Here is a 138,763-nt window from a genome sequence, read left to right on the forward strand (position 1 = left end):
AGCCGGTAAGGGGTAGAAGTAATTTCCGGTATGGAAGGTAAATGCAGGTTCAGTGAGTGGCTGTGGCTAAAGCCAGAGGACCAGTCTTGGGGTGAGGCTGAGGATTACCCTTAGCCAGGCCCCATGCCCCTCTTCATACAAGTACTCCATATCATCCCCCAACAACCCAGGAGGAAGATGTCCATTTTCACAGATGAAGAAACAGAAATCCAAGCAATTACTAAGTAAACTTCCAAACTCACATAGCTGTTAAGTAGAAGAACCTCAGACCAGATTGAGGATTTTACCTTCTGGAGGTGCTTTCCACAAAGGCAAGGGAGTCCACTGATTACATCAGTGTTAAATCAGGCCCTGGACTCTGATAACTTGGGTTCAGACCTTGTGTCTACACTTCTTGGGTTTATGACTTTTGGTAAGTCTCCTTAGCTTCAGGTCCTTCATCCTAAAAGTGAGACTGGGACTGGGAATATATCTCAGTGGAGATAGAACACTTGCTTAGCATGTGCAGGCCCTGGGTTCTACCCTCAGAAGCAGAAGAAATCAAAGTGGGGATGATAATAATACTGATGCTCTCCAGAGGAGATGTTAGGGGAGGATTAAATGGTATAGGTAAAGGGTGTTACTTGGGCTGGACGTGGTGTGCACGCCTGTAATCCCAGCAGCTAAGGCTGAGACAAGAGGATCATGAGTTCAAAGCCAGCCTCAGCAAAAATGAGGCTCTAAGCAACTCAGTGAGACCCTGTTTCTAAATAAAACACAAAATAGGGCTGGGGATGTGCCTCAGTGGTCAAGTGCCCCTGAGTTCAATCCCTGGTACCAAAAAAAAAAAAAGTGTGTTACTTGCTGCTCTGTCTGCCAGGTAGGCATGTGTCCTCATAGATATGTCAGGACCCTGTTGCTTGGGAAGGAAGGACTATACCTTCAAGATGCTACAAATTGAGGACTTTCTATTAGGGATCCCCTAGATCCTTAGTGAGTTCCCAGGAAAAACAGATAGGCCTGTTTATGGGAGGCTCCTCAAAGCTGGAGAGAACCTGCGTGGCTCTGGGCGCTGTCCTGACCCATTAACTTAATAATTGCTTAACTTTCCTGAGCCTCTGCCTTCTTATCTATAAGATGGAGTCTGTAATATCTACTTTGTAGAGTTATAAGAATGATAATATATGTGACAGAGTCTTTTTTTTTTTAGAGAATTTTTTTTTAATATTTATTTTTTAGTTTTTGGCGGACACAACACCTTTGTTTGTATGTGGTGCTGAGGATTGAACCTGGGCCACACGCATGCCAGGCGAGCGCGCTACCGCTTGAGCCACATCCCCAGCCCCGTGACAGAGTCTTTCAAAAGAAAAATCTCTGGATGAGTAGAGTGGCACACCCCTATAATCCCACCTACTTGGGAGGCTGAGGCTCCAGGAGGATTGCAAGTTTAAGGCTAGCATTGGTAACTTAGTGAGACCCTGCCTCAAAAAAAATTTTTTTGTGGGGTACAGGGGGTTAAACCCAGAGACTCTTAACCCCTGAGCTACATCCCCAGCCCTTTTTTGTATTTTATTTTGAGACAGAATCTTGCTGGGGCTGGGGATGTGGCTCAAGCGGTAGCGTGCTCGCCTGGCATGCGTGCGGCCCGGGTTCGAACCTCAGCACCACATACAAACAAAGATGTTGTGTCCGCCGAAAACTAAGAAAATAAATATTAAAAAAAAAAAAAAAAGAATCTTGCTAAGGTGCTTGGGGCCTCATTTAGTTGCTGAGGCTGGCTTTGAAATTGTGATCCTTCTGTAGTAGCCTCCTGAACCTCTGGGATTGCAGGGGTGTGCCACTGCACCCAGCTTTCAAAAAAAAATATTTTTTAAAGAGAGAGAAGAGAGAGAGAGAATTTGTTAATATTTATTTTTCATTTTTTTTCAGTGGACACAACATCTTTATTTATTTATTTATTTTTATGTGGTGCTAAGGATCAAACCCAGTGCCCTGTGCATGCCAGGTGAGCGCGTTACCGCTTGAGCCACATCCCCAGCCTCAAATTAAAAAAATAAATAAATAAAAAGAGAAATGGCTAGGGATGTAGCTTAGTGGTAAAGCACCCCTGGATTCAACCCTCTATCAAAAATAAATAAAATAAAACAAAATAAAATAAAAAGGGCTAGGGGTGAGACTCATTGGTAGAAGGCCTCTGGGTTCAATCCCCTGTACTGAAGAGAGAGGGAAAAGAAAAAGAAAGAAATTCTCTCAATAACCATTTATGAAAAAGGTGTACAAAATGTATGTTAACCAAAGATAGCTTGCTGGAGGGAGGGCATTCGGGCCAGTGTTTGTGTGCCCATGTGCCATACCTCTCTATGTGGTGTTTAAGTCCACTGTGTCTTGTCCTCTATTGTTTCATGACCTCAGAGCCAAGAGAGCCTTCCAGAATCACTGGCTTCATACCTCCAATCACAAAGGGAAATTGAGTCTCAGGACAAATGATTTGCCTGAGCTTCTAGTCAGAGGTGATCTCTATTCCCCAGGGGGCATGACCATGCTGTGTTCCACAGGATGGATGGTAAGCTCCCTGAGGGGTAGGCACATTGGCACCTTCTGTCCTTTCCCAGCATTTTCTGGACATGCTCTGTCCAGAGAAGACACCTTGGGAAGAACTTGTGTTCATGTGGTCTTGAGTCCTGAACTCGTATGCAGGAACCCTAGATAGTCCAGAAAATCTTGAGCCTCAGTTCCAATTTCCAGCAAGAGGGATGGGAAATGTTAGACTTTCTTCAAGACTCTGCCTTTCTTTCTGTTAGAAGGATAAAGAGGCAGGGCTGGGGAATATAGCTCAGTTGGTAGAGAGTTTGCCTCTCTTGCACAAGGCTCTGGGTTCAATCCTCAGTACAAAAAAAAAAAAAAAAAAAAAAGAAGAAGAACAAGAAAAAGAAGAAGGATAAGAAGGCCATATGTAGAGCCATGTGTGGTAATCCCAGCTACCTAAGAGCCTGAGGCAGGAGGATTGCAAGTTCAAGGCCAGCCTGGGCAATAAGCAAGACCCTGTCTCAAAATAAAAAATAATAAAAAGAGCTGAGGCTGGGGTTGTGGCTCAGTGGCAGAGCACTTGCCTCACAAATATGAGGTACTGGGTTTGATCCTCAGTACCATATAAAAATAAATAAACAAAACAAAGATATTGTGTCCATGTATAATTAAATTTTAAAAAGAGAGAGAGAAAGAGAGAGAGAGAGAGAGAGAACGCTAGCGCTGAGCAGTAGAGCACCTCTGGGGTCAATGATCAGTACTGAGAAGAAGAAATTAAAAAAAAGAAGAAAGAAGAAGGAGAAGGAGAAGGAGAAGGAGAAGGAGGAGGCAGCTCAATGTGTTCCATTCCAGGTTCCTAAAAGGAGCTGGGCTGTGAAGCCTTGTCCTGGGGTCCCACCTCTGACCCAGGCCTTCTGGTCACCTGCTATTGTTTAGCAGGTAGCCAGGGTTTAGGAAGGCTGTTGACCAATGTGCAATCTGCAGTCAAGAGTACTGGCCACTTTTCTTGCTTTCTCTTTCTATATATACATGCATTATATTTTATTATTATTATTATTATTATTATTATTATTATTATTATTATTATTATTATTATGTGCCCGGACATGGTAGTAGCTGTACCAAGAATAATTTTTATTTTTAAACAAATTCACCACCCCTGCCTTGTTCTAGGAGTCATGGTACTGGCTTTCCTAGGCTAAGTGTGGAGAGAGTGACACCAGTCCCCAACTTCTAGACCAGGAAGGGAGGCAGGAGCCCTAGGAAGGGATTCCAGGTGTCAAAAACTAGGTAAGGGTCCTCACTTCTAGCCAGGTCCTCCCTGTTTTAATGTTGTTTTTGTTTATTTTGAGCTACGATTCTAGAATAGAGTTAGCTGGCAGAAGTGGAAAAGTCCTCAGAAGTCATCTCTCCAACCACAACGTTTTACAGTTGAGGAAACAGGCCCAGAGGGATGGCGGCTTGAGCAAGGCCCCTGTTGCCCTTCCCCCAAACATCTCAGAGTCAAGCATGACTGTGGCTGGATGCTGGCCCAAACGGGTTTCTTTCTGCCTCAAGCCCAGAGAAGAGGGCCCTGGAGGTGGGAAGGAAAGGGAAAGGAGGAAGAAAGTGTTTTTCCACCCTTCCTTCTCAACTTCACCTTGTTGGACTAGCCAGAAATGTATCCATCTGGAAGAAAGATAATCTAGTCCTACCCTCTCATGATACAAATAAAGAAACGGGGCCCATTCACATTCCACTGCTGCAGAAAGAAAGAAAGAAAGAAAGAAAGAAAGAAAGAAAGAAAGAAAGAAAGAAAAGAAAAGAAATAAGGGCCCAGAGAGAGGAAACAACTTGTCTGGGCTCATACAGGGGACACCTGGGCCAAACCCAGGCATCCTAGGGGCGGTTTTCCTGAAGTTCTACATCTTTCTAAGTATCATCCCTTGGCTTGGTGCCTGGGGCACATGGAATTTGCTCTAAAATAAACTTTCCTCTGGCTCTAGCACTGTGAACAGTCCAAAGGCAGGATTGGGCCTTAAGTACACTGAAAGAATGAAAGTCCAGCTTAAATTTTGAAACTTGGTAACTATGCTGAACATTGTCACATCAGCTGTCATACCTAATTTGAGACTCAAAATGTCAGAACTGAAAGGGGCCTCAGAGAACAGAAGTCTAAGTTCAGTTTCCCAGATATGGAGACCAAGGCCCTGAGGGGAAACGACTCATTCAACCGCACACCAAGATGGAGTTGTCCTGTGAACCCAAGTTTCCTCACCTCCTGACCTGTCATCTTCTCCTCCTCCTTCTTTGCAGTCCCCACAGTACCTATCATTGTGCTGGCCTCATAATTTTTCAATATGCTCAATAAATTCTCGATGAATGGTGTATACACAAGATGCCTTTGTATATAAGACACTTTACATAATTGATGTAAACCTCAGAGTACATGTTGTCTTTGATAATCGTCTAATAAATGATTATTGCTTTGGTTTATCAGCTCAGTCCTTCCTCATTCTATATTCTGTCTAAGAGTGTGTTTAGGGAGAACTGGACTATTTCTCCCACAGTCACTCTTTGGAGGCTACTTAAATATGGGCCCACCAAGGACCAGAACTGTGGGTGAAGGGCATGGGGGTAAGAAAGATGGTGGAATGAGTTAGACATCATAACCCTAAATACATGTATGAAGACATGAATGGCGTGAAAATACTTTGTGTACAACCAGTGACTTGAAAAATTGTACTCTGTGTAATATGAAATGAATTGCATTCTGCTGTCATATATCATAAATTAGAATAAATAAATAATTTAATTTTAAAAAAAAGAACTGTAAGCTAGATCACTCTGGGCAGATCCTTTGGAATTCTGCCCACAGATCTAAAAATTTCTACTCCAGAGAAATTCTGGGTGAGACTTTGGAGTTGATGGCACATTGGAACTGGAAACTTGTCTGTTTCCTAGGCATTGTTAACCCTAGAGGCCCCAGAACCTGAGTGAGCGAGGGGTGTGGAGGAGGTGGGGGCTGATGGTCAGCTCAGCAGTGTCTACCATACAGAGAGCAAGGTTGCACTATCTCCTGCCCCAAGTCATGACCAAGACATTCTCATGATTCCAGACAGATATAGTAACTCCCAGAGCCCCCAGCAGTGTTGCTCACCAGTCCTCATTCCTCTCCCAGCCCCTTCCCAAAGTCCAATTCCTGTACCACCTGCTGGGTTATAGTTTAAAAGTATGGCTCTCCTCTTCCTTCCACCAAGAGACCAAGTTTGCCATTGGCTACCAAGTCAGAAGTTCCCAGTCAGCTACTGGAGTCCATCTGCAGCTTCACTTTACATGGGAAAACTGAGGCAGTGCTAAGGTGACAGATCCTCAACCCGTTTCCATGATGAATGGACCTGGCAAGAGTCTCTGCCTACTTTAGTTCTATTTTCTGTGAGGAACTTTAAGCTTCATAGAGCCAGACGCGTCTGTCTATTCCCAGCACCCACCACGGTACTTAACAAACATATGTAGAATAAATGCTGAATTATTTTAGCTCCCTCACACCTGAGAAGGGGAAATCTGAAGGCTCAAGTCCTATAGGGTAAAATTGTTACGTTTTTGTGTTGGAGATTGAAATCGGGACCTCAAATATACTAAGAATGCACTCTCTCACTGAGCTATACCCCCAGTCTCCCATACCACAAAATCTTGTGTCTTCTGGGGCATTTGGATGCTGGAAAATGGAAGTAATGATCTCAAGAGACCTCCAGAAAAGAGGACTAGAGTTCTGGGCTGGGAACCCTATCCCACCAGCTGTTCGTTATTCCCTGTGTTTAGGGAACAGAGTCCAGGGTTTGGATTCCAGTCCTTCCTTCTATGAACTCTGTAATGTTAGGCAATTATTTGGCTTCTCTGAGCCTCTGTTCTTTCATCAGAATGGACACGCCTAACCTAGGTGCTTCATGAGACAATTTTTGACCATCATCTGTCACCCTAAATGGGGGAGAACCCAAGAAGAAAGAAACTGAAATCTTCCAGGACATCCAAACCTTTACTGAACATCTACTATGTGAGAGATGATGTGCTCGGTGCTGGAAAGGCAAAAAGGCATCTGATATCGTCTATTTTCTCCAGTGGCCCATAATCATTTAGGGGAGGCAAACTATAAGCCCTAAGAAACAAATTTCGAAGCCGGCCCAACCCAACTGCCAAGGGATATCACAAAACAGTGCAAGAGTAACCACAAATGGTGGCATCATTATTACAGGAAGAAATCGGGGGGGACCCCTGACCTCAGAGGGATGAGAATCATTTCATGGGGGTGATCTTTCTGTTTAGAGCCCATTGTTGCATGCAAAAGTGCTCATCTTGGTTTACTAACACTCAGTCACATCCTTCCACAAATGTTGAAGTCTCTTTTGTTCCAGGAGATGTGTGGTTTCTACTCTCAAGAAACACAGTGGCATATAGGGCTGGGTGCTGTGGTGCACACCTGGATCCTTGCTAAGTCAGGAGGACTGCAAGTTTGAGGCCTGTCTGGTTGATTTAGTGAAACCCTGTCTCAAATAAAATCTAAAAGGGGTCGGAGATGATGGGGGGGCTGGGGTTGTGGCTCAGTGGTAGAGTACTCACCTAGCACGTGAGAGGTGCTAGGTTCAAGGCTAAGCGCCACATAAAAATAAATAAATAAAATAAAGGCATTGTGTCCATCTACAACTAAAATTTAAAAAGTACTTAAAAAAAGGGGGGGTTTGGAGATGTAGCTCAGTGGTAGAACATATGCTTAGCATGTGCAAAGTCCTGGGTTTGATCCTTAACACACACGGGCACATGCGTGCAAACACGTGCACGCGCACACATACACACACACACACACACACCAACTTACAGTTTGTTAGAAGCTGGACACTGAAACAATAATGCCATAAATATTATATTTATATGTAATGGGTATATATTTAAAAATTGTGTTATCAGAGTCAGTGAAAGCTTATATAACAAGGGGACCTAGCTTAATTAAAGGACCAAGGAAGGCCTCTTTCAAGTGATATTTAATAGAGCTCCCACAGATGAGTAACAGCAGGCAAAGAGAAGGAGGCAGGGTATTCCAGAAAGAAAAACAAAAGACCAGCCTGTGCAAAGGCCCTGAAGAGCAAAGAGCACATTGTTCCAGACATTAGAGAAAGCTATGTGGCTGCCCGGAGAGAGCCCTCGGAGAGGAGAGGCGGGTGGGCAGGGACTGGATCATGTAGAAGCTTTTGGCTGTTTTGTTTTCCCTCATATGAGGAGAAGACCAGCTGCAGCAACATCTCCTAGGGTATTAAAAACTAAGATTTCTGGGCCTCCTTCCCACTAGAAAAACAAGATCTGGAGGTGGGGTCCAAGAATTATATTTTGAAAAAGTTCCTCTGGTGATTTGTTAGCACCCTTAAGTTTGAAAACCACTTTTCTGAACCAGCAGCAGGTTTTAGTAACAAAATTAGAAAGGTATTTATTTATTTATGGTACCAGGAATCAGACTCAGGGCCTTTTTCATGCTAGATAAGTGGGTTACCACCAAGCTACATCCCCGGCCCTTTTTATCTTTCTATGTTATTTTCAGACCGGGTCTCCCTAAATTCCTTGAACTTGCCATCCTCCTGCCTCTACCTCCTGAGTAGGTGGGATTACAGGTATGTGTCATCAAAAATAAGAAAGGCTTTACCAGGCATGCTGGCATACACCTATAATCCCAATAACTCTGAAGGCTGAGACAGGAGGGCTACAGTTCTAGGCCAGCCTCAGCAATTTAGCAAGACCCTAGAGAAAAATAAAAATATTAAAAGGGCTAGATGATGTAGCTCAGTTATGAAGTGCCCCTGGGTTTTCAGTACTAGGAAAAAAAAAAAGAAAGAAAAAGAAAGGCTTTACACACTTCTTTGATTAGATCTGTGTGTGTACACACACGTGTAAATGTGCACACACACACATTTTTATTTTGTTTTTGAGTACTGGAAATTGAACCCAGGGGCACTTCACCACTGAACTACATCATCCCCAGTCCTTTTTTTTTTTTTTTTGGTACCAGGGATTGAACTCAGGGGTATTCAACCACTGAGCTACATCTCCAGACTTATTTTGTATTTTATTTAGCGACAGGGTCTCACTGAATTGCTAAGCTCCTTGCAGTTGCTGAAACTGGCAGGATCCTTTTGTCTCAGCCTTCCAAGCCACTGAGATTATAGGTGTGTACCACTGTGCCTGGCTTCCCCAGTCCTTTTAGTTTTTTATTTTGAGACATGTTCTCTTTAAGTTGCTTAGGGTCTCTCCAAGTTGCTGAAGTTGGCTTCAAAATTGTGATCCTCTTGCCTCAACCTTCTGAGTTCCTGGGATTACAGGTGTGTGTCACCTTGCCTTGTTACATTCGTATTCTTAGAAGGTCATGGCTTGGGCTGGGGATAGAGCACTTACCTAGCATGCGTGAAGCACTGGTTTGATCCTCAGCACTACATAAAAATAAATAAATAAAGCTATTGTGTCCATTTACAACTAAGGAATATTAAGAAAAAAAAAAAGGACATGGCTTTCGGAGAAGGCTGGGATGGATGCAGGGAGTTGATTGGTTGGGTGTCACCTATATTATCTCAGGTGAGGGGTGATTTGACTTAGAACATGGGGTAGGGGTGGAGATATATTTTAGGTTCCAGACAGTGTAGTCAGGGAGGATACTAAGTCTCCCAAGTCCCAGGCACCAGGACCCCTGAACCTATGCAGCTGTTGAGATACTAGACTGGGTTGGGCTGGGCTGGGTGAGTGGGCTGAGTTAGAGGAGCAGGTCCTCAGCATCTCCACTGTGTGCCCGGGTGTGTGCACACAAGCAGGTTACCTGCTGCAGCCACCGCTGTCCACCGCTGGCCAAGCTTAACCAGAGCTTGAGCGGAAGGGGGTGAGCGCACCACACCGGTAATATGATTGTTACAAACTACACATCTACAGGAAGAGATAAAGAAGAATGTAAAGATAACATTTTGTTGTATATTGCCCTAGTCTTTTAATATACATACATATTCAGACATATCAATCTAGTTTGTTGTTGCTCTTAAAATATTGGAACCAGCCAGGTGGTTGGGAACGCCTGTAATCCCAACAGCTCCAGAGGTTAAGGCAGAAGGATCACAATTTTGAGGCCAGCCTCAGCAACTTGGAGAGCCCTAAGAAGCTTAGAGAGACCCTGTCTCTAAATAAAATATAAAATAGGGATGGGAAAGTGGCTCAGTGGTCAAGTGCCCCTGAGTTCAATCCTTGGTACCCCCCATATATATATATATATATATATATATATGAACATTTCATATATATATATATATATATATATATATATATATATATATAAACATTTCCAATATATAAATATATTGGAATGATTCAATAATACCTGTTGGATTCTTGATTTTCAAGAAAATCAGGAGCATTTTGATTTTGCCTGGTCAATCCCTCCCACCCCCAATATATGGAGGGTTGAACACCCATATATTGAGTATTGAACTCTGAACTCCAAGGGCCTCACACATGCTGACCATATGCTCTGTTACTGAGCTATACCTCCAGCCCTAGGTCTAAATAATTTTTAATGTTTGTATGCTATCCCACTGAATGCATGTTTCTACTCTATGTGTAAATCCCCTACTGATGGATTTTGTTTTCAATATTTCATGCCATTGGACCACAGCAATATTTATTCCCTTAGAATAAATGTTTTGTGAGTGGAATTGCTGGGTCACTGACAAACTGTCCAGGTTTAATCACACATATTCATAATATGTTCCAAGGGGCACTGCAGTGAGGATGGCACCAAAGTCAGGGACCAGCAATTTTGCAGGCTCCTGGTCTGCCCATTTGAAGGCCGTGGACTATTAGCCATACCCTGACGTTCCCCAGGCTTTTCTTTCCCTAACACGGATGCACAGTTTGTGGTTAGAGTTGACGGATTCGAGACCTGTCCAAGCCTCGCAGGCTCCAGTAGGGGCTTGGGCTCCGAGCCCCTAGGAATCCACCCCAGTTCCCCTCCCCCACCACGGGAGGGCGTGTTAGGGAGCCGCTTAGGCAGGCAAAGATTGCACCATCCACGGTTTGAAAAGGAAGTCGGAAGAAAAACCGCAGGGAACAAAGTCGTACGTTCCAAAGACTGAGCCCCAGCAGCGGGTCCTGGTCCCTGAAGGGCTCCCTCCACCAAGGCTCGCTGGACTCAGATCCCTTGCCTTTCACCGGCTCGCTCACCGGAGCTTTGGCTGGGTACGGCCCTTTAAGAAGCTGTCACGGTGGCGCTGCTGGCCCCGCCCCGCGGGGAGGGCCGAGAGAGAGGGGAGGGGTTGGTGGTGGCTGAAGCTGGGGCTGGCGGGGGGGGGTCTGAGTCTATTTTTAGCTCCGGGTCGGGTCACGTGATGGGAGTGACGTCTCCGAATGTTGTTGTTGGTGGCGGCGGCGAGCTGAGCCGGAGGAGCCGCCGCAAAGATGGAGGAGCCGTCGAGGAGGCGCTGTTGCTGCTGCCGCCGCCGCTGCTGCCGCCGCCGCCTGCGAAGCCGGAGCTCGAGCCGCAGGGGGTGAGCGCACCACACCCGCCCGGAACCCTTGTCCCCCGGCCCCGGGATGCCCGGCGGAGCCCCCTCCTCCTGCCTTCGCTGCCCGCGGGCTCCTCGCGCGCGCGTCGCTCTCCGCGCCCCCCTTCCTTCCTCCCGGCGCCGGGGTGCCAGCAGGCGCCCCCCGGGAGCATCGCCAGCCTAGGAGCTTGGCCTTGGGCTTGCTGAGCGCGCCCCTCCCCAACCCTCCCATGCAGGGGTGCCTTCTCTGCAGGTAAGGGAGGGGCCGCCTTCCCGTGCCCGGCGCCCCCAAATGGCCTGGGGACTGGTCCGGGATGTCTGACTTGCCCCCTTCTCGGCGGCGTATGTTGTGATGCAGAATGATTTGAGCCCTGCACCCAGATTCCGTGCAGACCCCTCTTCTCTGAACACTCCTTTCTTGGTACTCTGAGGTCAGAGGAGCTGCCCACCCACAGCGCTTCTCCCCATCTCCTAGAACGCCTCCTTGATTTTATGTCCTTGACTTCCCGTGCATGAGGAGGGGGACTGCGGGGGGGGGGCACCTCACTTCTCTCTTCCATTATTCTCACCCTCTCCCCGTGAGGCGTTACTGCGTTTGTTCCCACCCTCTTCTGTCTGACACCCTGGAGCTAGGGAGAGAGCTAGTAGATGAATTGGAGCTCCCCCCTTCTTGTCTCGGGTGGATGCCCCCCATTTTTCATACTGAGTCTGTATCTCATGGAGGCAGGGGCTCTGTCAGAGCCTTGTTAACTTGGGGGAGTCTGCTTTTTTACCCTCCCCTTCCCTGGGGCCCTGGGAGAGATGAGAACCGGCTGGGTGATAAGTGATTAATATGGGGGTCTGGGGGATAGTGAAGAGGGAAGGTGGGGATGCTTCATTTGGAGGAGAAGGGGACCGCTTGATATCTCTGCCTTTGGCCTTCTAAGATGAGTCTTGTCCCTAGAGAGGAAGGGTAGCAGCTGCAGTTGCTTTGGGGGGTGATGTGAAAGGGATCCACTACTCTGACAGTGACCACTGTGTTCCTGGGACCTGGAGTTAGCTTTGGAGCTTCTAGGTGATGGTAGTGGTGATAGTAATTGGGTTCAGGGTCCAACTGGGAGGGGAAGGTGGAGCCAGAGCATAGAAACAAAAGGAGGCAGGGGATGGGAGATTCAGGAGTCTTGGCCAGAAGGACCCCTGGCTAGTTTGCCTTGCAGGATAGCATCCTGGGATGGGTCCTACCCTGAGTGTCCTTTTAGGTTCCAGACAGTGTAGTCAGGGAGGATACTGAGTCTCCCAAGTCCCAGGCACCAGGATCCCTGAGCCTATGCTAGCTGTTGAGATACTGGGCTGGGCTGGGCTGGGCTGGGCTAGGGATGTGAGTAAGCCATGTTGGGGGCTGCTTCCTTCTTCATTCCAATCTTCCCTCCTTTTCCCTCCCTATACACAAAGCTTGGGCAGATCTTGTTTTGCCTCCTTCCCCTTTTCTTGAACCCTCTCTGCCCTCTTTCCACTTGGAGTTGCATCTGGGTTAAATGTTGATGAGTTAGGTTGGGGATCTCTGAGTTAGAGGAGCAGGCCCCCAGCATCTCCGTTCTGTGCTGGGGTGTGTGCACACGAGGGGCCACAGATGCAAGTCCCAGCTGCAGGTTACCTGGGGGCAAGGATAGAAGAGATGTTCACTCAGGCTGCCTTCCCCTCTTCTCCAGTATATACCTCTACTTTGGCTGGATCATGTCATCTGGAGGGGGCAACCATGTCACATGCCCCACCCACCCCAAGTAGCTGTAGAGACAAAGGTTTGCCTTCTGTTTCCTAGGGGTGGCATCTTAGCTGTGTGGGGCCTGGGAAAGTGGGGGGTCATTTGTGTTTCTTCATGGTGGTGGCAGGGAGGGGATCAGCCATAGAAGCTGGGGTAGTGCAGTCGGTGCTGAAGTACCAGCTGCTCTTTAATAATTAATTCTTCCTACTCACATCCCTTTGAGGAGGGCTGTCTGGAACACCGCATCAGGCTCAGCCAGCCTGCTAGAGGACTCACTCCTGTTGGCTGGGTGGGGGGGGGGAGGGAGAGACAGCGAGGGGGGGCGGTTCTTGGCATTTTTGGAGCAATGTCGCTTGCTCATGAATGAAAACCTGATGCAGCCCGTGAGGGGGCCTATTGTAGCCGACTTTGGCTAATTAAACTTTCTCTGCCTTTCTTCTCCCCCACCCCACCTCACCCCAGTCCCAGTCCCAGCCCTTTCTTGAATGGGAACCCTGTCTAGTAGTGCTGGAGAGGGGGTATCATTCTGTTTGAGGTTTTAGGGCAAACAGACCCCTTCTTCTGCCCTCTGCCTCCGCCTCCTCCCTTCCTCCCCTCCCCCCCTCTTTTTTCTAGAAATAGCAGCCTCCTCCATCTGGCTTGTGCAGATGCCTGGAGCTGCGTCTGAGCAGACAAACAGAAATGGGCCGATTGCAAAAATGAATTTGTCAGCCTGGTGCCTTTTTTCCTCCCCTGTTGCCTTCCCCCTTTCCCTAGTTGGGGGCCTGGACATCCAAGTCAGCACCCTTCATGGCTCTGATCCTCCTGGACTTCTCTTGGCTCAGCTTGGGGGATCCACAAGGCAGTGAACACTGTCTTAGGCTGGAGAAAGTGGCCTGCTGTGGCCAGTCAGGAGAGGTGAAGAGGAGAAGCCCTGTGTGCCTTCGGATGGAATGTCTGGACTTGTAGCTTTTTGATGCAGTTGTTGGGGCAAGTAAAGCCTATCCTGGACTCACAAGCTTGGTTCAGACTGCTTGGCAATGCCACCTATGACCTGGGAGCTCATGACTTGGACCTGCTTCTGTCAGGACCAGACCTGGTGTGTTGGGAGTGGGTGGCATGGTGGTGCTGGAATCCAGGTTCTGGAGAAGCCCTCCAAGGCACACCTGATGCCCCAGGAATTCAGAGGGAGTTGTTTGAGGGACAAGATCCCTGCAGGGCAACATCATGAACTTGTGGCCTTTGGGACATTGCATTGCTTCACATCTCCCTCACTTGTCCGCCCTCCTCCTCCCACCTTCTGCCAGAGTTTTTATTGCTCACAAGTGAGGTGGGGATGGATGTCTTTCCTAGGTTTTTTGTCCTACCTCCTTCAGCTTATCCGTGAGCTTGCAGGGTGAGAGGCAGCTGATTTCCTGCAGACTTCCCTGCCCTGCTGTCCTGGCTGGAGGTGGAAGGTGGGTTTGGGTCCTGGAGTGGGGTAGAAGTCTATCTGGAAAAAAGAGTTGGCCACTGCGGTAAGGGGTACAGAGCCAGGGGATCTGCCTACTTAGATCATCGTGGAAGCCAGGCTGCTCATTGGTTTGGCATCTAAGGGATGGATCCTCTGGAAGCCACACAGCTGACTGTCCACTGAGACCCTCATGTAACAATAGTGAGTTCTCTGTAGAGGCAGAAACAAACAGCTCAGGTTTTGAATGTCAGGCTGCCCTCTTTCCCCTTTGTGCCTTGCCCCAGACAAGAATCTATGCCTGTCCTGATCAGGCCCTGAATGGGTTTTTGTTCCCAGGGAGCCCTGGCCAGTGAGTAAAAAACTCACTAGACTTGAATGGAGGTCAGCAGATACTCTTTGCAGGTGGACAGGGGCCCAGGTTGCTTCTGAGCTCCATCGGGTGGGGAGAAACAGTGTAACTGGGTCCTGATCCCACTGTGTGTTCAGGGAGCTGCCCCCTTTCTCTTTTCCCTGTAGGTGAGGATCAGAGCCTTTAAGACCAGAGAGGCTGGGTAGGTGAAGATGATGGGGCCTGGGGGCTGAGCTTAATTTTTGTTCCATTCTGGTCGCTTCTCTGGAGTGCTCTGATAAGGAGGTACTCCTCACTAAGGAGATGGGCTGAGCCATTCAGGCTGCTGGCAATCGTGGGAATTTCTGAACTTGTGTTCCCCAGCCCACGGGAAAGGGTGTGAGCGGGACTGGGCGCCAGCCCTGGTGTGGGCACTGGCTGAGCTGCCAACCCACGCGGGCCCTGCCAGGGCATCAACAGCCCCACCTTCTGCATTCCTGAGCTTGGTCCCAGCCCTGTGCAGCCTCCTTTGTCCTTAGCCCACACAGGTGCCTGTCAGGAGCCATCTAGCCCCTTCGATTTTGACCCTGAATCTGAAAGCGCCTTTCTGCAGCCACAGAGTCCAGCCTCTGTGGGCAAGAGCAGGGGCAGCAGGCCCAGGACCTTCAGGTCTTCTCTATGTGCCCATGTATATGTGTGTGTGTGTTCCTGTGTTCCTGTCACGGATGGCTTCTGGGCTCCAAATGGACCCCACCCCTGGGAATCCTTGATGAGAATGCCAGGCTTACTGAGAACTAATCCTTCCAGGAGGTGGGGCTGTCCAGGAGGCAGAGCTGATTGCCGGTTGGAGGCTTGGAGAGCACAGTTAGGGCTTAAACTTCACTAGCTCTCAGCCTCCTCTCATTGCTTCCTGCTACTCACTTTCATTGGGTATTGGAGGACCTGCCTTCATTTGGAAGCAAATGAATGAGATCATGTCTGGGTGGATCATGGACTGTTTAGGGATGGGCCTAGGTGGGTGCATACCTAGCGTGTGAGGCTTGAGGACAAACTGTGGGGCTGGTGGCGGGGAGAGCTGGAGGGGCGGGGACAGCTTGGGAAACCCATGGTCCTGTAGTACATATTCCATTACTATACTGTCCTTAGCTATCTTTGGGCTCTTTGGTGCCTTTGTGCAAACTGGCAAAAGGAATCTCTTGTGTTCTGGTGGACTTAGTATGTGTCAGGCCATGGTTTGGCAGGCAGGGCATTGGGATATAACCTATGAAACATATGTAAAGCTCTGAGTTTGGGTCCTGAACCCCTTAAGCTGGAGGTGCTGGGTCTGGGAATGGATGTCTCTGGCTTTCCCAATTCCTGGAAACACACTGTCTTGCCCAAACCCATTGTTGAGTGGGGGAAGACCAAGACTAAAGCACATCTATATTTCCAGAGTTGAGAGGTACAAGGTTCAGATAATAGAGAGGCAATGACTCTCCCCCTGGGAGTCCCCAGCTTAGGCTCTCCCTTAACTTCTGCCAAGAACCCCAGGTCAGCTCTGCATTTCCCTACTTCAGTGGAGAGAAGCCAAGAAGCTCCTGCGTTTCTTTGGTACATACTTAGTCTCACATCAGGCACCCCTGGTAGTCTGTAACGTCTTCCCACCTGGCAGAGGAAACTGACATGCCTGCAAAGGATTTTGTTTAGCTGTGGTCACTGTAGCCATTTCCTATCCCTTGGGCATCAGGAACCTTATCAATTAGGAAGAGAGGATACCAGCGTCTGGTCAAGTTCTGCTCTGTCCCTCTGTGCCCCCAGGAAGGTGTAAGCTGATCACTCCAAGGTCTCCTTTGATTCCCAGATTCCTGAGTTGGGGGCCTCTAACCCTGCTCCATCTCTCCCCAGGGATGCCGTTCTGAGTGCCTGACTGCCTCACCCCGAAGGATGGCCTTGGATGGGCATTAGAGGCACGGTGGCCCCGGGCTCCTGTCCCGTCCATCTGTCTGTTATCGTCTGTCTCTCTTGACATCACCGCAGCTCCATCCCCTCCCGTCCCAGCCCCCAACGCCAGCTTCCTGCGGGCCCAGAGCCGGCATGAACTCTCCTAACAAGTCGGGTAAGAGCTGGGAGGTTGGAGAAGAGCCCCCTGGGGCCACTTTGGATGCAGTGGGCTGTGTGGGTTTCCCGCCCAGACCAGCCGACTGCTGGTGTCTCAGCTGTCCGGGAAGTAGGGGGTCAGGAGTAGAGGAGTATTGAAAGGAAAGGACAGAGGTAGTCGTGGGAATTGATGGCCCTGGGAGGGCATCTGTCCACCTCTGCCCTGAGCCTGCCTTCAGTATGGGGGCCTTTGGTCCCTGTTCTGCCTTGCCTTATTGGCCAGGGTAGGTAGGCCTGTAGGGGGTACATACCCCAGAATCTCTCTGGGTGGCCTGAGGTGGTGTTGGAAGCATTTCCCCAGGATAGCTGAATGCCCTGCTTCCTTTTTGTGGTAGCAGCTTCTTTCCTTCTGTAGTTCATATTTTTTTCTTGGTGGAGGTTTGCTAGGCCTGGGCCTTAACCTCTGTGTTTGGGTGTGTGGCATGGGGTGGGAGTGGGGGGACATGTTTATAGAGGAGTCTCAACTCTGCAGAGTCCAGGTAGATTAGATCTCATCCTCTTGGACCCTGGAAATGGTAGATTCCTAATTTGGGGTCTTTTACTCTGACATTTCACATTCTCTTCTGCTCCTAGGACCCTGCCCAGTGCTGCCAGAAATAGTGTATGGGTGGGACTCCAGGCAACTTTATGTTGGGGTGGGTCTGGATGTGTGCCCATGAAGATGTGTCCAAGTGGCCTGACTTGGACCCTCAGGAGTTTCCCAGGAGGGTCATGGGTCAGTGTGGTCAGAGTAATGACTGCCTTCTCTCTTTGACTGTCTCCTGCACAGTCGACAAGCCCAGAGCCCATGTTGCTCAACTTTAACCCTCCATAGCCCTTCCTGTCCCCACATCTTTTTCTGTAGGGTGGATGGGTACTTTTCCTTCTTTAAGAGACAGGGAAATTGGAGCCTGGGATGCAAGCCCATCTGCAGGGTGGACCAGAAGCAGCAGCAGGGAGGGAGAAGTCTGGGTCACCCCCACTTTGATCCCCATCATCCCTCCTGTAGGTTTGTGGTTACCCCTCACGTCCTCCTGCCTCTGCCCTTTCCTTCATTCAACCTGTAGGGGCTGTGCCAGGTGGGCTCTTGAGCTCCCTGGCTTCTTGCCTTCTCCTCTAGGCTGGGTTGACAAGGGGACAGCAGAGGTCTGGTGGGTATTCGTCATTTCCTCTCCTGCCTCAGCTGGACATTGCATCAGCAGGTCAGTTGTGTCTGGCAGTAGTGCCAGCTGCTCCATTCCTCTAAGCTGTGACCCTGACCCTTCTGGGAGCCATCTCGATTTCCCGCTTCACATGGAGGTCAAGGTCTAACCCTTGGCCTACGGCACAGAGGCTGCTCAGAGGTATCTAGTAATGGCTTTTGAAGGATGTTTCCTAGCTATAGGACTTCACTCTCTTGCAATACAAGGTTGAATAATCTATCCAGCACAGATGAAGTTATCGGGTCTCCTTTCCAGATGCCGGTGGTCCAGGTTCCCTTTGCAGTCACTTCTGCCAGAGCTGGTAGGAGCGTGGGGTAGCTGAAGGTGTCTTACCAGCTTGGGCCCTAGCCAGGATGGGCCTTCTGAGTGAGGCCTGTGGCATTGGCCTTGTCTCCTGGATGGCTTTCCAGCTCCCCCCAGTAGGGGGAGATGCTGTCTTCTGTGTGTCTGGGAGAGAAGGAGGGAGCCCCAGATTGGGAACCTCATTTCAAGACTGTTGAGAGGCTTCACAACTGGGGTCACTGCTTGGGGGTGTTCTCCTGAGGTCCTTTCCAATGGTTCTGGGATCAGCTCCGAGGGTGACAGCCAGCCTCCATGCAGCCCTTCTTTGAGGGGTTCACCATCTTCCATTCCCACAATTCTGGCTAGCATCTGGGCCGGGGCTGTGGGTGCCCAGCACCTGGCAGAAGCCTGAAAATCATGTGCCTTGGGTACACACGTGAAACCACAAATTGTAGCCAGAGCACACAGGTGTTCTTCCCTAGGGACACCTTGGAGAGAGCCCCAAGAAGGAAAGGTTAGGGCCATGGGGCAGGGGACAGAACTGGGAATAATGAGAATGACTAGTCCCCAAAGATGGGGTGCCCCAGCCCCTGAACACCTATCACTTTCCAATCTCTCCTCTTTCCCTAGAGCACCGAATAGCAGGGCTGGGTAAGGGCAGGGAGTTTTCTGCTGTTCCTCCAGTTCTTCTCAGTGTCTCTCAGCATAGGAACTTTTTGGTTTGGCAAATCCTCACTGAGTATCACCAGTAAGCTTAGCCTGTGGGGGAACAAGAGATAATATGAGATGATCTATCCCTGCCCTCACAGCGAGCAAGTTAGTAAGAGAGTTCCTAGTGAGGGGTGGCAGATGGACACTGAGTTTCTGGGGCCCACCACCCCCAGGAGTGGGAACTTATCCACTTACCTCTGGACTGGGCTGCATGCCAGCATGTGACCTTATCTACCTACCTCTGGCAGTCCTGGGAGTCTGGGCAAAGGCCATTGATGGGACTGCCTGCTTTCCTGGGGAGGCCATTCCCTGGCCTCTGTCTTCTTTCTGGCAGGGCAGTAGGAAACACAGGAGTGAGGCTTCCTTTTATTTTGCTAGAACTGACTCTGTCCGCATGTTTTCCTCAGTGGGGTTGAAAGACTGACTGAATCTGCCACAGCCAAGGCTCAGCCCAGCCAGGTTGGAAGAGTTGCTCTGGACCTAGGACCTGGACTCTTCTGTGCCATTGCTCAGAGGAGAGGGCAAGAGTGCGGCCTGCCATGCGAGCCAGCTTCGATGAAGGCTGGGCCTGGAGGAGATGGCCAGGTTCCTTATCCCCAGCGTGGGAGGGAGACAGGCTTCATGACAACACCTGTCTGCCCAGCAACTCCCAGAACCCTCCACACTTTCTCTCCTTCCCTTTCCCAGGAGGGGGAGGCAGCTACCCCCTCCTTTCTGGTTGACCAGAGAAACTGGGGCATGGGTGTGAGGTGGAGCCAGGAACCATGGCGTCCTGTCGCCCAGCCCCAGGCTCTGCCTCTGAGCCCCTGGAAGGCAGGTAGCCAGCCCTGAGGAAGAGAAAGTGGGTCAGTGCTGGTGTAGGGTAGGGGTCTGGGAAGGGGACTCCTGGCCTCTGTTCTCCCTGCCCTGGCACAGACTGTGCTCACTACAGATTGGGATCTGTTCACCCTTCCTCTGCCCTGCTCTATCATTCCAGAGGGATTGAAGGCTTAGGATAGGATGACCAGAGGAGGCCGTGTTAACTGTGAGGGGAAGTGGAAGATGCCAAAGATGTCCACATTTTTCCTGGAGTTGGTTTCACATGAGAGGGCTCAGCTAGCACATAACGTGGACCTGGCACATGGCAGCTCCCAGGCCATGCTGACAGGTTTCCACATGACTGGTTCAAAGGGTAGGGAAGAACTAGAAGACAGGCAGGCTCGATGTCTTCAGGGTCCCAGGGCCGCTGGCACCTCACAGTTTCAGGGTAGTGCTCCTGAGCCAACCTTTGGCTTTTTTTTTTTTTTTTTTTGGTGACAGGGTCTCATTAACTTGCTTAGGGCCTCACTGAGTTGTGGAGGCTGGCCTTGAACTTGCAATCCTCCTGCCTTAGCCTCTTGAGCTGCTGAGATTATAGGCATGTGCCACCATGCCAACAACCCTGGGCTTGTTGACTGTGCACAAAGTAAGACTTCTCTTTCTTTCAGTCAGGACTCCCTGCCAACCTTTTGGGCCCATAAAATGGTAGCCTGCAAGAGCTAGGGGAGCCAGCATTGGATTTTTCCCCCTCTGCGGCTTCAGAGTGTTAGGAGACCAGAATGCAACCTCAGAGGGAGGGGATGGAGTCACTGCTGTCTGGGGAGAATGGTGCTGGCTCTGGATGGGGCTCTTGGACCCCATCCTCAGTGTGTGCTCCATAAGGTTTGTGGGATAGCATGTGGGAGCACTGGATGGACAGGGATAGAGAAGAGAAATGAACCACAGGTGGGTGGTATAGTAAGAAGGACTGAAGCTAGACATTAAGAAGACTTGTTGCACTACCTGAATCTCAGAAGAAAAAAGACACTTCCTTCCCCCAGACCTTCCTTCTTATCCCCTGGAGGATTCTGGGAATTGCATTGAAGATTGTCTGGCTGAGTCTGACACTTCGCTTCCTATTTCTTGGAAGCTATATGTTACTGGGAGCTGGCGGCCACTGAGTGCCCATGTCCTCGTTGTTCCTATCTTCCCTATTCAGGGAGTCCTCTTTTCTTAGGCGTCTGACTCCCCAGGGTTCTGGGAGCCCTGCTTTCGAATTGTTATAGCTGGTGACTTCCTCTTCTCCAGAGCAGGGCTCTCCTGCCACACTCTCCTGTGCCTGAGGCAGGCAGAGAAAGCCAGGACAGGGCTAGCCAGCCCTTCCGGTTGCTCCTAGTGTGGGTGGGTGGAGTCCTGGGCTGGGAGGGGCTATTGCCCCTGGCTTTCTGGGCTCCCTTGTGTCTGCTACCTATCACCCCACTCATGGGGACCTTGCCCATCCTTCTATTCCTCTTAAAAGGGTCTGGTTGGCCAGGATAGGGATGGGGAAGGGGGTGGTGAAGTTCCCACCCTGAGATGTCCACCAGTGCCTGCTCTAGGTCTAGGTCGGGCCTTACTCCATTACCTTTTCCAGCTGGGCAACTGTGACTCCAGACCCCTGTTTGGTTCCTGGTCCGCCACTGGGCACTCCTCAGAACATGTCATGAACATCTCACCTGTCTAGGGCCAGGGAAAGTCTCCTCTGCCACCTCCCCTATCGGTGTGTTCTCTCACCTGAGGGAGGAGGCCCTCTGCCATCCTTGACTGACAGAAGCTGGCTGGAAAGCTGGTCTCCAGGAGTCACAGCCACCATGTCCTTGGTTGGCCAGCCTCTCTCAGGCTCCCTACAGGAGGGTGAGGTCATCCAGTCCAGAGAGAGGACAGGTGTCCCTGGCTCTGTGCCTGGAGTTGGGGGGTGGTGGTGAGGCAAGGAGGGACCAGGAGGGGCCTCCAAAATAGCAACTGTGACATCAGGAAGGGGGAGGGGGATAAAAACCCAGGAATAACCAGGCTATTAAAAGGCTTCAGTGAGGTCAGGGGGCCAAGTGGGATCTCTGTACCAGTGGTAGGCACAACCTAGGGAGAAGGAGCAGGCCAGAGGTGGGGAAGGCAGGTGCACTGGCCCCATGACCCAACGAGGCTCAAGGAGCGAGACCTCTATCAGGCCCGGATGCTGGCAGCTAATGACTCTTCCTGGAGCGGCTCCAACCTCAACTCTGTTCCTGCTTGGGTGCTGGGGGTGATGGTACTTATTGATGGAAACCCTGGGGCAACTTTGTGCCCTCGCTCACGCTAAGGGCAGTGGGATATGGTGGTTAGAGCTGGGACTTGAGCCTTAGACCTCTCGGCCCTACCATGTGAGCATCTGTATGACTGAGGGCAAGTGACTTTAATCACTCTGTGCCTCAGTTTCCCCATCTGCACCCCTCTCCTGAGGTCGTCATGCAGAGCCAATGAGGTGATGTGTGTTATGCTCTTAGCAATCCACCTGGCACAGCCCCAGGGAAGAGCTGCCCATGCCGAGAATGGGCAGGTGCTACCCGGTCCCCTGCCTGGGCTGGGCAAGGCTTGCAGGCAGGAGCAGCATCCCTGCCTCCTGTAAAGAAGCTGAGCAGCCTTCGGAGGTGTGGGCTCTAGAATGGGTGGGAGGGAACTGCCCCTTAATTGCTGTTTAGGGACCTACCTGCTGGTAAGGGGGTGGAGAAGGTACCTCCCAGCTCTGCAGGAGGGCAGAAGTGAAACAGACCCCAGGGGGTTGTTAGGACTCCAGGGAAGTGCAAGTTTAGGCCAGGTGGCCATGTCTGTCACCCTTTTCCCAACCCATTACCTGCTCTAGATAGCAAAGGAGAAGACGGAGGATTGAACCTGGCTTCTTGGTCTTTCCCTTGCTTGCCAATAGCAGCGAGCGGCCAGCGTAGCTCCTAGACCCACGGGTACCCGGGGCTGCCCCCTTCCCCAGCCCAGCCTCTGGCCACCGTGCTCTGTGGCCTTGGCCCTGAGTGCAGGCCCTCTCCTGTCCCCCTCCCCCTTGCCTGGCGTTTCCTCCTGGGGTGGAACGCGCCTCCCCCCCTGGGGCCTCCGCCAGGCCTGGGCTCCTGGAAGCCGGCCGGCGGCTCCCTGAGCATGCTCCACCTATTTATAGACAGGGCCCTCCCCCAACTGCTATTTCAGTCTCCTGCCAGCTGCCGGCGGCTCATTCGGGAAGGAGGAGCAGGGAGCTGGGCCCAGAGCTGTCACCCGGGGCTGGGAGGGAACACAGAGAGCCCGCCTGCCTGCCGAGCTACCCTTCCTGTACCCCGAGCACTCAGCCATACCCCACTCCTGGGAAGTGAGGACGGCCCTGTGGTCCAGGCTCCCCTAAAGAGAGCAGGCTTGCAGCTCCCAGGCCTCCAGGCTCCGGCAGCCAACTGGAGCGCCCAGGCCGGATGAGGTGCCTCCCTGCCTTAGGGGGCCCAGTGGCAGTGGCCTGAGGGAGTCCCTGAACAGCCAGTCCATTGACCGCCTTCCCCTGGTTGGCTCCCGCCTCAGGCGGCCCCTCCTGGGCATGCTGCTGGTGCCCAAGGCGCAGGGGCTGGTGGAGATGCTGCAGACCATCTATGAGACAGAGTCCTGTTTCTCAGCAGATGGCATGTCAGGCCGGGAACCATCCTTGGAAATCCTGCCACGGACTCCTCTGCACAGCATACCTGTCGCAGGTAAGTGCCTCTGTGTCCCCACCTGCCCTCTGGTGTTGGGCATCCTTGTGTCTGGGCTGAGTATCTTCCTCCAAGTCCTGCCCGGATCCTCCTACTTTGGTCTTTCTTGAGGGCTCTGCTGAGCATCCGTGAGATTGGGGAAGCTGTGCTCCCATGAATGACCTCCCTGCCAATGCCCCTGCCCTCCTTGCCCAGAGCTGTACTTCCAGTGTGCCTCCTACCTGTACTCTGCTGCATCCCTCCTGTGCCTTTTTCCTCTGGCAGGGTTCATCTCAGCTGCTGGGGGCTGGGGCTTGCTAGAAGATCCTGGCCTAGTTGGCAACATGGTCAGAGGGGAAGAAGTGGGTCAGTGACCTGTCTCTAGGCTGCCTGATCCCCATGTTTGGGCACGTCTGTGGTGTCCACAAGCATGAAAGTACTCCAACTCCTTTGGTTTGGTTTTTGGGTTGGAAATTTAGGTATAGAGACTTTGGCAAATCCCCAAACAAAAGTCTCCTTAGAACTGGACACTGGCATAGATTAGGAAGAGACTGGCAACTAGGATGTTGGAGTGGATGCTTGCTGCCTTAGCTTTTAGCTCCCCCATATCTCTCCTGTCCCAGGTCTTGGTTTACTCCCACCTCCTGAGAATGGAGAGGTGGGTCAGGTGGGCTTGAGGACCCTGGACTCTATCATCTTCTCAGTAGGAACTTTTTTGGCCCTTGGCTGGGGGTGGGGCTCCCCAGAGCTGTGCCACTCCTTCCCTCACTCCCAGGAACCTGTTGGCAGCATCAGGCTCTTCTGGCACAGCCTTCCCACCAGGCCGGCACCACAAGATGCTTCCTCCCGGGAGGGGCCTGCTGGACCCATGCCTGCTTGGCCCCTCCTGGCAGTGGCTTGGCACTCATGAGAGAGAGAGAGAGAGAGAGAGAGAGAGAGAGAGAGAGAGAGGAGAGAGAATGAGAATGTGAATGTGTGTGTGTACGGTGGGGAGTCCTTGTTCTGGATATGTGGTGTGGATCCCAAGATTTGGATTAGAAGGTGAGAGCACCTTCAAATCTCAGAGCCTGTGATTTGGCACTGAACTACCCAGGTGTAGGTTGTAATGGAACTGGCATATGTCAGAGGATGAATGTTTTGGGAAGTTTTGAAAAATCCTTGGAATATGATTTGCCATCTGCCTGGACAGGGATGTCCATGCCCTAGTGAAGGGGAATAGCCCTGGAGACCAGTCCTACAGAGTGTCCACACGGACCTCTTGATGGAGGCATGATCCTCGGGCTAACCCTGTAGGGACTTCTGGGATGGGGCATAATACTGTGTGCCAGTCCTGCAGGGTACCCACCCACTAAGGCCCCTGGGATAAGATGAAAACATGCCTTAGTCTAATTGAGCCTCTAAAGCTTCAGCTAAAGACCCTCCCTGACTTCTCCCAGCCCTGGGACTCAACACCTTGAGTCCTAGCATCTCCTGCAAAACAAAGGAATGGTGGGGCAGCTCTGCCTGGTTGGTTGCTCTCTGTCCGCCCTCCTGCGCTGGCCCTACCTTCCCTTCCTACCAGTGGCAGCCAGCAGTTGGCCCAGAGTTTCCTCAGCTTGTTCACTCACCTCCTGCAAAGTAGATGCCTGAAACCTTGCAAGCTGGGACCCCACTCACTGGCCCATTCTCTAGGCCTACCTGCCCTGGACAGACCCCAGCTGGCCCCTTTCTCCAGATCCCTTCTCCCCCACACTGCCTGGCCTTCTGAGCTGCAGTGCAGTCCATGCTGGCAGGAGGGAGGTGTGAGTCACCCCAGCGGCTCGGGGAGAGGGCTAAGAATGTAAGAATGTTCCCCCTGAGCAACTCTGATGCTGTGTCTGTGACGTGGCTGGGGACAGATATAGGCCTGGAGCTTGGCTGTGTGTTTTTTTTTTTTTTTTTGGACTCTGGAATGTAAATAGATGTTTCAAATAGAAACACTTTAACCTTTGGGTTAAAAAAAAAAAGTCCACCCCAGATAAACTCGCCATGAGGGCCTAGGGAGTCTGGTGTTTCCCTCCTGTCCACATTCCCCTCCCCCTTCTCTTGATCAGTCTCCAGACAGGATGCAAAAGCCTGTGGCTAAAAAGGCAGGTGTCCAGGGATGCCTTCTTGGGTGGTGTGTGTCGCCCAGGCCTCCTCAGCCTACGGGATTGGAGAAAAGAGCCTTCCTGCCATCTGCAGGGAACCTTATTTTCTGGACAACCTTTGCTCTCTGGACTGTCTTGTTAGCTGCCAGTGCCCAGCACCTAGCACACAGTACCTGGCACCTGGATGAATGAATGCTATGTGAGGGGCAGGTCTACTGGCAGGGTTTCTGGGCTCTATTCTGGAGTTTGGACCTCTGGGTGAGAGAGAGCTATGGGAGTCCTCAGTGGGCAAGCCAGAGCCTCAGGGGCACTCTCTGCTGTTCTTCCTTGAGAAGGGGACTAAGTGTCAGCTTCCACTAGTGGCAGCTGGAGGTCTCCCTTAGTGGATGGGGTCTGTGCTTGGCTACCTTGCCATATCCCAGTGCTCTGTAGGATTCCCAGGCTTGGTCTTGGCTTGGGGAGCTTGAAGTTTGTATTCAACTATGAGATCCCCCAAAACACAGAGCTAGGGAATTCCCTGCCTCTCTTCTGAGAGCTCTGGATTCCCTTCATTCCAGTATTACATAGAGCTGATACTTGGGCAATGTGCAGGACATTTTGAGAAAGCATGGAGGAAGAGTTTCCTCTCCCCATCCAGGGAGGGCATGAATCCTACTAGGAAGTGCCAGGAAGGAATGCTCGGGATGTTGGGAAGTGCCATAGGGTTCAGGTTTGGCACTGGGACTTTCCCTGGGTATTCTTATTCATGCTCTCAGACCATTCCAAGCATGACTATGTGTGTGGGTGTGTAGGTGTAGGGATTCCGGGAAGGTAGGAAGGGCAAGATTTGGGTGGGAAGGGAACTAGTATAATATACTAGGTGACAAGGGTATTAGGGACTTTCCTTACCTTATCTCTTTGGAAGGGTATTAATAACTGTATTTTACAATTGAGAATGAGCAGAGAGGTTAAGGAACTAACCCAGGTCACAGTAAATTGGAGCTGGGATTTTTTTTCTTACATTTATTTTTTAGTTGTAGTTGGACATGATATCCTTATTTTATGTATTTATTTTTATGTGGTGCTGAGGATCGAACCCAGGGCTTCACACATTCGAGGTGAGCTCTCTACCACTGAGCCCCAGCCCCAGCCCTGGAGCTGGGATTTGAACTCAGTTCTCTGTGAAGGATCATTATTAATCCACACAAAAGCTCCTTTTTGCACATTTTAAAAAGGTGGATGGTCCTTTGGGTAGATGCATCCTCACGCTAGTGTGTGTGGCTTAACAACTGGAGCAAGAACTAAGTTTCTGCTCCAATTTGCCCCTTCAGTTGGGTGCCCATGTGTAGTATACAATTTGTACAATCTTATGTGGTGGGCGTGTGTGCCTCCAGAGTTTGTGCTCAGAGACAATAGAGACCATTCTATTTTATTTTTTACTTTTTGGTACTAGGGATTAAACCCAGGGGTGCTTAACCTCTGAGCCACATCCCTAACCATTTTTATTTTTATTTTGAGTCAGGGTCTCACTAAGTTGCTTAGGGCCTTGCTTAGTTGCTGAAGCTGGCTTTGAACTTGCGATCTTCCTGCCTCAGTCTCCCCAGCCACTGGGATTACAGGCATGTGCCACCATGCCTGGTTTGAGAATAGAGGCCATTCTGGCCTTGGGGAGCTCCACTTGGTCAATTCTCTCTCTGCCTGCATGAATTTTGGCCTAAAGGGAGAAGAGGGCTCAGGAACAGAGCCTACCTTCTATTACAGACCCACATTCCCTCCCCCCATTCCCTTCTGCCTTGTCCTCTCTTGTTTTTGAGACCCTCAGCTGTCCCTTGCCCACTGCAGAGCTGCCAGACAGGAAATCAGATTAACTGTGTCCACACGCAGCTGTAACAGCTGTCAGATTGGCAGCAGAAATGAGTGCAGGTGGTCGGGGGACACTGTGAGGTAGTGGCTCTCAAACTCAGTCTTACCACAGTTACCAAGGGAATTATTCAGATTATTCCAGGTTGGAGGCCGCAGGCAGCCCAACAACTAACATTTTAAGCCCTTATCTCAGGTAATTCTGATGTGAGTAGGTTCAGACCATGCTTGGTGTAAGAGCAGTGAGGACAGGGGCCATGGGCCCAGCAGTCTGTCAGTGGGTGTCACCAGCATTCATGGACAGCCCTCCTGGGCCTTCGAACTCCTGCGAGGAGTGCCTATATTGAGAGAAAGTGGCTTTTGCCTTGGTCAGAGGCGAATCCAGCTCCCAGCAGCCTGGCAGTCTGGAGAAAGAGGATGTTTTGAGATGCCGAGAGCAGGTGTCTAAACCCTAGTGGAGTGGGGGATTATGGCAAGTGGCCAGGTGGGCAGGGTGCCTTGCTGGACATTTGGGTTGGGTTGTACATGGAGAGTGGAGTCAGATCTCTTGCCTGAGGGCCCCTTCCATCTCACCCCAGGTGGGGAGCGAACAATCCCAGCAACAGCTGCAGACTTTGCACAGTTAGTGTGTCTTTTAATTGCCTCTAGCTTTGTGCCCAAGTATTTCCTGGAAAAGGCTTGGAGATGGGAGTCTGTTTCTTCTCCCGCTAGCATCCGAAGAGCAACTAACTCCATCTTCACTGGTTAGAGAGATCCTGTGCCTTCCACCAAAGCTCTGTATCCCCTGAACTTAATGTCCTTCAGAGTCACAGTCTGCCTCTGGAATGCTGGGACTTTTGTCCACCCTGTCTCCTTCCCTGTACTTCTGAGCTCTGGTGCTCTGGGAGCCAAGCAGGTATTACCTCTTTTCCTGGATCCTTAATATAGAGCCTGGCTTCTTATTCTCCTTATTCTCACTAAATTTGGGAACAGCCTTTAGGTTTTCCCCTTCTGTTTTTTAGTGGGGGGCAGAGAGAGCCAGAAGATTAAGAGCTGGTTCTTCTGCCTCCTTTCCAGGTGACCTTGGACAAGCATCTCCCCTCTGACTTCCCTTTCTTCCTTGGTCAGACAGGGAAGTTGAGTTGTTGAGCTTCCCGGACTTTCCCAAACTGACATTCTAAGGGTCTCTGAGGTCAGTTTCATGTTGCTTCTGCCTTCAGGAAGAAGGGTTTAAGGTTTCCCATGTCCTTGCTCCAGGAGGATATAGAATAATCCTGGGAGGGTGTCACCTGCAGTGGAGCACCGTGAGGCTAGAGACCAGAGAAGAATTTTGGATTGTTTGGGTCCGGGGGTCCCAGAGCAGGGATGAAAACGTGTGCTTATTTGTGTCAGGCAATGTTTTGAGGCACAAAAGTCGTCCCAGCCATTGTGGCCTGAGCCACAGAAGACAGTGACCCTTCTTGGGGGTAGCAAGGCAGGTGAGATGGACTGAAAATTCTAGAGCTGGGAGCAAACTACCTTTGGAGATTCATCTCTAATATTGGCACCCTGTTGCTGGCTGCTCTGGCTTGTGTGGGGCCCACACAAAGGGCTTTGATAGGAAAGGACCACAAAGTGACCTTTGAACAGTCTGAAATGAGAGCTAAGTCCTCACTCTGGCAGAAGTTTGAGCCCGTCATCCTTAAAACTCTGTATTTTTAGCTGGGCTTGGTGGTGCACCCCTATAATCCAAGCTGCTCTGGAGGCTGAGGCAGGAGGATTGTGAGTTCAAAGCCAGCCTCAGCAATTTAACAAGACCCTAAGCAACTCGGCAAGACCCTGTCTCTAAATAAAATTTTAAAAAGGGATGTGAGTCTGTGGTTAAGCACCCCTGGGTTCAGTCCCAATCCCTTTACCACCCTCCCCCCGAAAAGAGAAAGAGGGAGAGATAACTCAGCATTTAATTTTGTGCCCTTTGGAAATTTTTCTCTCTCTCCCTTCCTTCCTTTCTTTCTTTCTTTTGTGCTGGGGATTGACCCAGGGCCTCACACATCCAGGCTTGCACTCTACCACTGGGCTACATCCCTGGCCCATAGAAACATTCTGAGAAGGGGCTAGAGCTGGGGCTTAGCGGCAGAGAGCTCTGCTAGTGCACGTGAGGCCCTGGGTTCCATCCTCAGCACCACATAAAAATGAACAAATAAAATAAAGGCATACTGTCCATCTACAACTACAAAAATTTTTTTTTAATAAAATAAATATTTTTTTAAAAAGAAACATTCTGAGAAGTACTCTATAGTTTTCACCAGATTGCCAAATGGGTCCAGGACACATAAAAAGTCAAGAGCCATTAATAATAGCCCTGACTAGCACCTCCGGAGCTCTTCCCAGGCCCTGTGCCAAGTTCCTCTGCAGGCATTCTCTCAGGCCTGGCAGCTCTGAGAGATAGGTGCTCTGCTCCATTTTGCAGATGCCTGCATGGAGCATGGAGAGGTAGCCAACACCTTGCCCTAGTAAGTAGCGCTGCCTCGAACCCTCTCGATTTCTTACTCCAGAGTCCTCGCTCCTAACCATTACGTGATGTGCATTCGCTTGTGTTGCTTGACGAGTTGTGCAATTTGCTAGGTGAGAGTCATGCCCAGCCTGCACATGTGGAAATACTGTCTGAATTGTGGTAGAACCTGTTGAGCCTAAATTGGCCTCACTAGTCACGTAAGAGCCCAGAAATAGATCATGGGAAAACATCTTTGGTGGGGAGGGGTCATCTGGCAAGAAGTGTGAAATGCTATTCTCTGTCTCTTACCAAAATCTCTCAAAGGCAGGACAAGGACAAGAGTCTTTCCACATTCTCCAAAGGACAGAACAAGGTAATTAGATATTCAAGGAAGCTGCCCACTGTTCATCCTGGAGAGGGAGGTCCTGAGGGCCCATGGATGCTGGTGGAAGATGCCACCCTCTTGGGGGGCTGCCAAGTCTGGGCTCTCTAGAGAGATGCCCTATGTTGGAGCTGGGTACAGTTGTGTTCAGAGGGCTCCTTCCTATGCTAGGCATCAAACCACCAGGTTTGGATCCCTACTTTTCTGCTGTTTAGCCCATGGGTCTTTCCACAGCAGCCTGAGAAGCTTGTTTTCCTTGCTTGTGTCAGGAAGGGCTTGAAAACAGATCAGTGATCTCAAAGTTCCCTTTTACCCTGTCGCCTCTAGGGAAGGCAGCTCCTCAGATCCAGGGATTGCCTGCACAGGCCTTGTTTCTGTCCTTAAATGTCACAAGCAGCTTAATGCTCCCTTATCCTGGGTCCCCACCTCCCTTAGTCTTTTATGGCTGGTAGGTCCTGGAGGAGGGTTTTTGGAACTGGTGCCCGGCAGGTTCCACACCCAGGGCCACTCCAGGGCTTCTCTAGGGGAAACTAAAGGTCCTCCTTCCCTCTGGCCAGAGTTCATGGCACAAGGATTCTGAATTGCTGATGTTGTCTCCCGGAGAGAGCACGGAGTGGGGGCCTGGCTTGTGACTCAGATCAGGCACAGGCTTGGCTTTGCTCTCAGGCAGCTAGATCTGTTTCTTATTTTGAACCTTGGTTCCCAAAGCATTGCCAAGACCTGCTTCTCATGGCCCAGTAGCCCTCTTTTTGACTGGACCCTCTTTTTAGACTAAGGCTATGTTGGCAGTAGTCTCAGGGTTACCCCATCAGCACCTGCACTGTCTCCCCCAGAGGAGCCTGGCTACTTTTTACGCTGCCTGAAGAATCTGCTATGGGAACCCACTGGGGCTGATGGGTTTCAGGGAAAGGAGAGAGGCAGTAGGTTGAGAAAGAAGTATCACTAAGGTGTCTCTGCTGCCTTGTTGTGCCTGTAAAGTGGGCAGGGTCGCCCCTCCTGAGCCAGAGCTTGGTTTCTGCAGGGCCACTCTGATGGCTTGAAACACCTGGCCACCCTGCTGCTTGGACTGAAGCTTTTCCAGGGAGGCAGCGTGAGTAAGCCTTGCATGAGGCAAGAGGACAGGACGGTGTTGTTACTTGTTCCTTATTCTCAGGAGAAGGAAGGGTCTTAGTGCCCTGGGAAAGAGTCTGGAGCAAGATGCCCCTAGAACTCTGCCACTTCCCTCCACAGGAGGTTGTGATGGTGGCTGTCTGGCCCCTCAGTTCTCTGCACCTCTCTTTCAGAGTGAAAGCCTAGGAGGTGAGGGAAGGAACCATGTGACACTGACCCTTTTCCTAGTCCTTCAAGGGCTCTTTGCTAGCAGAGCTCTCAACCCATCCTCTTAGGGAGCAGTACCCCTCTACCTAATCTTTTTCTTTTATGAGGTTCTTAGCCTTTCTTGGTCTGCCAGGAGGCAGCCAAGAGCCTAGTTCTATCATGACACACCTACTTCCCCTTCCAGGTGCTTGGTTTGATGGCAGCTGCCACCAACTACTCTGCTCATGCCCAGCTGGCAGAGGCACAAATCCTAAAGGGGGTCCAGGGACATCCAGGTTCTAGGTTCTGTGCCTGGAAGATTACATCCTTGGGACTCCAAGACCCCCATTTCTTGATTCCAGCCAAACAGCCATGGCCCCTTCCATTTTTGGATGGTGCCAGGTTGCTTATCTGGCAGCCCCCTGGGGAGCTGCCTGCTGCCGCAAATTAACATTCTCCAATTGTCTGTGCTTGCTCCTCGAATAGGAGCAAGGCTGTGTGGCAGAGCCCTCTGGCTGCCCGCCACCTGCATACCAATGGGGCTGTGGCTCCCGCTGCAGTGCTGGGCCCACCATCTCAGTGGTGGTGGTGGGAGATTCCCCTTGTCTGAACCCGTGTGCTCTCCTCAGGGCTCCTGCAAGGGAAGCCAGCCCTCCTGGCTGCAGTTCCAGCCTGAGGCAGGGTTATCTATTGGGAGCCAGGAGTGCTTGGACCCCTGCCCTTCCCTGGTCGGGCGGGCTGGCATCCGGCTCCCGCGGCCCCAGTTCTGCTGGGAGTAGCAGGTTGAAGCCCGTCTACCTCTTGGCTTAGTGATCAGTGTCACAGGCCAATCCAGCCTTGCCTAGGAACACATAACTCTCCAGTCAGCCTGGGGCCTTGCCAAACACCACAGGGGCTGGGGAGAGCTGAGGCTGGCCACTGGCTCCTTGCTTGCCACCCTGCTTTAAACCCCGGACTAGGGCTGGTCACTTCTACAAAGGCCCTCTGCAGTTTTCAAGGGCCCTTTCTCCTGGTGCTGGGACAGGACTTGGGTTTGGAGAGTGATACTGTGTGTGTGTGTGTGTGTGTGTGTGTGTGTAAAACTCCACCCTCTTGGCCACATCTGGCCACTCCTGCAGATGTGGCTCTGACTTGGTGGCCACAGAGTCGTCAGTGCGGCTGACGGGAAAACCACAGAGGAATGTGCCCAACAGTGCTGTGGGGAGAAGGGGTGGTGGGATGGAGAGAGACGTACTGCTCAGGCTTTACCTTCTCCCACCCACCCCTGCCTCTACTGGATCCCAGAGGCTTATTTAGGTATGAGAGTGACATGGCCTTGACCTTCTGTGGCCTTGACCCTGCCTCAGTTGCTGAGTTCTCTGGAGAAATCCAGGCCCATGCACAGGGTACGGGGTGCCTCGTTGAGCCTTCTTCCAGTGCCCTTCCCTTTCTTATGTGGAGTGGCGGTGGCAGCCTGGGCCTGCTTGCTGGCAGCCATCAGGATGTTGCCATCCCATCTCCTCTGCCAGGGCTACAGTGGACCATTTTGCCCCAGGAGTGTCTCCCAGCAGGTGTGGTCTCCCTGGGCTATCATAAAGAAAGTGAAGGCTTGCTTTGGAGAAAAAAATGGAAAAGAAACAAGATGGGCTGGCCCTGCCCTTCTCGCTTCCTCCTTCCCAGGCTTCAGTATCCTGCCTTCCCTTTCCTGCTGGCGTCAGTAGGCTTTGTGGGGTGTGGGCTGGGCTTGGGGCTCTCTGCTGGAGTAGTGTTTGCCCAGTTGCCCTGGCAACCACAGAGCAGTGGTGGGGAGTAGTGGCAGTCATTGACCAAGGACAGTGCCCAGGGATCAAGAGGTCAAGACCCAGCCTTCCCATAAATCCATTGGAAGCTTTTGCGCTCTGTGGGGCCCCTTGGCCCATTGCCCACATGGGGGCTGGACCCTAGGTGTCAGCCACCTATTAGACCCCTTTGCCTCTTTCCAGAAGAGACTCCCTGGAGATGGAGTGTGAGGTCCTGCCACAGCTCCAGCCCTCCCCCTGCCATAACCCTTCTTCCTGTCTGATTCCTTTTCCTTTCCTGTCTCCTCCTCCCACCTCCTCCCTGCCCGCCCATTCTCTCATTCCCCTCCCCCCAAGCACAGCTGCTGTTTGGCTCACTCTATATATAGCGGCATTTTCAGGGTAATTACAATAAAACTGTTGAAAGGAGATAATCCAGCAAAGGAAGCCAGGCTGACTCCCAGCCCCCTCCTGTCCCTGGTTTGGTGCAGCCCTGCACCCCCTTTCCCTCGTCCCACCCCCATTCCTATACCTCCCCTTCCTGCCCCATCTCTCCCAGCTGGCTAAAACCAAAGGAAGTGCAGGGGGGTGTCCAGAAGGTCTCCACAGACCTGGATTTACCTCGGTCCCTGGCTGCTAACCACAGCCGTTCTAGAACCAACCTCTATGCCTCAGTTTCTCTTCTACCATTGACTTCAGTGGGGGCATGATGCTGAGAGATGGAGATAAGACAGTGACAGTAAATAAAAGTATAGGACTTGGATCACATCCTGGTTCTTCAGTCAGCTGTGTGTCCTGTCAAGTCACTTAAACCTCTCTGAACCTCAATTTCCTTATCTATAAAATGAGATATAATAATAGCACCTAAGTCAGGTAACTATGCAATTTAAATGAGTCATTTATGTAAAATGCCCAGTGGTGATAACTGTCAATGACAGTATTATTAAAATCTGCTACCAAGCTTCATGCTCATGCATTTAAAAAAATTTTTTTTTTCTCCCTGCTATAGTGCATCAAACCCAGGGCCTCACACAAGCTAGGCAAGCACTCTACCACTAAGCCACACTCCCAGTCCTGATGCATGTTTTCTAATTGAGGTTCATGACTTTACCTTCATTTAATGAAGATGGAAGGCTGAATCCATGGGCAGAGGGATTTGACTTTTCTATTCTTTTGGGTCTGATAGTCCTGTCTGGTAGTCTCCTGGGCCCCAGTCCTGTCTGCCAGGGCCTAGTGAGATCTGGGAATGGGCCCACTGACCACTCCTATCTCTTGTGCCCACAGTGGAGGTAAAGCCGGTGCTGCCAGGAGCCATGCCCAGCTCTATCGGGGGTGGGGGTGGAGGCAGCCCCAGCCCTTTGGAGCTGAGGGGGGCTCTGGCTGGCCCTGTGGACCCGGCCCTGCGGGAGCAGCAACTGCAGCAGGAGCTCCTGGCGCTCAAGCAGCAGCAGCAGCTGCAGAAGCAGCTTCTGTTTGCAGAGTTCCAGAAACAGCATGACCACCTGACGCGGCAGCATGAGGTCCAGCTGCAGAAGCACCTCAAGGTGAGTAAGGGGGGCATGGGCCACACAGAGCCACTCCCTTGCTTGGTGGCTCACAGCACTCCCACCTCTGTGCCCCTGTAGCAGCAGCAGGAGATGCTGGCAGCCAAGAGGCAACAGGAGCTGGAGCAGCAGCGGCAACGGGAGCAGCAGCGGCAGGAAGAGCTGGAGAAGCAAAGGCTGGAGCAGCAGCTGCTCATTCTGCGTAACAAGGAGAAGAGCAAAGAAAGTAAGGCCCTGCCGGGCGGGTGGGCAGGCATTCCACTGCCTGGGAGTCCCACCCTGCCCCTCGCACAAGCACCCAAGTCACCTGTGCCCTACCCTGCAGGCGCCATTGCCAGCACCGAAGTGAAACTGAGGCTCCAGGAATTCCTCTTGTCAAAGTCGAAGGAGCCCACGCCAGGCGGCCTCAACCATTCCCTCCCACAGCACCCTAAATGCTGGTAACAACTCTGGGAGGCATGTGTGGGAACAGGGGTCCTTTTTAGGGTCTGCCTGGCTCTGTGATAACAAGCAGCATCTGCCTTGCTCCAGATAACAAGCAGCATCTGCCTTGTGGCCATGTTCAGGCTTGGCAGGCTCCTTGGGGATGAGACTCTCTTTATTCCCCTCTCCAGGATTCAATTTCTGTCCTTACATAAGTGTAGTGGACTTTCCATAACTATAAACTGCCTGGGTAGTAACCTAGATCTGTCCCATCCCCAGGGGAGCCCACCATGCTTCTTTGGACCAGAGTTCCCCTCCCCAGAGCGGCCCCCCAGGGACGCCTCCCTCCTATAAACTGCCTTTGCTTGGGCCCTATGACAGCCGTGATGACTTCCCCCTCCGCAAAACAGGTATGTGAGCACCCTGATCTGGCCTCCCAGAATATGGCTCCTGGGGTGGGGGTGGGAACGAGCAGGGGGCAGGACTTCCCTGTGAGCCAGCTCTGACCGTGGTGGGCTGGCTGCAGGTGTGTGGATATGTCTGAGCCCTGGCTACCTTCTCTCCAGCCTCTGAACCCAATTTGAAAGTGCGTTCAAGGCTAAAACAGAAGGTGGCTGAACGGAGAAGCAGTCCCCTCCTGCGACGAAAAGATGGGACTGTTATTAGCACCTTTAAGAAGAGAGCAGTGGAGATTACAGGCGCTGGGCCTGGGGGTAAGGGCTCTTCTGTGTCCCTGTTCTGAGGGCCTGGGAGTGGGGGTGGCTTGGAGCAGGCCCAGGTGACAGCCACTTCTTCTGTAGTGTCGTCTGTGTGTAACAGTGCGCCCGGCTCTGGCCCCAGCTCTCCCAACAGCTCCCACAGCACCATCGCTGAGAATGGCTTTACTGGCTCAGTCCCCAACATCCCCACCGAGGTACAGGCCTGACTGAGGCTGACGGGGAAGGGGGGGTGGGGACACCGAGCTGCTTTTTTTCCCTTGGAAGGAAGAGTGCAACTCCTTCCAATCTGGCTGAGAGTGTGCCTGAGAGTGTACCTCTGTGCCTGTGTGGAGTCCATGCTTGGATATGTTGCCTCAAAGGGAGATTCATCCCCCAAGCCCCAAAGGGCTCTCTCAGTTACTCCAGTTGGAACTCAGGGTGGGGGGAATGGAGCACCATGCAGGTCCTTGGCTGACCCCAGGCCTCGCTCGTTCACTGTCTCCCCTTGCTTGCTCTCATGCCTGTCTCTCCGCCTCCTTCCCAGATGCTCCCCCAGCACCGGGCCCTCCCTCTGGACAGCTCCCCCAACCAGTTTAGCCTCTACACGTCTCCTTCTCTGCCCAACATCTCCCTAGGGCTGCAGGCCACAGTCACTGTCACCAACTCACACCTCACCGTAAGTACAGGGCACATACCCCATCTTCCCTCTGGTCTTGGGGGTGTCCTGCATGCTCGCAGCTGAGACTTTTTCATTCCCAAGGCCCTGAGAGAGCTCAGATGGTCCTATCCAGAGCCATCTGGGATGGAAGGGTTGGAAGAGGATAGATGAGGGCTGTATGACTGGGGGAGTGTGAGCCCCTGCCTTCTCTGCCTTCCTTTTTCACCTCTCCCTTCCTTTGTCACCTCTTGCCAGGCCTCCCCGAAGCTGTCGACGCAGCAGGAGGCCGAGAGGCAGGCCCTTCAGTCCCTGCGGCAGGGTGGCACACTGACGGGCAAGTTCATGAGCACATCCTCCATCCCTGGCTGCCTACTGGGCGTGGCCCTGGAGGGTGACACGAGCCCGCATGGGCACGCCTCTCTGCTGCAGCATGTACTGCTGCTGGAGCAGGCCCGGCAGCAGAGTACCCTCATTGCTGGTGAGTGTGCAGGTGGCTCTGCCAGGGAGGGGCATTTGGCTATTATGGGGGACCAAATAAGGACCAAATGTTAGGGAGAAGCAGCCAGGGATACTCTCCAGCCCTGCCACGGCCATCAACAGTTTCCACATTCTGGAAATATCAGATACCTACAGAATTTTCTATCATCATGAGTTCATATTCCAGAACAGCACTATTCAGTAGAAACAATACAAACCATATACGTAATTTAAAGCTCTCTAGTGGTTACATTAAAAATTTTAAAAAGAGGGCTGGGGATATAGCTCCGTTGGTAGAGTGCTTGCCTTGCTTGCACAAGGCCCTGGGTTCAATCCCTAGCACCACACACAAAAAAGAAAGAAACTTGGCATAGTGGCACATGCCTTTAATGCCAGCAAATAGGGAGACTAGGGCAAGAGGATTGAAATTTTAAGGCCAGGGGCTGGGGTTGTGGCTCAGCGGTAGAGTGCTCGCCTCACACGTGCGGGACCCTGGGTTGGATCCTCAGGACCACATAAAAATAAATAAGTGAAATGGAGGTGTTGTGTCCAGCTACAACCAAACACACACACACACACACACACACACACACACACTCTCTCTCTCTCTCTCTCTCTCTATATATATATATATATATATATATATGAAAGTTCAAGGCTAGCCTTAGAAATTTAGGGAGACCCTATCTCAAAAAAAAAAAAAAATTAAGAGGATGTAGATTAACAGTTCAAGCCCCCGGGTTTAGTCCTTGGTGCAAAAACAAGTCAAAGATAGAATTAATTTCATACTATATGTTTAACATATCTAGAATATTATTTCAACAATTAATAAACATAGACTTATCAATGAGGAATTTTACTTTTTGTTTCATATTACGTCTTTGGAATCCAGTGTGTAATTCACCCTTCTAGCACATGTCAATGTAGACAAACTATGTTTCAAGGGCTCAGTAGTCACATATAGCCAGTAGCTATGGTATTAGACAGTTTTAGACAATCAGCCCTTAAGTACTTGTTGACATGGTAGAAGTTCTGCTTGAAGGATATGAGTTACTGGCCCATGGGGTCCATGATCAGGAAGGTCGTATTGCAATTGGAGAAAGTAGTTGCAGTTTACCCGTATGGAGGACCTAGGACAACATGAACACTAAATTAAGCAAACTGAGAATGGTGAATACAGGAGGGCTCGCTGTGGACAGTGCCTGAGATGTAGGAGAGGAGAAGTGGGGTTGGAGTTTGGGGATGGGGTACCTCAGGCCCCTCTGAGGTTTTTTCTGAGTATTTAGTGGTGATATTCTAGAAGGGAGATCTGGGCTGTGGGGGGATTGAGAGTGGGCCTTGTGCCCTGCCAATGTCAACAGCGTTTACTCCCCTCCCCTGCCCTCATAGTGCCGCTCCATGGGCAGTCCCCGTTGGTGACAGGTGAACGTGTGGCCACCAGCATGCGGACAGTGGGCAAGCTCCCGCGGCACCGGCCCCTGAGCCGCACTCAGTCCTCGCCACTGCCACAGAGTCCCCAGGCCCTGCAGCAGCTGGTCATGCAACAGCAGCATCAGCAGTTCCTGGAGAAGCAGAAGCAGCAGCAGTTGCAGCTGGGCAAGGTATTCTAGAAGGGAGGCAAATGTCCTAGGGCTGTGGCCAGGAAAGATCAGGCTGGTAGGAAGAGTTGGTGGCTCAGTCTGTCTTGGGGTGGGTATTTGCTCAGAGGCGCCCCCTTGAGTTTTTCCAGCTTAATAGAAGCTCTGTGTGGGCTGGCAGCTGCCTGGGAGAAGGCAGGGAAGGACAGACCAGGCGGGCAGCACAGCTGCGCCCCTCCCCCTACTGATATGCACCCTACATTCTGCTCCCAGATCCTCACCAAGACAGGGGAGCTGCCCAGGCAGCCTACTACCCACCCTGAGGAGACAGAGGAGGAACTGACAGAGCAGCAGGAGGCCTTGCTGGGGGAAGGAGCGCTGACCATGCCCCGGGAAGGCTCTACGGAGAGCGAGAGCACACAGGAAGACCTGGAGGAGGAGGAGGAGGAGGAGGAGGAGGAGGTGGAGGAGGACGATGATGACTGCATCCAGGTCAAGGATGAAGAGGGCGAGAGTGGCCCCGATGAGGGGCCTGACTTGGAAGAGTCCAGTGCTGCTTACAAAAAGGTGCCCCCAGCCCTGGTTCTGGCTCTTGGTCTCCACCGCTTTTCCCTTTTTTCCACAATTGCCTGCCTGTCCCCTTCCCCAGCAGTGCAGTTGCCAGGCTGTCAGGAGTAGCTTTCTGAAGAGATCAAGAAGGGAAGAGAGGCCAGGAGGGAGTAGAAGGGAGGAGCCGCTTTTCTTGGTCCCTGAGCTGTGCCTGCGCATGTCTGCCAGCCCCCCTGCATCTGTGACTGCTCCCGCCTCTCTGCTTTGGTGTGTGTGTGCGTGTGTGTACATGCACGTGTCCTGTGTGTATATGCGTTTGTGCCTGCGTCTGCCGCTTGTGCGTCGGTCTCTGCGTGCATGTGAGAGTGTGTACACACACGCCCCCACTGTTACTACAGTCTGCCTTGCTTGCGCGACTAGTGCTCGTTCCATTCATTGCGGACACAGCTGAGCCCTCCGGGCCTGACTCATCCCACCCCCGCTCCGCCCCTGCCCCTCAGCCTCTTACCTCAATGCTACTCTTTGGTGTGACTCATCACATCCCCCCAACCCTCCCCACCTAAGAGGAGATGGCAAGGCTGGAGTGTCTTCTGTCCCTGGAGGGAGCAAGTGGGAGGAGGTGGGGGCAGGAGGAGACTTGTAAGAAAAATGCTGGATTGGGGGCCCCCTGGAGGCCCCAAGGGCACCTGTCCTCACTCCTATCTAGGCTGAGCCTCACCCAGGTTCTTCCTGCTCCTTTTAGCTGTTCACAGATGCTCAGCAGCTGCAGCCACTGCAGGTGTACCAGGCACCCCTCAGCCTGGCCACTGTGCCCCATCAGGCCCTGGGCCGCACCCAGTCCTCACCTGCTGCCCCTGGGGGCATGAAGAGTCCCCTGGACCAGCCCACCAAGCACCTCTTCACCACCGGTGAGCCCCACCACCAGCAGTTATTCCTCTGTGTAGCATCCAGGTCCCCTCATACCCTGGAGGGAGGGAAGGTGGGCCTTTATCTCTTCCTATCCCCCACAGCTATTCATGGTAGTGGAAGTAACTTTTTGCCCCAGACAGGAGAACGGGCAGCCCTGCCCCTACCAATTGGGCAGCACTGTTTTCTAGGCCAAATCATTACCACTGAGTGTGCCTGATTCTGTACATCACCTCGCGAGCCCTAACACCCTCTTTTGGGTCTTTGCCTTTCTAGCTTCCTCTCCTCCCTGTGGGGTTCAAATTGAGGCCTCAGCCTCCCCATGAGGCTTCCACAGATTGGGTTCTAAGAGGGCACATCTTGCCTAAGGATGTTCCCATCTCACCAATGGGGAGCAGCACACAGGAGCTGGGAGAGGATGGAGGGGGGAGGAAGATGTTCCATCGTCGGGGCAGTGGAAGGGCTCAGTGAGCCAATATCAAAACCAGTGGGGGTGTCAAGGGCAGGGCAGCACTGTCAGGTGGCCAGTACGGCTGAGGGCAGGTGTTCAGGCTGGGGGTGGGTGAACACTGCTGAGGGTCATGGTGGCCAGGCTGAGACTCTGGGCCCAGAGCAGTGCTGGCTGACATGAGGGTCTGTGGCCCAGGCGTAGTCTACGACACGTTCATGCTGAAGCACCAGTGCATGTGTGGGAACACACATGTGCACCCTGAACACGCCGGCCGCATCCAGAGCATCTGGTCCCGGCTGCAGGAGACGGGCCTGCTTAGTAAGTGTGAGGTGAGCGCGCTCCCTTCCTCCAGACCCAGCTTCAGTTCAGCCAGAGCCTTCGTTTCTCCCCTACTAGTGAAACTTCTTTCCAACCCCAGCCCTTGGACCACTCCCACAGACACCTCCCTGTGTCCCTCCCTCGTGGTCCCCAGACCATGGGGAAAAGTCCTGGAGTAGGCTTCCCAGGGGGTCAGGACATAGTTGCTCAAAATCCTTTGGATCTCCTGAGACCACCAGATGGATTCATGGCCCTGGGCTCTGTAGACAGAGTTTGGGCGTCAGGGGAGCTGAGCCTTCAGTGTAGCCCTTGACTGGACTCTCTGCCCTCCCCCTGGCAGCGGATCCGGGGTCGCAAAGCCACTCTGGAGGAGATCCAGACAGTGCACTCTGAATACCACACCCTGCTCTATGGGACCAGCCCCCTCAACCGGCAGAAGCTGGACAGCAAGAAGCTGCTCGGTAGGCTGGCTGGCAGGGTGCGGGCAGGGCATGTCTTCCGCATGGGTGGGATAGGGGCTGTCAGGAAGACCTGGCCAGTGTAGGTATGCCGTTCTGATGGGCCCAGGTCATCCCTGTGGCAGAGGTGACATGGTTGCCATGTCATGTACCTCCAGAGGTACCATTAACATAAATTCAACCTGGCCAGAACATGCTGGAGGGTGCTAGACAGCAGGATGAAAGTGATGGGTTGTTTTGGTGGGGGGTGCTTTGTTCCTCTCCTCAGCCTGTCATATCCCTGCCATCTGTCCCTAGAGGGAGGATGCCCCACAGAACAAGGGACAAACAGTTCCCAACTGGTGTGGACTGCAGAGGCCTGGCCTGTGCTTGGGTCTACGCCTTCATTTTCTGTGGCTGAGTTCACTGCCCTCTGCAGAGCTCAACCTGTATACGTGGCAACTGAGGCAACTTCCAAAGTCACTCTGTCCTTCCCTGCAGGCCCCATCAGCCAGAAGATGTACGCCATGCTGCCTTGTGGGGGCATTGGGGTGAGTAGGTTGTGTGCCAGTTGGGGGGGGATGGGCAGGCGGCTCCTACCCACCACTGGTCAGTGCTGCAGAGGGCATTTTTGCCCTCCTTGTGCAAGGGGCCACTGAAGCGCACTCTCCTGCCCCTGCAGGTGGACAGTGACACTGTGTGGAATGAGATGCACTCTTCCAGTGCTGTGCGCATGGCAGTCGGCTGCCTGGTAGAGCTGGCCTTCAAGGTGGCTGCAGGAGAGCTGAAGGTGAGAGTGTGCTCATGGCCTTGGCACTCCTTGGCTTGTCCTGCATCCTCAGGACTGGGGAACAGGGGCCGCCTTGACTTCCCTTCAGAGAGGCACTATCCTTTACAGCCTTAACTCAGGTGCCAAGGTGGGGAGAAGGTGACAGCACTAGGGACAGCTAGGGGCTAAGGGGCATGAGGGACAAGCATTCACGCCTTGTGCTCTGGTGAGTGTTTCAAGGGCAGGGACTTCCTGCCTGCCTGCCCAAGAGGCCCGTGGCTGAGGTTGTAACGGTGTGTTGAATTTATACATGCTTTTCTGATCTGTGTTCCCTTTCCTGCCTGGCTCGTGCTTCTTTCTGTGTCCATCCCTCTCCCATGCCACCTTGCTTTCTTGACTCTTGTTTCTGTACCTCTGCCTGCACCTCTTCAGAATGGATTTGCCATCATCCGGCCCCCAGGACACCACGCAGAGGAATCCACAGCCATGTGAGTGCCACTCCATCCCCACCCTAAGCCTCTGCCCTTGGCCCTTCCTGTCTTTTGCTCTTTAAGTGAACCTCACCTAACCTGAAGCTGACCTCCCCACCCTTTTCTCCCCCGCCCCCTCAGGGGATTCTGCTTCTTCAACTCTGTAGCCATCACAGCTAAACTCCTGCAGCAGAAGCTGAACGTGGGCAAGGTCCTCATCGTGGACTGGGTAGGCAGTGGGCTGGAGAGGCTGGGCAAGGTGGGCAGAGCTAGGCCAGGGGCAGCCTTCAGGAAGTCCTGTTCCCCGCAAGCATCCCACTCTGCCTCAGGGTGGCACTGGGACTCACTCCTGATGACTGATGAATCCTACATCCCTTCTGCTGGATCATCAGCCCAGTCCTCAGGTTCCAGTAGGGCTTCCTCCTCTCCTTTAGAGATCCGAGAGGACTTTTAGCCTCTGTCCACCTTGGCCTCCACCTGGCAGCCTCAAGCAGCTGAAGGATTTCCTACAGTAGACAGGTGTGCCACCACCACTGCTAGAAGCCACTTTCTCTTCCACCCTGCACAATTAGCTGTTTTTGAGGAACCCAACTAGTATTTGATACACCATGCTTCTCATAGCTACCTCTAGTAGTAAAAAGTAGGATGTCCATTTCTACAAATGAAGGCCCTGGGTGATCTACCCAAGATCACTTAGCTGAGAATGCTGCATTTCTGCCCCTGCTGATGTGAATGCGTCTCACATCTTGCCCCAATGATAGAAAAACACACACCACTCACTCACTGCTCAGGGAGGTCATCTGGAGCACTCCTCAGCAAGGGTGAAATTTTGGAATTCCAATTTTGGCTTTAAAATTCATTTAGCTGGGCATGGTGGCCCATGTCTGTAATCCCAGTGACTTGGAAGGCTGAGCAGGAGGATTGCAAGTTTGAGGCCAGCACAGTAACTTAACAAGGCCCCTAGCAACATAGGGAGACCCTCTCTCAAAAAATAAAAGGACTGAGGATGTGGCTCAGTGATAAAGTACCCCCGGGTCAATTCCTAGCACCAAAAACAACAACAAAAAATTTTTTATTTAAATGTTAGATTCTCAGGCATGGTGGGGCATGTCTGGAGTCTTTTTTTTTTTTTTTTTTTTGGGTGATGCTGGGGATTGAACCCAGGGCCTTGTGATGCGAGGTAAGCACTCTACCAACTGAGCTATATCCCCAGCCCACACCTGTACTCTTAGCCAGAAGTAAGGGGAGACTCAGGTAGGAGGACCACCAAGTTCAAGGCCAGCCTCAACTTAGCAAGGCCCTAAGCAACTTAAGAGAGACCCTGTCTCAAAATAAAAAATAAAAGGGCTGGGGAAGTAGCTCAGTGGTGTCCCTGCATTTAATCCTCAGGGGAAAAGGCTGGATCCTTCCTCAAAATTGATCTACTTATTTTATTTTTTAACTTTTTAAGTACTTGTTAGTTGTTGATAGACCTTTATTTTATTTATTTATATGTGGTTCTGAGAATCGAACCCAGTGCCTCACACATGCTAGGCAAGTGCTCTTGCACTGAGCTACAATCCCAGCCATGATCTGCTAATTTTAGTTCCTTACCATCCCTAATATTTCTCTAAAACTATTCAGTAGAATGGGTTCTGCAGGGAGTTAAACCACATTTGACCCATGGCTTTGTATAGCCCCTAAGTGGTACATAATTCAGTTGTGCAGACTCCAGTTAGAGAAGTAGGGTAGGCAGTCCTGTTGTAAACGGAGTGCAGATGCCCTGGAGCCATGGGTCAGCTCACCCCCAGAGCTCACCGGAGTGAATTTTTGACCTTAGGGTCAGAGCTTGGGCCATTTTCCTGATGTCTTCACCTCTCCCTACCAGGACATTCACCACGGCAATGGCACCCAGCAAGCATTCTACAGTGATCCCTCTGTGCTCTACATCTCCCTGCATCGCTATGACAATGGGAACTTCTTTCCAGGCTCTGGGGCTCCTGAAGAGGTATAGTTCCTGGGCCTACATGCAGGCCCCTCCGGGAGGTGGCAGGATGGGCCCTGGCAGGAAGCCACTGAAGTCCATGGTGGTGCTGGTCCCTGGGGCATCTCAGGGGCTCCTAGTGGGAGGACCTCACAGGTCTGACTGCCTCTCAGGCACCGCAGAGGTCAGTGGAGTGATGCCTTGGAGGCAGAGGTGAGGGTGGGTCAATGTCAGAGATCCCCAAGCAGTGAGAATAACCCCTTCCCAATCCTGGTGCTAGGTCGGTGGAGGGCCAGGCGTGGGGTACAATGTGAATGTGGCATGGACAGGAGGTGTGGATCCCCCCATTGGAGATGTGGAGTACCTGACAGCCTTCAGGTGGGTTTGAGAAGGGCCAAGGGAGAGATGGTAGCCCCTGGGTCTGGTGGTGGGAGGGGCAGCAGGTGCTCAGTTCAATGTGGGTGGAGGAGTGTGGTCTCCTAGAAGAGAACAGAGGGGGCGAGGCCTGGCCTGGCCATCTGCTGGGGTCAGCTTGGGCCATCCCTTTGCAGGACAGTGGTGATGCCCATTGCCCATGAGTTCTCACCTGATGTGGTCCTAGTCTCCGCTGGGTTTGATGCTGTTGAAGGACATCTGTCTCCACTTGGTGGCTATTCTGTTACCGCCAGATGTAAGCCTGTTGGGAGTTTGAGGGAGGGTGTGGAACAGTGAAGGAGTCAAGCAGGGACATGGGGCGAGGAACAGACTGATATTCCAGAGGAAGGGAAGGGCAGGGGGTAGGTAGGTCTAAGGCTTGGAATCATCTTGCTAGCTCCTTTCACCCTCCTTCTGCCAACCCTGGCCTGAGTGGGGGCAGCAGGAAGAAGTGGGGTAGCAGGGGATATATATCTTCTGCTGGAGCCATGGGGTTGGAGCTTTCCAACCAATCCCTGGCCTTTCAGTGATGCGCCTTATACCATAGCATGTAACTGATTTTCTCATCCTGTCTTATGTTTTGTCTCTGGATTACTTATTCCACTATCATTGATTATTATTATGGATATATGTGGGTTTATATTTTCCATCTCATTTAGTGCTATTTGTCCTCTTCTTGTTTCTTTTTCTTTCCCTTCTTCCTGTCTCTTGAATTGATATTTTTTACCATTTCATCCTCTTTCCTTCACCCACCAAAGGTTTTGGCCACTTGACCAGGCAGCTGATGACGCTGGCAGGGGGTCGGGTGGTGCTGGCCCTGGAGGGAGGCCACGACTTGACCGCCATCTGTGATGCCTCTGAGGCCTGTGTCTCAGCTCTGCTTAGCGTGGAGGTGAGGGGGTCACAAGAGGGAACAATAGGCCAGGGGTGAGCGATCAGCAAAAATGTCTACCTCCCTGGGTTGAGTAGCACTCACAGGCTGCTAGCTGGCTGGGAAAGCTTTCTGAGTATGCCTGCCCCATCATGAGGGATGGCTGGGGCTGAAAGAGGACATTTAGAGGGGCAGGTGACATCACCCCACTCTAAGCTTTTTTCTTTCTCTTATAGCTACAGCCCTTGGATGAGGCAGTCTTACAGCAAAAGCCCAACATCAATGCAGTAACCACACTAGAGAAAGTCATCGAGATCCAGAGTGCGTGGGGACAGGTGGAGGGGCGCAGACCTCAGCCTGATTGGGGGCAGGGTTTGTGGGAGTGCCAGGGTTGGGGTGTACCTATGGGTTTGTGTGCCCTCCCTGACCCCCTGGCCATCCCTCTTCCACAGGCAAACACTGGAGCTGTGTGCAGAGGTTTGCCACTGGTCTGGGCTGTTCCTTGCGGGAGGCCCAGGCTGGTGAGACGGAGGAGGCCGAGACTGTGAGCGCCATGGCCTTGTTGTCGGTGGGGGCTGAGCAGGCCCAGGCTGCTGCCGCCCGGGAGCACAGCCCCAGGTAGGCTCCCTGCCTTCCACCTTCCTGTCCTGACTTGAGGTGCTGTCCTTCACTCAATGCCTTCCCTGTGCTTGTCCCCACAGGCCGGCAGAGGAGCCCATGGAGCAGGAGCCTGCCCTGTGACACCCCGGCCCCCATCCCTCTGGGCTTCATCATTGTGATTTTGTTTATTTTTTCTATTAAAAACAAAAAGTCACACATTCAACAACGTGTGCTGTGTGGGTCTCTCAGCCTTGCCCTTCCTGTTCCTCTCAGCTGTCCAGCACTCCTGTAGCCTACACCTCAGCTCTGAAAGTGTATTCCCTCTGTAGGGTTGGGGTACGCTGCCCAGCCAGCTCCCCATGTTGTACCCCACACCCACATCCTTTCATTGTCCTTTTCCCCCTTGGAGCCTGGGCTAGCTCAAGGTGGGCACAGGAGCCCAGATGATACCCTTCAGTTCTGGGGCTCCCAAGTGAGGTGGGAACAGTAAGTTGGTGCCTTGGCTTTGGCTGACTTGGGGGGAATGCCTTAACTTTACCCCCCTTCCCTGATACTGGAGAGGGCACACCAGTAAGATGCAGAGTGGAGTGGAGGAGAGGTGAGCTGTCATGCTGCATTTCTCTACTTCTCCTCTGTCACCCCCATCATCTCTGCAGACCCCTCTGCTTGGCCTCAGCATCCACAGCAGGCTTGAGCCACAATGGGCAGGGCTGTCCTGCCTTGTACTTCTCAGGGCCCGTTTCCCCTCTCAGGGGTCCAGAGGGCAAAAGGGATGGGGGATGAACACCTGGGTTCTGAGGGGTTAGAAGGAGCCCCAGAACCAGAACTAGGCTTGCTCTCCAACTTACTCTTTTGGGGTTTTTGCCATCTGCTAGCACAGCCTGTGGAGGGGGAGGAGGTGGTTCCTACAGGGGCCTTGTAGGCTGGTGAGAGGCCCTTTGCTCTTTAGTAGGTTTCCCCCAGCCATCCAGCAAGATGTAAGTAGAAAGGTCAGGGCTTACCTTCCTCCTGGGGCCTTTTGCTTTGAAGCCTAGGGTTGGTAACTGGATATTTCTAGAAGTGGCAGGACCATAACCCAGGAATCTGAGTTTGCCCTCAGCAGGAGCTTCTCTTCCTCCCTGAGCACCCTCAGTTGGCCACTGTCTCAAGGGAGCTGAGACCAGGAGGGTGCTGGGCACTCCCCTTCCTCTTTTCCAGGGTCCTCTGGAGCCCCCCGTTTCAAGGGGTTGGGGGCCCATAGGCTTCCAGGGAATGCTGTCCAGCCTGTAGGAAACCAAAGATGGGAAGTGGCTCCTAGGGGATTAACTCTCCTCTCTCCTTCCTGATGCCACACATACTCTACTTTCATCTCCAGGGCCCTACCAATCTGTTTACATACTTATTATCCTAATGCTCCCCCTCCCCAACAGGGTTGAGGGCCAGGGGAGGGCCAGAGTTCTACCCCAATTGGTTCGTTGTGTGCTGCTTGTTCTAGATCCTCCTGGGGATGGGGAAGGGGCTAGGCCCATTGTACCAGGCCTCCCCACAATGAGCTCCAGGCTCCGGCCCCTGACCCTCCCTCTCCCTGTGGCTAGTGAGGTTCTCCTGTAAACCCACTCCTTGCTTTGTCTTCCCAGATATGGATTTCAGTTAAGAATTTTGTAACCTGTTACACTGTGTGTTCTTGTGTAAATAAACTTTTTGTTTCTGGCAGTGCTTTCTGGGGCCAGTGTCTCTGTGTCTGGATTCTCAAAGGAAACAGAGGTTCTTATTCCCCTTCCTAGCCAAAAAAACTGCCTTTTCTCTAGCCCTGGACCAGAAGCCAATTTGGAAAATGGGAGGCTGGGGCAGAAGATCTCTGTCCTGGTAGATGAAAGACAAGGTTTCACTGTATGTAACCATTGCATCTTATGGAACCTCTCTTGTGGCCTAAGTGGTGATGTGTGTTGTATTGGGGTTTGGGGACAGGACTGAGAGCTCTCAGCTGAGTTTCCAGTATCCCCTTTCCTTTGAGTTCCTAACTCTAGAAATAGCCTGGCAAGGGTTCTGCTCCTATACCTACAGGCAGGGTTGGTGGTATGTTCACGGGCAAGAAAGGAATCCAGAAGTTTCAAGGACTTTATTGGGGCACCCCCTGAGCCTCCCCTCACAGTGTTGCAGAAACCCACAGGTCTTACTGTTGCCTTTGCTCTTTGTGGACTTGGGGGGAAAGGCAGGAGGAGGCTCAGCCCCTCTGGGAGACTGAAGGCCCTTCTTTGGGGCTAAGACCAGGTGGAGGGAAAAAAAGGAAATTCAGGGTAAACAGGGCTTGCTTGGGGGCTGTCAGGGATGGAACTGCCTCCTGGAGTGTGGAGGTCATGGAGTGTTGGCTTTGGAGGAGGGGAAGTGGCAGAAGGAGGCTCAAGAAGTTAAGAAGAGTGGATGGGTGGTATTTCCTGGGCACTGAACATATGTACAAGCCAGGGCACGAGGGCAAGGACCAGACATGGCCAGAGGGTGTACTTAAGGAAGTTGAAGATGTAGAAGAGGCTGATCTGAGGTGGGTGGCCCAGCCAGTCTAGGAGACCCAGAAGCACCATGGCCAGCACAAGGCAGGCTACCTTCTGGCCATTTCCCAGTTGTGCCCGTCGTATCTGAGCATAGCAGGGAGAGTGCAGGGCAATGCCCAGCCCCAGGGCAGCCCCTGAGTCACGACTCAGGGAAGCAAAGGGCCGGCTGTCCAAGTGTACCCACTCAGGTCGCTCACACCACTTGGAGGCTAGGTTGATGGACCTGTGGGAAAAAAGAGTCCTTGCCAGGAAAGACTAGAACCCAGAGGGCCACTGGCTTTTGGTCATCTACTCTTGGCCCACTCACATGTTCTGCTGTGACCCCAGGAGAGTCTATGTTTGGGAACAGGTTATATGTCTTTTTTAACTCCAGTGAACCAGAGACCCAACACACTGGGTACAGGTGAGGTGGGTCAGGCCCCAGCCAGCCCAAGCTCCAAAGCAGGACTTACCAAGAAAGATCTAGGCCCAGTGAAAAGAGAGTCCAATAGATGAGACTAGCACCCAGCATGAGGGCCAGTGCAGTCAACCCATAGAAACTTAATTCCCGCTCCATAGGGACCCGCGGAGTCATCAGCCAGCCCAGGACAGCACCTAGGAGAGTGGGATGACAGCAGCTTCAAGAAGTTTGGGGAAATTATCCCCACCCCCACCCCCTGAACTGCAGTGCAGCTTGGTGGAAGGACAGACTAAGACCACTTGGGGTTGACTCTATAGAAACTGGGAATGATGGGAAGATCTTAGACTGGTCATCCCACTGCCAAAGGCACCCTCTTGGCCCACCCTATGGCCCCTATTGCTCACCAGTTATTAGGCCAGCCAACACTTGGTGAGGGAAATGTGCTAAGAGGAAGACCCGGGACAGGCCAACTGCCAATAGGAAGGTGCAATAAGCCAGGCTAGGAATCACCCTTACCCAGCGGCTAGAGAGAAGAGAGACAAATGGCTTAAGAGGTGTCTAGTCACAGCTTGGCTTCCCTCAGCATGCATACACTTCATAGTTTGACCAAATACCCCAGAGTCCCCATGCTGCTGGGTCTTTTGGGTCTAGGATGCCATCACCCCTGTTCCCACTAGTGGGTGATGCCAAAGGTATACCTGCGGGTCCGAGCAGCTACTTGAGAAGAGACGGCTGTCATTATTGGCCAGAAAGCTGCTCCTGTGACCATGCAGTGTCCAGAAGGGCTGCCTGTCAGCGAATATAGAAGTGTATGGTGAGAGAATAAAGGAGAACTTTGGTGATACCTAGACACAGCTGCCTCCCCCCGGCTGAAAAGCAGCTTTCCCTAGCACTGCTCCACTGCTCCCTCTGGCCTGAAGCATTTTTTACCTGCACCTGAGGCCACTGCTTCAGGCTTCTGCCCTGTCACTTGGTTCTACCCTGCACATGGCAGGGTGCCCTCCTCCTATAACTCCACTTGGTCTTCCTGGTGTTGCTTTGTTTTCTGGCCTAGTAAGTGAGAGGCTAGGCCTCTAGTTGGGCCACCCTGGCTGAAGACTACTCTGAAATGCTCACCCGAACCCTAACCACACCTAGAAAGGGAAGAAGTTTCCCACCTGGACCAGTTTCACAAGAAGAGGGGAACTGGTGAACCCGGGCAGGAGTCTGGCTGTAGTACCCAGACTCATGGACCCACCAAAAGGGCCTGTCTCCAAACAGAAACCTATAAGAGAAAAGATGCAAGATGACTAAAACGAGCACATGCTGCCAGGGGGAAGGAAGTGGGCAGAAAGACTGTAGAAATACCTGAAGACTCTGGAGGGTCTGAGGAATGGAGTCAGAAAGGGACTCTGATTCTGGCTATTATCTTGCCATGGTTTTCTACCTTGGAACATGAAAAGCATACCATTTTTAAAAAGTGACATGGAGCCAGAGGAGGTGATACACGCCTGTAATCCCAGATACTCGAGAGGCTGAGGCAGGAGGATCACAAATTTAAGGCCAGTCTTGACAATTTAGCTAAGCTATCTCAAAATAGAAAATTACTGCAAAAAAAAAAAAAAATGATATGGAGGCAAGAGATTGCGGTAAGTGTGTGTATGCTCCGAGATATTCAGATGTCCCACTTTTTTGGGGGGTGGTACCAGGAATTGAACTCAGGGACACTCAACCACAGAGCCACATCCCCAGCCTTATTTTATATTTTATTTGAAGACAGGGTCTCATTGAGTTGCTTAGCACCGCGTGGTTGCTAAGGCTGACTTTGAACTCACGATCCTCCTGCCTTAGCTTCCTGAGCCACTGGGATTACAGGTGTGGCCCACCACGCCTGCAGATGTCCCCCCTCTTAACCCTCCCACTACAGAGCCAGCTCTTTTCTTCTCACCCTGAGTCCAGGACTTGGTCTTTCCCCTTCCTCCCTGTCTCCTGCTACCCGCTCTCCATGTCCCTGATTTCAGCCTCAATTACCTACACCGTAATTATTTAGGTGAACTTCCATGTCTGAAAATGGGAGTAAGGAATATAGAAAGATGCCTGAGAAAGATTAAGGACAAAACTTCAAATTCCCAGGCTGGGTTTGTGGCTCAGTGGTAGAGTGCTTGCCTAACACATGTGAGGCACTGGGTTCGATCCTCAGCACCACATAAAAAATAATAAAGATATCTTGTCCATCTACAACTAAAAAAAAATATATATATATATATATATTTCAAACTCCCCTGGTCTAGCAGGTGCTCAGCTGGGCTCTGGTGAACCACACATAGAAGCTGCTGTGGCCAGAAAGAGAAGGAAAGCAGAAGGTATGCTGGCAGGAAGCAGAGAGCTGAGGAGTAAGGTTCAGAAGGGACTTGACTCTCCAGAAAACTGGGCCTCATACACGCCAAGAGCTCAGTACACACTTAAAAATGAATAGGGGCTTTGTCATTTGGGGGCATTTAAAGAGTGTGTCTATCAAAGCTGAGCATGGTGACACATACCTGCAATCCCAGCTACTTGAAACAAGTTCAAGGCCAACCATGGCAACTTTGCAAGACCTAGTCTCAAAATAAAATAGAAAGTTCTGAGGATGTAACTTAATGGTAAAGCACTTGCCCCCCAAGTGCCTTGCCACAGTGCCCTGGGTCTAATCCCCAGTACTAAGGGGGAAGGAGGGTGGGGGAGTGTCCACCATTTGACTCTAGGAGGAACAGAAATAGGGAGGGAAACTTTTACAGACTCTGAGGGAGGAGACAGCTCAGTGCAAAGAGCAATTAAACAAGGAGGAAATGATTCTGCAACTGCTTTTCTGTCTACAGTGGGATGAAACCCTGTGGAGAAGAGTGGAAAGGAAGGTTATTCCGAGTTTGTTTTGCAGCAAGTCATTCCATCCCATTCAAGTGTCTCCTATGAATCTCCCTTTCTTCCCCCAGGCTGGGGACTTGGCAACAGAGGCTGAGGTGAAGGAAGGTGAGGCTGCATGTCTACAGGCTCCCTTATACACCCAAAACAGAGAAAACAGGTGGCACAAAGTGATAAACCCCAAGGGCTGCAGGGCCTCCACCCACTTGCCTGGGATTCCTGGCTTCTAATTCTGTGTGTAGAGCTTACTAATGAATGAAGGGTAAAGAAAAGAAAGTTTTCCCTGGAAGGCAGTGCTTTCTTTCACCCAGTGCTTTTCAAACTTCACTGTGCATTGGAATCACTTGGGGACTTGGCTCAAATGCAGGAAGTATGACCTGGAGCATGAGATTCTGCTTGCATTTCTAGTAAACTTTCTAGGGCTGCCTATGCTATTGGGCATGGACCAAGGACAGCAACTTAATTTGCAAGGCATCTAGTGTGATGCCTGTCACAAAGTATGCTTTTTAACAATTATGTCAGGAGAATGAATAGTTGAATGAAAAAGTGAATTGAGAAGTCTCTTACTTAAAGCTGTAGATACTTGTTAAAATGCAGATTTCCAACCCCTCCTTTGGAGTTTCTAAATCAGAAGGGCTGAGGTGGGGATAGGATATTTGTGGTTTAAACGCGCCCCCTACGTGATTTCTCTAATCAGGCCAGTTTGAGGAACGCTGTCTAATGGGTAGAATGTGTGGAGTCTGAGGTCTGGGTCCAAGATGCACAAAGATGCTCAAAAGGGTGGAATGGCCTTTGAGACACCTGCTGAGAGAGACCCGGGCCCTCGAGGGTGGGGGACCAGGATGCCCGAGAGCTTCGCAGTCTCACCACTTGAAGACGAGGTTGAGCCACTCGGTGATGAGGCTGATCCAGAGCACCGCGATGCCCACACGGCGAGAAGCATAGTAGGCCGCGGGGAAGTAGAACAGAAAAAGGATCTTGGGATCGCCCAGAAAGGTGACCCAGAGCCACACGTTCTCCAGCCAGGGCAGCTGGTTCTGCAGCGCCTCAGCCATCACGATGCCCGCGCCCATCGCGGACTCCATGGCGATCCCGGGCCCGGCTGGGCGGGGATTCGCTCTAAGGAGGAAGCCGAGGAGTCTTGGCGACAGTGAAATGGCTACCGGCTGCTCTCCAAAGCCCACCCTTCCGAGCTCAGGCCCCGCCCTTCCAAACAGCGGTCGGAGGTAAGCCCCGCCCCTGCCCCGCCTCCGGCTGTCCCAGGCGCGCGCGAGTCCGGCCTCTTGCCGGTAGTGTCTTCTCGGTCGCTGTTCCCAGGTCTTCTTTCCTAGTGGGCAGCAGAGGGGACAAACCTTTGCGAAGGCGTTTTCTTAGGGCCCCACGTGGCTACTGTTGCTGGCACGTGGACAAGCTGCGGAGTGAAGAAACTGGCTGCTGTTCCGGGTCAGGAGACGATCAACCCGCGAGCCCGCGGCGAGCCAAGGGTCCTTGTTCTGCTGCTGCGAAGGTGGATGTGTAATCTCCAGGGCCATGGTTCCTTCTAGATAGGACCTCTTTTCTCCAATACCACTCTTCGCTCCGAAATCTGAGCTCTTTGGGAGAGAAGGCTATGGACATGGCCTGAAGCCAAAGCAGGACCTTAAATTTTCACACACCCCTAATTCGTCCACACCTTCAAGACTCTCCCTCCCTAATTCATCTGCTATTGATTTGGAGGCTGATTTTCAGTCTTCTTCCTTAGAGAAACAAATTCTCAATTACACTTCCTCACAATTCTAATTGCCTTGACCCCCACCCCACCCCGCCCCTTCCATCCTCCAGCCATCCAAAACTCTGCTGGGCAGATAACCCAAAAGATAGTGATGTTGATATGGAAAGAGAAAGAGCACCCACCACCACAAAATTGGCCGAGTATGGTGGTGCACCCTTGTAATATCAGCTATTTGGGAGGTTGAGGCAGGAAGATGTAAATTTGAGGCCAGCCTTGACAATTTAGCGAGACCCTGTCTCAGAAAAGGGCTGGGGTTGCAGCTCAGAGGTAGCGAGAGCTGGTGCCGGGACGGGGTGGGAGGGTTGGGAATAATTTGAAACACACAGAAAATAGAAATCTCAGCTTTTAGGGGAGGTCGGTCGCAGAGGTCGAATGGGAGGAGACTGTTGAAGTGACTCCTCAGTTTTCTTCCTACCTCCAGCAACTTTATTCTTAGAGTTTTCCAATGGATGAATGAAAATAAGAATATAAATCTGGGTTTCACTAAGAAGGTGTTGGGAAGGGAAGCTGGTTGAAAAATCTCAGTTCATTTCCTAGATAAATGTTTTTCAATTGCCTCAAAGAGAAAGCCTAAATTTCTTTTAAAAAGTCTTTTAAGGGGCTGGGTTTGTAGCTCAGTGGTGGAGTGCATGCCTAGCATGTGTGAGGCACTGGATTCAATTCTCAACACCACATATAAATAAATAAAAATTCGGGCTGGGGTTGTAGCTCAGTGGTAGAGCGCTTGCCTCTCATGCTTGAGGCACTAGGTTTCCATCCTCAGTGCCACATACAAATAAATAAAATAAAGGTCCATCAACAATTAAAAAATATTTTTAAAAAAATTCTTAAATTTTGCCCTGTCTGGGCATGGTGGTGCATGCCTGTAACCTCAGCAGCTGGGGAGTCTGATTAAGCACCACTGGATTCAGTCCCTGGTACCAAACAACAACAACAACAACAAAATTTTGCCCGGGCTCTAAGCCTCAACCCTCAGCTGCCTACCTTCACACCTGCTTTATAATAATTTTTTCTTTTCTTTTTTTGGGACCAGGGATTAAAACCCACCCCGCTTCCCCAGGGTGTGCTTAACCAGAACACATCCTCACTTGCTTTTTTTTTTTTTTTTTTTTTTTTTTGAGACAGGGTCTCACTAAGTTGCTGAGGCTGGCTTTGAACTTGCAATCCTCCTACCTCAGCCTGCAGATTGGGGTTACAAGTGTGTGCCACCACACACTTTTTTTTTTTTTTGAGACAGAAGCTCACTACATGGCACAGGCTGGTCTCAAACTCCCCTCTCCTGCCTCACCTCCTTGAGTAGCTGGGATTAACAGGCGTGTGCTGTCAGGCTTAGCTTTTCCGTTTGTATGTGTGGTGCTGGGGATTGAACCTAGGGCCTCTTCCATGCGAGGCAAACAATCACTCACCACTAAGCATCCCCACTTGCCACTTTATACTCTTTATCTCCAAGGTTTCTCTTAGAGGCCCTAGTGCATGCAAATCTTCCTAGCTAAAATATGATCACCCTATGTTGCCGCTAAGCCCTAAGGTATCAGCTTAGATTTTTCACTACCTCTAAAAGGCTTTTCCTAGAGATGCCTGTAAATCATATATGAAATTCTGCTGGGTGTGGTGGCACATGCCTGAAATCCCAATAGTTTGGGAAATCTCAAGTTCAAAGCCAGCCTCAGCAATTCAGTGAGGCCCTAAGCAACTTAGCAAAACCCTGTCTCTAAATAACAAAATACACACGCACACACACACAAAAAGGCTGGGGATATGGTTCACTGCCCCTGGGTTCAATCCCCAGTAACACGAGTGCGCGCACACACACACACACACACACAAAATCCTGTATATTAACATCTCCCTCCTCACCTGTGGTTTTTCTTTCTATGATAGTAGTTACCTGCAGTCAGCCTATATGTGAAAATATTAAGTGGTAAATTCCAGAAATAATTGATAAGTTTTAAATTGCATATAATTCTGAGTAGCATCATAGAATATCCTGTTTTTCTGGTCCAGTCAGCCTGGGATGTGACTATTCCTTTTGTGTTTTTCTGGTCCAGTCAGCCTGGGATGTGACTATTCCTTTTGTCTAGTGTATCCATGCTGTATATACTGCCTCCCCTTCCATGCTGTATATACTGCCTCCCCTTATTTATTTAATAGATGTCTAGGTTATCAGATCCACTATTATTTCTCAGTGCTTGTGTTTAAGTATATCTTATTTTACCTAATAATGGCCCCAAAGTATGAGAGTAGTGATCCTGGCAAACCTGGTATAGCAATAGATGTCTAAAATCCCAGTCATTCAGAAGGGTGAGGCATGAGGATGACAAGTTTGAAGTCAGCCTGGGCAACACAGTGAGACCCTGTTTCAAAATAAAATAAAAAGGGCTGTGGATGCAGTTCAGTGATACAGCTGGGTTTTAATCCCCAGAACTGCAAAAAACAAACAAACAAAAAACCCTGAAAAAATAAAAAGTAAAATAAAAAACAACACCACTGTGGCACAAGCCTATAATCCCAACAACTTGGGAGGCTGAGGAAGGCGAATCACAAGTTCAAAGCCAGCCTCAGAAACTTAGTGAGGCCCTAAGCAATTATTAAGACCCTGTTTCAAAATAAAAAATAAGAAGGGCAGGGGACATGGCTCAGAGGGTAAATGCCCCCAGGTTCAATCCTGAGTACCAAAAAAACAAAAATAAAAGAAAGAATACTGGTACTGGCAAGTCAGATATGCCAAAAGGAAGCCATAAAGTCTTTCCTTTAAATGAAAAGGTAAAAGTATAAGATATTTGAGAGAGACACCACATTCATATAACTTTTATTATAGTATATTGTCATAATTTTTTTTGGGGGGGAGGTATTGAACTCAGGGGCACTCAAACACTGAGCCACATCCCCAGCCCTATATTGTATTTTATTTAGAGACAAGGTCTCACTGAGCTGCTTACTGCCTCACTTTTACTACAGCTGGCTTTGAACCATCTATCCTTCTGCCTCAGCCTCACGAGCCTCTGGGATTACTGGCATGCACCACCACAACTGGACTATAATATATTATTATAATTGTTTTATTTTTATTAGTTATTACTATTATTATTTAGTACTGGGAATTGGACTCATGATTGCTTTACTACTGAACAACATCCCCAGTCCTTTTTGTTTTTTTTATTTGGAGACATATAAGTTGCTAAGTTGCTTAGGACCTTGCAAAATTGCTGAGGTTGGCCTCCAACTTGTGATCATCCTGCTTCAGCATCCTGAGTTGAAGAGATTACAGGCATGTGCCATTGGCCCAGAACATTATTAATCTATTATTGTGCCTAATTTATAAATTTAACTTATCACAGGTATATGTATATAAAGGAAGAAACAGTATATATAGGATTTGATACTCTCCAGGGTTTCAGGAATCATGAGGGGAGACTATTGTAATAACAATGTTATAAAAAAGTGGATTGGTGTTGCAAAATGACTTCTTATAGGGATCAGAACAAGGATGAGACATAAAATTTCTCTGAAAATAAACAAGTATGAGGAGCAGATTCTTTTTTTTTTTAATGTTAGGGATTGAATCCACAGATGCTCTGTGGATTCAAAAAGATGCTCTGTAACTGAGCTATATCCCTGGCCCTGTTTATTTTATTTTTTTAAAAATATTTTTTAGTTATTGATGGACCTTTATTTTATTCTTTTATTTATATGTGGTGCTGAGAATCAAACCTAGTGCTTCACACATGCTAGGCAAGTGCTCTACCTCTGAGCCACAACCCCAGCCCCTGGCCCTGTTTATTTTTTGAGATGGGAGGTCTCCCTAAGTTGCAGCAGCTGGCCTCAAACTTGCAATCCTCCTGCCCTAGCCTCTTGAGTAGGTAGGTATAGGCATGTGCCACCACACCCAGCTAGAATTTTTATTACTAGTATAATGATTGTCCAATATTCCTAGCACCAGGAAGTTTTTGCCTCTTACAGAGCAAGGAAACACTTATGAACTTTGTTCAGGTTCTGTAATGCCAATGCTGGCCTTTTGCCTCTCTCTGGACTAGAGAAAGGTCAACTGTTTCTCATACATGAGGTTCCAATATTTCTGTATTATGGGATGGGTGGGTTAGGGATGGCAATTGATGGTGATGGGTTTAAGTATGCACCTGCATATTACCTTATATAAGGTTAATAAAAATAATTATTTTGTATATTAGGTGTCACTAGTACCACTCCTTGTTTCTTCTTTTTGCCTGGCTTTCTGAGGGAGAGGGCAAAGAGGGAGATGAGGAAGCATCTTGGGCTCCAAGGCTCAGATGGGTGAGCATGGGGGAAATACTATTTATTTGTAGTATTAGGGATTGAACCCAGGCCCTACCACATTCTAGGTTACATCTCCAACCCTCCCTCCCCTCACCTTTTTTTTTTTTTTTTTAAGAGACAGGGTCTAAGTTACACAGGATGGTTTTGAACTTGGCAATCCTCCTGCCTTAATCTAAGGGTAGCTACTACACATGGCTGGGAACTAGTATTATTAAGGTCCTACTACATGTCTTGGAAACAGGCAGAACTTGTGCAACTTTTATAGTTTAAGAGTTTCTTCAAATGTAAAATGAGGATGTTGATTCCTAACTTTAAGCGTTGTTAGATGCTTAATAAGTAATACTTATATATCAATGAATAAAATAATCAGGTTTAGTAATTTGCTCAAGGTCACATAATTTGATAAATGGCAGATTTGAGATTGACTCCAGTTTAACTCTATAGCCAATGGTCTGTTCATAACCTTTTTGTAATTAGTTAAAATCATCTTGAGCGAGTCTCCTTAAGTCCTCAGGGCCTTTGATTCCTCATATGTAAAAATGGGATAATATTTATTATAGAGTCCATTCATTACACTCTTGTGTGCAAGGTGTGCAAGCAAATGGGCTGGAGCTCTTTCCTTTCTCTATTCCACTGAGGTAATTTGTTCTTAACTTCTAAAATGGTCCTTACATACACTTAAAGCATGCGGGAGAAGCTGCATAAATATGATTACTGTACTCGGATTTTCTTTTATTTTCTCTTCTTTGCTCTTCCACCTAGGCTCCCGCCCCACCCAGCACAAGACCACGCCCCGGCGCTCGACGTCATCACGTCTCGTACGTCGCGGCGCGGCGCTTACTGGGGGCCCGGCTTTCGCCCGCTGCTGCCGCCGCCGCCGCCGGCCGCGGCTGCTCTCCCAAGATGGCGGCTCCTCCGGGTGAGTACTTCAGCGTTGGGAGCCAGGTGTCGTGCCGGACGTGCCAGGAGCAGCGGCTGCAGGGCGAGGTGGTAGCCTTCGACTACCAGTCCAAAATGCTGGCTTTAAGTATCCTTCCCTGCGTGGAGCCCGAGGCCGGGCCAGCGTGTAGGTGCGGTGGTGGGGGGGTGGGGGACGACGGTGGCGGCTAGGGCCCTCTCCGGGCCTAGGGGCGACCGGCTACCGCGGCGCCCGGGGCGCATGCGCACGGTCTTGAGCTCCCCTCCCCCTCCCGCTGGCCCTTTGGTCCGCTTGGGGTCCCTGTCTCCCATCCCTTGTGGGAGCTGGCCCCAACCGAGGGTCAGTGGGTGGAGGGGTGCTTGACACGCGGGCGGCTTTTCGGGGAAAACGCCATGAGAGGGGACACAGTGATTTGGAGAGAGGGTAGTGGTGGGAGGGGGCTGGTGGATTGGAGCCCGGATGGAATGGGGAGCGGGTAAAATCATACGGGGAGGGGGTGTGTAGGGTAAGGGACTGTTTGTAGGGCAAGGGTACGGAATTTGGGAGCTGGTGTCTGCTGATGGGATTTACTCCAAGAAAGGGCGGTGGGATGGTGACCAAATGGGCCTTGCCTGGTTGTGAGGAGAGTAACTGTAGGACAGAGTTTGTATCTGAACTGGAGGCTGGTTTTGCTGGTGCCTGTGTTTGCGTGGTGCCGTTATGGGGGGGGAGTGCTGATTTTTAGGTTTCTCAGTCATTTGGAATTTTGCTGTTTGGGGGATGTTTGCATTGGAAGCCTGGTCCAAAGAGGGCTTGCCACGTTTTTCAGGAGCTCATGTCTGGTGTTTGGGTTACAGGTGACAGTAAGGTCTCATTTTTTTCTTACTTAATCCAACACTTCCATGGAAGTGTTGGATTAAGTCTTGACTTTTCCATAGTGGTGCCCTCCTTTTTGAAAGTAGCAGTGTTAAACTGAATGGAAAAGCTTGCCTGCACCTTTGGGGTGGAAATGCTTTCTGAATTACCCTAGGAAACTCTGTCTTGGGAACAAAACACTTCCTGGTTGGAATAAATTTGCCAGGGCTTCCCCTTTTATTGGAGCTACAGGTGGGTTTCTTGGATTTTTTTTTTTTTTTTTTTAAGGAATAGTCCTTTATGGTGTATTTCAAAAGGAAGTTTCCTACTGAGTCTGCTGCCTTTGAGTGGCATGCATTTTAATTCATTTAACTACTGGCTATAGATTTCTAGTTTAAGAAGGTGTCTTCTTAAACTAATTACAACAAGAATAGTTGCATTTTCTTTCTTTTTTAAACAAGAGGTCACACTTGGACCAAGATCTTTTACTTCATTGGTTTAGTTGGAAGGATCTTAGAAGGAGGATTTACTCTACTTTTAATTGGTATACAGCAGGCTCTTAGTAAATGGTTAAATGAATGGATGGATGAATGAATTAACTAGTTGGGTCACTTTGGGTGAGTTTCCTTTCCAGTGTTGTAGTTTTCTTCTCTGCAAAATGGGAAATCTCAAACCCAAGAAAATAAAGAGAGCATCATATTGTATTATACCAAGAATAAAAAGTACTGGCTCTTCTTTGTGGTTCATAGGTTCTAGGCAAATAGTACTAGGCTCTAAAACTGCTTTATGCCTCTCCATAAAACTCATAGAAAGTGACAGTCCCTTTGAGGCTTCCAGTTTTGGGTTGTGTATGGATTTAATTCTTTGAAATATTTTGGTTGTGGGTTTGGGCAAGAGGAAGGTTAACAAATTCCTGAGAGCGCTATGAATCTTGTGAGACCCTTTTGCTTGTGGCATGCCTATTACACAAGCCTTGTGTGAATTGTTTTCTATGTTCCTTTGGGTTGTGCCTCTGCTTGCCCTGTTTTCCTTAACTTTATTTTCTCACCAGAATGTCCCTCTTCCAGTGGAAAGCCTAACCACGCAGATATCTTGCTCATAAACTTACAGTATGTTTCAGAAGTGGAAATAATTAATGACCGAACAGAAACCCCTCCTCCCCTAGCTTCACTCAATGTTAGTAAGGTAAGGACTGAAGGGTTGGTCTGGCTCTCAAATGGTGGGAAAGATGAGCCTCATTGACTCTTTTATATACTGTTTTTCATTGACACGATTGCTTGTTATCTTTTTAAAAAAATGTTTACTTTTTTTCTTTATTCTTGAATATCTGCAGACCTTAAGAAATATGTTGAGCTGGGGGTGTGACTCAGTGATAGGATGCTTGCTTAGCATGTGAGAGACCTTGGTGTTTGATCCCTAGCAAACACAACAACAACAACAACAACAACAAAACCCAGAAAGAAACAATACCCTGCTTTTACTCCTTTGTAAAAGAGGGCTTATTTTAAAAACTGGAGTTGCATGAACTTGTGGTGGTAGGTTTGGATGAGGGATAATGCCTGACAACCTTCTGAAATTGTGTAATATGGATATGTGCACACATGAATGTATTTCTTGCGTAAAGAACTGGACAGCATTTTTCAGATTCAGAAGTTTGAAAGCCACTGCCTTAAGAGTTTCATTTTTGTATTTATGTTTGAATTTTGAGGTCTAACATTTCTTCATATGTTTAGGAGGTATGTTAATCTTCCATGTGCAGATTGATTTCTGGGAACTCAAGTCACTGTTTTGACTCTTCAATTCATTTAGCCAAAGTTCATGTTGATTAATAATAAAATGCCCCAATCCCTATCCATAGCCTGTACTGCCTCCTATAGTTGGAACACACTTTCTTCTAGAATGATTGAAGCCTTGTCCATTTTAGTAGCTATTAGACCTCAGTTAAATGGTACCTCTTCCAAGAAGTCTTCTTTGATTATCAGCCTAATGTAATTTGCCCCCATCATTCTCTTTCATCATCTCTGTCCCTCATAGTTATCATTTGTAATTAACCTGGGGCTTTTCTTTTCTTTTTTTGATGGTGGTACTTGTACTAGAGATTAAACCCAAGGGTACTTTACCACTGAGCTATGTGTCCAATCCTTTTTTATTTTGAAATGGAGTCTCTCTAAGTTGCTTAGGGCCTTGCTGAGCCTGACCTCAAACTTTCCATCCTCCTGCCTCAGCCTCCCAGGTTGTTGGGATTATAGGTATGCATCACTGTGCCCAGCTTTGGGGCATTTTTATTTGTTTCGTACCAGGAATTGAACAGAGGCACCCTACTCCTGCCTCAGCCTCTTTGAGCAGGAGGGATTACAGGTGTGTGCTACCATGCCCAGCTCGAGGGCAGTTTTAGAGTAAAAGCGGGATGCTTCTATTTTATACTGGAACAACAGTTACAGATTGGTGTGTCCTGGGAAAATTGGGATTTAAGGTTATCTTATGTATAAACTTTTTGTAATTATATACCATATACTTGTCTAATGTTTGTCTTACCAAACTATTCTGCAAGGATGGGAACCGTGCCTGTTTTTGCTGCTGAAAATATAGAGCCTTGTACTGAGTAGTTGTTTAATACTTTTGGGTGAGTAAGTTATGATTTTAGTAGCAGCTGCCTTTTTTTAATCTTGAATTATTAGTAAGGTGAAAGGTTTTTTTTTTTTTTTGCCTCTTGAGGACTCTTGTAATAATATATATTCACATGTCTCTCTTGGCAGGAAATAGGTAGATGGAACAATATTGAGTAACTGAGGCTAGTGAGTTTTTACTTTTCTCAAATATGGAGCGCATTGTCAGATTCAGAGAAATGCTACACTTTTTTTAGTGATAGCCAAGGACAGATTTGGAAGGGTCTTGAATTTTATGTTGAAGACTGTTGCATTCAGGATGTCCCATTCTTTGAAACCTTTAGATTTTTAAAACACTGGCTTGTCACATGCCTCCTACAAGAGTAGAGTTCTTTGGATGGGCTTTTTTTTTTTTTTTCTCCTGATACCAAGAATTGAACCTAAGGGTGCTTAACCACTGAGCAGCATCCCCAGCCCTTTTTTAAGATACTTTTTTAGAAACAGGGTCTCCATGGTCATTTGTAATCCCAGCGGCTTGGAAGGCTGAGGCAGAAGGAGTTCAGAGCTGGCCTCAGCAGCTTAGCGAGACTCTTTCTAAAAACAAAATTAAAAGGGCTGGGGATGTGGCTCCGTGGTTAAGTATCCCTGGGTTCAGTCTGTAGTATCAAAAGGAATTAGAGTGTGTGGCACTGTTAAATGGGAGCAATTAAGAAGCAATTCTCATCATATATTTGTCCTCAAAGAGCAATAGCTCTTGGTTATTTATTTTGTGGATTGTGTTTGCTTTTTTTTTTTTTTAATATTTATTTTTTAGTTGTAGTTGGACACCATACCTTTATTCTATTTATTATTTTTATGTGGTGCTGAGGATTGAACCCAGGGCCTCGCATGTGCTAGGCAAGTAGTCTACCGCTGAGCCACAACCCCAGCCCCTTATGTTTGCTTTTAGTGTTTTGCTTTATAATGATTAGTTTTAGTTGTTGACCAGTGTTATTATAAACTAATTGTTTATCCACTTTTTCAGGAAAGCAGCAAGATGTTAATAGCTTGGGGACTACCAGAAATCTTTTCTTACAGTACGGCTTGCTTGCCAAGTCTTGAAAAAGGTTTGCTGGGAAAAGGAGTCAGAAACTAAACACTAAAATTAGGTTGGAGGGTTATCTTTGGATTTCATTTATTTCTTCTTGCATTTGCAGAGATGTTTATGAGTAAGCTATGTCTTCTTTCCCTTGAAACCAACCTTTCAGGATGCTTTGTAATTCCTTCTTGGTGATTCACTTACAGAGTATCTGCTGGGCTGTTACTGAAAACAGCTGAACTGGGCAGCTATTTACGTATTGGTTAAATGACATTTTTCCACCTCCCTGTTTTGTTTGTTTGATTTTGATGATGGTGTTGGGGATTGAACCCAGGGACTTGTGAATGCTAGGCAAGCACTCTACCAACTAAGCTATATCCCCAGCCCCTAAATGACATTTTTAAGAGCATGGACTTGGGATTTTCTTAGTTTGGAGGATTGTTTAAGCATGTGGAAGAGAAGTAAAGTGTTCTGAGATGCCTGGAAGAAAACTGTTGTAGTGTAGTACTTCAGGCGCTTGCAGTCTGAAGGAGCACAATTCCTATACTCATAGTGTCCAGTGGAAGATGCCAGCATGTGTTAGTTATCTTGATGATATAGTGAGTGTTCTAATTAATCTGTTGATATAAACTGGATGTTTGTTTACTGGATATCTATTCCAGCAGGAAATGAAAAGAAGGACTTAAAGTCTTTAATGTCTATCCCAATAATGAGATGTAAGAGAAAGCTTGGGAGAGGACTGGTCTTGAATATCTCTGTTTTTTGGCAGTGCTGGGGATTGAACTCAGGTCCTTGAGCATGCTAGGCAAGTCCTTTATTGCTGATCTACATTCCCAGCTTCTTGAATATCATCTTATCTTCTGCTTAGTAACATTGTACCCTGTTAAAGTGTTCTGACTTTCCTAACTCTAAGGCAGAAGCATTCAAATAAAAGTACAAGATTATATAGTCCTAAGTTGAGGTCAGTTTTTTTTACCATTTTGGCTCATTGTGAAGTCCAGGTTATATTCACCATTGTGGCTCATTCTTCTTTTTGATGGAGGAAGATTTTTATCATTGCTTGGGGAGGAAGCCACAGGAGCCTCCTGGTAGAGTGAAAAATAATTTTTTTTTTTTTTGAAACAGGGTCTTGAACCCAGCTGTGCTATTTCCCGAGCACCCTCCACATTTTTTTTTTTTAGAAACAGGATCTTGCTAAGGCTGTCTTTGAACTTGCATTCCTCTTGCCTCCTGAGTCACTGGGATTTCAGGTGTGCTCTGCTGTGTCTGGTGAAATAAAATTAACATTTTTTTTTTTTTGTACTGGGCATTGAACTCAGGGGCACATGACCCCGAGCCATATCCCCAGCCCTGTTTTTTTGAATTTTATTTAGATACAGGGTCTCACTGAGTTGTTTAAAACCCTGCTTTTGCTGAGGCAGGGTTTGAACTTTTTTTCCTCTCTCAGCTTCCCGAGCCGTTGGGATTACAGGCATGCCACTGTGCCTGGCACAAGTTTCTTTGAATTGACTCTGCATCTTAAACTCTGGGGATAAAGATTACCCATGGGTTAGTAGTGTTCTCAGGAGATTTGGGACATGCAACATTAATCAGGTATTCTTATGTGTAGCATTTGTCACACATTTTTAAAAATTAGGCTGGGGCTAGATAGCTCTAGTGATAGAGTGCATGCTCAAGGGCTTGGGTTTGATTCCCCATTACTAAAAAGGAAACCACCACATTTGCTGAAAATGTATTTTGTTGCAAGTTCTTCTGGGGATCATGTCTCCCTTACCTTTTCTTAGTGCTCTACAGTTTACAAAGAGCTTTGACACAGTTCATTTCATTCTTGCAATCATCCTATGTGTTTCTTTTTCTTCCTGTGGTAGAACTCAGGGTGTTCTACTACTGAGATGTATCTTTAGCCTTGTTATTTTGAGAAAGGGTCTTGCTCCCTTGCCCAGGATGAACTTGAATTGGGGATCCTTCTGCCTCAGACTCCCAAATAGCTAGGATTACAGGCATGAGCCACTTTGCATGGCCTTATGTGATCTTTACAGTACCCTTTTTTCTTTTTCAGTTTAACAGATGAGAAAACAGGCTTATCAGTTTTAATTGATTCCTTCAAGGTTAAATAGCTAGTAGCCTGGGAATTATTATTTATTTATACTATGTTCCTCTGAACTAGCAGTAGGTAGACTTCTTGTTTAATCCTAATATCAGTTCTTACAGAAGAGTAAGCAAAGAGAATGAATCATGAATTTAAGATCATGTGTCTAGTGAGTGATAGAGCTAGGATTTGAACTTGGATCTTAAATTTTTACTGCAAATTCTTGTGATTTTCCTTACCTTTCTTCCCCTTTTTTAAATTGGTGTATTATAGTTTACATAATAATGGAATTTGTTGTTAAATATTTATTTTTGCACATAGTATAATAATATGATTTGGTTGTATAATTCCCAGTATTTTTCCTTTCCCTCCCTCCCATCTTTTTTGTTTTTGGTACCAGGGATTGAACTCAGGGCACTCAACCACTGAGCCGCATCCCCAGCCCTATTTTGTATTTTATTTAGAGACAGGATCTCACTTAGCGCCTGGCCTTTGCTGAGGCTGGTTTTGAACTCTCTCGATCCTCCTGTCTTGGCCTCCCGAACTACTGGGATTACAGATGTGTTCCGCTGCGCCTGGCTTCCCTTCCATCTTTTCTCCTTCTTACCTCTTCATGCTTATTCCATGTAGCTCATAGAGCAGTTTGGCAAAATGAAGTGAGTACCCAAACTAAGTAATGTTTCTAAGTAAAGAGAAATGTTTTTGTTATGTGATCATGGTCAGAGTGGTACATTGTGAAGAAGGTGAACCTAAAAATGAACCAAGTCACTTCTCTACCCTTTTTCTTCCCCACAGTTCCAGGGTCTTGCATATGCTAGGCAAGTGTTCTAACCACTGAGCTGTATCCCCACCCTTTTTATTTTTTATTTTAAAACAGAATCTCACTAACTTGCTCAGGCTGGCCTCTGCCTTGTGATCTTCTTGCCTCTACCTCTTGAGTTACTAGGATTACAGGCATGTGCTACTGTGTCTAAAGATATTTTTAAGAGACCTCTTACTGGTAACCAGAATTAACATGAATTTCTAGAGCAGTGGTATCAGGTGGCATAATTAATTGAACACTTGCCTGAATACTGGAGGTCAGAGCGAGTTGTCACAAAGCTTAGGAAACTGTGCTTTCAGCCTCTGAGACTCTTAGGAAGGAACTTACTGACTGAGCCAAGGCCAGTGTGTATGTTTTATTTATTTAGAAGCATTTATTCAGTGCATTGAATGAGATATGTCTTTTTTTGTTACTTTCCTGTGTTAGAGAATACTTTTCCTGCAAGAGATGTTTTGGGTAGGGGGCATAGGGTAAAGAGAAAAAGCACAGAAACTTGAAATCCACAGGTAATACAGTATTCACCTCCCTTACCTAACCACCGATTGGTTTGTCAGCCTCTGTGTGTGGTGTGTTGGTGTGTGTGTGTGTGTGTGTGTGTGTGTGTGTGTGAGAGAGAGAGAGAGAGAGAGACTCGATATTGAACCTAGGGGCTTATGCAGCATACTGGGCGAGCACTTTACCCTGTCAGCCTTTTGTTTTTCTGTTTTTTTTTTTTTTTTTTTTTACTGGAAATTGAACCCAGGGCACTTTACTACTGACTTGCCACTCTGGCTGGTTTTTTTTTTTTTTTTACATTATGCTGGGAATCAAGGGCCTCACCTATGATAGGCAAGTTCTTGATCACTGAGCTACTTCCTCACACTCTCCCTAGTCCTTTTTTATTTTGAGACAGAGTCTTGCTAAGTTACTGAGGCTGGCCTTAAACTTGCAATTCTCCTGCCTCAGCCTCCTGAGTTGCTGAGATTATAGGCATAAGTACCACTAGGCCTGGCCTGTCAGCTTTTTTCTGACCTATTTTCCATTAATAACAAGCAGTAAGTGACCAAATGGAACCAGAAAGAAGAGATTCATAGAGCTTATCATCAATCCCTGGTAATGAGGAATGAGTTGGCTGCTACTGAATAAAAATGGAATCTGGAGATAAGTCTCGTGGTGGAGGGGTCTGGTAAGGCTGAGAATATGGAAAAGTCACAAAGTTCCTTTTTTTAGAGCCTTTTGATTTTTATCACTTAAAGAAGCTTTATTTTTCTATTTATCTTTATGATTCTTTGTGCACCTACAAAACTTTAAAACAACCTGGGCGAAGTGGTGCAGCTTGTGATCCCAGCAATCTGGGAGGCTGAGGCAGGAGGATCAGGAGTTCAAAGCCAGCCTTAGCAACTTCGCAAAGCCCTAAGTAACTCAGTGAGACCATATCTGTAAATAAAAAACACAAGAGGGTCTAGGGTTATAGGTCAGTGGTAAAGTGCTTGCCTAGCATGTGTGAAGTACTGGGTTCGATTCTCAACACCACATATAAATAAATAAAATAAAGATTCACTGATAATTAAAAAAAAATGTTAAAAAATATCAGAAAGGGCTTGAGGGCTGTAGCTGTAGCTCAGTGGCAGAGTGTTTGCCTAGCAAGTGTGAGGCTGGGTTTCATCCTTAGCACCACATAAAAATCAATAACAAGAGAAAAACAAAACCCTGGGTGTGAGGGTGCACTCCTGTAATCCCAGTTGCTCTGGAGGCTGAGGCAGAAGGATTGAGGGTTCAAAATCAGCCTCAGCAATTTAACAAGGCCCTGAGCAACTTAGCAAGTCCTTGTCTCTAACTAAAATATAAAACAGGGCTGGGGATGTGGCTCAGCTGTTAAGTGCCCCTGGGTTCAATCCCTGGTACCAAAAAAACAAAACAGAAAGTTAAGTGGTTTTCTGCTGGGCACACACACCATGTGTAGATTTTTCTGTATTTTCCTAACTTCCTTGGTATAAAGGTAAATAATTCTATTACCGGGGGTTCAGGAAAGCCTAGTTTTGTTAGAGGCTATATTGTAGGAAAGCCTGCAATGGCATGTGAAATGCTGGACCTTTCTGAGTGCCTCTAGACATTGTCCCCAGAAAAGAAAAATAATATAATCAAGTTTACAATAAAGTTTGCTTTTTTTTTTTTTTTTTTGGTGGTATTGGGGATTGAACCCAGGGCTTGTCCATGGTAGGCAAGTGCTCTGCTACTTATCTATACTCCTAACCCTTTTTATTTTTGTTTTTGAGACATAGTCATTCTAAGCTATCCAAGCTAGCCTTAAACTTGAGATCCCCCTGGCTCAGCCTTCTGAGTACCTAGGATTATAGGCATGTGCTACTGTGCTTTGCCTAAACTTTACATTTATGTGTATGTATATTTGTATATATTTTGATACTGGGGATTGAATCCAGGGGTACTCTATCACTGAGCTATGTTCCCTAGTCCATTTACTTATTTATTTATTTTTGAGACAGGGTCTCACAAAATTGCTGAGTCTATCCTCCAATTTGATCCTCCTGCCTGTCTCACCCTCCCAAGTTGCTACAATTGGAGGCATGTGCCGTGGTGCCCATCCCCAAAGTTTACTTTTAAAAGAAACTGACAGTAGTGCTTAACTTTACGTATGATGTTATACTGAGGGAATAATTGACTTTGTTTTTGTTTTTCGTTTTTGGTACCAAGGATGGAATCCAGGGTGCTTAACAACTGAGCTAAATCTCCAACCCTTTTATTTTTTGAAGATGGGGGTCTTACTAAGTTTCTTAGGGCATCACTAAGTTGCTGAGGCTGGCTTTGGACTTGTGATCTTCCTGTCTCAGTCTCTGGCTGGGATTATAGGTATGTACCACCATGCCCAGCCATTTTTGTTTTGAGTTCTGCTAGTTTTACAATTAAAATTCAGCATAATTTTAGGACTTACTGGTGATTTGAGGGTTGAATCCTGCATATGAGTAAATTTCTGAGGTAGTTTGATAGCCCTTGTATTATGGCTTGTATTCTTGGAATTAGCCTCTTAACAGGGTCCTTGACCATATTTTGACCCTAATGTGTTGAGGTATGGAATTACTACTCAGTGAAGACAGACTGTGTTTAGGTATGTATGTATATATTTTTTCTTTGGTGCTAGGGATTGAAGCCAGGGTCTGGCACATGCTAGGCAAGTTCTCTACCGTGAGCCACACTCCTAGCCCTAGGTATGTATGTTTTGGTAGGAGGTATAAAGCATATAAATGCGGGGAGGGAAGTAACCACTGTGTATGGCAAGAAATAATTTCTTTTCCTTTGGATGCTGGGTATTAAATCCCAGACCTCATACATGCTAGTAAATGTTGTACCAGTAAGGTATACAGCTAGCTGAGAAAAAAATTTTTTGTTTGAATTACTTTTGCTCCTAGAGACTGTAACCTTTGGTGAGCATATGTTTCCAAGACTATAGTTTCAGGTGCAAGCCCATCAGTAAGATTTGCTCCTAGCTCTTGGTAGATAGTGATTTCCTCATACAGGTATGAAGATGTAGGTGAAAGGTGGAGAGAAAGAATGCATCACTGCTTAGTGTTGGGGCATGTAAAAATAGTGAATGGGGTCAGATGAAGTCTGAGAGGTAGAATGAATGACTACCATTTTATATTTTTTGGGGGGATTGAATCCAGGGGTGCTTTATCATTGAGCTACATCCATAACCCCTTTTTATCTTTTATTTTGATATAGAGTATTGCTAAGTTGCTGAGGCGGGCCTTGAACTCACAATCCCCTGCCTCAGCCTCCCAAATAGCTGGGATTACAGACTTGTGCCACCTTGCCTAATGATTAACTCCCATTTTAAAAATTACTGGCTTTGGTGGGGGTGCTGGAGATTAAAACTAGGACTACTTTACCACTGAGGTACATTCTCAGCTCTCAGCACCCCCCCCCCTTTTTTTTCTCTTGAGACAGTGACTCATGAAGTTGCCAGGGCTGATTTCGAACCTGCCATCTTCCTTTCTCAGCTTCCAAAGGAGTTGGGGTTATAGGTGTGTGCAGCTAAGCCCAGTGTATCACTGATTTTTTTTTTGAAAGTCAGGTTCAGTGGCATTCAGACTTTGAGGTCAGCTTGACAGCTGTGGTGGAGGATGCAGTGCTTTAAATCAAAGCTCATGACTCAAGTCACGCTACAGTGCATGTCAGCCACCTGACTCAGTGTGACCCTCATTAGGCCTTCTTGGCATCATAGGGGATGAGGGGAAACCACTGTTCACCTGAAAATTTAGATTATTGAGTCCAGGAGGCTGGCACAGTTATACCATAGACAACCTCTGTACTCCACCTCTTTGATGAAGAGAGAGTTCAAAAATAAGGACTTTCTTATTGGGCAGTAGTGGTATCTCCTTCAGGGTAATAGAGGGGTGTTCTGATTGGTTCAGTTTTCTGGCAGAAGATAGGTTTTGGGGGAAGAAATCCAAATAAGTGGTCCAGTTGAATTCTAGCACTGAAAATTTTAAATATATTTGTATATATTTTTTAGTTGTAGATGGACACAGTAACTATTTTTGTCTCACTGAGGATCGAACCCAGGGCCTCATACATGCTAGGCAAGTGCTCTACCACTGAACCACAGCCTCAGCCCCCATAGCCCTGAAATTTTAAGGCTAGCTTATGTAAATACCAGAAACTGCTCTAGAGATTGAATCAAAGTATCTGACTGGAAAATTTAAGGATTCATTAGCAGCCCAGTTGTGAAAAGAATGCAGTTCTTCAAACTCCCCACATTCTATACTTTGTCATAGTGTGTAGATTCCTCTATGGACCTGTAATAGTCATCAAGTTTTCTTCTTTCATCTGCTTTTCCTCTTGCACTCTCTTCCAGGTGCTAAGAAAGTCAGAATGATTATGATACTGCCCTCATATTGTTGAGAGTTGTGAAGGGCAGTAGCTTTTTTATGTTTTTGGTGTGGTCGGGGATTGCTTCTGGGGATACATTTCAGGGCCTTGTACGTGATAAGCACATTCTTTACCACTGAACTGTGTCCCATCCTCCAGGATGGTTAACTTAGTGATAACAATATGGTAAAGTCTGTGGTAGTAGGAGTATGAGCAAGGTGCTGTGACAGCATAGAAGAGGCACTGTGGCACATGCCTATAATCCCAGTGACTCTGGGGGCTGAGACAGTAGGATTGAAATTTTAAGGTCAGTCTCAGCAACTTTGCCAAATGCTGTCACAAAATAAAAAGGGCTGGTCATACAGTTAGTGGTACAGAAAAGAAAATCCCAGGTACTGCAAAAGAAAAGTGAGAAGCAGTCTTTTTCTATAGATAGTGCTGGGCGTGGTGGCACATGCCTGTAATCCCAGTGGCTCAGGAAGCTGTGGCAGGAGGATTGCAAGTCCAAAGCCAGCCTCAGCAATTTAACAAGGTCCTAAGCAATTCAACAAGACCGTGTCTCTAAGTAAAATCCAAAAAAAAGTAAATCATGTAGGCTTTGTAAGATTCTCTGGTCTGGTCTTCCTCAAAACTATTCAAATTTGCCTTTGTAGACAGTATATAAACAAATGAGCATGATTGTGTGCCAACTAGTAAAACTTACTAAAACAGGTGGTTGTCTGAGTGAATTTGGTTCATAGATTGTAGTGTGCCAACCCTTGGCATAGAGTAGTGAGTTTTGGGGGAAGGCTTCTGAGATATAAGCATGGAGAATAAACGACATGCTCACTTTGTCCATCTCTGTAGTTTAGAAGCTGCTTTTTCAGTGAACTAAATTGTTAGTTTCAGAATGAAGGGATTTTTCTTTAGTATTGGGGATTTAACCCAGGGACGCTTTACCGCTGAGCTACATACTAAGCCCTTTTTTATTTTAAGACAGGGTCTCCCTGAGTTGCTGATATTTGAACTTGTGATCCTTCTGCCTCAACTTCCCTGGTTGCTGGGATTACAGGCATATGCCACCACGCCTGCTGGGAAGGGACTCATTTTTTTTTTTTTTGGGTTGTCAGTGGACTTATTTATTTATTTATCTATCTATTTATTTATTTATGTATTTATGTGGTGCCAAGAATCCAACCCAGTGCCTCACACATGCTAGGCAAATGCTGTACCACTGAGCTACAACCCAAGCTCTGTGAAGGGATTCTTTTTTTGAGTTGTCAACGAACCTTATTTTATTCATTTATTCACACGTAGTGCTGAGAATCAAACCCAGTGCTTCACACATGTAAGGCAAGTGCTCTATTACTGGGCCGCAACCCCAACTTGGGAAGGGACTCAATGGTCAGTTTTTATTTGCTTTCTTTTAGAGTACATGTAGCACTTTATTTGCCAAGTATAATTCATGTATTTAACGCGTATCTCATTTTTTAAAAAAAATTTGTTCAATTTTCACATATTTAATTAAGCCCCTGCTATGTACTGAGCTCTGTTTTGGGTTTCTTAGAGGACACATTAGTGAACAAAACAAAGGTCCTTGTCCTTGGGGAGCTTATATTCTAGCAAGGTTTGGTCTTTAGGTACAATTTCCAAAGCCAGGGCCACAAAATTGGGCCAACAAAACAGTTGCCCAGTTGGGGTTTTAAACATCAGTCCAGTGGCCTGACAGTATAGCTTGCATGCGCAAGGTCCTGGATTCAACCACCAGTACTGCAGTCAGTCAATTAGTAAGACCAATGCAGGGCTAGGTGTGCTGGCACACACTTGTACACCTTTACACCAATACTCCTGTACTTCTCAGGAGGCTGAGGCACAGGATTGCAAGTTCAAGGCCAGCATGGGGAACTTAAGGGACACCCTGTCTAAAATTTTAAAGGGCTGGAGATGTAGCTCCATGGTAAAGCACTTGGTTCAATCCTTGTGCAAGGCCCTAGGTTCAATCTGTAGTACCACAAAAATAAAGGGAAAAGAGACCCTCACACCACATGACCATTGTCACGGCCAGAAAGCCACTATGATCAGGAAGTGAATGGTGTATTACATTTTAAATATGTGTGTACATTGTGGAATGGCTAAATCAATCTAATTTCGTTACCTTGCATACTTATTTTTTTGGTGGTTTCCGTATTGACACTTGGGGCTCTACATGTATATCTTTATTAAACTCCAACAATAACCCTTCAGGATGGATTTTGTTGTACATACCATGTGTCAGGAGACATTATATATCTTGCCTCTATTTCATGCACCTAGTAACTAGTAGGGGTTTGAGGTGGAATTTCTCTTTTGAGGGGAAGAGGTTGGCTTTTCCGTTCTACTTTATATTTTTTGCTCTCATTGGAACCTAGAAACAGCAGCACATGGCTCTGTCACTGAATAAAGTGAACTCTAGCTGGGTGCAGTGGCACACGCCTGTAGTTCCATCAATTGGGGAGGCTGAGGTGGGAGGATTACAAATTTGAGACCAGCTTAGGCAATATAGTGAAGCCTATCTCAAAAAAGTAGAAAAGAAGAATTAACCTTTTTTTTTTCCCTCCTATAAGTGGAGCCTCTCAATTTGGATTATAGTTAAAGACATTTTCCAAGTAAATATTTCAGTTGTGTTTTGGAAAATACTTTCTAGGATTTATAACTTCTTGTTACAGGATTTATAACTTCTTGTTCTAGGATTTATAACTTCTTAGTGTTACTATGTGAGATGATGATGTGTAATTTAACCACTACAGTAGCCACTTTACCATCTGTAGGTGTCTTGTAACATGTTGATTCCTTAAACATACATAATGTATAAGATAAAAGGGGGAAAGCAATCTAAGTTTATTGGGTAAAGGAGGGTTGGATTATATGGATTTTTCTGAAATGACCCACAAGCCCCATTCTCTATGCTAATAGTGTTATAATAAGAGCTAGTATTCGCACAGTGCATCATAGCTCACCTACTGCTTTTTAAAATTCCCTCATGGAGCATTAGATGGCTAATTTGAGCCCACATTCTCAGAGATAAATTGTTGAGGTCAAATTTCAGCTTGTATCCCAGCCAGTTTTCTTTCTGGCAGAGCCACATGCAAGTTTGACAGCAGTTTGATTAAAGAATGTCAGGTCTAGGAAATTATTCTAATGTCTTGTGACATAATTACAACTGCTTTTTGTTTGTATACTGAACCCAGGAGCGCTTAACCACTGAACTACATCCCATCCCTTTTTACTTTTTAATTTTTATTTTGAGACAGGGTCTCAAAATAAATTAAGGTCACTAAGTTGCCTAGGGCCTCCCTAAGTTGCTGAAACTGGCTTTGAACTCAGAATCATTCTTTCTCAGCCTCCTGATTTGCTGAAATTTTGGGAGTGTGCCACCATCCCTAGCTTTATTTTACTTTTTTGAATTTTGAGATAGAGTCTCATCAAGTTGCTGAGGGTCTTGCTAAATTACTAGGGCTGGCCTCAAACTTGTGATACTTCTGTCTCAGCCTCCTGAGTCTCTGGGATTACAGGCATGCACCACCAGGCCTAGCTTATGACATAATTACACATAATTTAATTAAAAAAATTGATTTTTCTGACATCTAGTTTGTGTTTTAAACTAAGTTGTCTATAATGTGTATTGACTTTAACTTGAATTTGGTTCTATATCATAGTAGCAATATGGAAATGTTTATGAGTGTTCTGTACAAATCTGGAGATTGATGTGAAAATGTGGGCCCCTGGTTTTTCAGTGTTTTAATTTTTTCATCATACTAAGTAAGCACTTAATATATCTGCATTTATGTGCAGGAAACTTGCTTTGATTTACATTTCTCTAGTCAGAAAATGATGGATTTGGAGAGTATACTTAACCATATTGGCCTGAAATGTTTTGTCACACAGGATGCTTTCTTTGACACGTCCCTGTGAATTACCTTTAACAAGAGAAATAAGGGGTGTTCATTAGGTTTAGGGTGAGACTGGGGCCCTATTTGGAAAAGAAAGGCCCTTCCCTGAAAGACAGGCAAGCCTGTTCTGTACCAGGAACTTTGTCTGGTGGAAACACCAGAGTGTATTAAGAGGTATGTATGGGACTGGGGATATAGCTCAGCATTAGAGCCTGGCATGTGTGAGACCCTGGCTTTAATCCATGGCATTGCACAAACAACAACAAAAAGGATGGCAATTGAGTAGGCTCACAGTGTTGTTGTTGTTTTTTTTTCCCCCTTTTTCTTTTTTGGTACCTGGAATTGAACCCTGGGGCACTTAACCACTGAGCTATATCCCCAGCCCCTTTTTTGTATTTTATTAGAGACAAGAGTCTCACTGAGTTGCTTAAGTCCTTGCTAAATTGCTAAGGCTGGCTTTGAACTCTTGATCCTCCTGCCTCACCCTCCTGAAGTGCCAATTGCAGGTGTGCGCCACTGCGCCTGGCTTTTTTTTTTTCTTTGAGACAGGATCACTATGTGCTCAGGCTGACCTCAAACTCCTTGGCTAAACTGATTCTTTTGCCTTAGTCTCCCAAGAAATTGGGAATACAGGCATGTGCCACTGTGTCTGGTTATGTATCCCCCCTCTTTTTTTTTAAGTTGTAGTTGGACACAATACCTTTGGTTTTGTTTGTTTATTTTTATGTGGTGCTGAGGATCGAACCCAGTGCCTCACACTTGCTAAGCAAGTAAGTGCTCTACCACTGAGCTGCAACCCCAGCCTCTATATAATCCCCTTTTAAAAATACTTTTTTCTGCATTCAAATTTGTAACTGTTTTGAATAATAAATTAGTCTTATAGGTGAAACTTAAGTATAGTGTAGTGGTTGGGAATGAAGCTCGGTGGTTGTGCCTTGCCTAGCATGTGTAAGACCCTGGGTTCAATCTCCAGCAAGCACTGCACAAAGAATTAAAAACAAACCAAAAACCCCTGAAATTAGACTGCCTGTGTTCTTCAAATCTGAACTCTTCCACTTGTGCATGGTAAATTTGTGAACCTTTCTTAATAGTTGTGCCTTGGTTCCTCCGTTTACAGATTTTGGTCCCTGTTTCATAGAGAAAAAAAAAAGATTGAAACCAGAGGGGCTTTACCACTGAGCTATATCCCCCAGCCCTTTTTGTTTTTTATTTTGAGACAGGGTCCTACTAAACTGCTGAGGCTGGCCTTGAACTTGCTACTTCAAATCCTCTGCTTCAGCCTCTTGCCTTGCTTGGATTACAGGCATGTGCCACCACGCCTGGCTTAGGATTGTTTAAAGAGTGTTTTCTTTTTCTTCCAGAGCTGGGGATTAAACCCAGGAATTCCATATGTTAGACAAGTGCTCTACCACTGAGCTTTACCCCCAACCTTGATTCAATGTTTTGATTTATCATTATGAATTCTAGAACACCAGTTTAAGTGGTATACTGTATTTTTTGAGTTTCCAGTTGTCAAAGGTTGTAAGAAACAGGATACTTTTCTTTTTTCTTTTTCTTTTTTTTTTTTTTAAAGATGGAATCTTATCACATTACCAAAATGATCCTCCTGCCTCACTCAGCTTCCCAAGTAGTTAGGACTACATTATAGATGCATGCCACAGTGCCTGGCTCAAAATAGTATTTTATTAGAAACTTTTATTTATTTATTTTTGTATTGGTGATTGGTTGACTTTACCATCAAGCTACACCTCCAGTCCTTATAATTTATTATTTTGAACAGAACCTAAGTTGCTGAGGCTGGCCTTGAATTTGCGATCCTCCCACCTTAGCCTTCCTGAGTTGCTTGGATTATAGGTATACACCACTGTGACTGGCTATTAGAAAATTTTAAGCAGAAACTTTCAGCTAGAGAACAAGGAGACCTGGGCATATTGATACTTAGAAGAAATATTTTTCAGAGTCTGTTGGTAGCTAAGAATGAGGGCTTTTTCAAGTGCCTGCCTCAGATCCGAAGGGGCCAGGAGCAATGTTTCTTAGGATGATAGTTCTTAACCAGTCTGGTTTGCCACCCCCTGACCCTCACCTCCCCTGGCTTGAGGACAGCAACCAGTATTTCAGGGTAGCAGCTGCAGTGTCTTTTAACCCCTCTCTGAGGGCAGCTGGTTGGAAGACCCAAACACACAGAGAAGACAAGCTGACAGTGGCTCATTAGAGTCAGTAGGTCACGCGGAGCAGGTTTGTCTTTGGACTCTGCTTCCCTTGTTGTATCAGCTGTCTCAGCCTGTTAAATGCTTGCAGTAGGAATCCCTCTGGATTCCCCACAGCACCTGTGCTTTCCTGGTCTGGAAATAGCTGGTAACTAAATAACAAGATGATGTGCATATTGCCTGGATTTTGTAGTCATTGTGGCTCCTTCCTTTCTCCCTCAATGCACAAAGAGATATTTGTGTGCCCTTGGTGTTCATAAAGTCATTCGCTTAAGGGTTATACAGCAACAGGCAGAACTAGAAGGCTTGTAATATTGATTTGCTTTGGTATCAAGTTCATGCACTTTTCTCCTTTGCCCACATCAAGGTGCTATATATAAAATGGCCCCTGGAGGAAGCACTGGTTAGTAGACAAGGAATGACTTTGTTTTCACTGGGAATCATACAAAATGAAAGGAAAGGCAGGTAAGTGCAGGTTGTCATGTGCAGTCATTTCAGTTAAGCCACGTGCACATTAGTTAACACATACTTGTAGGTTTATGCTTCTTGGTTTGCCTGAACCCAGTGTATCCTAAAACTTGGTGCCTTTTATTCTTTGAGATAACTATCTGGTTAGTGTTTCTTTTTTGTGTGGTTGCAAGGCCAGCAGTTGGCATGTTGTCTTTGAAAATGGTTGTAGAATGGGTGATAGTAATGAAATTTAAAAAAAAAAAGTATAATCCTGATGACCCTCTCAAGCTTAAAAGGCACACCCTATACCTTTGCTACTGAGGGCAGTTTTTATTTTTTCTCTCTGGCATTCTGACATTAATCATAACTTGGAATACAGGTATATAGTCTTTTATAAAACACAAAGTGAAAAAATTAGATTTTACAACAATTGAGTGTAAAGTGATAATCATTTGCTCTACAAAAGAAGGTTTATCCACATTCTGAATGAGTTTTTCATGCCTAAAAAATAACAAGGTAATCTTCCTCCCTCTCTTGACCCTCAGTTTTGAAGAGAGGAAACATTTCTAGAACAGTTTCTTCATTCTTAATTGGTGGGGTACTCTGTGAGAGAAATTTACTCCATTTACCTAGCTTCCTCCTGGCGAAAGAAGATTTCTGTAGCTGAACGCCAGGTTCAAGCGTTTTTTTCAGATTGCCGTGCAAAGGCAATCTGTGAACTGATAGCTGAAGGTTTCAGGGTTAGCAGTGAGTCTAGGTCCCTAAAGCCTAATTGCAGGTCTAGATAGAATAGTTGAGGACATTGGGCTGCATATACAGCCAGGGTCTACAGCTCAGTGGTAGAGCTCTTGCCTAGCTTGTGCAAGGTCCTGGGTTCAATCCCATCACTACAAAAAAAGAAAACACACACAAATATACACAGTCAGCTTGTACTCATTTCTGCTGAATTCCGGGTGCTCCCTTACATTATTTAACATTTGAGATCTGTTTGCATAGAGTTCAAAATGGAGAATCACATAGTCCGTTTTCCTTTGCTTTCAACAAGATTATGCAATTGGTATTTGGGAGAAGAGGTTTTGACAAGGGGTGTATTTTGAAACCACTGTTCTGTAACTAACGTGTCATTTTACTCTGGCTATCTAAATAATCGTTCTGGCTGAGATTTATATCCATTTTATTCTGCCTCTGGCAAAAATTCAAAAGTGACTCCTTTTCCAGCACCTCACTCCCAGCTTAATTTTAAACATTCTGCATAGATGCCTGGTTTCCTGAACAACTCTTCTCTTACTGAATGGGGTGATGTTATGTTTTTGAGCTACTCTGTAGGTGACAAGGACATTTTACTAGCCACCACAAGCTTTATAGAAGCAACTTTGTTTGACCCAACATTGGGAGATAATTTTGGTTTTCCAGTTAAAAAACATTTAAGGTTTGAGACTTCACAGTAAAATCCTGCTGGCTCTTGAAATGAAGCCCTGTCTGACCACTAGCTGCTTTCCAAGAGTTGCACTGCCCTCCAAGTTTTCCCTTTTTCCTTGGAGACTATTTAGGTTTTCTAAGGCATTGCTTAGAAAACAAGACTCAGTGAATCCCTTTCTTGTTACCAGGGTTTTTGGTATCTGAGTAAGTGTTGCTTAAAATACACCATCAGGACTGGGGATATAGCTCAGTGTTAGAACACTTTCCTGGTGTGCATGAGCCCCTAGGTTCAGTTCCCAGCACCATGCAAAAACAACAACAAACACCATCAACAGTTCTTTTTTCATAGAAACTGAATGCTTTCAAGCCATGGGGCTTTCTTCTTATATTTGAAACTGCCACCACTCGGAGTGCTGTCAGCCCAGTGCATTTATTTCTCTAAGCATTAGCATGATGGGGCCAGAATTGTGGCCAAGCCAGAAAGATTATTCATATGCTGCTGATGTATCTGTTCATGTCTTAGAGACCATGTTAGTTCTGGAGTCAAATCATCACAGAGTTTTGCCTTGCTTTCCTCTCTTCCCTGGGGAGGCTGAGATGACAGCATGTATGTGCTAGACTTTCTGCCCTCATATCTCCTCCTCCCCCTCAGACAATTTTTGAAACTAAAGCAGCAGTGAATCTACCCAGTTCCCAATAACCCAGTTGAAGGCTTCCTTTTCTTAATAACAAAGCCAAGCCTTAATAAAACGTGTTTCATTTTACCAACAAAGAATTAAGACACTTGGTTTGCTTTTTTCCCTCTATAGAAGTGTTTGGTTGAGGTTTGAAGGGTCTCTTTTAATAAAAAGCAGAATAAAAATGTTTAAGGATTCTAAGCACCTAGGTACTATTGGAACATGTTGATGGTATACTCTGTCTTTGTGTTTAAGGAGCTGATGTTTGGGGAAAGATTGTTTTTGCATGTGTTTAGTATGCTACAGTGTCATTATATTCAGCTATTTAAGTTCATGGGGCTGGAAAATCTTTGTATGTTTGCCTTTCAGATACATTGTCTGCCTTTCATTTGTTTTAAAATGACACCTTGTCTAGCACATTTGTTTTATCTTACACAGATGTGTATTCTGAAGTCTGTAGCAGCCAGTTGTGTGGGTTGATAATGATAGATTGATAGGTTACCCATTCATGTTGGGAGAAATTTTCTAGATTTTAATAGAGTACCAGATTTTAGTAGAACTTTCTTTGATCAATTTATAATTGTTCCACCAGAGGGCAGTGAAGGAACTGAGATAGAACCCAGATCATTCCTTTTCCCCAAGAGCTGGCAGAGATGCTGTCAGCTCAAATGAAAGTAGGCAGTATCTGTTGTTAGATTTATTTGAGTCTTGACTTCTCATTTGAGTGCAGATAAGGGTGCTGGACAAGGCAGGGCTTCAGGAGCCTTGAATTCTGGTCTTCGAAGGTGTCCTACACATTAATTTCTAAGCCTGAGGCTCTAGTACAGTAGTGGATAAACATTCTTTGTTTTCTCCTTTTGATAGAAATGTATGCATTACCTTTTATCTTCAGCCATCACCGTCATACTCTATAATGTTACCCTGTTTTATTTCTTTCCTAGCCCTCATCTCTGAGATTGTCTTATTCTTTTATTTATTTGTTTATAGTCCACCTCTTCAACCCCCTCCACTTTCAGGCTCTATCTAATCTAGCATAGTGCATGTCTGGCACATGGGAGGCACTCATGAAAAATAAGAAGGAAGGAAGGGGGTGTTTTCCAGGAATAGCATTTAACTGTTCAGTAGCATTTAACCCACATTTATGTTGTGAGTTATTTGTTTCACTTTGAATCCCTGATAAAACTGAATCTATCCAGACTGGTCTTTTCTGACCTCTTCTCAGCTCAGGTCCTGATTTGGGAAGAATAAAGGTGAATGCTTTTCTGAGTTTCTTTCTCTCCCCCATCCTAGCTTGCCAGCAAAGCACGGACAGAGAAGGAGGAGAAGCTGAGCCAGGCCTATGCAATCAGCGCTGGTGTCTCCCTAGAGGGCCAGCAGCTCTTCCAGACCATTCACAAGACGTGAGTTGGGGGAGCATAGGGGTCCCTTGTCCTGGGTGTGATGTTGTCTGGCTGTATTGTCTAGTGGCAGACTTTTGGGTGGTTGACTTTTAAAAGTGTACCAGGGAAGCTGGGAAGTACATTGGCAGCACTCCAGAATCCAGAGATGCAATGCTGTTGCTGCTTTCTAAACAGAGAAGTAGTGTCATCATGGACAAATCATCTTCTCTGGGCTTGAATTTCTTGTCTATAAAACTTGCTTTTAGATTAAATTATCCATAAAGGTACTTCCAAACCTAGTAGCTCATAAGTTAGAATTAGTGATTTCTTTTTCATTTATTTTTGTTGTTGTACATTTCTCTAAAAGGTGATGCAGTCTGATTATGGGAAAGTTACATCTGTATTAATTTTTCCTGTTGTACATAGGGACAAACGGGGAGTTAGGGAGAGCAAAAGGCTATCTTACCACTCCTTAAAGACATTTTGTCACAGCATAAGTCATTTGACTCTAACTGCTGAAAACTAGAACATTTGAGATCCCCCCCACCCCCGCCTTCTGTTACCCTATTTAACCTTGGATCTGGTGCACAGATGGCAGCTGGCACCAGAGCTGTGTGAGGCTGTGGTATATCTGAGCATTTACAGGTATGCGAAGGAACTCTTAGTAGCATCAGCTGCCCTGGGGTTCCCCCAAGTGTGAACTAGAATGGGTTTTCCCAATCTGGCAAGTGCCCAGCAGCTCCCATGGTGGATAGTAGTGACAGATCTGTAAGATGGGGAGTTTTAGTTGTTTTTTTTGTTTTGTTTTGTTTCTGTTTTTGTTTTCATAACAGGAATTGAACCCAGGGGCACTTTACCACTGAACTGCATCCCTAGCCTTTTTTATTTCTTATTTTGAGACAGGATCTCACTAAGTTATCTAGGGCCTCACTAAATTGCTGAGGCTGGCCTTGAACTTGCAGTCCTCCTGCCTCAGCCTCCTACGTTGCTGGGATTACAGACATTAGTTACTGCACCCAGCTGAGTTTGTTTTTTCTAGAGGTGGTATTTCTCTCTAGGCCAAGGGTGAGCAGACTATACCAGTGGACCAAGTCTTTTCATTGGTATATATATCTCCTGTGGCTGCTTTTGTACCACAGTGGCAGTGTTCCATAGTGACAGAACCCAGCTGGCTTGCAGAGCTTAAAGTACATATTATCTGACCCTGGATAGAAAATGTTCACTGTTATCTAAATTGAATCTAGTGGCCTGAGTATAGTTGTTTATTTGTAACTGAATTTGATTTGGATAAATTTTTTATGGTTCTCTAAGTCCCTGATCCTTTAGACTAACAATTCTGGATTCTCCTCAGGATAAATGTACATCAGTTTCATTGCTTTCCTAGCCAGTGATGCCCAGAGACTGTATCCTGGCTCCTCTCTGTGGGATGCCGTCATCTAGCCATTGGACTCAGCTTTCTGGAGTTAGTTCTTCTTCAGGCAGGAGGTGTGGCATGCCCCTAAGAGGTAACCTTTCACATGTTCTCTTCTAGCATTAAAGACTGTAAATGGCAAGAAAAAAACATCGTAGTCATGGAAGAAGTTGTTATTACACCCCCATATCAAGTGGAAAACTGTAAAGGCAAAGAGGGGAGTGCACTGAGCCATGTACGCAAAATAGTAAGTAAAGGAGCCGTAAGACTAGTGAAAGGTGGTTCCTTGGCCTTAACATTCCAGCATCAGAGCAGGGCATGGTGCTTTTACATCCATAATGCTTCCTCTAGCAGCCCTATCTGACATCTCTGTACTGGGGAGGGGGGGGGCTCTGCGTTGGTGACTTGGACACTCCTTTGGGATTGGAACCTCTGGGCGTTATGGAATACAATAAGTGGTCAGCCCCATTTCCTTTTCCACACAGCTCTATAGAGTTAGCCAGGGCATTCTGTGTTATTGGGCAGTTTCTCTCATCTCTGATTAGTTTCTGCTTAGCTACAGGTGCCCTTTTTGGAAGGGCTAGTGGTGTAAATCAATTACCGTTGGCATCTCTGACTTTACATATGTCACCTAACTTTCTTGATTGGGGTATAGCATTTGTAAAATTAAAAAATACTCTTTAATGGGGCTGGGGATGTGGCTCAAGCGGTAGCGCGCTCGCCTGGCATGCGTGCGGCCCGGGTTCGATCCTCAGCACCACATACAAACAAAGATGTTGTGTCCGCCAAATACTAAAAAATAAATATTAAAAAAATTCTCTCTCTCTCTACCTCTATCTCTCTCACTCTCTCTTTAAAAAAAAAAAAATACTCTTTAAAAAAAATTTTTTTTGCTCTTGAGGAACACTGAGATGTGTTGTAGATGTAAAAGGTATAAGACTAATTCCCCTCACCCAGCTTTCATTCAGCATTTGTGTAAAGAAGAAAGAAGGAAATTGAGTCATAACGATCTCCCTTCGTTTTATTATATTTTGTTAATCAGTTCAAGAATTTCTGACAAGTTTTAGCTAAATTGCCAAAAATGTAGCTGAAATAAAAGGCTCCTGCCTACCTTGGGCTTCACAAGGCTGGTAGACAGCAAGGGCAAAAGTGCTGCATGCATAGTTCATGGGCCAAACAGCTGGGCTGGGGCTGTTGAAGCCTGGACTGGGTCATTTGGGAGACTTTGCTTGCCCATCCCCTTTTCTGATTTGGCTGCTTGGTCTTTTTCAGGTTGAAAAACATTTTAGAGATGTGGAAAGCCAAAAGATACTGCAGCGTTCACAAGCCCAACAACCACAGAAGGAGGCTGCTCTGTCATCCTGAGTCCACACACATGGAGGACTCTTCCAGCATCCAGCCAAGGAGGCAGTGGTGGTGGCTTCAGCGGAGGCAGGCCGGGGGAGGGAAGGGATCCTATATTTCCTGCTGGCTCTTGTTAACAAAGGGTCAGCATTTCCAAATCTTAGACTTGAACAAACAAAACACCCAACAAAAAAGAACAAGAGAATAATTTAAAAGTTGAATCATTACTTGACTAACAGACTTTGGTCCACCATGTCCTTTTCACAGCCCCCTTCTGGAACAGTCACCTTGTTAATTTTATTTTTGAAAATTCCTTTCCTGTTCTGCCCTTTGACTTCTGACTTTCCTTTCCTAGTCTGTTCCTGCCGTTCTGTTTTTATAAGGCTACACTTGCCTTCTGAATGATCGAAAGAAACTTTTACACTTTTTCTTCCAAAATAAAAGTAACAAGCTGACTGTGATTCTTAAGTTGAGACCTGAGCAGCAGACAGTGGTCTCACTTTAAATTTTTCTTTTTTTTTTCTTTAACTTTTTTTTTTTCTTTTTTGCACAGGGCATGGCTTGAATTAGTTTTATTTTTCTTAACTTTAAATATATATATGAAAATATATATTAAAATGTTCTCTAAATATTTTCTGCTTCTTGCAGGTCTCTTTTTACTAGATCATGGCCGTTCTTCCCACCTCATCCCTCTGGAAAAAAAAATATGTTGCCCTTTCCACCACCCATAATAGCCAAGACAACTAACTTGACTTAGTTACAGCAAGAATCTTCTGCAACACTTTGTAGAGCCAGTGTATGCAGATGGGTTTTGGCTTTAAGGGTTCCTGATAGCTTTTCAGTCTTTACGTATGTACCAGTCTCACATTTGGCCCCAGCCTCGGGACTCTCCCTCTGCCTTTGTTGTACTTCATGGTACTAGAAGATCCTCCTCACCATTCTCCACGTGGGAGAGTCAGTTGCCCTTCTTCCTGTGCCTCTGCAAGCAGAGAACTGCTTGTATGGCACATCTCAGCTCTTCCTCCTTGAGGGGTGATTTTCTTTTCTAAGAAACCTGGAGTCTGTCTGCCCTGACCTCTCTTTAAATCTATATTCAGAACCTCTAGCCCAGGAAAAAGCTTGGGTGACCTCTAATTTCTCTTCTCTTGCATCCTCCTGCTCTTCTGCCCTGCCTCCACCCCCTGCAATTTTACAAGCTATTGATAGTTTGTATGTGCTCAGCCAATGGGCAGAAAACCTGGAAAGAATTTCTGGACTTTAGCCCACCAGTTTGTCTGGTTTGACTAACCTGCTGAGAGCTGAAAGTGGCACTCGTCCCTGGGCCTTCAGGGTGGTCTCAAGGGGTGAGTGCTACCACCTGAATATCAGGCACTGAGTGGGATGTGGGTGATGCTCATGTGACTGGCTAGAGCTTTGGGGGTGGGGTGGGGGTTAACTACTATTTTTTTGGCCATGATCTCTTTCCCCTTCCTTTTTTTTTTTAATTAAATAAATGGATCAAAATTAAATAATTCAAGCCCTGCCTTCAAAATGAAAAAAAACTTTTTTTTAGTATTGTTTAGCAAAAACAATAAAACCCAAATTTTTTTAACCATCACTCATGTCTCAGGTTTGTGCGTACTTTAGAGGCCTCAGAGGAAGGGGTGTCTGTTTGGTGTAACCTTTCCCTCTGGATTCCCTGCTTTTTACTTTTTATCTTTCTGCATCTGAGAACTTACCCAGAAATACAGTGTAAAGTGTGTCATTTAAAAAGGGGATATCCAAGGTTTGGAGTTATGTGCAGTTGGATATGGGTAAAAAATATGGGTCCATATGTTCTTCACAGGCTTCTTAAATGCACAGATGATAGAAGAGCTGAGAAGTAAATTTCAAATTCACCTGTTATCGATTTAAAAGAACTGTCTCAATTTAGTCTGCATGGGAATTTAGACTTTTGGAGAAGGTGAAACAGGGGGAGGAGACTTTACCAGATCTTAGAACCTAAGGGATTCAATTAAAGAAAACAGAGTGATTTAGGTAGTGAAAAGCCCAAGCTTGGTAGGAAGCCCTTGTTATATGCTCTGTGCCTTTATTTCCTTACGATTAGTCTCTAGGTCTGTTAATGGGAGAAAGATAGTATGTGCCAGTGGTTTTTTTTTTTTTTTTTTTTTTAAAACAGGGATTGAACTCAGGGGCACTGGCTCACATCCCCAGCCCTATTTTGTATTTTATTTAGAGACAGCGTCTCACTGAGTTGCTTAGCACCTCACTTTTGTTGAGTCTGGCTTTGAACTCTCGATCCTTCTGCCTCAGCCTCCGGAGCTGCTGGGACTACAGGTGGGAGCTACCATCCCTGGTGGTGCCAGTGGTTTGGGCAGGAAAATTTAGTAGTTATATTTTCTAAAATGGTGTGGGAAGGTTAATCAGTTCAAGAGATGGAGTTATTATGGCTGGAAAGAGCAGATGGTGAGGCAGAAGAAAACAAGGACTTTGGAGACAAATAATTGGGTTCATATACTTCTATTCATTTTGTGACTGGATAAGTCATTTCACTTGCCTGAGCCTTAGTTTCCCCATCTGTAAACATGGAAATAATGCCCACCATCTAGAATTGATGTGAAGGGTTATAATCCCTAATGTGGGCTGGGATGTGCCTCATTGGTAGAGTGCTTGCTAGCATGTGTGAAGTTTTGGCTTCTATTCCCAGTACTGCAAAAAATAAGTAAAACTTCTAACTCTTAGAAGGTGCTCTGCAAATGTTAATTTAAATGAGGGATTGAATTTAAGTTCCAACTTTGCTTTCGAAACCTTACCTTAGAGGGCATTTGAAGTGAGATTAATAACAATAAAGCATTCAGGCAGGTGGGGTCTCAGATCCCTGCCCCAGTCTCTGATGCATCTCACCCCTTCCCCTTTCCTGAAGTCCCTGAGGAATGTCTGATTACAATTTCCCTTTTCAGAAAGGACAATGAGGTTCACTAAAACCAAGTGACTTGTCCAGAGTGCCACACCTGCCTGTGATGGCAGAACTACAACAAAACCCCCAAGCTTACCATTCATGGGCTGCTAATGCACTTGACCTTGCTTACCATTCATGGGCTGCTAATGCACTTGACCTTCCAAACTGGTGCCATGTATACTCACTTTTGTTTGCCAAGTATAGGATGGAATATAGAAGAGATTGGTTAGAATAGCAGCAGTGACCCCCAAGATTGAAAGGACATAGAATTGAAGAGTATGCTCCTTTCTTGCCTGCTCTCTCCCATTTTCCTGTAACTTCTAGTTTTATTGAAAAATCTGAAGTGGAACTAAATTCCTTTTTGAACTGGCAGGGTAGAACAATGCTAAGGCACATTCCTAGTGACTTCTTAACTAATTTCCCCTTGTTTACCTCCATTAACCCTTGGGTGCCAACTCCAGACTGGTAGACTAGAACTTGTTATGGGTCTATAGTGGAGACACTGACAAGATGGACTGTCAAATCTGCTCTCCTTTATTCTGGCCTTTCTTAAAGTTGTTGGTTTCGCTTACTAGGGGGTGGGATATGTACCATTCTAAATAGGATACTTATGAATGGCCTCTGAGATAAGATTTAAACTGAAATCTGAACAGGAGTGTTTGGGTAGAGTGAACAAAAGTGCTAAAGTTGAGGTTGACGAGAGCTTGGGGTGTTTAGGAATTGAAAGAAGACAAGTGGCCGAAGCCTAGTGGGCAAGGTGTTGGAGTAGGAGCTGGATTCAGATGGTACAGGGCCTTGTAGTCATTGTATAGAGATGACTCTGTTCTTGGTATGAGAGGCAGCTGGGAGAAGGTTTTCAACAATCAAGGAATTTGATGTTAAATGGTAGCTCCAGAAGCAGGGAGGCTGTAATGCAAGGAGGCTGCTACACAGGAGGTGGTGGTGGCCGAACAGTGATTTTGGCACCGGCCAGAATTCATTGATGGACTGGATGTGAGGGCATTTGGTGAGGAGCAGAGGAACTAAGAATGACTGTAAGTAGTGGAAGAGTCATAGAATTAACAGGAAAAATCAGTTCTGGTTTGTCACTTTGTGCTATCCTTGAGAGTAGATGGCAAATGAGCAGCTGGATTATGAGCCTGGGACTCAGAAAAAGAGTATGCTGGAGCCAGACTTTTAATAATCTTGACATGACCTCTGAGGAGATAAGGGGATGGAATTCATGACCACTTAGTGACTTTGCTTCTGATAGGAGGTGGCCCTGCCTCCATTATTAGAGGTAAGAAGACAACAGGACAGGGGGCGGGATTGTGGCTCAGTGGTAGAGCACTTGCCTAGTGTGAGGGAGGCACTGAGTTCGATCCTCAGCACCATGTGAAAAAATAAATGAATAAATGTATTGTGTCCATTCACAACTAGGGGGAAAAAAAAAAAAGACGACACTACAGTCAGGACTGCTAAGGTTACCAAAATCTGGATGCTCAAGTCCATTATACAAAATAGTATTTGCATATAAATGTGCACATTCTCTCATTATTTCCCCCCTATTATCAGGGCCTTGTGCACTGAGCTACATCCCTACCTGTCATCGCGCCCCCTGCCGCCTGCTGCTTTTTTTTGTGTGTGTGGTACTGGGGATCCAACCCAGGGGTGCTACATGCCTGGCCCTTTTTATTTGGGGTCAGGGTCTTACTTTGCCAAGAGCAGATCTCAAACTTGAGGTCTCCTGCCTCAGCCTCCTGAGCTGCTGGAATTACAGATGTGCACCACCACACCCAGCACCCGGCTCCTTATGTTTCAAGTCATCTTTAGATTACTTATATAGGTTGAGCACCCCTAATCTGAAAATCTGAAATTCTAAATGCTCTAAAATCTGAAACATTGATGTGATGCCACAGTGGAAAATTCCATACCTGACCTCATTAATAGGTTATAGTCAAAACACAGGTGCACTAAAAATATTGTATAAAATTACCTTTAGGCGTTGTGTATGAGCTGTATATGAAGCATGAAAGAATGTCTAGACTGGGGTCCCGTCCCTAATCCCTAATGATTTATGTATACACAAATATTCTAAAATTGATAAAAATTTGAAACACTTCTGGTCCCAAGCATTTTGGATAAGGGATACTCAGTCTGTAATACTTAATACATAGTGATTATACTGTTAAGGGCATAATGACGAGGGGAGAAGTTTTTATTTTCCAGTATAGACAATTTTTTTCCCAAATATTTTTGATCCACAGACGGGGAGCTTGCATGGTGAGACTGTAGATTGGCAAGGAGATGAGGGTAAGGGAGTTTCTGTTTGGTGACTCAGTAAACAGGCAAAGGCCATGCAGTAAAATTATTATTGAATGTCCTTAGAGGTGGTGGCTCTAGGATATAGCCAGGCATCAATATGTGACTCTGCCAGTTATTTGAAGTGACTTTCATGCAGCCACAGAAATGGATATTGGTTACAGATGGGGTGGGAAATCAAGTCTGCACAACGGGAGGAAAAGAGCTGAATTGGGGATATTTGCAAGGGAGTGATTATAGTAATGGGACCCCTCACTCCTTTAAATGGATACTCTCATTAAATACATTGCAGTTTTTGTTCAGATAAGCCTTTTCTGAAAGTGTCTGCTGTCTGTTACCCTGTCTATGGCTACAGTCAGTGTGTGGATAGTGTGCCAATACAGGATGCTTCCAGTGCCAGGGATGAAGCAGAGGTAGCATCTGGAAGCTTAGATTTCCCAGTACTTAGAAATAATAAGGATCATGGAGCTCCGTATATGCTATAGCTTAGCCTCCCAGTTTAAAGATCCCCCGTATACACATCCGTGATAAGACTTCCCTTATTTGGATACTTCCATTTATGGGAGTTAGGCAGCATGTAATAATAGCTAGGCTGTGCCCTTTTGTCCTCTAAGCAGCAGCTCATTAGGACTGAGGTTAGAGCCTGGGTCTCTTGAGTGCTAGTCCTTGCTATTTAGGGTTTTTCTTTTTCTTGACAGACCCAGGGTAAGAGGCAGAGGAGTTGCTAAATAGACAAATGTTACTGTAAGCTGTTTTTTCCAGTGAAATGATCCCTGAAGGACCCTTTCTTTATTCTTAAGTGTGGCCTCAGCACAGAGGACATTGGAACTATTTCCTGAAATGCCTGGGACATTATAGAGATGTAATTTCTTTTGGCAGACTCGTTATTTCATTGACACAGGTTGATATGATCAGCAAAATCTGCCCAGATTTTCTCACAGAGGTAACTATTAAGCCAAACCTTCAGTTTGCATAATGTAGCTTTTAAATCCCTAAATGCAGAATTTTACATTTATTCCTATTAAATCTATTTTATTTTTCACAGTACTGGGGATTGAACTCATATGCTAGGCATGCACTCTACCACTGAGCTACACTACCAGCCCCAAATATATTTTTAAATTTATTAACGTGTTGGGGTGAAACCCAGCTCCTCTCACATTCTAGGAGAGCACTGTACTGCTGAGTTGTATCCCCAGCCCCCAGATATATGTGCTGGGGATAGAACCCAGGGCCTCATATTTTCTTTTCTGCCACTGAGCTATCTCCAGCCCTTTTTATTTTTTATTATTTTGAGACAGGGCTTTGCTAAGTTGCCCAAACTCGCATCAAACTGGTGTGATCCTCCTGTTGCAAATTCCTGAATAGCTATTGTTACTGACATGAACCTCTGTGCTTGGCTTGATTGTAATTTTGCTGTACTTGAGGCTCTGGAACCTTTCGATAGTGTTTTCTTCAAGGTCATTGGTGGTTGAGGCTGGGGATATAGCACAGTGGTAGTGTGCTTGCATGAGTATACCAGAGACATTCGGTTTGATTCTCAGCACCACAAAGAAACAAACAAAAAAACAAGATCTTTGACAGTGAATCCTCAAGTTTTTCCAGATTACTTGAATCAGTTTAGAGGCTTTAGGTCAATCAAAGGATGGTAGTGGCCTTAGGTTGGCATAGCTTAACTGCTCTTCTGTTCTGCATACAATCTGCATTATTCACAACCCTGAGTTTCTGTCTAGTAGACCTTGTTTGTTTTTTTTTTTCTTTATAGTACTGGCAGTGAAACGTGGGGACCCTCTACCACTGAGTTATAGCCCAGTCCTTTTTAGTTTTTTGGGTGCCGGGCATTGAAATCAAGGGCACTTGACCACTGAGCCACATCCCCAGCCCTATTTTATATTTTATTTAGAGACAGGGTCTCACTGAGTTGCTTAGGGTCTTGCCATTACTGGAGGCTGGCTTTGAACTCAAAATCTTCCTGCCTCAGCCTCCTGAGCTGCTGAGGATATAGGTATGCACCACAGTGCCCAGCCCTTTATATTTTTTGAGAGATGGTGTCACTGAGTTGCTGAAGCTGGTCTTAGATTTGTGATCCTTCTGCCTTAACCTCCCTAGTTGCTGGAATTACAGGTGTGTGTTTTGCCCTGCTAGACCTTGACTTTTTTTTTTTTTTTTTTTTTTTGTGGTGCTGGGGATTGAACTCGGGGACACTCACAGAGCTACATTTGAGCCCTATTTTGTATTTTATTTATAGACAGAGTCTCTGAGTTGTTTCGCTTTTGCTGAGGATGGCTTTGAACTGGTGATCCTCCTGCCTCAGCCTCCAGAGCTACTGGGATTACAGGCATGCACCACTGCACCCAGCTTAGACCTTGACTTCTTACAGGGGTTTTTGATTGACATGGGAAACAGTGACCCAGTGTTTGGGGGACAGTGTGGTTAGTAGCAAGGCAGGATTGAGATCTGTCAGGTTTCATCTCTGCCACTAATTAACAATATGACTTGGAAACTTTACTAGCCTTCCAAGCATCAGTCTCCTCATCTGTGCAGTGTGAGTCCCTACTTCCAGGTGAGGATTAAATGAGCCCTTTAATGAGATACTTGGCAATTGTAACTAGCCCTTTCGTGTGTCCATTATTCTCTAAAATTTGCTAGGTTGGGTTAGTGAGCACACCAGGGATCCTAGAAAAGAAGCAACATATTTGTCTTCTCGGGGAAGACTACTAAAGCTAGGCACAAATACCTTGTTTTAGGAGATGCTGGGCATTCCATGAAGACCAGGGTGGCCTTGTGAGACCTCTGGCCTAGTGATAATAAAGGAAAAAAGTCCCTTTGTACTCAGAGAAGACCTGAATGAAATATGGATGATGCAGTTTTCTTAGGCAGCGTAGAAAGAAAAAAGAAAATTCCCAACTCCTTCCCAACCTTTTCGTTCATCCTCCCAGGAAAGACCCCCAGGGACTTCTAGCTTCAGAAGGGAGTGAGGAAAGGGGTTTTTGGGGGACATGTTCTTTGAAAGGCAACGCTGGTACAAGGTCACAAGATTTTGAGGATTTTCTCAACTTGTCTTGTATCCTGACCTTCAGGGCTAAGGCTTCCCTGAGAGCTGGTCCCCCTGTTGCCCTTGAGGTTGGGGCTTAGGCAAAGGCCAGGTAGGCAGGAAACCAGAGCTGAGATTTCCATTCCACTTCCACTCCTGGACTTGGGCTGCACTCAGCAAGTGTTGCCAAGAATATAGGTGAGTACCCTGCAATTTTGTGGCTTAAGGCCCTTACCTTAGTGGCCAGACCAGACCAGAGTCAAGGCTCTGTCCTCTTGCAGAATAGAAATTTTGCAAACGTTGGCTGCCTTTGTTTAACTGAATGTTTAGGGGCAGGAGAAAAGAGTTTCTCCTGGGGCCTTATAGAAAGTGAGGTTGGGTGACAGGTGACATTAAGGAGGGGCCCTGAGGATTAAAGAACCATTTTTCCTGACTGTTTTTCATGCTGGTAGGAATAAGACAATAAGGGGTAGCTAGGGTTGGGAATCAGAATGTTCGGGTCTCAGGCTTAGATGGCTCTTGTGCTTGCGGAAGTAGGGATCCAGTAAACAATGAGACCCTGAATGGTCTCTGCTTATATATTTCTAATATCACTGAACTTCCACGACTCTAGGTGGATGAGTTGAGACATAATTGTGAAATGTTGTCAGCATCTTTTATTTTTTTGTACTGGTGATTGAACCCAGGCATGCTTTACCACTGAGCTACATCCTCAGCCCTTTTCCTTTTGAGACAGGGTCTCACTAAGTTGCTCAGGCTGGCTTCAACCTCCTGAGTTGCTGGGATTACAGCATCAGCATCCTTGTGTGCCTTATGCCATTCTTAGCCCATCCCCTCATGGGCCACTCCTTGCTCACAATGGCTGTAGCCATAATTGTGTATTGGACTTTTTCTGGAATCTAGCAACAGTGTGCCCAGCACAGTGCACCTGCTCAACTGTGGGCCTTGTGGTGGACTCTTGGGCCTCCACTTGATTGGTTTCCCTTCCAGACTTCCTACAGTGTCTGGCCCCTGGAACTGAGCCAAAATAATCTCAGCCACTCCTTATATGGCTCCTTCCATATAAGGTACTGTGGATACTGTTGTTTTCTCACAATGTTCTTTGAGATTTGGCTGGTAGGACTTGGGGGGGCCTGAGTTTCCTGAAACAGCTGGATCTTAGCTGCAACTAGCTGGCCCAACCTGCCTCTGGACTTCTCAGCTGCCCCGGGCTCTAGTCCACCTGGACCTTACAACCTGCTTACCACCTTGGACCCCTACAGCTTTGGAACCTGGAGAGCCTAGAAGAGCCACAACCAGCTGGTACAAGTGGCCTTGGGTACCTCTTCAGCCTATACTAGCTCCAATGACTGGAAACCATTTGCAGCATGTTGAGAGTGCTGCCTTGACCATCATGCCAGTCCTCTCTCTGGCTGGGAACGACATCAGCAAGCTACAGGCCAAAGCCCTTGCAGCCTTGTGGGCACTAGGCCTCTTCTCTCTTGTGGACAACTTACTGCAAACCTAGAGTTCAAGGTAGTGGTTGACAATCAGACAGCAGGCACATGGCTGCTGTTGTCCAACAGTCCCTGGAAGTGCTACTGTGACCCGCAGTGGCCTTTGGGAAGTTGGCATGTGGCCAACCTGGGCATTTTGACATGTGCTGGGCAGTGTAGAGGCCCAGCTCTGCTTGGCTGAGATGGCCATTGTGCTAGGCATCAGAGAATACCATGCTGGTTACCATGGCTGTGGTTATGGATGAGTGTAAGTGCAGGCAGGGCCCTAGAGGGTCCAGATAGCTGGGGAGCCCTCTGGAGAAGTGAGGAGGGCTACAGAAGGAGGTCAAGGTAGCTAGAGAAGGGAGGTTGGAAAGTTTCTGAAAAGTTCAATTGTCTACCCAGACAGAATTAAAGTATGGGCAGGGGCAAAGTGGCTATGTTGATTTCTCAGGGTCTAAATAGCCCACCCATCCCCTCCTCTGACCTAGTACAGTGGCGGCATCTGTCTCAACTCTAGAAACTAGGATCTGGCTATAGTCCTTTCCTTCTCAATTCTTTGGGAGAGGGTAGTGAAAGAAGAACCTAAACCAGAGAGACTGGCATGGAGTGGGCACCAAGGAAAGCTTTCTTAATCCTTATCTTTCCCCTCTGCACATATCAATAACTTCTGCTGATGGGCACTTAATTGAAACACTGCTAATGTTATGGTGGGGGACAGCCTGTGGGGACAGCCCAGCTGGGCTTCTAGGATGATTTTACGGATATTCGTAATCCCTGTTCTGGTCCTCCTCAACACCTTAGGGCTTAAATCAGGAATGGGTAAAGAGACTGGAAAAATAAAACCCATTGGAAAGTGATTCTGTACTATGTGCCTGTGTTAGGGTGAAGAAAACTTAAGTTTGTCTGGTTGTCATTGATGGGCAGAGGTAGGCAAAATGACTTTTTTTAGAGGGTGGAGAGGGTACTGGGGTTTGAACCCAGGGCCTTGTGAATGCTAGGCAAGTGCTCTACCACCAAACTATGTTCCCCAGTCCCCCCTTAAAGATATTTTGAGATAGGGTTCCACTAAATTGTCCAGTCTGGCCTCAACTCTCAATTTTCCTGCCTCAGTCTCCCAAGTAGCTGAGGTTACAGGCATGGGCCACCATGCCTAGTGAAAAATGACTTTGAATGTGGACTTTTCCTCATTTCTTCTGCCTAGACATCTCCCCATTCCCACAAGATAGATTTACACAATTACATAATCCCATTCCCTAGTTATTTGCATGGATACATTAACTCATGTTCCTTCTGATATACCCAGATTTTAGCCTAATGACTTTTTAAAAAATATTTTTTAGTTGTAGATGGACACAATAGCTTTATTATATTTATTTATTTTTATATGATGCTGAGGATTGAACCCAGTGCCTCACATGTGCGAGGCAAGACTCTGCCACTGAGCCACAACACCAGCCTTAGCCTAGTGACTTTTAAAAATGAAATGTGAAAAAGAATTTGTTGTTGTTGTTCAGCTGTATTTTAGTTTTTTTTGTTGCTGTGACCAAAATACCTGACAAGAGCAACTTGGAAGAGGAAATTTTTATTTTGGGCCCATGGTTTCAAAGGTTCAGTCTATGGTTGGCTGACTCCATTACTCTGGATCCAGTAGAGGAAGAACATCATGGCAGAAGGGTGAGATGGAGGAAATCTGCTCAGCTCATGGCAGCTAGGAAGCAGAGTGAGAAAGGAAGGGACCATGGACAGATACAGTCCAAGGCCACTTCCCCAGTAATCTACCTCCTCCAATCATGGCTCACTTGCCTAGGTACCACCCAGTAGGCAAATTATTAATCCATCAAATGATTAATCCACCGATAAGGTTACAACCCTCACAATCTAATCATTTTCTAAATGCCCACCTCTGAATATTGCTGTATTGGGGACCATGCTTTCAAAACAGGAGCTTTTTCTGGGAGGGGGCATTAAAGATCCAAATCACAATAAGCTGTCATTGGCTACTTCATTTTTTTTTTAATTGGTTAGAAACGCTGTTTGGACATGAGCCCCTTCCAGGGAATTGGAAGTAGATCTGAATCAAATGACCCACTAGGAGTGCTTGCAGGGTCTTTAGTATTGTGGGGTGAATTCAGTGTTAAAGGGTACAGGTATGTTCAGGAAGATTGGGGGCAGCTTTGTGGTGGTAACCCTAAAATGCCCAGAACTTTTGCCTCTAATAAATATTTATTGAGCATTATGAACTACATATACTGACAACACTTTTTGTTAATATATAGTACATATTTCAGAATATATTTTGTATACTGAGGCTATAAATAGTAAATAGAGGCCCGGAGTGTGGTGGCCCATAACTGTAATCCCAGTGGCTCAGGAGGCTGAGGCAGGAGGATTGCAAGTTCAAAGCCAGCCTCACCAAAAGCGAGGCACTAAGCAACTCAATGAGATCCTTTCTCTAAATAAAATACAAAAATAGGGCTGGGAATGTGGCTCAATGGCTGAGATCCCCAGAGTTCAATCCGCAGTACCCCCCCCCCCCCAAAAAAAAATACTGTCTTTATCCTCATGAAATTCACAATTTAGTGAGGGAAGATAGTCATAAATAGGAGTCACAAATATGTGATTGCCTTTGTGCTGTGATTCAAAGGAAGGGTAGCTGATGTTAGCATATATAATAGGGGAATTGAGAACAAACTGGAGGAGGCCAAAGGGGAAGTGGGGAAGGCCATTTGGAAGGTTGCTGCAGTTAAACTGATAAAAATGATAGTTTGGGCTAGAGTGTGAGCATTGGAACTGGAAAAATGGAGTGATTTGAGGTGTTCCAAATGGCCACATTAGATTTCCCTGTTCTCTCAGGAGACAGACAGGAGCCAGGAGTACTCCTTACTTTAAACGGAAGCTGAGGGATTTCTTCTGGGATCTCTGTGTGTATGCCTTTTATTGAATTCCTACTATGTTCTAGGACTAATTGTCACAAATTCCCGAAAAACTCTGTGATCATTATCCCCATTCCACAGTTAAGTCTCAGTTTAGGCAATGTGCCCAACATCACAGAGTTAAAGTTCTGCCTGCAAAGATTAGTTTGCTTCCATACACCAAGCTACAATACAGGACTTACAAGGTTCTGACCCCATCGTTCCTTACTGAGGTCTAGTATTCAGTTTTGTAGGTACAAAGTGGGGCCCTGAAGTCTACACCCGCAGAATAGAAGCCTGAACTCCGTTAAGAGAACGCGTCCTTCCTTTCGGAACTGAAAGCGAGAGCGTCGTTTTCTGTCGGAAGCAATAAGCAAGGGACCGGAAGTTTCGTGGCCCATCCCAGAGCCCGCCTCCCAGACCCGGGTGAGGCTGCCGCGGGCTGCCCTTTCCCAAGATGGCATCGAAGATAGGTTCGAGACGATGGATGCTGCAGCTGATCATGCAGTTGGGTTCGGTGCTGCTTACACGCTGCCCCTTTTGGGGCTGCTTTAGTCAGCTCATGCTGTACGCTGAAAGGGCCGAGGCGCGCCGGTGAGCGCGCCCACGCAGCCGCCGAACGCGGTGGGGGGCGATACGGCCTGTCCTGAGAACTGGGTTGCAGTGATGTGGGAAAGAAGTTGGGGCCCAGAAGTTGGGACTCTTGGACTGGGAGGAATTGGTGCCTTGAACTTGGGAGGGGTGCTATGGTCTGGGCATTTGGCCAGATCTGATGCGGTGGTTCTAGCCACGAGAGGGGTCTTCAATTGAGGGAGCAGTGCAGCTTGGGGGAAACTCATGGGGTCTCAAGGCTCTTCCCGGTTTTATTCTGTCCTCATTGCTTCTCGGCTCGCAGGAAGCCCGACATCCCAGTGCCCTACCTGTACTTCGACATGGGGGCAGCCGTGCTGTGTGCTAGCTTCATGTCCTTCGGAGTGAAGCGGCGCTGGTTCGCGCTGGGGGCAGCCCTCCAGCTGGCTATTAGCACCTACGCCGCCTACATCGGAGGCTACGTCCACTACGGGGACTGGCTGAAGGTGAGCGTATTGGCCCCAGAATGGGGAGCTTCAGACCAATTCCCAGGGCACTTAGTGGGCTTGCATGGTGTGCTAGTCAGATGTGAATCCTGGGAGGACGGAGTCCTTAGACTTGTGTTAAAGGGCAGAAATGGAAGATCCTTAAGCGAGCACACAAACCTTCCCTTCAGTGTGTGGAAACTGAGGTCCAGAGATGGGAAAGACTTTTTACTGAGATGACATTACATGATTCTTTGGTAGGATCAGAACCCAGGTGATGTATTCTAAGAATCCTTTAAACTATTAGTTTAGTAATCCCAGATTTATACATCAACAAGGACCTTGGTGAGTATCTGGTTCAACCATCTAATTTTATGAAATGTAATTAATCTTAGTGCAGCATTTAAACCTGTAAATGTCAGAACCTATGTTGAGCACTACAGGCTTAAAGGTAAGGTTGGAAAAGGACTGATTTCGCAGAAGGGACTGTCAGTCCAATAAGGGAGGCAGATATGTGTACAGTTACAGGAGGGTGAGTTCAGCCCTTCTTCCCTCCCTCTCTTCCTTTTTCTGACTCTGTTCTATATACTGTATAGAGGAAAGAACACCGGCTGAGTCTCCAGACCTACCGGATGGGGAAAGGGGCAATGTGTGGTGTCTGAGTTCTGTCACTTACTTTCAGTAGGACTGTGGACAATTTTCTGAACCCCTTTGGGCCTCAGTTTCCACTTCTGTAAAAAGGAAATATCTATCTCTGCTGTATCTGCCAACCACTCTTAGAAATAAGAGGGATTATCAGTTGGAATCATATGTGTAGAGATGGGCAGTTCTATCCTCTGGGCAGCCAGGAAAAATGTGGTGGCTGCAGTTCCTGACTGGAGTCTCCTTGCCCTGGCCTTAGGTTCGTATGTACTCACGTACAGTTGCCATTATCGGTGGCTTTCTGGTGCTAGCCAGTGGTGCTGGGGAGCTATACCGTCGGAAACCCCGCAGCCGCTCTCTTCAGTCTACCGGCCAGGTGTTCCTGGGCATCTACCTCATCTGCGTGGTAGGTTGGGTTTCTAATGTTTGGAGGTGCCTGACTGGGAATGAAATGTGAGCCCAGGCCTGACAGAACCCAGGAAGATAGTCAGAACAAGGGCTTGCTGATGGCGTGGCTGGCAGTGGTTGCCCTGGACAGCTTCTGGGCCTCACCAGCCCTCCAGGCTTCTTAGAACTAGCTGAGAGCCCTTCTTCCAACATTAAACCCACCAGGTAGAGAAGTTGGATTGACCATTCAGTTCCAACCCTGAAAGACAGGAGAACAAGATGGGGTGGTTTTCTCTTATGGGTTCAGCTTCTAGAGGACTGGGAAAGTGGACAGAGGAGAGGTTTGATGGGATTGTAGCTAGGACTCTGCCACCTAGAGCTGATGGAGAGTACCTTGGGTAGTCAGTCATGATTCTCCTTGGTGCTAGGGGAGGCCAGTGTGGAAGAGTACATGAACAGGCCCCAGGTACTTGGCCTCATCTTAGTTGCCAGGTATCAAACCCTTGTGCAGGACTCCATGTGGGATTCCATGGTATATTCAGAGGTGGGACCCCCCAGTGTGACTGTGGATATATACTTCCTTCCTTCAGAAGCCCCAGGGGGCCAGGCACAGTGCTGCACACTTGTAGTCACAGTTTCTCAGGAGACTAAGACAGGAGAATCACAAGTTTGAGGCCAGCCTTAGCAACTTAGGGAGACACTGTCTCAGAAAATTTAAAAGGGCTAGTGGTGTAGCTCAGTGGCAGACTATTTGCCTAGCATATTCCATTCCCAGCACCGCAAAAAAAAAAAAAAAAAAAAAAAAGCCCTTGGGGAAGAGGAAATACAGCTTAACCTGCTGGGGCCCTGTAGTCAGAGAAGGAAACAGGTCCTACTTTCAGAGTCCCCATTCTGAGAGAGGACTTAGTGGCCCATTTTGCAGGGCTGATTTGCAGGTGCCATCCCATGGGTGGCCTTCCCCAGATGGGCATTCCAGCCTGTTGGAGAGTCTTAGAGGATGGTGTGTCTCCAGGCCTACTCACTGCAGCACAGCAAGGAAGACCGACTGGCATATCTGAACCATCTCCCAGGAGGGGAGCTGATGATCCAGCTGTTCTTCGTACTGTACGGCATCCTGGCCCTGGCCTTCTTGTCAGGTTACTACGTGACTCTGGCTGCTCAGATCCTGGCTATCCTGCTGCCCCCAGTCATGCTGCTCATTGATGGCAACATTGCCTACTGGCACAACATGCGACGTGTAGAGTTCTGGAACCAGATGAAACTGCTCGGCGAGAGTGTGGGCATCTTTGGGGCTGCTGTCATTCTGGCCACTGATGGCTGAGTTTGACAGCAAGAGGCTGAGATGGGCACAGGGAGCTACTGCTTCGCTGGCCCTGTTGCTGTTTATTTATGCTTCTTGGTCTGTTTGATTTTTTGCTCCCCCCCATTTTTTTTTTTTTTTTTTTTTGCATAGTTAAGAGACAGGTCTCTTTTTCGGTTCCTGGCTTGTCCTTGGGAAGGTGGGATCCCTGAACTTAATGCCTCACGGGTTTTTTGTTTGTTTGTTTTTCCTGTTTGTTGAGAGGAGAGCTGAGGCCAGCTGCTTCCTGGGTCCCCAGGAAGGGGAGAATTTTTGAGAAGGGAGTGAGGCAGGATGCAGCTGCTGAGAGTGAGTGACAGAGGAAGGAAGATGGAGACTGGGAAGTACATGAATGGGAAAATTTTTCCTTTTGAACCTGGCAGATGCAGCTAAGCTCTGTGGTGCTTTTCAGACTGTGTTGACACATATGGCTCAGGCCCTGGAGGAGCAGAAGAGTTGGCAATACAGAAGTCACACAGTTCTTAGGGCGTACTGGGGGCAGAAACAGTACCAGCTCTTTGTCATGTACCTTGAGAACCTCTGGGATATGTAGGGGTGGAGCAGGCAGCAGCCAGCTTCCCATCCCTGCTGTCTGTTTCCAGCTGTATGGTTGGCCTGGTGGGAGTAGAGTGCCCTCCCAAACACCAGACCACACAGTCCTCCAAAAATAAACACTTTATATAGACATTTGGCTTCACTTTTCTGTTTTCCTCATGGGGCACTTTGCCATTGGCTGGGATGGATTGTGAGTTTCTTGAAACACCATATCTGGTTAAGCCCAACTTTGATCCTCCCATGGTTTCCCCTGTTCTGAAAGTTCCATAGTCCTTTGACTGTCTTCAAGAATTTCAAAATCTGAGCTGGGGTATAGCTCAGTGGTAGAACACTTCCCTAGCATGTGCAAGTCCCTGAGTTTAGTCTCCAGCTCCATAAAACAGCAAAACCTCAAAATCTTTACTGTTGTTTATACTTTTGATTTCTTTCACTCTTGTAGCTTATCTTTCCTTCCCCACTTGGGGCCAGCTCTTTTGAAGAAAACTTTAGCAAGGGCAATTAGAGGGAGTGAACTAAGGTTGTGTCCACTTCAACAAGTATTTTACATTTTCACATGAGGAAATGGGGGCTCAGAGAAGGTAAGCAGCTTATCCCAAGCTGCGGAGCAAGTCCAGCTACAAAGCAGGATTCTAGGTTAGGTGTCTAGTACCCAAGCTCAGTATGTCTTGAGACATGTTTCTTGAGGGAAGACAGGTTTCTTTGAGGGCCTGGGTTTTGTCACCAAGAGGGGCTTTTAATTGACCATCTCCCTATTTTTCTGTGCACTTTTGGACAGAAAATAATCCTAGTATCTAGTAGGGCACCTGACATGTGCTTCAAAAAATGGTGAATGAAATGTCTGGGCTTTGGATTCCTGCCGCTCTGAGGTATGCTGATCTTACAGAGATGACACAAGCTCCATTGGGGCTGGGGGACATATCCAAGTCTAGACTTTCAAGCCAAACCCACCCTGTGGCTTCTCTGGGCTCTTGTAGATAAAAGATGAGCCATTGATGTTTGGTCTTGCACTAGGCCCAGCCTGGAAAGGGAGCTGGGGGTGGGGGTGGGGCTCCCACAGGGGATGGAGGCTGGGGCTGCTCTTGGCCTGAAATGTCTTCTAACCTAGGGGAAAGCTGGCATCAGGTGAGGATATGATGGCAGCATTCATCCTCGGGGCCCTCCATCTCATTGTCTCCTGTACTCTGTAAGTCCCCTGGTTCTCAAGTTCTTGATCCCAGAGGGTCACTGCTAATTTCCTTTCAAGTGTGAACTGACTCACAGAAGTATTTGCATTTTAATCAAGGCCTTCTGAAAAATTGTAAGACCCAAAGGAATTATAGTGAGTGATAGAATACCAGGTGGTGTCTGTGTGTATGAGACAGAGATTTTGGGCAAAGGAGCCTCAAAATGACACAGAGGCCTAGAAACTGGCCTATTGTTAAGGTTAGCCCCGAGTAGGGCCCTCCAAGGCACCCATGCCCCAGTCCCCAGGCTGAAAATTGAAAGCCACCTGGTTGTGTCTTCAAAACCTTAGGCTGGCCCCCCCTCCTTGTACTTGTCCCACTTTGGTGTTCCCTCTGCGCAGAGCTGGGGCTGCTTCTTCCTCTGCAAATTACTCAGCCAACAAGCCCCAACCAGCCTGTGGCTGCCTGGGGTCACCCTCAGCAGGAATGGCTTTCCGTTTACCCTGGCTATCCCAGGGCCTACAGGACCTGTGGTAAGGGTCAGCTGCCTGGGTCAGAATCTGGCTTGCAGAAGGAGTCTGGCAGCCCCTTGGCATGGTTGACCAGTTCGTAGGAGTCCCGGATATCTGCTAGGCCAAACCAGAAGAAGATCCACTGCTTGTTGGAGAAGCTGCCATCACTGTGCTTGAAATACCTGGGTAGGGGGAAGGAAAAGGGAGCAGCTTTTAGGTCAAAGCTCATGCTCACTACTCACTGCGTCTGTTTTCAGGAGTCTATTAGTTGTATATTATATGCTGGATGCCCAGCTGGGACCCATTGTGTTACTTCATTCTTCCCTCAGTAGCAGCTGAGCCTGACATTTCAGGCTGTACTGTCTTTTCACAGAAAAGCAACTAAGACTCAGGGAAGTGAGCTAACTTGCTAGGGTCACACAGCTAGGAAGGTCAGAATACGAACATCCCTTCCTCTCCCCACTGCCTTGATGGTTGGTTCTTGGTGACTTTATTTACTTATTTATTTGAGACAGGGTCTTGCTAAGTTGCCCAGGCTGGCCTCGAACTTATGATCCTCTTGCTTCAGCCTCCCAAGTAGATGAGACTTGCATATGCCAGCGTATCCAACTTCTTGGTCTCTACCAACTGAGCTATATCTCCAGCCCCTTGGTCACTTCTTAGTGTCCACAGAGTAGGGTAGGGAGGGATAGGGGCATAGTTGTGAAGGAAAGAGAGGAGGGGTGTTTCATTGAAGGTACTGTGGACCTGGATTAAGGAGTTTGGCAATGGGGTCTGAAAAGAGCCTCTAGAAGGGTCAGGATTTCTTGGGAGAGACAGGCTGCTGCATGGGGGTTAGGAGGTATCACTTGCTTCAACGGAAGCAGAGATGTGGGCCTGAGGAATGTCACTAGGGAACCCCAGGCCAGGCCATTCTCTGTGGAAGGGAAACTAGTAAAAGAAGGAAAGCTTAGTATCTTTTTCTTATGGTGCTAGGGATTGAACCCAGGGCCTTGTGCATCTGCAGCAGGCACTCTACCAACTGAGCTATATCTCCAGCCCTGGGGCGCTCAGCATCTTGATGGTGAAACCCAGTCATGGCTGGCAGAAGTGGCAGAGGGAGAGACAGGGCCTACCAGGGATTGATGGGGTTGGTGACCCTGGAGCGCCAGAACAGCATCTGCAGGTCCCGCCGCAGGCATTCCCACAGCATCTGGCCAGAACCTTGGCCTTGGCGGCTGGAGCTCACTACAAATTTGTCCAGGTACGGGGTGCCCCCAAGTACGGGCTCTAGGGTCAGAATGGCCGCAGCGTTGTACCTGGAGCAGGGGGCGGAGAGCCAGGCTGGGACCTCTCATTGATCTGAAGTTGCCCATCAACGACCCTGGTCCCTTGCCCTCTGAGGCCCGCAGGCTCACCCCTCAGAGACATAGATGGAGTGCAGCCGCGGACGCAGAGAGTCCAAGTAGTCGTCCCGGAGCTTCTTGCCAAAGCTGGCGTTGACCAAGTTCACCAGGCGCCCCTGGTCTAGGCTGTCCAGGTTGCAAACTCGCAGCATCCTCTCGGCATTCTTGAACAGGGTCCCTGAGCCTAGGGTGAGATGAAGGAAGGGGTTAGGTTGACCCAGGGCCAGGCCCACTTCTCAGTGTATGCGGCCTGCTCGGGGCTCCAGGCAGAGAGGGGACTGGTGGCACAATTACTGTCTTCGGGACACCTCCAAAGTCAAATGATTTCTGTGGTTTGCCGATTTGTCTGTTTTTCACTCAAGGAGATGCTCTTCCCAGTTTGTACCCCAAGTTTCGCACATCACTTGTAGTCCCTCCTATTACCTTTAGACCTTCTCTCCCTAAATTTTGTCCTATCCCGCCCCCAGTCCCACCTACCTGCCCAAGTCCAGCCCACCTCTCCTACACTCGGCTATTCCTCCTCGGTCACGCCCCCTCAAAATCCCGCCCATCCGATTTCTTGCATCTTAAGTCCCGCCCATCTCCCTAGTTCTACCCAAGTTCCGTTCCAGCCTGGTCCATCTTCGCCTCCCACACCTCCACCTGGTTTCAGCAGGAGCAGGAACCCATTGGTGTGGCCTCCCGCTACGACTTCCAGGCTGCTGGAGAAGCCGGACTCCTGCACACCTACAGCCAGGCCAGACCGATGCTCAACCTCCCGCCTCAGACCCACCTGCTCACCTGCCCGCCCACCGGGGACCCTCACCCTTGTTGCTGAAGAGCTCCGTGAGCAGCGTGCTGGCGGCGGTGATGACAGCCGAGGAGTGGTGGGGCAGGCGGCTGAGCACGTCCAGAATGAGCCGTATCTGTTGCCGTTCTTTGGTGCTCACCCACTCCGCGTTGGTCACCAGGTCCAGGTCCGCAGGCAGGTTCACATTACTCAGGACCTGAGTCCCCAGCAAGGGGATGAGCCATGCGCCCTTAGCCGACCACAGATGTCTTCCTTAACCCCCAGATTGCGTCATTTCCCCAAGGACCTCTTTTCTCTGACCCCTTTATTAACTTACTTCCGCCAGGGAATGCTCAGATCTGGACGCAGGAGGCCAAACTCGTTTTTTTTTGTTTTTTTTTTTTTTTATAATTATGCTTTCCTATCTACCGGGCTTGAAAGTGACTGTGGCCGGTCCAGGAGGCGAGCAGGGGCCGCAAGGGTGGGGGCTCAGCTTGTCCTAGAGTCATGGGGTGGGATGGGCGTGCAAAAGGAGGAGCGCACCTTATGACTGCTGTTGCGCAGGCCGCCTGAGTTATTGAGGAAGATGATTTTGGTGGGCTGCAGCGCCTTGGCCAGCGCCGCGGTCACCTCCAGAGAATCGAGAAGCACTGAGCGGCGTGCAGCCGTCTCCCCAATGGGGCACAGGATGGGGATGCTGCTGGATTCCAGGCACCACTGCAACAGGTCCGTCTCCACCGAGACGATGCCACCATAGCTGTGGGCCAGACGTGGTGCTCAAGAGGGCCCCTCCAGCACCATCGGACTGGGGTAGGGTGGGCCAAGTAGCCTGCTCTGACGACGCCCAGGAGGGCAGGGCCGGCACTAACCTGGCATGGGGGGCTGGCTCTGCAGCACTCAGCACTGACCCGCCGCCAAAAAAAGGCACTGCAGTGGCTGCGTTGTGCCTCAGCTCATCCACCAGCACCTTGCAGCTCTGAGCAAGCTGTGCTTTGGCCTCCCAGAATGAAAGACAGCCCGAGGGCGCTGTGGGGGCCGGCAGCCCCAGAACCACCAGTGGCTTCATGTCCATGCGCTGCAGAAAGGCCAGGGCGAAGGCCAGGCTGGATACGCCCCGCGGGCACTTGAGCACCTCCTCATCCACCTGCGGGCACAAATAGGCGGTCAATGCGAGCCACTTTGGCCCTGAACCGCCTGATCTTTACAGCGAGGACCTTAGGTCCTCTCATGACCACCTGCTCAGGAGTTGACAGGCCCCACTTCTGGTCACTGGAGCCCACCTGCTCCGCCCTTTGCCCGTTGGGTCTTGCCGCTCCCTTATCTCACACTGCAGTTCCTCCCACCGCTCCTCCCAGTAACCTTGGACTCTGGGACACCTTGGGGGGAGGGGTGATGCAAGCAACTCCACTCTCTGAGCCCCTAACTGCGTCCATGGTGGGGGACCTTCTTCAGGCATCGCATCTGAGGGTTAGGTTCCCCAGGTTTCGACCTCAGGTTGCAAGGGAAGCTTCTGGAGCAGCGCGAGACCTCGCCCATTCCCGGCACCCGTCAGCACTCGCCGTGCCCTTTCTCAGTTCCGCTGTCCAGTCCACAGCTTGTCCTGCTGTGCCTGACAGTCGCTACACCACCCCTATCCCTTCTCGGTGACAAGGCTCCGCTCACCTCGATGACGGCGAAGGGCTTGTCTGTGGAGTAGTGACAGCTCTGGAACTGGGTGAGCCAGTGGCGCGCCTCCCCGGGGCTAGCCCCACACTGGTTCAGGAAGGCCTGGATGTCCCGCTGCACCAGAGAACGGCCAGCCGGGGGCGCGGGGGTTTCGGGCGGCGCCGGAGGCGGCGTCCACAATGGCTCGGTTGTAGTGGGCGACGGGACGCGGTCCTCAGCGCCCTCGGCCTCCTCCGGCTGGGATTGGGCACGTGCCCGCGCGGTGCTGAGCCGGCGTCCCGGGCTGGCACCCCCAGCGGCCCGCCGCCGTGCGCTACCACTCAGTCTCCGTGCGCCCCCAGTGCCCCGTGGGCCGTGCAACTTCCCGCCGGTAGCAGCGGTCCGCAGGGTAGCTGCCACCCGCGCTGTCGCCATGACGAGAACCAACCCCGCTCGTCCCCCACCGGTGTCGATCTGTCCTTAGCGCTGGGCACAGTGGGGAAGGGGAGCTCTTAACTTGTCGCTGGGCGGGGCTGGACCTGGCCGGGGCGGATCCGGACCTGGGCCACAGCTTGAGGAAGGTCAGTTCATGGGTTAGGGGGCGGAGCCGCCAGCATCTCCCGCCCTTAGAGGGGACGGTGCTCGCTGGCGAGGTACACGAGGCCCTGATAAAAGGCGGTGGAGCTCTTTAATGTGCGGCCAAGTTCGGTTCCAGGAAGGGCTTACGGACCCAAGGGTGGCTGTAGGAGTCAGCGGGGTCCTCGATGGTTAAAGGGGACTCTCACTAAAGCGAGAAAGGAGAGCAGGAGGTCATTAGCGCAGAAGGGACTGGAAGGAGGGGTCGGGAAGAGTCGAGGGAGGTGGAGTCAGCCTCGCTCCAGGGTGTGAATGCAATCTCCTGTGGTCTGAGCTCACGTGGGGTTACTAGGGTTTGTGACCTCCAGCCACTAGGAATCACCCTGAGGAAACTGCCCCATCCCCAGAGCACCCCTTCCTAATATTAAGGCTTTTCCTTAAACCATTTAAACTTAAAATCTGTTCATAATAGAACTGTAACTAGAAGGCCAATATTCCTTTCCAGATACAGAAGGAAGCCTTAAGAGTAAAGTCATATCGTGGTGATGCACACCTGGAATCCCAGATATTCTGCAGGTTGACGCAGGAGGATTGTAAATTTGAAGTTAGCCTCAGCAATTTAGGGAGGCCCCCAACAATTTAACAAGAGCTTGTCTTAAACAACAACAACAACAACAAAAACAAAACAAAAACAAAAAAGGACTGTGGGTGTGGTTCTGTAGTTAAGCACCACTGGGTTCAATCCCCATTACCAATAAATAAACAAGCAAACAAATAAATAAAACAAAGAGAGACTAAAACAATGTCATTAAATTCCAGCTGGATAGTGTAGCCTACTGTCTTGGAACATGGAAGGTTAGCAAGTGCCAGGTATTAACCACACCTGGCACCATGTGAGGACTTCACACACAGCAACGGGCACTTCCCAAATTGTAACTCATTTAATCCTCACAATGACTTCAGGACATATATGGTTATTATCCTCACTTTACAGATGAAGAAATTGAGGCATAGAAATAAGTGAGAGCTACGGTCACTCTGCTCACAAGCAGGGTTGTCTTTGAAGCAAAGTTTTTCTATTCAGATCCAGGCTCTTAAGCAAATTTTGGAATGAACTTGAAAGACTTGAACACTGTCAGGGGATATGGTTCTGTGTTACTTAACTGGGTTCATATGCTGCCTGAACACACCTCCCTGCCCTTTAAGTTGTTCGTGTCCTACACTTGTCCTACACTGGGTGGATGCCATCCAGTCTAGTCTTCTGTTACAGAGGAGGAATGAGACTATCTTTTGTAGAGGGCAAGTTACTTGGCCAAGGTCACCCAGCTTGTCAGCATCCTGGCTAGACTCTAGATATGTTAAGTTCCCATCTCTGCTCTTGTCTTCCTTAGGGTGGTTTTGTGCTCTCTAGGCTGAGACTCAAGACTCTTGGGGCACCACCTAAATTGGGAACGGTGGCCGGTGCTGCTTCCCTCCTGAGTGTTCCGGAGGATGCAGGGCTGGGGATGTAGATCAGTAGTAGTAAAGTCTATGTTGCGCATGTGCAAAGCCCTGGTTCCATCCCCAGCACCCTGCTATCCCCACAAAAAATAAATAAATAAGTAAAAATAAATGAAATTCAAAGGATGCAGTGTGAGGATACTGACCCTCTTCCTGGAAACTCCCCCCATTAACACAACCACACACACTGTCCCAGGCAGGAGACTAAGTGTGTGGGGGTGAACCTGACTTTCTGAGCTCATCATCAACTTTTCCATTTTCCTACTCAGAAATCTGGGTTTCTAGTTAAGGAGTAAAGCAGTGGTTCGGAGGATCTGCACTTATCCCCTGGGGACCACCTTCACAGCTTTCTTTCTCTTCCATCTTTCTGCCACCACCCCCCCCACACCCCTCCCACATACATTCCCAGAGCTTCTCAGAGCAGGTGGGCCTAGCCCCTGGGGCATAATAATTTTCCTCCTCACCCTCAGAGACTCCAGTCTCAAATATGCTTCCCCTTCCGTGTTCTCCATCTAAGCTGTTAATCAGAACACCCCTCTCCCTTCAGAATTCTTCCTCCTGTGTCCCTCTGTCTTCTTTGTCATAGATTGAGCTCCCTGGGGTCAGGGGTGCTGTCTGCCTTCTTAGACTGGGGGCTTCCTGTTGAAGCACCCAACTCTAAACAACTCAGAAGTTTCTGGCTGCATTAGCCCCATTTCCCCTGAGTCTGTAGGGCACACATGAGCTAAGAAGCTGCTTCCGGCTCCTTTGGGCTTCATCCCAAAGGGCTGTGTCCCCAGGCAGCCAATGGGACCCAGGTGTACCCCTAGTGAATGATTAACTCCAAGCCCATCGACCCTGGGGCCACTGTGTCCCCAAAGCCTCTTCCTGAGGATAGGCCAGCTCTGCCTGGGGGACTGGCCCTGCTTTCTGGAGACAGGTGTGATGCATGGGGTCTGAGCCCACCCCTCCAACCTGAAGACCTAGGGACCATTACTGCTCTGGGGCTCCAGGTTAATATTCTTTTTGCCTTTTTATTTTTATTTTTTTGTGGTGTTGGGGATTGAACCCAGGGCCTTCTGCATGTGAGGCAAACACTTGACCAGCCCCCCGCTTTTTTGCCCTTTTATGACTGGTGGTGTTTCACTTCATAGAGTGGAGCCTGTTGTCAACATGCCCAAATCAGACTCCTAGTTTCTCCTAAGGTCTTGGGTCTTGAGGATTCTGGGAGCAGGGACCCAACCTTGCAACTCTCCAAACACCTCCCCAACAAGCTCTTCTGCCCTGAACACAGGGACTGATTTGAAGGCCCAAGGTCACAATTTGGCATAGGTGGGCATGGAGGTGACAGGAATCTGGGCAGGATGAGGAGCCAGGGCTGACATTGGACAGTTCCACATCACAGCACCCAAAGGAGACACACTGCGGACACGTGGAGACCAGGAATACAGAGCCTCACTCACACCATCTATAGTCACACAGGCACACATTTATATACACTTAGATGCACCTGTAGACACACAGAGATAGTTGAAGACACAGCCTTGTCACCTGGTTGAACTTGAAATGTACCACCACAAACCCTTGATTCTGCCAGGTGAAGCTGCTCATTCTCTTTTCCTTCCTTCTCTCTAACACCTGTCGCCTCCCTCAGCTCTCTGCTTCACTGGGGAAAAAACGGGAAGCTCTTAGAAAAAAACTTGCCCAGTCACCAATGCCTGCACCCACGTCTCTGCACTCCACCTGTGAGTATAGCAGAACAGCCCACCTGACCAGAAAGCCAGCCCCTGCCCCAGTGCAGGCGACCCAGCCCCTCCTGCCTAGGGGCACTCCTCCAGCAAAACTCCCATCAGCATAGAAATCACTGTTATTTCTCCATAGAGACACAACTTCTTGCTGGGCATGGTGGTGCACGCCAGTATCCCAGAGGCTTAGGAGGCTGAAGCAGGAGGATGGTGAGTTCAAAGCCAGCCTCAGCAACTTGGTGAGGACCTAAGCAACTTAGCAAGACCCTGTCTCAAAGTAAAAAATAAAAATGGCTGGGGATATGGCTCAGTGGTTAAGCACCCCTGGGTTCATTCCCCATACAAAAAACCCTGACTTCCTACTCTACTCCCTGGCCAAGTAACTACTCCCTATTTCCTTGTGCCTTTTAGCATTAAAACTCCTGGAAATAGTGAACAAACTTGCCACCTCTAGTTCTTTCTTAGATCTGATCCCCTCAGGATGTCACCTTCTCCCTCTGCTGTTCTCCTCAAGGTCACTGGTGACCACCTTGCCCTTCTCAGCACCTTTGGCTCCCTCCCACCTTCGCTACACTCTTCTCACCTCGCCTCCCTGACCCCTGGCCTCCTACCTGGCAGCTGGGCTGCTTCTCCCCCTGTTCCTTTCCTTACTGATCTCACACTGGCTCGGGGCCTCTCTACTTTTTGTCTCCCAGATCCTACTTAGTCTCCAGACTTAAAGGCCACCTCTGAGTCGAGGACTCCTGCCTTTTACATTTCAGCCCACACCTTTTTTTCTGAACTCCATATTTGTGTCTCTAACTACCTATGGATCTGGAACAGACCTGTGATAGACACCTCATGTTCCGTGTCTCTAAAGCAGCTCTCTATCCCCCATCCTGTGGCTGGCTAGGTCTGCTTTACTCATATCTTCCCTGTCTCCCTGTTTGCTCTTAACTCAGGCCCCAGAACGTGTGGTCCTCCATGATTCTTCTCTGTCTTTCCTACCCCACACTCAAATTTGAATATATTTTACCCATAAAATACATCCAGTGCCCAGCTGCTGCCTACCTCCTCCAGGCTGCCACCCTGGAGGAGGAAGCAATGGTCTGCCTGCTCCCATTCCCATTCTTTTTTTTTTTTGTTGTTTTTTTTTGTTTTTGGGTACTAGAGATTGAACTCAGGGTGCTTAATCATTGAGCCACAACCCCAGTCCTCGGCCACATTTGTTTCTTTTTAATATTTATTTTTTAGTTATAAGTAGACACAATATTTTTATTTTTATGTGGTGCTAAGGATGGAACCCAGTTCCTCACGCATGCTAGGCGAGTGCTCTACCTCTGAGTCACAACCCCAGCCCCCTTGGCCACATTTCTTGATGGGAGATGCAAGGTCTCCTTGGAGAAGGGCATGTGAGGTGGGAGGTATTGTTACAGCTATCTGTGGAAAGCACAGTTTACCTAGCACGATTGTTTATAGTCTGTCTGTCCTTTCCCTGGATCCCACTAGAATACAGGAGGAATTCATAAGCGCAGACATCTCTGTCCTGCCCATTGGTCTATCCCAAACTTCTAACATTAGTGTCTGGCATGTAAGAGCTGCTCGACAAATATTTATTGAGTGAATTAATAAATGAAGAGAAACAGAAATGAGTGTAACCCGACTACACTTTTCGATCCTCCTGCCTCAGCCTCTCAAGTAGCTGGGATTATAGGTGTGTCCCACTGTGCCCAGCTTGAAATATTTTTATTTATTTTATTTTTGGGGGATATTTTAAAACATAACACAAAGGAAAGAAAGTCTGGCTCTGTGGTTTGTGGGGTGGGTGGAATCTGCACTGGTGGGGTTGACCCTAGGACTTCCCTCTCCATCTGTAATCCCAGCAGTTCAGGAGGGGTCTGGATGTCAGACAGTGGGGACTGTTACACTATCTTTCTACTTTTTTTTTTTTAGATGAATACAATAACTTTGTTTTATTTATTTATTTTTACGTGGTGCTGAGGATCAAACCCAGTGCCTCACATATGGTAGGCAAGTGCTCTACCATTGAGCTACAACTTTAGCCCTATCTTTCTACTTTTACGTATGTTTGAACATTTTCAAAATAAAAAAGATTTAATGAGTTCCTATATGCACAATAAGTGTTAGTTTTTTCTTTCAGGTATAACTTTACTCCATGAAATAAGTATGTGAAGTACTAAATACTTCGTAAATACATAGTGCAAAGTCCAGGAAGAAGCTCCTGGGTTTATGGATTTAAAAATTTTAGCCAGGCGCTCTGGCACTCACCTGTAATCCCAGAGGCTCAGGAGGCTGAGATAGAAGGATCGCAAGTTCAAAGCCAGCCTCAGCAACTTAGGCCTTAAGCAACTTAGTGAGACCCTGTCTCTAAATAAAATATTTTAAAAGGGCTGAGGACATGCTCAGTGGTTAAGCACCCTTGGGCTCAATCCCCAGTACCAAAAAAAGAAAAAAGAATTTCAGTTCCAAGTGTCCATGAGCCCCTTGTCCAGCAGGGGGCTCCCTACTCTGCCTTTTCCTCTGGCTGCTGCTCTTGGGTTTGCTGGGAAGAGATTATCAACTGTGTAAGAGAGACCCTTCAGACAGTAGCATCTGAGACAGACCTTCTGTTTGAGATAATTGTGGGGGAGGGGGAGAAGAAGGAAGGGAGAAATAAAAAGATGAAAGGGTAGAGGGGAAGGAGGAGACAATTTGCCCATAACCCAATAATCTGAAAAATTTCACCTCAGTTTCCAGTCTCTGGGGATTTGGAGTACTTAGGAATATCTGCTATCTAAAACATAATAATTATAAACTCACCCCAGGCACTGTTTTAAGCATGCATTAACTTATTTAATTCCATGAAGTTGGTTTTACTATTATTACAGAGTTTTAGAAGGCTTTTAGAAATATGGAGGTGAGGCTCTTTCAGGGCACAGATGGAGCTTGCAGGCAGACTCCTGGGAAAGGGGCTTGGAGGTCAGGGTAGCTTTGGTAGCTGGAGAGGTCCTGCAGAGGGGATGGACAAAGGTTCCAAGTATACACCCCTAGTGTGTCCTGGCTGTGGTCATGGGGTTCCAGGAGGGGCTATAGAAATAGGAGCCTACAGTGGAAGAGAGGCAGGAGGGAGTCAAAAGAAGGAGGTCTCTTGGGAATCACCCAGAATCTATATGGGTGGGAACATTTTAAGAAGGAAGTGGCAGCCCATAGTATAAATGCCTCTGGGACTGAGAAGAGGCCATTGGCTTCACTCATCTGTGACCTTTTTTTTTTTTTTTTTGGTACCAACAATTGAACCCAGGGCGGTTAAATACTGAGCCACATCCCCAGCTTATTTTTATATTTTATTTAGAGACAGGGTCTCACTGAGTTGCTTAGGGCCTTGCTAAATTGCTGAGGCTGGCTTTGAACTCATGATCCTTCCTGCCTCAGCCTCCCACGCTGCTGGGATTACAGGTGTGCACCGCCATGCCCAGCTCATCTGTGACTTTTGATGGAGTGTAGGAGGTACCATGGGGAAGCTCAATGGCAGGGGGTGTGGTAAGGGCCTGGGATGAGATCACAGAAACTGTAGCTTGAGAAGGAAGCAAAAATCTTGATACTGGGGTCAGGGAGGGGCCATGGCATGGTGTGGGGGCTGATTAGAAATGCAGAATCCAGGGCCCACCTTGGCCTACTGAAGCAGAGATAAGAGCTGATTCCTAGATTCCCGGAGATCTAGGGGATCTAGGCAGAGGTGGCAGGACAGAGGAAGATGAAGATTCTGGGGTGCAGCTGGTGAATGAGTGGCGCTGTGTAAATGCTCATGGCTGTGTGGGGCTGGGGGGATGTGTGGGACTCCTGGTTAAAGTGGTGTAGTGCCCAGGTGTTATATCCATGTCCCATGGCTGAAATCTCCCTGAGAGGTGTCTGGCTCTGTTTTCCAAGGAGAGAAGAGTGTGCAGAGGTGTCTCTTGTCTCTCTCTCTCTCTCTCTCTCTCTCTCTCTCTCTCTCTCTCTCTGTGTGTGTGTGTATGTGTATTACTGTCAACTAATGGAAATTTCATAAAATTCATTTTAATATGAATGTCCCAAGGTGAAGATAATATGCGAGGAGGGGACTGTAGGGTATCAAGATTCAGGAACATGTCCTTAGGATGAATATTCAGCCTCCTGGACTAGGTTTTTGGCTCAGGTCCACACCGGCAAACTCTCACGCCCTATTGACACGGACTCCAGTTTGCTCCGCAGGTTGTAATTACACATAGTTTCCACGAGGGGCGATGCCGGACGCTATAAATCCCAGACTGGCCGCCTCGCCTCTGGGATCTTCGAAGTAAAGCGACCATTGGGGGGACGGGGACAAGTGGGAACCCGGTCCAGGAGGGGGATCTACTGGGGTCGACTCCTGGTTCCCTCGTAGCTTACAACCACGTCACCGGGTCCTGGCTACCCCTGCCCCAGCAAATATCCTCCCCAGGCCACCCGCTCTCGCTGGCCCCAGCCCGCCCAGACCCTGGTCCTGTCTCTGATCCCCATAACCCAACCCTCATCCATGAAAACAGCCCAAGGGGGAGTCGGCGGCAAAGGCTTTGGGAGGAGTGGGAATTTTTATTCGGGGCCAGAAGTCCTCCCCAGGCTCTGAGCCAGCGAGGAGGGGGACAGGCATCCTCTGCTGGGACACGTGGGTGGAAGCCCGCTGTGTGCCATGCAGCGTGCTGGGCGAGTGGGCCCCGGGCCACTGTACGGTCCTTGCCTGGATCTTGGGTTTGAATCCACCTCATTTCCTGGCTCGCACTGTAGGCTCCCGCGGTAGGGATCCCCATTCCCTTCCTCTTAGGAAGAGGGAAGCTTCCCTCTGCATCTTGCCGGGTGCTGCGGGGGTGGGCCAGGGGAAGGAGGAGGGGAACCGCAAAGCCCAAGGAGGCCAGTGGTGGGACGGAGGTTAAGGAGACCTTGGGAGCCAAAAGCAAGCATTTGCAGAAGGTGCTGTCTGATTCCATCTGGGTGCTTGAGAGATAAGAACAGATCTTGGGCAGAGAAACCAGGCGCCAGCAGTCGCGGTGGCCCACGCCTGTGGGGAGACTGGGGATGTGGCTCAGGTGTAGGGCACACGTGGGTTCAATCCCCAATACTGGAAATTTTTTTTTTATTTTAATACAATTAAAAACAATACTACAAATAAAGGTCTATTAACAACTAAAAAAAAAAAAAAAAAAAAACAAAACAAAACAATGCTACATAGCCTGGGAGTGTAGCTCTGTGCTCAGTGCTAAAGTTCATGCTTAGCGTGCACAAGGCTCTGCCTTCTGTGTCCAGCACTGAAAAAAAAATGTATATTTATTTATTCATATATATATATTCTTCTAAAAATAGCAAGCTTTGTCTTTTCCCACATTTTTATTTGCGCATTATGGTGGTTTATACTGTTGGGATTTGTTGTATATTCGTACATGTGCACAATACACAATATAACAATACAATTTGGCCAATATCACTCCCCAGAGTTTCTCCCCTCCCTCCCCATCTCTCATCCCTTTCCTCTACTGATCTCCCTTTGAGATCCGAGTGAGATCCGCCCCCACCTTTCTTTTCCTTTTTCCTCTATAGCTTCTGCATATGAGAGAAAACATGTGATTCTTAACCTTATGATTTTGACTTATTTTGCTTAACATAATGGTCTCTAGTTTCATCCATTTTCCTACAAATGACATAATTTCATTTTTCTTTATTTCTGAACAAAACTCCATTGTGTATAAAGTTTTGGTTTTTCAATAAATAAAAATACCAGTTTAACCAAAAAAGACAACAGATAGTCACTAAAAAGCAAAAAAAAAAAAAAAAAAAAAAAAAAAGAGCCGGATTCAGTGGTACACACCTGTAATCCTAGCTGCTCAGGAGGCTGAGACAGGAGGATCTCTACTTCAAAGCCAGCCTCAGCAATGGGGAGGCACTACGCAACTCAGTAAGACTCTGTCTCTAAATAAAATACAAAATAGAGCTGGGGATGTGGCTCAGTGGTTGAGTGTCCCTGAATTCAACCCCCTGGGACCAAAAATAAAATGTTATTGGGTTCTACTTGGTGTAAATATTCTATTGGTTAAATATTTTGTGTGCTGGACATGGAGAGTATAAGAACAATAAAATGTGAGGTTTCCCATGGTCCATGGGGATTGAACTGTTAAACCAACAAACACAGCACAGTTTAATCTCTGCTTTCAAAAGGGACTAAGCAGCTGGTATGCTTGGGAGCACTCAGGGGACAGCCAACCCAGAGTGGATGGCGGGAGGCCGGGTGGTCAGGTGGTCCTTGGGTAGCTAAATCGAGGACTAATTAGGAGAGAGGTGGTCCCATCTGTAACTTCCGCTTCGCTTTTATGATGTGCACGCCCTCTGAACGCTTCTATGGACAAGGTTGTTGACTTCCTCTGTGATTTCTTCCAGGGCTTTTACACTCATAAAGAGCTCTTCCTGCAAGAGGACTAGTAATTCTATTTCTTCCTGCCTTGCCATGGTTCAATTTATTTCCACATTTAACTGTTTGGTTTACCTGGAAACACAGAAACATGGGTTGATTGGTGGGAGGACAAGGGACACCATGGGAGGATGAAGAGGCAGGGACAGGAGGTTGGGCAGCTGGAGGCACTCTGTCGATCTTCATTCTGCAGCCCTCCTTCCTGACAGGTGGCTGTGGGGTTCCCACTGCTCACTCTTTCCCCTGTGATTGTTTTAGGTGGTGGGTGTGTGTGGGGGGTTGAAGTTCTGAGTGATTGGAGGGGATGATCCAGTTAGACCAGGTTGGTGTTAGATAAAGTATGAGGGATGCAGAGCAGACTGCTGTAAGAACTTCCACCATGGGATTTAAATGGGATGGGATGAGGGAAAATGTGCCATGTCCCCGCACCCATTCCCTGCAACCCTAGCTGTTGCTCTATCCCAGATCCCACTTTCTCCCTCTTTATAAATACTTTACTTTATCTGTTCACTTGCTTGCACAGGGCTTTGTCCCAACTAGACTCTAAGCTCTTGGGGGGCACATGTCTGAGCTGTGACTGGCACAGAAGTAAAGGGAAGGAATGGCCTCTTCATGCCAGCTCCCAGGAGTGCCAGCGTATGGGAGTCCATTAGAGGCTGCCATTTTGAGCTGTCTGCCCCAATCCCGCAGGCAGATGACTGGATGGGGGACTGAGGATCTAGAACATCCAATGTGGGCCAAGCCCTTGTGGTCTGTTCTCTGTGCCTGCATTCCCTTGGCGACAAGGAAGCTGAGGGATGGTAGTCTCTAAGACACAGATACCCTGTGCAGCTGGAGCCTGGGCCTGGGAATGGGATGGGGACAGGCACAGGGGTTGGGTCTATTGTCTGGGCCTGAGAAACCAGGCCAGGGGAGGTAGGGCCTGAGTCTTGGCGGTGGCTGTTCTGATGAAGTTCCTGTCTCAGGGGCTCAGCAACGTTCATTACAGCCAGGAGGAGAGGTAATTAAGGCAGAAAGGGAGGCAGGGAAGGAGGTGAGCTTTTCTCAAGAGGCCCTGAGTGCAATTAGTCAGGGCAAGGAGGAGACAGCCCTGCCCAGTCTGAGAATAATGGTTATAGAGACATGGCTTCAGGGCATGGTCCCCCACACCTGTGCTGACTTCCAGAGAAGGGGTGGACACAGGGGCTGAGGGATATGCTGGAATCTGGCTTCATTGGGTAGCCCCCCAGCAGCCTGGCTTCATAAGGCCAGGCCTGGACTGGCTTGGGCTTGGGTTCTGGAGCTGCTCTTTATTGTGGGGCCCTCTGAGTCACATTCCTTATCAGAGAAATGGGGCTAATGACAGCAATGTGCCTGGCATGCAGCATACAGGTGTAGAGCTGGGATCCAAAAGATAGTTTGTGGCAGTGGGGCCTGAGAATCCACATGCAAGCAGGTGAATGGGCAGAGAGCAAGGACATGCAGGCCACCCTAACTGTGGCCCGGTTCTGAGTCCTGGAGCAGACATTGCAGCCTTGGGTAAGGGTTAAATGAACTTTTTTTTTCCCCCTCTATTATCTGTGGTCCTTCCAAAGACCTTGCAAGTTTTCCCATTTACAGATGAGGAAACTGAGGCCCAGAGAGGTAACTTGGCCTGCTGAATATCAGTGTGTGGGGGAGCTGGGACTCTGGTTCAGGCCTGTCTGGTGCATGGCAGGCAAATAATTCTTTCCTGTATGCTGTAAGGTCACACAACTTCAGGTGCACAGGGCACAGGAAACTATGGGACCCAGGCCTGGGGTGAACCATGGAGAGGAATGGACACCAGACCCTTCTCTTTGGGTCAAGGGGGTGCCCCTACTCTGTGGCTAACCCTGGCAACTCCTGGATGTCCGCTCTTCCCCTGCCTCCTAGGCTTTGGGCCTGGCTTCTGCACTCTGTCCTTCCTCACCCCCTCATTCATGGCCTGAGAACAGAGGTGGTTAGGAGAGGGCACTGGATGGGCTTTGGCATTGGGATGGGGCCAGGGTGGTGAGAGATACTGAGCGTAGTCCTGATGCCTTACAACAAAGTGCCAAGGGAGGGGGCAGGGCATGGTGGACAGAAGAGAGCCCAGAAGAGAAGGAAGGTGGGAGAGCAGGGGTGGCAGAAGTCTGGACCCCCACAGAGAGCAGGTGGAGTCCCCTACTCTTAAACAAATTTCAAGAACAAGATATTTCTGGGCCTGGGCTTAAGGGCCAATAAGAGAGAGGAAACCATATCTATGGATTACACATTTTGGGTTCTCATTTCTTTTGTTTAATTTTACCTTTTGCGTTAAAAATTTTTAATTTATTATTATTATTTTTTTCTTACAGTACCAGATATTGAACCCAGAGCCTTGCCCAGACTAGTCAAGTGCTCTAGTACTGAGCTGCACCCACCGGCCTGAGAAACAGTTTGGATCATAAAAGTAATAAATGTTCATTGTGAAATGTATAAAAACTAAAGAAAATATAAGGGAAAAAATCTGTAATCTCACACCAAAAGATCATCACTCCTAACATTTCTCTATACAAAATACTTCCTACAGAGTTTCCTATGTATAGTCATGTAGTTCCTCTATATACACATATAGCTTTTACAAAGTAGAATTTATTCTATACTGTTTTTGTACTCTGCTTTCTCCTCATGTAAACATAGTTTAAATATTTCCATGTCATTTAACATTTTAAAAAATTTTTTAGTTGTTGATGGATCTTTACTTTATTTGTATGTGGTGCTGGGAATCAACCCAGTGCCTCATGCATGCTAGGCAAGCACGCTACCACTGAGCCACAACCCCAGCCCCTCATTTAACATTTTTCTAAAACTTATTTTTTCATGACTCCATAAAATATTATATTCTTTATATGCATTCTAATTTATTTGTTGAATCTTTTGGAAATTTGTGTTTTTTTTTTTTTTTTTTTTTTTGTGTGTGTGTGTGTGAGAGAGAGAGAGAGAGAGAGAGAGAGAGAGAGAGAGAGAGAGAGAGAGAATTGTTGTAATTGAGGGCTGGGGATATAGCTCAGTTGGTAGAGTGCTTGCCTCACATGCACCAGGCCCAGTATCACACACACACATACACACACACACAGAGTTGTGGGGCTGGGGATATGGCTCAGTTGGTAGGGTGCTTGCCTTGCATGAACAAGTCCCTGGGTTCAATCCCCAGCACCACACACACATACAAAAAGTTGTAATTAAAAAATAGTTACTCTTTGTTTTAATTTCTATTTCTTCTCCTTCTGACCGCCCCTCCTCTTCCTCCTCCTTCTTCCTATAGTGCTAAAGATTGAACTCAGAGGTGCTCTGCCACTGAGCTATATCCCCACCTCTCTCTCTCTCTCTCTCTCTCTCTCTTTTGGTACCCAGGGCACTTAACCACTGAACCACATCTCAAGCTCTTTTTATTTTTTTAATTTTGAGATAGGGCTTCACTAGGTTGCTTACAGCCTCACTAAGTTGCTGAGGCTGGCTTGGCTTCAAACCTGTGGTCCTCCTACTTCAGCCTCCTGAGCCACTGGGATTGCAGATGGGTGCCACAGTGCCCAGCTCCCAGCACTTTTTATTTTTTTTATTTTGAGATAGAGTCTTGCTAAGTTGCTGGGGCTGGCCTGGAATTTTTCATCCTCCTGCCTCAGCCTTCTGGGTAGCTGGGATTACAAATGTGCACCACCCGGCTTAGCTTTAATTGGTATTTCTTTGATTAATAGTGATAGTGAATAAATACTTTTTACACTAATCATTTGTGTATTGTCCTTGCTCTTTTTTTTTTTAATGGTGGTCTCAGACATTTTCTTTTCTTCTTCTTCTCCTTTTTTTTTTAAATTTTTTTTGTGTGTCTAGTGGGGTCCTGGGTATTGAACCCAGAGACTCACACAGGCTAGGTAAGTATTCCGCCACTGAGCTTCATCTCCCGTCCTTTTTATTTTGAGACACAGTTTCATTAAGTAGTCAGGATGGCCTTGGAACTTTCGATCATCCTTTGGCTTGAATAGCTGAGATTACAGGAAAGCACCAGTTTTTCTATTGGTTTGTTGATACCCTTTATATGTTCAGATTGTAATGTTTCTTTTTGGTTTGTTTGCTTGTTTTTCTGGTGCTGGGGATTGAACCCAGAGCTTTGGGCATGCTAGGCAAGCTCTCTACCAACTGAGCCTCACCCTCATCCTCAACCCTGTTTCTTTAGTTTTCTATGATGTGAAATGTTTATTTGTATTTTTGATTTTGAGACCTGCCTTTTAATTTACTTTTTTATTATACAGAGAAATGTTAGATTTTTAAAAATATTTTATTTTTTATTTTTTCCATATCTTCATTTATTTATTTTTTATGTGGTGCTGAGGGTCAAACCCAGTGCCTCCATGTGCAAGGCAAGCGCTGTACCACTGAGCTATAGCCCCAGCTGCGAAATGTTAGATTTTAATGTAGTCAAATTTATAAACATTTTATTTTTTTGTCTATGTTTAGAAGGGCCTTTTCTTTTTCATTATAAAAGTTATAACCACCTTTCTACAAGTTTGTAAAAGAACAGCCATGGCCCCCACCTCATGCAACCAGATGGGATTTAATTAAGACTAAAATTGAGATTTAATGAGCCGAAGGCCCTGGTCTAGACTTAATCAATTTCAGTAACCTCAGAGCTGGCTGAGTGCCTGATGCCCAGATGCAGTGGGTCGTCAGAGGGCACAGAAATGGCAGGGTGGGGGACGCCCAGGATGGGTATCAGGGACTGCCCCTCCATATCTCCATCTGTAAAGGGGGGAGGTTGGACCACCAAGCTGGCTCTTGGGACAAGGCGGGGGCAGGCTCCAGGTTCAGACAGCAGCCAGGTTCAAATCCCCACCTGCCTCCCATCAGTCCTCGCGTTTCCAACCTTTAAACAGGCAGTTTCCTCCTGTATGAAATAGGGCTGGCAGGGCCGCTCGCGGACTCACGGGGGAGATGGAATGGGATGGCGTGGTGCTGCTCACTGGGCCTGTGCCCAGGCAGCCTCAGCCAAGGGGGACCCTGTTACTCTTAGCGGTGGTGGCGCTGGGGTGTGATGGAGGTTAGGAATCCCTGACGGGCCTCTGGCTGCCACCCCTTGAGAATCCGCTGCTGTCAGCCTCGAGGGGGAGTGAGGCTGCGGACAGGTGCAAGGCTGCTGGCGGGAGCGGTGCCACCCATGGGCGCAGCAGGGAAGGTGCTGGAAAGCTCCCGCTTGGCTCGACACAGTTGGGGTCACCAGACAGCGACCTCAGCACTTCTCTGCTCCGAGGGTGGCTGGAGCGCGGGGTGCTGGGAAGTGACCTCCCCTCTGCCCCTCGGGTCCTTATCAGCGACAGGCGATGGGATGGGCCGATAAGCGGGAACCGGAGGCTCCGGCGCTAATGGAGGCGGCGAGGCCTCGGTTCCGGCGGATCCCGCGGTGTTTGCGGGAGATAAGCTGTGGCCGCGGCGCCCCGCTAGGTACACAGAGGCCACTTAGCTGCGCAAACAGCCTCCGGCCGCCGCGCCCCGGGCCGCTCTGGGAGGCTGGCACCCGACCCGCGGCGCGCTGCGCGGCTGGGGTGCAGGACGCCCGCGCAGGGGGGATGTGCGGGAGGGCGTCTGGTGTGACGGCCTGTGTGACGGCCAGTCATCCGCCACCCGCCGGGCCCATCGGCCTGCTGGCGTGCGCTCCTGTGCGTCTAAGGCCTTGCGGGTGAGAGTTGGTGGCTGCCTGGCGGGAAGGTGGACATGAGGGCACCAGGGGGATCCGAGGGACTGTCCCTATGATGTATGCACCTTGGGCTCTCATTCCCGCAGCGTCCCCTCCAGCCAGGATGTTCCCTACCCACAGCTCCATCCCCCAAACTCTCCTTGAGCCCCTGTCCCTTCTAGTGTTAGAACCCCAACTTGTTGCTGGGGCCAACAGACTCAGGGTCACACCCTCCTCTTCTCCTTAGGACAGGACAACCTTTAAAGAAGGTCAGAAGGTCTTTTTATTTTTTTAGTACCAGGGATTGAACTCAGGGGCACTGGACCACTGAGCCACACCCCAGCCCTATTTTGTATTGTATTTAGAGACAGGGTCTCACTGAGTCGCTTAGAACCTTGCCATTGCAGAGGCTGGCTTTGAACTCGTGATCCTCCTGCCTCAGAAGGTCTTTTGAGGTAAGGACAAAATAAACACCTGTCCCCCAACCCTTCTCACTGAAGCCTGTTCCCAGGCATCAGGTTTAGACACTCAACTAACTGAAGACAGACTCTAGCTTGGCCCAGCAGCAGATATTAACCTTCCTGATGTCTCATTAGCTTAGAATTTTTGCTAGTCCCTTCTAGTCCAGTGCAGTCATGCCTATTCCTGTCACAGGTCCAAATCTGCTTTCTTTCTCTGCTACTACCCCTGCTTCCACTGCAACCGTGGCTAAACTTTTTCTCTGATTTTGGCTTGACTCCTGCCTGAAAGGTAGCCTGCCAGGAACAGGTATTTGGGCTGTGTACTGCACAAGTGCATCATATCTCAGGGGCATGTTTCTAGTGTCCATAAATGTGTACCGTTCCTCTGGTCAAATTCTGAATCAGCAGGAGAGCCCCTCTTAAAAAACTCACACAGGTGCTCAGGGTCATGCTTGGGAAAACAGATTCTCTGATTCACAAGGGCAAGGGTCTCACCCCACCTAAGCTGTGCTGCAATCTTCTTAAGTGGCTTCTCGTGCTGGCCTGACACTCTTGGAGATGGGATTCCACTCTGAAGTGGCGGTGCTTGCCCATTCGTTATTGACTTGGTGTCCAGAGTTAAGGGCTGAAGGCTGGGGCTGAGACTTGGTAGAGTACTTGCTTAGCATGCCCAAGGCCTTGGGTTCACTTCCCAGCACCACAAAAAAACAAAAATACACAGTTTAGGGGGGTGATGGGTATGGGTGACAGTATGGCTCCCTGTGTTCAGGGCTCTAGGGAGTTCCCTTGGAAGGGGATGGACAGAGCTTGGAAAGCATTCATGAAGTGGTAATTTCATCTAATTTTTCACACCCTCTGTTTTTAGTGTTAGGAATCAAACCCAGGGCCTCACACCTGCTTAAGTTCATGCTCTGCCACTGAGCCACACCCCCAACCCCTTTTTTTTCCCTTCATAATTTCTAAAAGGATACATATGTGCTGACTGCTGGTTAAAATGGTTTTGGAAATTGATGGATTCAACTGCATTGGGCATGCCATTAGAAGAATAGAAAGGCAAACCACAGAGTGGAGAAGATATTCATTCGTAAGGAATGCATATCCAAAATGTGTAAAGAACTTCAAAAAAATACAAATCAGTAAGAAAAAGAAAATTCAGCCAGGTCTGGTGTACACACCTATAATCCCAGCAGCTCAGGAGGCTGAGGCAGGAGAATCTGGGGTTCAAACCCGGCCTCAGACACTTAGGGAGGCCCTAAGCAACTCAGCAAGACCCTGTCTCTAAGAAAATATATAAAAGGGATGGTGATGTGGCTCAGTAGTTAAGCACCCTTGGATTCAATCCTTGGCACTAAAAAAAAAAGAAAAGAAAAGAAAAAAAGAAAGAATTAAAGAAAGAAAATTCAATAGAAAAAAATGGGCAAAACACAAAAGAAGATATTTAAATGGCCATTAAGCATATAAAAGATGTTGAACTTCATCAGTCACCACACAAATGCCAATTAAAACCAGAATGAGATACTGCTGCACACCCACCAATGGCTACAATAAAAAGACAGATCATACCAAGTGTTGGCAAGGATGTGGGAGTGGAAATGTGTACAAACACTCTGGGAAACTGGCCATCGCTACTGAAAACTTAAATGTCTCTTAAACACATCCTATAGCCCATCAGCCCCTAGGTATATATCTAGGTATATATACCCAGCAGAAATGTGTACACATGGTCACTGGAAGACTCCTCCAGGAATATCCTAGGCACAGTCATCAGAATATCTTTAAACCTGAAATACCCAAGTGCCCATAACAGTAGAATGGGTAAATAAACTGTGATATGTTTATGCAACAGAATATTACATAGTGATGATAATGAACAAATTATAACTATATACAATAGCATGGGTGAATTTCACAAACGTAATGTTAAGTCAAAGAAGCTGGATCTAAAAGAATACTGCCTTTGTTACTCCATTTATATGTCTGAAATCAGGACTATGGGCAGAGGCAGAGGAGAACTGGGCAGTGGGCCCTGGGGGGGGGGGGCGGGATTCTAAGGGGTTGTGATATGATCTGTTTCCTAAGCTGGGTGCTGGTTACACTGGTGTGTTTGGTTTGTGAAAATCCATTGAGCTGAACTCTGTGCACTTTAATGTATGCATACTAGACTACTATAAAAAGTTGAAAATGTGTGTGTGTGAGTATGTATGTGTATTTTTTAACATTTATGGAGCTACCATTTGGATGGATTTAAGCTGTTTGCCACTGATTAAACTCTCTGGGCCCTACCATTTCTCCCTCTTCCACTTCTGTTGCTGGGCCTCATTCCGGTGCCTCCATTCCCATTTCCCTTAGTCTGGCCTGCTTCTGGTGCTCAGGTTGTACAAATTATACTCTAACATTTATTAAAAAAAACACTTTTTTTTTTTAAGAGTAAGAAGTACTTTGAATTCTTTTCCCTTACAAAGATGTGTATCAGGGCTGGGGTTGTGGCTCAGTGGAAGATCACTTGCCTAGCATGTGTGAGGCCCCGGGTTCGATTCTCAGCACCATATATAAGTAAATGAATAAAATAAAGGTCCATCAACATCTAAAAAAAAATATTTAAAAAAGATGTGTATCGGAGCCAGGTTTGGTGACCCATGCCTGTAATCCCAGTTCACAAGTTTGAGGCCAGCCGCAGCCATTTAGTAAGAGTATATCTCAAAATAAAATGGAAAAAAAGTGGAGGAGGGACTGGGGATGTAGCTCAGTGGTAGAGCACTTGCTCAGAATGTGCAAGGCCCTGAGTTCCATTCCTAGGACTGAAGGGGGTACAATGACTGTATCTGCAGTGCAGCCCTTGTCTGGAGATTGTTCCCCCACTGTTTATTAGTCAGGATTATATTCAGCCTTGAGTAATGAAAAATGCAAATGAACAATGCTCTAAAACCAAGATTCTCACACTTGAGCTTGCATTGGAATCACTCAGCAGGCTTGTGAAAATACAGTTGCTGGGCTCCACCTCCAGAAATTCTGATTCAGCAGGTCCAGGATGGGGTCTGAGAACGTGTGGCTAGTTGCCGGGTATTGTTATTGATCTTGAAACCATACTTTGAGAACAGCTGCTGTAATCACACCAGTGTTTATTGTCTCATGTAAAAATCTTCCAGGTTGATGGGCTCAAGGCTGGTGTGACAGTGAATTGTCAGGGACCCAGTGTTTTTCCAGCTTTCACTCTGGGGTATGGCCTTGGCCTCATGGTCCAAAAGCTCTAGTCATTGGGAACTCATTCCAGCAGATGGGAAGGAAGAAGGGGTGCTTTAATGTACCTATAAGGACCATTCATAGAAATTATAAATACCATTTCCACTTGCCACTTACACAATATGAATGTGTGCGAGCAGACACACAGACACAGATATGCACAATTCATCACAAGGAGGCTGGGAAGTGTGATATATATATATATATATATATATATATATATATATTTTATTCAGGATGGCCAGGCGTCAGCTCAGCCAAGGGAAGAAGACATTTTGGGGACAACCAGGAGGAGCTAGAGAGCACATTCACCTACACTGTCTGCCCAGGATCAGGAAGCGAGGACTGTGCTGGGGCCCAGCAAATTAAGATTAGGTAGACGGGTGTGGTGGCTCAGGAGGCTGAGGCAGGAGGCTCCTGAGTTCAAAACCAGACTTAGCAATGGCGAGGCACTAAGCAACTCAGTGAGACCTTGTCTCTAAATAAAATACAAAATAGGGCTGGGGATGTGGCTCAGTGGTTGAGTGCTCTTGAGTTCAATCCCCGTTACCAAATAAATAAATAAATAAATAAATTAATTAATTAGATGACCTCAGGTCAGGTGGGTCCCTTCCTGTCTGTGAAATGAGGACCATTCATATCTTCATCGAACATGTGCTCACCGAGTCCCTTCCCTGCCAGGCATTGTGCTGAGAATTGGGAATGGAGAAGAGTAAGGTGAGGGCACAGGACATCGTGTGCCCACAGGCAGGGCGCATGGACCGTCCCCAGCCCTTGGACAGGTTGTGGAGGGCCATGCCTTAGGGGGGTGCAGACAGGGCCCCTAACCCACAGGGTGGGGGCCAGGTAGGAGGTGACTCCTACAAATAGCAATTCCCACCTGCCCTTGAGTGTCGTGAAGGTGAAGTTAAATTTTGGCTGCACACGTGATTTACCAGTGGCAAGTCCTCTAGAGAAGATCATTGCTTTTCCCTGTGTGGCACAGATCCAAGTTGGGGTGGGTGTGTGATTCCAATGTCACTGAGCCCTACCTGAAGCAGAAGCGATCTGGCAGGGGGCCGCTGTAGGGCTTTAGATATTGATGGGGGCCGTGGCCACTGCTCCCAGAGGGTGCTTTCTCCCTCCCGGTCCCCCGCTGCAGTGCTGGGGATCAAACCAGGGCATCACACACGCTTGGCAAGTGCTCTACCATGGAGCTCCCAAGCCCAGGAAGGTGGACCTTCATGGAAGTTTGGCCCCAAGGGGTTCACGCAGCCCTGGCACCTGCTGAGCTAGAAGTAATCTCCATGTTGGCTGATGGTGGCTTTAAGGAGCCCAGAGCTTTTCCTGAATAGCCACAACCCTGTGGCAGAGACTAAGGAGGAACACCCCTGAGGTGGTGGCAGAGATGGTCCTGAGGCTGGCCCATGTGTTTCAGGGACCCAGAGCTGCCCTGAAGAGACAGAGGACAGCAGGATGAGGGAGTGGGGAAAGAGGTCACCTCCCGCAGATGTGACATGCCAAGGGTCAGTGGTGCTGTGGTTGCTGGGACGGGCTGCAGTGTCCCCGAATGCTAGTTTGCACGTAGCTGGCTCAGCCTCATTGTCCCTGGGAGGCAGCAAGAGGAGGAGAGCTGCGTCATTTTCTTGTTTTCTCTTCTCTCTGCTGTCACCCTCCCCCGCCTCTCTGATGAATGGCACAGAATGAGTCACAGCTAATGGCTTTCCACAGAGGCCTCGCAGCTAATGAAGCTGCTAACGAGGGACCCAGTAAAGGAGTAAATGAGTCGTGGCTTCTTCAGCACCCTCCCTCCCCCTCCCCGCCAGCGAGGGCCCTGGAGCTGGCCATGATGCAGGATGCAGGGCAGCTGGTGGACACTGGGGACCCAGAATGGGGAGGAAGAGGGATATATGGGGTAGAGTGGAATGAGGGTCCCCTTTGGGACACAAAGATAGGAAGCCTTGTCCTTGCAGAGACTGGAGTTGGAAGGGAAGGGAGATGTGTAGAGATGTAGCTACTGTTTTCATTGACAAGAGAGGCCTGTGATCCAGGCTTTATTATTCCCTTTTCACAAAGAGGCTCAGAGAGGTCAGGCAACTTTTCCAAAGTCACACAGCTGACACACACATATGGGATTCAAACTCAGAATGGTCTGACTCCAGAATCTATACCCTTTCCACTACCTTTAGGTTTATAAGTATGTGGAAAGAGAAGACATGATCAGAGACAACTAAAGACAAATTACTCTGGGTTGATCTGATTTTCTGAGTTGATGGAATTATCTGGTCTGAGGTGGGTATGCTGTAAGCTCCTGTGTCTGGACTTCAGCAAGGCACTCAGCAAAATCCCTTCTGACACCCTGTGGACACTGAGGGGCGGGGGATGCGTGGGCGAAGTAGCCCCAGGGCTGGAGGAATTTCTAATTGGATAAGGTTCTAAAAACAGTCAATGCCTGGGTTAAGTAGAAGATAGTAGTAACATCAAAGAGCTCTGTCCTTGGCCCTGTGCTGTTTAAATTTTTTCCTTTTCTCCCCTCCCCTTTTTATTTTTAATTCTTCAACTATGTCTGCTGTATAAAAATATAAACTATAGATAAACAAAAATAAATTAAAAATCAGCCAGGTGTAGTGGCACATGTCTGTTATCCCAGAGGCTCCCAGAGGCTGAGCAGGAGGATGGTAAGTTCGAGGCCAGCCTCCGCAATTTAGCAAGACCCTGTGTCAAAAAACAAACAAAACAAATTAAAAAGCTGGAGATACAGCTCAGTGTTAAAGTGCCTCTGAGTTCAATCCCAGAAATAAAAAAAAAGAAAGAAAGAAAGAAAAGAAAAAGAAATAATAAAAAAATCAACCCTCTTGAATCTCAGCAACACCCTTTTTGAACGATCTTTTCAATTTTTTTAACTTTGAAATTTTTCATAATGAAATGCTGGGGCTAAAAATCCCACCCAATGAAAGGCTCACTCACTGGTCACATTTAGGCACATCCTGCCAATGTCTTTATTGCAAACAATAAAATGCGGCGTGTTACCTGGCACTCGCAGTGCATTGGCGACAGTGCTCAGTGCTAACAGGCACTGTCCTCTAGTTGCTGGCTCCCAGCCATGTTCAAGCGCCTTTGCCCTCTACTTTTCACAGACGATAAAATCGAGGCTCAAGATGCGCTAATCTTGCTTAGGACATGGAGCCCTCTGAAGAGCTGCGACAGGGTTTGGATCAGGTTTTCTGGGCTCTGGAAAGGGGCTCTGAGCCCAGATGTGTCACATTCCTTAGGTGCCCAGGCGCCACAGGCTGTTGGCACAGGGTGATGGCGAAACTCGACTTTGCTATCATTCCATTCTGCTTGCATAGGAGCATTGAGGGACACCATCTAGAATATGACCTCAGGGCCTGCCCAGACCCCAGTAAACTTAGAGATCTTAAAGTAGTCAGCACCTGCATTTATCAGGTGTTTTTTGTTCAGATGGCGAATCAAGAGGCCAGGAACTGATTTTATTATTGTTGTTGTTGTTGTTGTTGTTATTATTATTATTATTATTATTATTATTATTATGTACTCGGGATTGATCCTTGTGGCACTTCACCAATGAGCCCTTTTAATTTTTTTTTTTTAATTTTAAGACAAAGTCTCACTAAGTTGCTGAGGTTGGCCTTGAACTTTTGATGCAATTGCCTTAGCCTCCAGAGTCAGTGTATCACTATACCAGCCCAGAAATGGATCTTTAAGTAAGGAGCAGATTTTTTTTTGTACTGGGGATTGAACCCAGGGCCATTTAACCACTGAGCCACATCCCCAGCCTTCTTTTATTTTTTACTTTGAGACTTGTCTTGCTAAGATGCCAAGGTTGGCCTTGAACTTGTGAGCCTCTTGTCTCAGCCTCCCTAATCACTGGGATTACAGGCGTGCCCCACCACACCCAGCAACAAGCACTTTTTGAAATATTATTATTTTCCAGGAGCTATTCTAGGATTTTAGAGACAATAACCTAACATTTTAAAAGTAATAGTAAAATTGGCTTTTTTAGGTGTATTTATTAGTTTATGACTTTTAACAAAGATATACATTTTTATAACTACCACTATAATCAGGACACAGAATAATAGAATATTTCTTCCCCCTCCCCTAATTCTTTTTTCATTTTGTTTTCTGGTGGTGCTGGGGTTTGAACCTAGGGGTACTTTATCATTCAACTGCAGCCCCAGCTTTTTTAATTTTTTAAAATTTTTATGTTTTTGGATACTAGAGATTGAACTCAGGGGCACTCAACCAATAACCAAACACATCTCCAGCCCTATTTTGTATTTTATTTAGAAAAAGAGTCTCACTGAGTCGCTTAGTGCCTTGCTAAGTTGCTGAGGCTGGCTTTGGACTTGCTATCCTCCTGCCTTAGCCTCCTGAGCTGCTGGAATTACAGGCGAGCTTCACCATGCCCTACTTAGTATTTTTTTAATTTTTAGACAGGGTCTTCCTAAGTTACTTAGGGCATCCCTAAGTTGCTGAAGCTGGCCTTGAACTTGTGAGCCTCCTACCTCAGTGGCTGGGATCATAGGTATGTGCCAGTGTGCTCAAAAGAAAGAGAGCTTTGTCTTCTAGAGTCTGTGTGTGTCTGTGTAGATACATGTTTAAAAATGTGACCGCACGAATACCACGCAGCCATGGAAAGTGAGGCTGTGATCCCTTCATTCGACAAGTATGATTGGAACCCCACGATGTGCCATGTTGTTCTAGGCTCTGGGGATATATCGGGGAAGAAAACAGACAAAACCAACGCCCTGGTAGACTACATTCCATTAGACAATCAACAAACACCCAGATAAGTTAATCATGCGGTGTAACAGAAAGCAGGGAGGGCCAGGGGAAAAGCAGACAGGGCGGGAGGACTGGAGACTGGGCACTGTGGCAACAGCCAGGGTGGGTGTGGAGGCACAGAGGACAGAGGCTGGCAGATTGGAAGGGCATGCAGCAGAACTGGAGCTCGGAGCCAGAGGCAGAGGAGAGGTCCAAAACTGAATCCAAGACAGAGAATCAAAGTGACTGAGAGGCACTATTTTTGCTAGTCAGGCTACATGGATTTTAAGTTTAAGGTGACTGAGAGACAGTCAGACGTCCGGTGACAGTGGATTGCCTGGAGCTCAGTAGAGAAGCAAGTGACAGAGAAGGGTCAAGGTGAGGCCTCTGAGTAGCACAGATGATAGAAAAGGTTCTTGGAGGCTGGTGTTGGTGGGAGGGACATGGGAGCGGCTGCCCTGAGAACAGATCCTCCAAGATCCCGAGTGGACTTGGGGTTGGGCGAGGGCCACAGTCCTCTGGGTAACCGTGGATGAAGATGAGAGTTTCCAGAGTTGTGTGCCTGCTCTCTCTTCTTTTTAAAAATGTACTAAATTAATGTTTTATAGTTTGGGTGCTGATTCTTAGAAACCAATTCTAGTATCAGGAAGACTGACACAAAGCCATCTGCTTGGCAAACTGGGGAATATGGGTACCATCCTTGGATTTCCTACAGCTTTGCTTTCAAAAGGATCTTGCTGAGTTGCTCAAGGCCTATGTTGCTGAGGCTGGCTTTGAATTTATGATCCTCCTGCCTCAGACTCCCCATCTTCTGGGATTACAGTCATGTGCCACCATGCCCAGGAAGTCACAGTATTGAACTCAGGGACACTGGACCACTGAGCCACATCCCTAGCCTTAATTTGTATTTTGTTTAGAGACAGGGTCTCACTGAGTGCTTAGTGCCTCACTGTTGCTGAGGCTGGCTTTGAACTCGCGATCCTCCTCTCAGCCTCCCAAGCCACTGGGATTACAGGCATGCGCCATGGTGCCTGGCTAAGCCACAGTCTTTTTAAGTAACAGAACATTTATGCTCAGGACAAAGTGAATGTGCTTGCATTGCCATAAGCACTATCACCATAGCCATTATTTCCCTGGGCTGTGGCCAATAATGAAGGTAGGTAGAGAGTTTTCCATGGACCAATAAACAAGGAATCCTCATCTCAGTCAGAGAGCAGAGCCACAGCCTAGCTGCTGCTCACACTCCGGGATTTTTCTGCTCTTTTCTAGCACACCCCCTCATCCAGAGGAAAGCTACATGTCAGCTCCACATGGTTACAACTGGAAGTTGTTCTTGGATTAAACACGTGTGGGACATTTGCTGCTGTGAGGCGTGTGGGCATGTGTGTGTCCACCACCATCATCTCTTGGCTAGATTATTGCAGTCAGTTTCTAATGGCTTCCCTGCTTCTGACCTTGCCCTCTACCCCCAGCCTACTCTGATACAGCAGGCAGAGTGCTTCTTCCAGAATGTAGGTCACACTTTCATCCAAACCCCTCATCTCATTCTGAGAAAAAGCCATAGTCCTTACAGCAGCCTATAAAGCCCATGATCCCACCCTTTTCTGCCTCCCTAGTCTCATCTCCTAACTCTCCCCGCTGCTCACTCCACTCCAGCCATGTGGGCCTCTTGCTACTCCCCCACTGCCACTCAGGGCCTTTGCACTTACAGTTTCCCCTCCCTGCAACACCCTTCTCAAGGTAGACTCATGGTTTGCTACCTCAGTTCTTTCAAATCCCACCTTACCAGGGAGCCCTTCAACAACCACCCTGCATAAAATAAGTCTCCCCCACTGGCACTCTCCAGCTCCCTCACCTTCATGTTTTTCTTTAACACTTAGCATCAGACTTACACATGCTCAGTTGTTTATTTTCTGTTTCCTGTCACTCTACAGGCCCATAAGGACAAGGATTTTGCCTGTTTATTCTCTGTTCTATCCCTGTGTCTAGAACAGTTTTAGGTACACAGTAGGAGCCTAAAAAAAAAAGTGCTTCTTTCTTCCTTTTTTTCTTGTGTTAAGGATCAAACCCAGGTCCTCATACATGCTGGGCAAGCACTCTGCCACTGAGCCACATCCCCAGCCAGTGAGCCTCTTGAATCAGGAGCTGACTCTATTGCTGCACGGCAACCATCTGCTGTCTGAAGGGCCCTGAGCATGAAGGCCTTGCCTGAGGGTTGAATGCAGTGGAGCAGCACTGCTCAGTGCTGAGGCATCTGAGAGGCCTTGTGTGTGGGGGGGTGGCAAAGCGAGTGCAGGTGGCAGGTGGCAGATGGTGGGGTGCAGAATGCCAAGTCTAGCTGGGCATGGTGGCGCATGCCTGTAATCCTAGCCACTTGGGAGGCTGAGACAGGAGGATCACAAGTTCAAAGACAGCTTCAGCAACTTAGCAAGGCCCTAAGCAACTCAGAGAGACTCTGTCTCTAAATAAAAAATTAAAAGGGCTGGGGATGTGGCTCAGTGGTTAAGTGTCCCTGGGTTCAATGCCTGGTACCAAAACAAAAAGCCAAAACATGTGTGCATGTGCGCGTGTGCACACACACACACACACACAAACAAAACAAAACAAAACAAAACAAAACAAAACAAAACAAAAAAAACAGAATGCTAAGCCTTTTGACATGAGTGGCATGGGCCATTTGATATTGATGAGTCGTCCTAGTGAATGGTTGTCTGGGGTCCAGGTTCATGGTGTCCCTGACCTGGGTGGACCCAGGTGCTTTGAGGATGGGGACCAAAGGAATCCCAGGGATTCTGCCTCCCTACTCTTCAAGGACAAGTTGGAAGCAGGTCTTGGTCTCAAGTCTACAATAACAATTGTTTCTAAAGTTTCTCTCCTCATAGATATCAGCCCCTCAGCCTGAGACATGTCTCATGGTGACTGAGTCATGCGCCGATGACAGTGGTGGGCATGTGGGTGGTGGGTGGCTGGGCCCATCGATCCAGGGCGAGACATTCTTTCCATTAGTCAACAGGTTAATAAATTCTCTGATGAGGAGGTGGTGATTAATGAGCCAATCAGCGTGCCCTGTAATTGGGGAGTGGAGCTGGGGTTATGATGGATGGGAAGGGCTTGTGAGGATGTGGGAGGCAGGCTCCTGATCCACACTGAGGGACCACCTCAGGCCCCACTGGTTTTTACTTTTAAGGTACATGGGGAAGTGACTTCTTCAGAAGTTGTGCAATGAATGTGGGCCTTCTCCTGTGTCCTCTACCTTCTCACTCTTCTCCTTTCCTCCCGTTTGTCCTCAGGCCCTGCAGTCCCCAAGGCTTGAGCAGGTTCCAGGGATGTCAGATTTTCTGTGTGCTCCTTACAAGCTCCTTCACCTCTCTCCTCCAGGTTTAGCACCAAAGAAACCTCCTTCACCACCCTGGCTAGTGCTGCGAGGTCAAAGATCACCCCCACCCCCACATATCCTTGCCCCTTCAGCAGGCGGGTCCCTGTCTAGAGCCTGACCCTGGAGTCACAGCTGTCTTTGGATGTATGTGATGCTGGGGATCTGAACCCAGGACTTTGTACTTCACAGCTGTCTTAACCATTCTCCTGGCTTTGGTCATTCCATGAAGAACTAGAATTCTTTTATTTCTTCCATCTCCTCTCCAATCTGGGCACAGGCTTATCCCTGTGTTTGTGCTCTGGGAACTCCTCAGATGGGATTTCGAGGGATAGTTGAGTGCCTTCCCCACCCAGGACTAGGGGTCCACAGTGATCAAACTGTGCCCCTCACCTCAGACTGGGGGAACTCAAAGATAAACCCTTGACTCTTCTCTGACACTAGGGCTGTTGGAGGACAAGGCTGGGCTCCCTAAGAATGATTTTTCTCTTCCCTCTGAAGGTAGGTTCCATATCCCCTTGTCCCAGTGTCTCCTTCCATTTCCATGCTTAGCAAGTGCCCTGGTGTTTCTTGGGTTGTACAGGGGCCCTTTGGGCTTGACTAGCTGATAAAGAGCCATTTCCGGAGAGTGCAGGTGACTGAACCCATAAAAAGGCAATTGAGGGATCCCTGGACACTTCCTCTCAGGAGAACTCTAAAAATAGCACCCACAGCCATCTGTCCTGGGGAGTGGAGGGGCTGGCCCAGAATGAGGGGCCTGGACAAAATGACTCCTCTTGCCTCAATGGACTGATGAGAATGGAGTATCTAGAAACAGAAGGCTCTGGCCAGGCCTTGTAGAGGAAGCTGGAAAGAGCTTTATGGGGAGACTCCCTAAGAGACCTTTCTCTTCCTGGGGGTAAGGTGGGTCTGATCGATTGGCAGTCTGGGTGCTTCCCCCACCCAGACCTCTCAAAGTGGGTGGTGGCCCAGACAGCTTCCTATCTCCTGCTCTCATGCCTGACTCCGGAGCTCAAGGTGCAGAACCTGTTTGCCCTCAGGATTGAGGGGACTTCTTCTTGGGGTCTTCCCCACCCTCTTCCTCTATGACCATCACCTCTCAGAGTTTCAGTTTTCTCACCTGGAAAATGCAGATGAACTCAGTTCATGGGTTCATGGTGCTGTTGTACCAGAAATGATGACCTCCCTAGCACACAGGAGGTGCACAGTTAATGGTAGTCCTTTCTTATTTCCTTCAAAGGCTCTGAGTGAGAATATTGACCCCAAACCCCAGTGAAAGCTATAATGGGCTGGGGACAGTGGCATATGCTTGGCAGCTTGACATCACTCAGCCAAAGAAAACACCAGGTATCCTGAATGACATGGAGATGGGGTTGGGGGCTCTGCCTTGGGAGGGGGCTCTATGGAGGGCCCAGCTGGACCAGGATCTGTATGTGCCAAGCTGGATGTAGAGGTGGCTCATTCAGCTGTTTCTGCCTCCTACCTCTGTCCCCAACTCTTAATACAGAATGGATATAATGGAATATCCAGAGAGGCCTCTCCCCAAAAACATCATAAGCAGCAGGTCAGGAGCCAAGGTCATAAGCTCCTACCCTGACTCCAGAAAAGAGACTTTCCCCCCACAGGGTCCTGTCACTCCTGGACCCTTATCAAAGGCATTAGCAAGCAGAAGCTGAAGACAAAGGCCTCCTGGAAGGAGCAGCCACGGGTTCCACAGGCTGGAGGAGGCCTGTCCTCCCTCAGGTTCCCCATTCCCACCTAAGGACAGGCTAGGGAAGATGGACTCACATCCCTGGTCCTAGGGGCTACCCCAGGAGTCTAGATCCGAAGGCCTCACATCTTTAGGGGGCTAGACCTGCCACTGCGGGGCTGTGGGGTAAAAATAGGGTTTAGAAGAGGCAACCAGTCCGTTGGGACCCTGAGTCTGAGCACGGCAGCTGCCTCCTTAGCTCCTGCGAGGTGGAGACATCACGTCCTGGCTGGCTGTAAACTCTGCGAGTGGCAGGGGTGGAGGAAAGAAGGAGGAAGGGCCCTCCCCTGCCTGCTCCCCCTCCCCTCGGACTCCCCCTCCCTTTCCAGGCCGGGATATAAGCCCCGCGGGAAAAGCGCTGAGCAGAGGCCGCATCTCCACCTACAGCAGTCGTGTCCTTGGGACTGCCTGTACCTTCCACCTCCTGATCATCTCGCCTTGGGAGCTATCGCTGTGAGTGGCTGGGGATCAGGAATGGTCTGGTAGTGAGTTATTTTGTGGGGAAACTGAGGCCTGGCTGGTGGCAGCTGGGGCTGAGTGGTTGGAAGGGGGCCAACAGAGGTGGGAAGGAGAGTCTGGGAATCGGGCTGCCAGCAGAGATCTCTTCCTTCCTCTACCACTTGGGCAGCAGCAGAAGTGGGGAGGCAGACAGGACTTATTGTGACTCTGGCACAGGAGGAAACTGAGGCCAGAGACAGTGTGGTGCCCGAGAACACAGAGAGGGTGGCTGAGCCCTAGCCCAGTACGAGTCCCAGACAGGCCACCGGAGCGTGGGCCCGACGGCAACCACTGCCGTAGCCTCCCACGGTCGAGGCTCAGGATGCCCCACGCTCCAATGCTCCCTTTCCAGATGGTGACCGTGTGCAGGCCGTCGCCCGCTACGGTCACAGTGCTGCTGGCCCTCCTCGCCTGCTTGGGAGCGCTGGTCGACGCCTACCCCGCCAAACCCGAGGCCCCAGGCGAAGATGCCTCCCCGGAGGAGCTGAGCCGCTACTACGCCTCCCTGCGACACTACCTCAACCTGGTCACCCGGCAGCGGTGAGCGCTCGCGCCGGGCGTGGCCGTGGGCGTGGGGGCAGCGCCTCTGGGACTCCGCCCTGCGCCCCGCCCCACCCCACCAGGGGCCTAACCACGCCCCTTGTGACCCCGCCCCCAGGTACGGGAAACGGGACAGCCCGGACGCCCTTTTCTCCAAGCTGCTGTTCCCCGACGGCGATGACCGCCCCGTCAGGTCGCGGTAAAAGCGTTCCTCTCACCACACACTGGCCCCTGGAGCATGGCCCGGCCCACGGGACCTCGCCCTGGCACCCTCACTTAAGACTTGCCCCGGCCTCGGCCTTGGCGCTCCAGACGCAATTCCGTCCCATTCCCTCCTGTGGGCCAGAGACGCCTACCCGTGCGGAAGACCCCAAGGCCTCCGGGGAGCTATGCTAACTACACCCACATCAAGTGCATATTTAGTTCTGGGTAGGGCCCTCCGGCCACTTCTCTGTGCCCCCTGGTATCAGGGCCCGAGGGCTATGTGTGGTCCATTCCTTGTCCCCAAATAAAGAGCAAATTTCACAGAAACTGAATGTGTGCGTCTGTTTCCTTTCCCTTCTCCTTCAAGGAGGTGGCCTCGGTAGGAGAAGAGAGTGGAGGTGCAAGATCAGGGAGAAGACTCGGCGCCACCCCAAAAAGGCGCCCCAAACTAGGCTGGGGTGGGGTGGGGCTCCCTGTGCTAGTAGCTGAACATAGATAGACACTGCTGCTATTCTGGGGCTGGACAGCGCCCAGACAAGTGACCTCTGTGAAAGGAACTCCAGGCAAGGGGGGTATGGGAGAGGGGTGGATAGGAGCTCCAGAGAAAGGAACAAGAAGAAGAGTCTCTGGAGACGGAGAGGTGGAGAGGAACATGCTAGGCAGCCTAGGAGGGTAACCCGGGACATAGAAACCTCGCAGGGCAAAGATGAAGACTGGTATAGGGCCGGGCAAGATACCAACACTCTAGGATTGTACCCCTGCTCCCCCAAAAAGCTGTACTACTAGTCTCCGGGGCTGCAAAGTCTGGAGGTTAAGATGGGATCAAGGATGGGGCTGGGGAGGAAAAACCATTTATGGGGCGAGGTGGGTGTGTCGGCTATAGAGGTAGATCAAGAGCTCAAGAGCACGCCTTTAATTCTAGCGGTTCGGGAGGCTGAGGCAGGAGGCTTGTACTTCATGCCAGCCTCAGCAATTTAGCGAGGCCTTAAACAACTTGGAGAAACCCAGTCTCAAAATAAAATTAAAAGGGCTGGGGGTGCTGGGGTTGTGGCTCAGTGGGAGAGTGCTTGCCTAGCATGTGTGAGGCACAGGATTCGATTCTCAGCACAACATATAAATAAATAAATAATAAAGGTCCATTGACAACTAAAAAAATATTTTTAAAAAGGCCGGGGTGGGGCAGGGGCTGGGGTTATGGCTCAGCGGTAAAGCACTCTTCTTGCATGTGCAAGGCCCTGGGTTTGATCCTCAGCACCACATAAAAATAAATAAATAAAATAAAGTTATTAAAAAAAAGGCATGGGGGGGTGCTGAGGATGTAGCTCAGTGGTAAAACACCCCTGAGTTCAATCCCCTGTACTCCCTCCCCCCAAAAAAAAATCACTTCTAAGGAACCTGTCACCTGAGTAGAAGGAACAATGAGAGTGTGGAGGTCACTTTTTCTCTCAAAACCCTCCTCCCCACTTTGTTGAATGTACATACAGTGCATGAGTCATTAACTGTGCCTTCCTGGTGACAAGACTATAGGGATACCTTCCAGTCCCTTCCACCCCATGGGTGTTTCAACTGGATAACCTGATCTCAGACACCCTTCCTTCTCAGTTCATTCTCCCAGGAAGCCTGCCTTGGTTGGCCCTGACCTATACTCTTTCTCTCCTCTCTGGCCACTGAACTTTCATGGCTACTGCTCTGTTCACTAAGAGACCTACC

The 138,763-nt window shown here is 48.2% G+C and overlaps 6 protein-coding genes across 16 annotated transcripts; 4 read left to right on the forward strand and 2 right to left on the reverse strand.

The window, feature by feature from the left end:
- The first annotated feature begins 10,904 nt into the window (after positions 1 to 10,904).
- Positions 10,905 to 46,531, forward strand: Hdac5 (histone deacetylase 5). 4 transcript variants are annotated; one of them, XM_046442825.2, is made up of 27 exons: positions 10,905 to 11,048; positions 16,431 to 16,641; positions 23,201 to 23,367; positions 34,465 to 34,724; positions 34,806 to 34,950; positions 35,050 to 35,164; positions 35,427 to 35,557; positions 35,714 to 35,860; positions 35,948 to 36,060; positions 36,390 to 36,521; positions 36,759 to 36,981; positions 38,370 to 38,581; positions 38,831 to 39,124; positions 39,849 to 40,014; positions 40,659 to 40,792; positions 41,122 to 41,242; positions 41,720 to 41,769; positions 41,901 to 42,008; positions 42,420 to 42,475; positions 42,599 to 42,686; positions 44,325 to 44,444; positions 44,701 to 44,798; positions 44,972 to 45,090; positions 45,593 to 45,726; positions 45,942 to 46,026; positions 46,158 to 46,323; positions 46,407 to 46,531. In XM_046442825.2, the coding sequence occupies exons 3-27, from the start codon at positions 23,217 to 23,219 to the stop codon at positions 46,444 to 46,446; spliced, it is 3,408 nt and encodes a 1,135-aa protein (XP_046298781.1). In that variant the 5' UTR covers positions 10,905 to 11,048; positions 16,431 to 16,641; positions 23,201 to 23,216; the 3' UTR covers positions 46,447 to 46,531. The 4 variants fall into 4 exon arrangements, with proteins under 4 accessions (XP_046298781.1, XP_046298783.1, XP_046298784.1 ...); XM_046442827.2 differs by having other exon boundaries at positions 23,293 to 23,367; XM_046442828.2 differs by having other exon boundaries at positions 23,296 to 23,367.
- G6pc3 (glucose-6-phosphatase catalytic subunit 3) lies at positions 23,589 to 53,312 on the reverse strand. 6 transcript variants are annotated; one of them, XR_009226676.1, is made up of 8 exons: positions 52,981 to 53,311; positions 50,391 to 50,497; positions 49,932 to 50,022; positions 49,638 to 49,756; positions 49,286 to 49,427; positions 47,307 to 47,568; positions 45,007 to 45,096; positions 23,589 to 23,678 (listed from the first exon to the last, which is right to left on the reverse strand). XR_009226676.1 is itself a non-coding variant. In XM_046442830.2 (7 exons), exons 1-7 carry the CDS (start codon positions 53,054 to 53,056, stop codon positions 48,693 to 48,695), a joined length of 978 nt encoding a protein of 325 aa, XP_046298786.1. In that variant the 5' UTR covers positions 53,057 to 53,190; the 3' UTR covers positions 48,389 to 48,692. The 6 variants fall into 6 exon arrangements, 4 of the variants coding, with proteins under 4 accessions (XP_058434754.1, XP_046298786.1, XP_046298785.1 ...); XR_009226675.1 differs by lacking the exon at positions 23,589 to 23,678 and adding an exon at positions 37,758 to 38,110; XM_046442830.2 differs by lacking the exons at positions 23,589 to 23,678; positions 45,007 to 45,096; positions 47,307 to 47,568 and adding exons at positions 48,389 to 49,056; positions 50,581 to 50,659 and having other exon boundaries at positions 52,981 to 53,190.
- Positions 53,313 to 59,007: 5,695 nt separating this feature from the next.
- Lsm12 (LSM12 homolog) lies at positions 59,008 to 85,784 on the forward strand. The gene is made up of 5 exons (XM_046442832.2): positions 59,008 to 59,204; positions 60,982 to 61,115; positions 81,344 to 81,453; positions 82,964 to 83,090; positions 84,116 to 85,784. The coding sequence occupies exons 1-5, from the start codon at positions 59,081 to 59,083 to the stop codon at positions 84,206 to 84,208; spliced, it is 588 nt and encodes a 195-aa protein (XP_046298788.1). The 5' UTR covers positions 59,008 to 59,080; the 3' UTR covers positions 84,209 to 85,784.
- Positions 85,785 to 97,183: 11,399 nt separating this feature from the next.
- On the forward strand, positions 97,184 to 100,960 carry Tmem101 (transmembrane protein 101). Of its 3 annotated transcripts, none has more exons than XM_046442837.2 (4): positions 97,184 to 97,323; positions 97,746 to 97,926; positions 98,807 to 98,953; positions 99,947 to 100,960. In XM_046442837.2, the coding sequence occupies exons 2-4, from the start codon at positions 97,783 to 97,785 to the stop codon at positions 100,253 to 100,255; spliced, it is 600 nt and encodes a 199-aa protein (XP_046298793.1). In that variant the 5' UTR covers positions 97,184 to 97,323; positions 97,746 to 97,782; the 3' UTR covers positions 100,256 to 100,960. The 3 variants fall into 3 exon arrangements, with proteins under 3 accessions (XP_046298793.1, XP_046298791.1, XP_046298792.1); XM_046442835.2 differs by having other exon boundaries at positions 97,243 to 97,444; XM_046442836.2 differs by having other exon boundaries at positions 97,249 to 97,357.
- A 1,122-nt stretch (positions 100,961 to 102,082) lies between these two features.
- Nags (N-acetylglutamate synthase) lies at positions 102,083 to 106,831 on the reverse strand. Its single transcript, XM_046442833.2, has 7 exons — positions 106,320 to 106,831; positions 105,527 to 105,801; positions 105,201 to 105,414; positions 104,694 to 104,874; positions 103,901 to 104,072; positions 103,619 to 103,801; positions 102,083 to 102,685 (listed from the first exon to the last, which is right to left on the reverse strand). The coding sequence occupies exons 1-7, from the start codon at positions 106,734 to 106,736 to the stop codon at positions 102,532 to 102,534; spliced, it is 1,596 nt and encodes a 531-aa protein (XP_046298789.1). The 5' UTR covers positions 106,737 to 106,831; the 3' UTR covers positions 102,083 to 102,531.
- Positions 106,832 to 135,301: 28,470 nt separating this feature from the next.
- On the forward strand, positions 135,302 to 137,357 carry Pyy (peptide YY). Its single transcript, XM_046442908.1, has 4 exons — positions 135,302 to 135,408; positions 136,141 to 136,264; positions 136,662 to 136,849; positions 136,968 to 137,357. Exons 3-4 carry the CDS (start codon positions 136,662 to 136,664, stop codon positions 137,050 to 137,052), a joined length of 273 nt encoding a protein of 90 aa, XP_046298864.1. The 5' UTR covers positions 135,302 to 135,408; positions 136,141 to 136,264; the 3' UTR covers positions 137,053 to 137,357.
- The last annotated feature ends 1,406 nt before the right edge of the window (positions 137,358 to 138,763 follow it).

This window comes from Marmota monax, unplaced genomic scaffold (assembly GCF_021218885.2).
Source record: "Marmota monax isolate L192 unplaced genomic scaffold, Marmota_monax_Labrador192_F-V1.1 WCK01_AAM20220418_F8-fsc00205, whole genome shotgun sequence".
In the NCBI taxonomy this organism is placed as follows: domain Eukaryota; kingdom Metazoa; phylum Chordata; class Mammalia; order Rodentia; family Sciuridae; genus Marmota; species Marmota monax.

Excerpts from the sequence above, each read along its gene's own strand:
- Hdac5 (XM_046442825.2), top strand. The coding sequence starts at position 23,217 with ATGCTGCTGGTGCCCAAGGCGCAGGGGCTGGTGGAGATGCTGCAGACC. Across the intron at positions 36,061-36,389 it reads TCCCCAACATCCCCACCGAG|ATGCTCCCCCAGCACCGGGC; the intron begins GTACAGGCCTGA and ends CCTCCTTCCCAG. Across the intron at positions 44,445-44,700 it reads GCTCTGGGGCTCCTGAAGAG|GTCGGTGGAGGGCCAGGCGT; the intron begins GTATAGTTCCTG and ends TCCTGGTGCTAG.
- G6pc3 (XM_046442829.2), bottom strand. The coding sequence starts at position 53,198 with ATGGAGTCCGCGATGGGCGCGGGCATCGTGATGGCTGAGGCGCTGCAG. Across the intron at positions 50,498-52,980 it reads CTCAACCTCGTCTTCAAGTG|GTTTCTGTTTGGAGACAGGC; the intron begins GTGAGACTGCGA and ends TTTCTCTTATAG. Across the intron at positions 49,428-49,637 it reads GTTGGCTGGCCTAATAACTG|GTGCTGTCCTGGGCTGGCTG; the intron begins GTGAGCAATAGG and ends CCACTCTCCTAG.
- Lsm12 (XM_046442832.2), top strand. The coding sequence starts at position 59,081 with ATGGCGGCTCCTCCGGGTGAGTACTTCAGCGTTGGGAGCCAGGTGTCG. Across the intron at positions 59,205-60,981 it reads GTCCAAAATGCTGGCTTTAA|AATGTCCCTCTTCCAGTGGA; the intron begins GTATCCTTCCCT and ends TTTTCTCACCAG. Across the intron at positions 81,454-82,963 it reads TTCCAGACCATTCACAAGAC|CATTAAAGACTGTAAATGGC; the intron begins GTGAGTTGGGGG and ends GTTCTCTTCTAG.
- Tmem101 (XM_046442835.2), top strand. The coding sequence starts at position 97,308 with ATGGCATCGAAGATAGGTTCGAGACGATGGATGCTGCAGCTGATCATG. Across the intron at positions 97,445-97,745 it reads GAAAGGGCCGAGGCGCGCCG|GAAGCCCGACATCCCAGTGC; the intron begins GTGAGCGCGCCC and ends CTCGGCTCGCAG. Across the intron at positions 97,927-98,806 it reads ACTACGGGGACTGGCTGAAG|GTTCGTATGTACTCACGTAC; the intron begins GTGAGCGTATTG and ends CCCTGGCCTTAG.
- Nags (XM_046442833.2), bottom strand. The coding sequence starts at position 106,736 with ATGGCGACAGCGCGGGTGGCAGCTACCCTGCGGACCGCTGCTACCGGC. Across the intron at positions 104,875-105,200 it reads TGCGCAACAGCAGTCATAAG|GTCCTGAGTAATGTGAACCT; the intron begins GTGCGCTCCTCC and ends CTGGGGACTCAG. Across the intron at positions 102,686-103,618 it reads ACCAACCCCATCAATCCCTG|GTATTTCAAGCACAGTGATG; the intron begins GTAGGCCCTGTC and ends CCCCCTACCCAG.
- Pyy (XM_046442908.1), top strand. The coding sequence starts at position 136,662 with ATGGTGACCGTGTGCAGGCCGTCGCCCGCTACGGTCACAGTGCTGCTG. Across the intron at positions 136,850-136,967 it reads AACCTGGTCACCCGGCAGCG|GTACGGGAAACGGGACAGCC; the intron begins GTGAGCGCTCGC and ends CCCCGCCCCCAG.